The sequence below is a fragment of the Mustela nivalis genome (assembly GCF_964662115.1).
Source record: "Mustela nivalis genome assembly, chromosome: 4".
NCBI lineage: Eukaryota > Metazoa > Chordata > Mammalia > Carnivora > Mustelidae > Mustela > Mustela nivalis.
Window position 1 is genome coordinate 79,370,922 of NC_139023.1, and position 144,179 is coordinate 79,515,100.

Genomic DNA, 144,179 nt, shown 5'->3' on the forward strand with positions numbered 1-144,179 from the left:
TAGAGGGGATGTTGGAGATGATGAGGTCAGTGAACAGAGGTCAAAGTATTACATGGACCGAAACAATTGCATGGCTCATGATTCCCCTCAGCAAATGAGGAGACATAATACTGATAATCATAAAACACACTTGAAATGAGAAGACTGGTAGGCAAACAGCAGTGAAACTGTTTGTGGTGTATGTGCCTGTGCATATTTGTTGTTCATTAATACACTTGTTTATAAGGTAGAAGAGACTTGAGAATGGGTTTCAGAGTGAGAAAGGCATGAGAATCCCACTTTGAGACGGTGAAATGCATAGAATGTTAAAATAAATAAATAAATGAAATGTTAAAAAAAAAAAAAAAAAAAAAAAAGCAATTACTGCCTAAAAGGAGAATGGAGCTTTCTCTGTAACATTAAGAATGGGAGAAGGAAATAATCATTGAAGAAATTAAAGATTAATGCATTTTTGGTAAGGGAGCAGGACTTTCAGACAGCAACAAGAAAAATCATGAGGAGAGAACACAAAGGAATGGAAGGAGTCATTAGGGCAACTGATGTAGAGAATCTCAAGGGGACAAGTGTAGCATGAAAACAGGGAGCTGAAGCTTGGTTCTGTCTCTTGGAGGACATTGCCATGTTTCTCCTTCAAAGAACTTCAGAAACAGTGAAACTCACTGTGCTTACATTTTATCATTTGGCCAGTTTCCATAGTTCCTTAATACGGTTTTCTACTTACTTGCTTTTGGAGGCTACAAACAGAAATCTATTAATATTTAACCTTAAATGACACAATACTTAAGCCTTCTACTTCCAATGGACACCTGTTTTCCACTGAAAATAAGATTATTCCATACTGGCAAAATATCTTATTTTGGGGAATTCACAAACTAATATTCTATGAAGTACACATGGTCTATTAAGCTGCTTTTTAAAGCCTCACCCCAAGAATAACACAATTTAAATGCAGGATAAGCTCCCACATCTCTTCTGAAAAGTTACTAAATCCCCTCCACGGAGGAATCAATGAGCCCCACATATACTTTTGTAAAGTAAGAAAGCTATTGAGGTACTAAGGTAGTATGAGAAACAGATCAGTTTACTTTATACTTTTCATAAATTTGTTTTAGATTTTTCAACACTAATTGTAAGTTCTATTAAAAATATTTTCACCACTACTATGAAATTCTGAGGACCTTGGACACTTTACCTCCATTTGATTGTTTGCACTTTATTGATGCTATGTGTTTTCATTTCAGAAATGGTTTTAAACAAATAAGCACCATGACCACTGCTATCCTTTACCATGGTCTCTGAGACCTTGATCTGGACTTCTGCTAATTTTCCACTTTATTTCTCTCTCTTCTTCTATATTCTACTCCAGTCACTAAAGGACACTTACTTATTGGCCCATGAAAAGCATGCTTCTGTCTCAGGTCCTTTGCCTCGAGTCTTCTACTGAAGATTCTGTTCTGTTAGACACACATGTGTCTTATGCTATCATCTCTCTCAGGCCGTTACTCAAGTATCCCTTCAGAAGCAAGGCTTTTCCTGAAAACCCTCCATGTTACACCAGTCTTCCTGCACTTCACCCTAATCTCTATTCTCCACACCCAGTCTTATTTTTCTTAACAGCACATGTTGCCATCTGTCAATGGCAGATGATATATTTATGGGTTTACTTGTTTATTGTCCATCTTTCAGTTATAGATGCTAGGCACCAGGACGGCAGAGACATTGTTTCCCTTTCTTTTATACCACAGTGCCAAGAATGTGGAAATAATTAAATATTTCTTGAATGAATCCATTTGCTACCATTAAGATGATTATGGGTTTATCAAGGTTCTCTGTTAACCTGTAGAAGCAGAGAAGATTCTGTCGGCTGCAGCTAAGAACCTTGAAAGATAGAGAAGCATTCTTAACTCCTTTTCCTGTTACTGCACTTTCATGAGTGTGATTCTCAGTTTCTTAGATGTGGTTTACATTTGTACAGTTATGTAATATGACTGTTTTTCTGTTAGAATTATGGGAATCCTAATCATTATCTTTATTAATGAAAGCTACCACTCTTTCTTTTTTATTATTATTAGCATTTAATGTATTATTTATTTCAAGGGTACAGGTCTGTGAATCATCAATCTCACACATTTTATAGCACTCACCATAGCACATACCCTCCCCAGTGCCCATCACCCAGCCACCCTATCCACTTTCCCCCCCAAGAAGCCCTAAATTGTTTCCTGAGATTAAAAATCTCTTATGGTTCATTTCCCTTCTTGGTCCCATCTTGTTTCATTTTTCCCTCCCTTCCTGCAACAAACACCTGCCCTGCCTCTCAAATTCCTCACATGAGAGAGGTCATATGATAATTGTCTTTCTCTGATTGACTTATTTCACTTGCAAATGGCAAGATTTTGTGGTTCTGATGGCTGCATAGTATTCCATTGTGTGTGTGTGTGTGTGTGTGTGTGTGTGTGTGTGTGTGTATCACATCTTTTTTTAAAGGATTTTATTTATTTATTTGACAGGGAAATACACAGCGGGAGAGGGAATACAAGTAGGGGGAGTGGGAGAGGGGGAAGCAGGCTTTCTGCCAAGTGGGGAACCCGATGGGGGGCTAGATCCCAGGACCCTGAGATCATGACCTGAACCGAAGGCAGACACTTAATAACTGTGCCCCTATACACATCTTCTTTATCCATTCATCTGTTGATGGACATCTAGGTTCTTTCCATAGTTCAGCTATTGTGGACATTGCTGGTGTAAACATTCGGGTGCATGTGCCCCTTTGGATCACTACATTTGTATCTTTAGGGTAAATACCCAGTAGTGCACTTGCTGGGTCATAGGGTAGCTCTATTTTCAACTTTTTGAAGAACCTCCATACTGTTTTCCAGAGTGGCTGTACCAGCTTGCATTCCCACCAACAGTGTAAAAGCATTCCCCTTTTTTCACATCCTTGCCAATACCTGGCATTTCCTGATTTGTTAATTTTAGCCATTCTGACTAGTGTGAGGTGATATCTCATTGTGGTTTTGATTTGTATTTCTCTGATGCCGAGTGATACTGAACACTTTTTCATGTGTCTGTTGGCCATTTGGATGTCTTTGCAGAAATCTCTTTCTTTGCTAATTCTTAGCATCCATGGCATTTGGACCTGAGGATTTATGAGGATATATTTATGGAATCTTTAACATTTCAAATAATTACAGTTTAACCTTTCAAGGAATTTCCAATCTTCCATTCTCTGGAACTGCTTGCCTTTATTAACTTGAAACCCTTTTTCCCAACCTTAGATATCTGTAGATAAAAATTACCTTGCAATTGCTTTGCTTGTTGCCCAAGTTGTTTTCTTTCTGTCCACCTAATTTTTAAGGCGGTCCTGACATTTATATTTATTATAACTTTATTTATTATTTCCACAAATATATTTCTGAAATAATTATTTATATGGTACTGTGCATACTAAATAGCAGTCCTCTTTTAATTACATCTAGAGCTTCTTTTCCTTCAATCAGCTAAATATTTCAATATGACAACTTTTAATTCTACTTGAAAGGCCCCATTTCAAATTTAGCTTACAAGTTAAACTCTGTTTTTGACACAAATTGTCCTCTTCACTGTCTGTGTCCTTGATGCAAAGAACATAGTAAGAGCTCAAAAACATTTACCAAACTAATGAATTTTTCTTCTCTCACCTTAATTATTATTAATTTTAAAAAGAATGAATTCAGGGCACCTGGATGGCTTAATAAGTAAGCATCTGACTCTTGATTTCAGCTTGGGTTATGATCTCAGTGGGACCAAGCCCACCTTGGGCTCCTCACTCAGCGGGTGGTCTTCTGGGAAGTCTCTGCTCTCCTCCCATTGCCCCTGCCTGCCCCTTTTCCCCACCCAACTTATGCTTGCTCTCGATCTCAAATTAATAAATCTTTAAGAAAACCACATCAAATAATTACAAACTATGTGCAGGTATAACTATGAGCATTAAGCTTAAAATGATTAAGACTAGAAAGATATATTTCTATATTCATGGAACTCCATATAACTGTAAAACAAAACTTTTTAAAGTATTATATATAAAATAAGTGCTACAAAGCAGCAAACATCATGCTATATGAGACTATCATAGAGATATACAAATTAGTCTAAAAGTTCAGAGAAGGCTTTTCTGAGAAAATGAAGGGTAAGTAGGTTATCTAAATTAAGAAAGGGAATGGAAATATTTCAGGAAATCATTGTACAAAGTTCCAGTGGATGTTGGGGCCTATGGGATAGGAGGAATGAAATATCAGTAGAGCAGCAGTTTAGAACAAGGGAAAACAGTCAAAGAGGAGTCTAGATAGGTTAGCAAAATTCAGATCAAGCAAGGCTTTGTAGGCTATAGGAAAAAGTTTTGTTGTCATTTTAAGAACAAACAAGAGAAAGTTATTGAAGAAGTTTAAACAAGGGTGGGACATATTTAGAAATGTTTGAAAAGTAAAGTGGGAGTACCTGGGTGGCTCGGTGGTTTGGGTGTCTGCCTTCAGCTCAGGTAATGATCCCAGAGTACTGGGATCAAGCCCCTCATCAGGCTCCCTGCTTAGCAGGGAGCTTGCTTCTCCCTCTCTCTCTGCCTGCTACTCCCTCTGTTTGTGCACTTACTCTGTCAAATAAGTAAGTAAATAGAATTAAAAGAAAAGAAAAGGACACAGTAGTGGATACTGTGGAAAGCAGATTAAAAGGTTAAGAGTTAATACTTGGACAATGGGAAATATTTTCACTAGTACAAAATATAACTGAGTTTCTGAGATTAAATTTATGAAATCCTGATTCCCATGTTGTTGCCTCTAGACTAAGAACATTTTGGTTGAATTATAGAATTTATTTATGAAATAGTCCCATTACTTCCATTAGTTTTATTATAACCATATACAAATAGAAATCTCTGATTTAAGAATTAATCTCTGGGCGCCTGGGTGGCTCAGTGGGTTAAGCCGCTGCCTTCAGCTCAGGTTGTGATCTCAGGGTCCTGGGATCGAGTCCTGCATCGGGCTCTCTGCTCAGCAGGGAGCCTGCTTCCCTCTCTCTCTCTGCCTGCCTCTCCATCTACTTGTGATTCCTCTCTGTCAAATAAATAAATAAATAAATAAATAAATAAATAAATAAATAAAAAAGAATTAATCTCTATATTCCTTTGGAATAATTAATGAAGTGTTTATATTAACTTGGTATTTTGGGTACTTACCTTAGTACTCATATATCCTTGAGTTAATATGTCATTTTAACATCTGAAATAAATTTCAAAACTTTAACTATAATTTATGCAATTATATAGGTATAGTTTTCAAAGTTTCAAACATCATATAGATATGTTCCCATTAATAGTGTATGTAAAAAAGACAAATGAATAAAATGAGGAAGCTTAGAGGTGTAATTTTAAAAATATATTTTTATATTTTATTTTGTAGCTCTGAGTGAGGCTGGACTTGAAATATGTGTTAACATACTAATTTTACTGCTACTAGTGACTAGACACAAAAAGTCAGATTTCCTTCATTTATGCCAAGTGTATTTTGAATTTTGAAACCTAATTCTATATCCATGTGTTTTTATATAGGAGACTTCATGGGTCTTTGAATTCAGTATAAATTGTATTTAAGGATCATGCAAGGTAAAACTTTGAATCAGATTTTCAAGGACATAAATATCGTGGCTAAAAGAGAAAAAAAAAAAGAAAAAAGTGTCCTAGTTTCCTGACCCCAAGTCTACTTGAGAGTTTAATACCTTGAAGCTCTCCCTTTCTTTCTTCGAGCTCCCCAGTATTGTTACCGTCAGCCAGGCCAGCTTGCTTCTGTTTCTCACATCCTTAATAATGGACCAATGCCTTGCTTTCAATACTGGTACCAATAATCAGATCAGTTACCCTTCAGTTCCAGGCATCAGAGACTATGCTCTATTTATAAAATTGTTTTAGTTGGATATTACATAAATTATAGTCTCCAGGATGACAGCAAAACCTGGCCAAAAGAGCTAGAAAAGATTCCCAGCACACAATTGACCTATTCTGATTAAGACGCAAACTGCTATTGTACTCAGCCTTTGCTGTCCAACATTTTCCTCCTACTCCTGTCATACTGATGAGGAATTTATTTAAGTTACTTATTTTTTTAATTTCTGCTCTATAAAATAGTTTCTTTTCAGAAATAACTTGCTTTATTATGCTTCTTTAGCTGAGCATAATTCCAGACCTCAGATTTCTATATAAACTACTATTCAACTGTCTTACTAGTTCTAGTAGCTTTTGATGCCGTTTTTCTATGTCAATGAATATATTCTTTGCAAATGACATTTAAAGATTTAAATCTTTAAACTGTTAATCTTTAAACTCTGATCCCTTTCTTTCCTTCTCTTCTTCCTTCACTCTCTTTCCATCTCTCTCTCTGTCTTTCTCCCTCTCTCTCTCTCTCTTTCTTTTTAATATGTTCAGTTAGCCAGCATCTAGTACATCATTAGTTTTTGATGTAGTGTTCCATGATTCATTAATCTGTCTCTCTTCCTGCCACCCTCCCTTCCTTCCATTATTCTTACACTATAACTAGGACATTAAGTACTATGTTAAAGAGTGGCTGTGCTAATGAGAATCCCCATCTTCGTCTTGTTCTTAAATGTGTCTCTATAGGTATTTGGTACATAACTTTTGCCATTTTAGGAAAATTTCCTTCATATTGATTTTTTTTAAAGTGTTAATCTTTATCAAATGCTTTGCTAACATGTATGACATCTACTCCTTCTTTGGTCCATTAATATGAGTTATAAGGCTATTTTATGTTGAATCAGCAAAGACTTTGGGGGACAAATCTTATAGAATTATGATGCATTAATTTTAGTAAACTGTCAGATTCACTAACATTTTATCTAGGGCTTTTTCATCTATTTGTAAATGAAAGAGATCTATAATTTTCCTTTTTGTATTATTTTTATCTAATTTGAGATTTATACTAAGTTCATAAAATAAATGAGTACATTTAGCTATTTCTATTTTTTTTCAAAAATGCAAAAAATACTCACTTTGGACATTTATAGAATTTGGTTTTTGTCTTTAAGTAGCTTAAATTTCAATATAACATGTAGAAATAGATTCTCTTTAACTAGGGAGTTTGGCATCCTATAAATTATTTCACTATGAGATTTTAAACTTTGCAAGTTTTATGAGTTTACTATTTCATCAAACATTTGCTCTCACTTTGGTATTGTAGGTCTAAACACAGGTAATTCTACTTTTCTCCCTATTTAATATTTATTTCATCTTTCTCATTGATGATCTAGAAAATCACATTCAGAATTTTATCAGCATTTACTCATCTTTTAGCTATTTCTAACAAACATTTTATCTTATCCATTGTAAGTAAAATTTCTACTTTGTTATCTTTGGAGTTTTTTAATTGCTAATATTCTTCCATAATAAAGTTCCATAAAGTTCATCAGTTACTTTAAGTTCTTAATCATCTGTTTAAAAACTTAACATCATGTATTACATTTGTTATTTTTCTTTATAATAGGTTGACTTCTCAGGATAATTTTGTCTTGTGAGTTTATATACTTCCAGTGGTATCATCCACCCCTTTTGGTAAGTGAATCACAGGAGGCAGTCATAGTTGTGTCTTTTTTAGTAAACTAAGGGACATATAGGGATAAGCACCAGGCTCAAGAACTTCAGGAGCCTCCAACTTTTTAGTCAGTATCATCTCTTGCAATTCCACCTGACCACTCTTTCGGTTCTGGACTTCTCCTTATCCTGAATTACTTAGGGTCTAGGTTAAGTTTCTGCATCGGGGAGACCCAAAATTTTATATATATGTGTGTGTATATATATACACACATATATATATTAATATACATATATATATATATGAATTTTATTCTGGTCCAAAGGGGAGTTATCTAGAGCTAGAGAATATTTCTTCACCACCAAGTCATTGAAAAGACTAAGAATAAAAGGTAGTCCTGGGTCAAAGGTGTGTATTCTCCTTTCATGCCGGTAGGAAAGGGGGTCATTGAAAGGGGAGGAAATTTACCTTTCTAAAAAGATATAATCTAGAAGTTGTAAACACCATTTCCATAGAGTCCACTGACCAGCATTGTATTGTATGGCCACATGTGACAGTCAGATTTGGGGGAAATTTTAGCATTTCATATTGAAATTTTAAAGGCCTGAGAATAGGATTAAGTTCAGTATTGTATGATAGAATAACAGCAAGGCCAAAGGAAAGATTATACCTCAATGGATAACATAGCCATATTGTTAACAATATTATAATTTTTAGACTTCAATAATTATGTTCATTTTAAACAAGCACACTAAAAGACAATTGCTCTGCTTTACCTTTGATACAATATTTTTTTTCATCTCCATCTGCCTGATGGAGTTTGTACAAACTTCAAAGAACTATCTTTACTCAAGCTTATCATAGTTTTATCTTTTAAAACATTAAGTAATTCCCCATAATCCAGTCTCAGTTTGAAGTGTTAAGTCTCTCGTGACTGAGGGAAGCCTGTAGCTCTAGTCAGAAATGGAACTATGAAACCAGAAGTCATGAGCTTATTTTAGTGTGTATGTATGTGTGTGTTTAACTCATCCACTTCCAAGTTAAATAATTTAGTCTACTTTGAATATTTCCCCTGGTCTTCCTGAATAGTCAAATAATCAGAAAAAGTCAGATCAAGGTATTCTTACTCCATTGTGCATTTTACTTTTCTCTTGCCATATTTTTCCCTGTGGATCCTAGGTTGAATTGGTGCTGAAAATACATAGATTATAGATATAACTGCTCCATAAGGTTTAAATCATCACAGGTTCTTTGTCTCTGATTATTTTGGTTTTAGAGTCAGAAATACATAATTGCCTTCTAATATTTATCCCTCTCCTGTGTAATAACAGAACTGAGCATGGCTAGAGGCTGCAATTCCTAGCCCCTTATGCCCCATATTGTGAACATATGTATTTACTCACCAGTGGGATAACAGAAGTGATGTCCACTTTTAGGTCATGCATTCAGAGAAATGTATGTGTGCTTTCCCAATTTTTCTTCTATACCTAGTGACCTGGAAATGGTGCAAAAATAGCTGCCTAAGAAATAGATACCTTGAACAGAGAGATAGTTTCCCTACCAACTCTGGACCTACTATTTCTGTTCTTTTATATGAAAGATGAATACATTTCTGTATTGATTTTGCTACATTTGGGGTGACTTTGTTACAGTTACTTGTGTAAACACTAATAAAGTCTCAAAGTTAAGGCAGATATCCTTAATGTTGGAACTATGCTTATACTTGATATCACCCACTGGATTATTTTGCAGTTGTTTCTTTTTATCTCATCCTTGCCTTTTACTGCATTCCTTCAGAAAATAGATACTCAGGCATACAGAACAAGGCAGAAATTTTGTTGCTCTGATAACAGGTATCAAACAAGCTAAGTCTGAAAGAATAATTTTCATAATTCGGCATGTTATTGAAATTACAAAGAAACAATGGTCAGGAGATAAAAGAAACACAAGGCAAGAGAATAAGCAGTTCTCTTCAGCATTGTCTTGGGAAACAAACAATGTAATCATTATGGACAGGAACTCATCTTAAACTAGTTGTTTATTTCTTCACTCTTATTTTCATGACAATAATATAAATGGGCATGGAGGGAACAAGAAACATTTATAGACATGTACCATATCATAGTTAAAAAAATCATTACTTTGTGTTGATATACTAACTAAAATATGTCAAAAATTGGACAGAAATCAAATAATTATAGTCTTGTACTTATAATTTTAAAACTAATGTTTACATATTCAGAGACAAAAACTAACTTGAACATTTTCAGGTAAAGAAAAAGAACACCTATATCAGGGATTATAAAATCACTTATGGTTTTCAAGTTCTGTGGGGGTAGAGAGATAATTTTCTGAATGTTTGTAATAAATGAGAATATGTGTGTGGCTCAAAATGTGTCTAAACCACCACCTTACCCATGGGAAAGCTGGGAAAGTAATTGACTATATTAATACATTAAAAAAAAATCCTTTTGAAAAGGATATCAAATCTTCTTTTCAAGGGACTATAAAAAAGAAAGTGATTAAGACAGGTTTCCTGAGTAAGAAATTAGGAATTTAATTTAGCAAAAGCCTTTAGTAAACAAGTGTTATAAAGGGAGAATGAACGTGATACATAGATTCAAATATAATAAACTTGAAATTTATTTTAATTCAGAGATCAGAGAAAGATCCGGAGATAAGACGATTTTTGCTTTCAGTTTTAAAAGGAGGAGGCTCTGAACTTTGGAGAGTAGAAGAAAAGATAATTCCAGGTAAAAGGAATATAATAGAAGATAGTGTAAAAAAAAAATAATAATCAGGAGTGCCTGGGTGGTTCAGTGGGTTAAAGCCTCTGTCTTTGGCTCAGGTCATGATCCCAGGGTCCTGGGATCAAGCCCTGCATCGGGCTCTCTGCTCAGCGGGGAGCCGCTTCCTTTCCTCTCTTTCTGCCTGCCTCTCCACCTACTTGTGATCTCTCTCCGTCAAGCAAGTAAATAACATCTTAAAAAAAACAAATAAATAATTTTTTGAAATCAGACTTATGTAAGGAAAGACTAACTTCAAAAAAAAAAAAAAACAAAAAAACTATTGCAATAGGAAGAACCATAAGATCTGCAAGACCCTCTAAGTGTAGGAAGAAAGGGCTCTTAAATAAGGAGAAATAAAAAAAGAAGAACCGGGGTGGGAAATCAGATGAGCTGATACCATGATTGGGCAGTTGATCAGACAGAGAATGTTTCTTTTGCTATCCGTTGCTTTGTAGGGACCATTAATGATATGAGCAGTAGGGTTTTAGTTGTCTGATGATGAATCCAGGAAAGCAGGAGAAAACTTGGAAATTAGTTTGGAAAACTGTAGTCAGATATTAAAAGGATACAGGAAGAATTAGAAATTTAGTTAAGTGCTGCCAATTTGTGCAAGGTGATGGGACCCAATCCAAATTGCAGGTAGGTAATAGTTTGTTTTTTCAAGTGAAAGAAAAAGTCACTTGAATCTCTACCAGAAACGACAGAGTTTGCATCTCTATCAGTAACCTCCAGTTTAAAAGGAATAGCAAAAATAGCCCAAGACAATGAATAGGACCACAATAGGATAACACAGAAGGACATGCTAGGTTTTCTAATGAAACACAAAATTTCTCTCAAAGTCATCCTTCCTTTTCCTATATCAAAAATAATTAAGGGAATTTTATTCTTCATCACAAAAGAAGGGTCCGTCTCACCTAAATTTGCCCTGATTTTTTTTTAAGTGTAGACTTAGCAAGAATGATAATTTTCTATAAAAGCCTTTTAAAGTTTTCTTTTTTGGAGTTTTTCATCAGAAATATCACATTGAACTTTTAAAAGTCTTTTGCAGTGCACACTGGGTGCCTCAGTTGGTGGAACGTCTGCCTTCGGCTCAGGTTATGATCCCAGGGTCCTAGGATCAAGCCTTACATCAGGCTCCCTGCTCACCAAGGAGTCTGCTTCTCCCTCTCCTCTTAACCCTCCTGTTCATTCCCTCTCTGTCTCAAATAAATAAACAAAATCTTTAAAATAAAGTCTCATAAATTTTCAAGAATTTGCAATCAGATTTCATGCAGTACCTACCTATAATTTGGGGTGAATTCCTCCTTTCCTGAGGTCACTGAAATATCCGAAGATTCCTATGCTTTCCAGAAAGTGATCTTTCCTATTTCACCTGTAAGACTGGAACCCTGTAAGTCAGATATGAGGTCAGTTTTTCCAAGAGGCTTTGTAAGCACTGGCTTCATAAAAACAAAGACAAAAAGAAACAAACAAAAGACTTATTTTCTTAAAACTATCTGATGGTTTATAATTAAATAAGCATCATTCTCAAATGACATTCCATTCAGTCTTAGTTGTATAACCAATGTTTCCAATATTCTCCAATTAACAAACAAGAAGGATAGATTTTCATTTAACCTTTATAAATAGCTCTATTGGCATAAAATAAGGATACTCAATAAGTTTCTGAATTCTGGAGGACTAGCCTAGAATAAAAAGGGATTGACTAGAATAAAGGTTAACAATAGCATAGTGAACAATTGACACGAATATAAATAACTTGAGAAAAGAGAAAGGTGTTTCTTATATTCAGCAAGGAGAACATTAAAATATTACCAGTATTCTGAGCAAAACCTATGAACCTCTTTCACCAGTTAATATAGTCCTATGTAATTAAATTTTATTCTATTCAATACGGAATTAACAATCCCATGAATCTGCTTTTCATTACAGTTCAGGAAACCTAGACTCAGTCCAATGGTATGATCTTGAGGTAGAGCAAAGCCATCAGAACCTTGTACTCAAAAGTACCTAGAGTAGCCTTTCTCTTGGGTCTCTAAGACAAGTTATTCTATATTAAAGATGAAACATTCTGTCCCATATTTGATTTGTAGGCACTTTCAAGTAAACAGAATAAAACAAAAGTCTTCCTGTAGATGGCATAAATCTATGGCCATGGTTACCTTACTGGTAATTTTCAGAAGTGTTTTTTTTTTGGGGGGGGGGGGTGTTTGGCTTAATTTATTTATTTGAGACACAGAGAGAAATAGAGCAAGAGAGAGAGAGAACATGAACTGAGGGAAAGGCTGATGGAGAGGGAGAGGCAGACTCCCCACTGAGCAGGGAGCAATGCACAGCTTGATTTCAGGATCCTGGTACCATGACCTGAGCCCAAGGTAGATGCTTACCCTACTGAACCATCCAGGCACCCCAGAAATGATTCTGATAAGAGTTTATTACAAAAGTAATAATACAACTAACAAAGAGAGTTTTGGGGGATTCAAAACAAAATAAAGACAATCCCAAAAAGGTTTCTGACAAAATACTTATAAACATAATTAACCCTATTTTTCAGGAAAAATAGATCTATTTAATTTATAAAAGTGAAGGAATTTAATCCTTAAAAAGAAAAAGAAATCTTCAGATATAATATTGTTGAGGAAGAAATATTTTCCTGTACTCTACAAGCTCTTTGGCTAATATAAAAAATTAAATTGACATGACACAGATTAACAGGAGAAAATCAAATTTAATCATGTTCATATGGGGGCTCCATAAGATTATGAGGCCCATGAACATTCAGACAATTGAGGCTTAAATGGTCCTACATATCTGTAATTAATAAACCTCTGTACAAAGGTGATGTGAATCCCCATTTGACAACACTGGCCTAAAACATACTAGATTCAAATTAAAGGAGTAAATTTGAGACTAAATTAGTTTTTTTTTTTTTTTTTAAACATAACTAAAAGCATGACTTGTTGTCTTGGGCAAAGCAGCAGTGAAACTATGGTAGTAGAAACATAGCAAGACATTGATGATCTTTGCAGGGATCATATAATTTCTGAAATATTAACAGTTTATCCACACAACAAATTTCACTAGTGTTAGACATCTTTTCCAATTTGATACTTCCCACTCAACTCATACCAACTTAATTTTTTATACTGCCTCTCATTTCACAGAATGAAAGAGCAATTCTTTTATGATTCTCCAAGGACTTCTGGGAAATCTCAAAGACAGTTTATAGTGCAAAAGCTATCATTTAGGATTTGTTTGGGGAAGGCAAAATGTCAAAAGTTATGAAGAGATTTGAACATTTAATTAAAATAGGATCATAGATTAGTGAGAAAATACATGGCTACCTATTGATCAAAGGGCCCACAAAGTTTTCAAAAGTAAATATAGAGGGTAATATGACAAAGAACTTTATTACTTTCAAAGGTGAAAAGACTTGGCTCTCTTGGAATAATAAAAGACATGACAAAGTCAACATGAAGCACAAGATATTTTTCTGATAAGACACAAAAATCGCTGCCTTCTAGAGCAGATTTTTCAGACGGCAAATAAACTTTTAAAAACTCTTAAGAGTACACTGATAATCCAAGAAAGTCATTTTAACAGAGAAAACCAAATTCTAGTCTTGCATTGGTATAATAAATGTAAAGTTTTTTAAATTGATAAAATTTTAACCAGACACAATAAAATCCTTTTCTGCAAATGTACAACTTTCTATATGAATTGTGGAACAACCAGTCCTTCTACTTTAGGACAAAACTGTTCTTTTCCTTAGCAAAAAGACGTCCTCTATACCTTGCATGCTGAAGATGTTCCTTTTTGCCATTATTTCTCCTGGTGGATTCTCCTTTACAAATAATGGTTACAACTGAACTACAATAACTTCTGTTTCACAGAGAAAACTATCAGGTGGATAATTGTGAACTGTCTATTATACACAAATATTGAAGAAGCAGAGTTTATGAATTTACATCGCTCAACTTTATGGCCATGCACTTAATTCTCACTTGGGCAAAAATGAGCATGTGCATTAACAGATTATATAATCTTGCCTATATACTAGAAAAATAAGAGGCACAAAAAGTTAGTTTCTATGAAAATAAATTTTAGTCATGATTCAGGCATAAACAAAAAATATAAATCTCATATTACATAAAGGCTCTGGCTTCCCTCCTTGTCCCACCTACACATTTTTACCAAGATTGAGTTTTTAACAGATAGAACACTTTGAGGTTACCTAAGCAATATGAGCACTAAAGTGTCCTCAGCAATATCTGTGGATATCTTTAAGATTTTTCTTCCCTTGTTGTCTAAACTTATAAAGGCTGTGGGCTCAATTTTGGGAGAAGGACTGAGGAGAAAAAAAAAGCTACTAGCTATTTCCAAAGCCAATGTAATGAATGAACGACCCAAATATTTCTAATTGGCTTTTTAATCCTCAAGTGAGTACTCGTAGGGTACCTGAGCACCTTAATAGCTCCTGGCTGGAAGTAGGGACATAAAGCTTGAGTAACTATAAGGAGGTGATAAGTCTGGCAAGGTCCATAGAGGGGTAGACAAAGAGGTAAGGTGTTGAAGAAAATAGAAGAAGGATACAAAGAGGTAGAGAAGGTCAAAGTTGTAAAAAACAGAAAAGGGGAGTGGAGATGATGGTAAGGAAGAGGTCTTAGAGAAGATAGTTTGGAGAGATAACAAGTTTCCTAAGAGGTCATAGAACTCCTAAATGATCTTTAATAAAATGTTGACATTTTTAATGTAATCAACTGAATTAGTGCCGTAATAACAAAGCATGTAGTCCACAGGAGAAGGGGAGAGAGGATACCAATAGACTGAAAGTTACTGATAGGGTTAGATAATTGCCTCAGAAATAAATTGTAAAGGAGCTAGTAGAAAGTCCCATTCAAATACTCCCCAGGAGCCAAAGCAGCTCACCTCTCACCCCAGATGATGATCTTCAATCCAGGAGCTGAGGGAACATCCTCACTCAATCCTCTCTGAAGGACAAAGGAAAAGGAAAAACAGAAAAAGCCTCATGGGTTAAAAAATCTCCTTGCCTGCTATAAACATTGGGGTACAGATGGCCCTTCTTTTCACTACCTCTGTATCTTTGGGGTAACTACCCAGGAGTGCAATTGCAAGGTCATAGGGAAGTTCTATTTTAATTTCCTGAGGAATCTGCATACTGTTCTCCAAAGTGGCTGCACCAACTTGCATTCCCACCAACAGTGTAAGAGGGTTTCCCTTTCTCCACATCCCCTCCAATACATGTTGTTTCCTGTCTTGCTAATTTTGGCCATTCTAACTGGTATAAGGTGAAATCTCAATGTGGTTTTAATTTGAATCTCCCTGATGACTAGTGATGATGAACATTTTTTCATGTGTCTGATAGCCATTTCTATGTCTTCATTGGTGAAGTGTCTGTTCATATCCTCTGCCCATTTTTTGATATGATTGTCTGTTTATAGCAGCAATGGCCATGGTCGCCAAACTGTGGAAAGAAACAAGATGCCCTTCAATGGATGGATGGATAAGGAAGATGTGGTCTATATACACTATGGAGTATTATGCCTCTATCAGAAAGGACGAATGCCCAACTTTTGTAGCAACATGGACAGGACTGGAAGAGATTATGCTGAGTGAAATAAGTCAAGCAGAGAGAGTCAATTATCATATAGTTTCACTTATTTGTGGAGCATAACAAATAGCATGGAGGGCATGGGGAGATAGAGAGGAGAAGGGAGTTGGGGGAAATTGGAAGGGGAGGTGAACCATGAGATATGATGGACTCTGAAAAACAATCTGAGGGTTTTGAAGGGGTGGGGGGGTGGGAGGTCGGGGTACCAGGTGGTGGGTATTATAGAGGGCACAGATTGCATGGAGCACTGGATGTGGTGCAAAATTAATGAATACTGTTATGCTGAAATAAATAAAAAATAAATTAAAAAAAAAATCTCCTTGCCTGAAAGGATGTAATTTTGAGCTTCTGCAGATAAGAAATGTGGAGCACTGGATTAGAAAATGGGCTCACCACTGTGGATCCCAGTTTTCCCAATCAGGAAAGGAAACAAAGATCCAAAAAAGCTGACATAAACCTCTGTGATGAGATGACAGTGGAGTCCCAGAGGCAATGAGCACTTCCTCTAAGACTTAACATCAGAAAACTTCTTTTTCCCAAAGACTATGGTACTACTATGGTACTATGGTACTTCTTTTTCCCAAAGACTATGGTACTACTTCAATGTGCAAGAATCTCCACAATCAGAAAGAATGAGCTTTTCTTTTATTGAGAGGAGTAAATAAGCCTAGAAAGACCAGGTGGTGGGGAGTGGGATGAGCAGGTGGTGTGACTTTTGATCACAGAAGTTTTTCTCTACAATTAGTTGATTCTCAGGTGTGGCCACTATGGTGTTGTTCTTTTTCAATGCTTATTTAGTTCCAGAGGGAGGTTAAAGTTGAAGGGCCTGTAGGCAGGAGCAAAGTCTAACTAAATTTTGGATGTGTGGTGCATAAACAATGAATTTTGGAACACTGAAAAAAAATTAAATTTAATTTAAAAAGAAAAAGAAAAAAAAAAAGTTCAGTGAGAGGGCATTTTGTCCAGATTGATCAGGTGACACATTGTTAAGCTAAACACTTAGAAAACTAAGAATGGGAATTTGGAGGGTCTGTCCTTGACCTTATCCTATGTAAACAAGGATATCATCCACAAGTCTTATCTATTTCATCTGGGGAAGGGTGGCTCTTTGGAGTAAACCATTTTCTGAAACACCAAAAACGTAAGAGTCTCTAAATCACCTTAATTTTCAAGGAGCACAGGGCTTAGGTAAATTTCAACACTGTCAATAATATGAGGAATTATGAAAATGCACATAACATTCTATTACTACCATAACCATCCAGATTGTCTGTCTTTTTAATATGTCATTGAACATTTCAAAATCAATAAATTCTTATAAAACTGATTTAACTATTTCCATCTATAAAACTCAGGTTTAGAAAAATAACAGGGGAATTAAAGTGAATAACAATAATTTGTGACTTTGATAAGTATCCAAAGAATAAAAATAATCGTAGTCAAATGCAACCAAGTGAAGAAGTTAACATAAGATTTTAAATGCTGAAACAAACAAACAAACAAAAAAAGATTGAAATCACTGTTCCTATGGATCTACACATATTCAATAGAAAATTGGCTCAACTCTTTCATAAAATTCTCATGAAGTTGCAAAGATAATAAGATAGCCCTGGCTTCCAACCTTAAGATTACAGTTCCATTTTTAATCTTTCCATTCCAGTGGCTTTAAGCATAATGAAAATTTAACAATAATTAATGCATCTTTAAAATTGTTCTTCAATTGAAGGCATATGCTAATGACATTTCTGCCAGGGTAGAAGCAGGGGAAGAATGCAGAGAAAGATCCAGAAGAGCTCGACCATGATGTGAATATCTATGAATAGCTCTTTTGGTGACAGAGCACATAGTCTGTGAATGCTTGATGTTAATAGTGATTTGCTCATAAGAATGTTTGGTTTCAATTATGGACCTATGACTAAATTTTAAAGCATGTACTTCATAACTAAGAAGGCAATCATTCTGTCAGGCTCACTATTAGAAGACACTTGATTAGCAGTTTGAAGTTATTTTGGGGTTTTTTTTTGTTTGTTTAACTTTCTGAAGCTATTATTTAAATTACACTTTAAGGTTTTATTATCTTGAATCCTGACAATGCCAAATACATCTCCCATTTCAATTCTGTTTCCCTTTGTACCTTATCTTTCTCTGCTTTATTTCAAAGAGTAAGCTTATTAAATACGATACAGAGTCCACAAACTGCTAGTAGAAGTGACTGTTTATTGCTGTTAAAAATCAGTTGAAGGTTAGATATTTAAATCTAAATATTTGAACACATGATATGTTTTGGCTCCAAAATGATAATCCATATAATCCTTTCTACTAATTATAGAAATAAATACGTTAGAGAAAATGATGATAGTGGAACATTAAAATTATCAGCAGTAATCTTAAATGAAGCATACGCACTAATTTTTCAATATAATAATTTCTCGAAATTTTAAGTAAGAAAGCCCACATTTTAAATTTCAATCAAGTCAATAAGGCTTTATAGAAGAGTGAATGAAATGCTTTACTTGAGAATAAGAAGGTGCAATATTTCTGGATTTGTAATTTTATGATAAGTAACCTTAATCAGTTTTTTTAAATTTTTTTAAAAAATATATCATATGGTCAAATAATCTTCGACAAAACAGGAAAAAAACATACAGTGGAAAAAAGACTGTCTCTTCAATAAATGGTGCTGGGAAAACTGGGCAGCTATATGTAGAAGAATGAAACTCGACCATTCTCTTACACCATACACAAAGATAAACTCAAAATGGATAAGAGACCTCAATGTGAGGCAGGAATCCATCAGAATCCTAGAGGAGAACATAGGCAGTAATCTCTTCAATATCAGCCACAGCAACTTCTTTCAAGATATGTCTCCAAAGGCAAAGGAAACAAAAGCAAAGATGAACTTTTGGGACTTCATCAAAATCAAAAGCTTCTGCACAGCAAAGGAAACAGTCAAGAAAACAAAGAGGCAACCCACGGAATGGGAGAAGATATTTGCAAATGACAGTACAGACAAAAGGTTGATATCCAGGATCTATAATGAACTCCTCAAACTCAACACACACAAAACAGATAATCATATCAAAAAATGGGCAGAAGATATGGACAGACACTTCTCCAATAAAGACATACAAATGGCTACCAGAAACATGAAAAAATGTTCATCATCACTAGCCATTAGGGAGATTCAAATTAAAACCACAATGAGATATCACCTTACACCAGTTATAATGGTCAAAATTAGCAAGACAGGAAACAACATGTGTTGGAGAGGATGTGGAGAAAGGGGAACCCTCTTACATTGTTCGTGGGAATGCAAGTTGGTGCAGCCTCTTTGGAGAACAGTGTGGAGATTCCTCAAGAAATTAAAAATAGAACTTCCCTATGACCCTGCCATTGCACTCCTGGGTATTTACCCTAAAGATACAGATGTGGTGAAAAGAAGGGCCATCAGTACCCCAATGTTTATAGCAGCAATGGCTACTGTCGCCAAACTGTGGAAAGAACCAAGATGCCCTTCAATGGACGAATGGATAAGGAAGATGTGGTCCATATACACTATGGAATATTATGCCTCCATCAGAAAGGACAAATACCGAAATTTTGTAGCAACATGGATGGGACTAGAAGAGATTATGCTGAGTGAAATAAGTCAAGCAGAGGGAGTCAATTATCATATGACTTCACTTATTTGTGGAGCATAACAAAAAGCATGGAGGACATGGGGAGTTAGAGAGAAGGGGTTTGGGGTAAGTTGGAAGGGGAGGTGAATCATGAGAGACTATGGACTCTGAAAAACAATCTGAGGGGTTTGAAGGGGTGGGGGGGTGGGAGGTCGGGGTACCAGGTGGTGGGTATTATAGAGGGCACAGATTGCATGGAGCACTGGGTGTGGTGAAAAAATAATGATACTGTTATGCTGTAAATAAATAAATGAAAAAAATTTTCAAATGGGAATACAATCTGGTTGAGAACATTGCAAATACTAAATTAAATCATATCTCACAGAGTTATTGAAATAATTTGTGATATCAATAATATTAGTTTAAGTTGTTATACATATCCACAAAGTCCTAATTCATTTTTAATGAAAACAATGTACTTATCTATTTGACAAAAAATGGTTGCCTTATTAAATACAATATTTAAACTGGTCATTCCTAATTAGAATTCCAAAATGCTTTTGAGTACTGAGCAGATCTGAGCAGATTTCCCCTAATAATGCAGTTCTAGATGCAAAAACTAGTATACTTTTATATTATATCCAAATCATTTTAAATGCTCTTTTGCTATTATTTTTATAAATGCTACTAATCACAGTCCATTCATTCTTCACAACTGTTTAGTTGCAATATGATATTCTATCTTCCTCATGCAACTCCTTCCAAATTTTAAAGTCTCTGACATGTCCACCTGGCCAGTCTTCTGCTAAAATGACATCTGGGAATATTGTAGTCCCTAAACGATACTTGAAGTAGCAACCCTGGCAATGAAACACCATGATCCCAGATTGGAGTCTTCATAAACTCAGTGAAGACAACTTCCAGGCAGTGTGAACCTTCTATAATGCCCAATATTTAGCCCAAATATTGCCAGCCAGTAGCCTTCAGGGACTTTACTTTCCTGATACAGGACAGAAATTGTTTGAAATTTTAAAACCTTTAAAAACTTTTTAAAAACCTGGGTGGCTCAGTGGGTTAAGCCGCTGCCTTCGGCTCAGGTCATGATCTCAGGGTCCTGGGATCGAGGCCCGCATCGAGCTCTCTGCTCAGCAGGGAGCCTGCTTCCCTCTCTCTCTCTCTCTCTGCCTGCCTCTCCATCTACTTGTGATTTCTCTCTGTCAAATAAATAAATAAAATCTAAAAAAAAAAAATATTTGATTAAAAAAAAAAACTTTTTAAAAACCTATCTTATTTTCTCTAGGACATTATCATAGAGAATATGTTGGATCAGCTTTCTTGGGCTGCGCAATAACATTTGTATGCAGTGCTCAGTATTTGGTTCCAGAGTTTTTTATTTCCTTTACAAAATTTTTATGTATTTTCTATACATACAATAAGTATAGAACATTATGCTTTTATTGCCTTCGTCCAGTGCTACTCCTATTCAACCTTTATATTTTGGTTCAAATATCTTCTTATCTGGGAAATTTTACAGGATATCTCTAGACAGTTTCTATAGCATTTATCATTCTCTTAAAACATTATTGTACTCTACTATTTATGAAGGTGATGAGCCCCTGGATTCTTGTATCACTTTTGAATCTCTGTAACCTACCAGAGTACCTGGCATAGAGAAGATACCCAATCAATATTGACCAAATGCATGTGGATTTAGGAGGTGCTTATTTTGAATCTACCATGTGATAGATGCTGTTTTACGTACTATCAGCTGAGCCTTTAGCCAAGCATACGTTTGGTTACATGTGTGTTTGTTTGTTTTAACCTTCATGGAGTTCATAGTTGGCCTGTTCATACCTGGAATGTTGGTATTTCAGTTTTTTAAGGATTAGATGCTAATGATCCTTCTTTGTGTGAGCTCAGTTCTGATGAGCTCTGTAACTTTACAGGTTTGAATATGTGATAAACTCTGGTCTTTGGACTGTATAGTTCAGTAGGAAAATAAAACCTTTCTATTCTAAGGTACTCAAAAAGAACAGAAAAATGCACTCAGAGAGGAGATAAAAGCAAACATTGTGATGATCAGTCCAAAGACTCTGGTTGACTGCTGAGTATGCAAGGCAAAAAGCCTCTAACACAGAGCAGATTTGTTCTAGATTACACCAGTGAAACAAATGTTATAAATTATAAAATAACTCTCCTAACTTACTCAATATATAAAGTAAATAATATAAACATATATTTTTATCCCCAGGGGTACAGGTCTGTGAATCACCAGGTTTACACACTTCACAGCACTCACCAAAGCACATACCCTCCCCAATGTCCATAATCCCACCCTCTTCTCCCAAACCCCCTCCCCCCAGCAACCCTCAGTTTGTTTTGTGAGATTAAGAGTCACTTATGGTTTGCCTCCCTCCCAATCCCATCTTGTTTCTTTTATTCTTCTCCTACCCACTTAAGCCTCCATGTTGCATCACCACTTCCTCATATCAGGGAGATCATATGATAGTTGTCTTTCTCTGCTTGACTTAATTCGCTAAGCATGATTCGCTCTAGTTCCATCCATGTTGTCGCAAATGGCAAGATTTCATTTCTTTTGATGGCTGCATAGTATTCCATTGTGTATATATACCACATCTTCTTGATCCATTCATCTGTTGATGGACATCTAGGTTCTTTCCATAGTTTGGCTATTGTGGACATTGCTGCTATAAACATTCGGGTGCATGCGCCCCTTTGGATCACTACGTTTGTATCTTTAGGGTAAATACCCAATAGTGCAATTGCTGGGTCATAGGGCAGTTCTATTTTCAACATTCTGAGGAACCTCCATGCTGTTTTCCAGAGTGGCTGTACCAGCTTGCATTCCCACCAACAATGTAGGAGGGTTCCCCTTTCTCCACATCCTCGCCAGCATCTGTCATTTCCTGACTTGTTTATTTTAGCCATTCTGACAGGTGTGAGGTGATATCTCATTGTGGTTTTGATTTGTATTTCCCTGATGCCGAGTGATATGGAGCATTTTTCATGGGTCTGTTGGCCATCTGGATGTCTTCTTTGCAGAAATGTCTGTTCATGTCCTCTGCCCATTTCTTGATTGGATTATTTGTTCTTTGGGTGTTGAGTTTGCTAAGTTCTTTATAGATTCTGGACACTAGTCCTTTATCTGATATGTCGTTTGCAAATATCTTCTCCCATTCTGTCAGTTGTCTTTTGATTTTGTTAACTCTTTCCTTTGCTGTGCAAAAGCTTTTGATCTTGATGAAATCCCAATAGTTCATTTTTTCCCTTGCTTCCCTTGCCTTTTGCGTTGATCCTAGCAAGATGTTGCTGCGGCAGAGGTCGAAGAGGTTACTGCCTGTGTTCCCCCCCATGATTTTGATGGATTCCTTTCGCACATTGAGGTCCTTCATCCATTTTGAGTCTATTTTTGTGTGTGGTGTAAGGAAATGGTCTAATTTCATTTTTCTGCATGTGGCTGTCCAATTTTACCAGCACCATTTATTGAAGAGACTGTCTTTTTTCCATTGGACATTCTTTCCTGCTTTGTCGAAGATTAGTTGACCATAGATTTGAGGGTCAATTTCTGGGCTCTCTATTCTGTTCCATTGATCTATGTGTCTGTTTTTGTGCCAGTACCATGCTGTCTTGATGAAGACAGCTTTGTAATAGAGCTTGAAGTCCAGAATTGTGATGCCACCAACGTTGGCTTTCTTTTTCAATATCCCTTTGGCTATTCGAGGTCTTTTCTGGTTCCATATAAATTTTAGCATTATTTGTTCCATTTCTTTGAAAAAGATGGATGGTATTTTGATAGGAATTGCATTAAATGTGTAGATTGCTTTAGGTAGCATAGACATTTTCACAATATTTATTCCTCCAATCCAGGAGCATGGAACATTTTTCCATTTCTTTGTGTCTTCCTCAATTTCTTTCATGAGTACTTTATAGTTTTCTGAGTATAGATTCTGTGTCTCTTTGGTTTGGTTTATTCCTAGGTATCTTATGGTTTTGGATGCAATTGTAAATGGGATTGACTCCTTAATATCTCTTTCTTCTGTCTTGCTGTTGGTGTAGAGAAATGCAACTGATTTTTGTGCATTGATTTTATATCCTGACACTTTACTGAATTCCTGTATAAGTTCTAGCAGTTTTGGAGTGGAGTCTTTTGGAGTCTTATGTGCCCTCTATCCCTACACTTTGAAGAGTTTTGATCAGGAAGGGATGCTGTACTTTTGGGTTTTCCACATATAGTATCATATCATCTGTGAAGAGTGATAATTTGACTTCTTCTTTGCTGATTTGGATGCCTTTAATTTCCTTTTGTTGTCTGATTGCTGAGGCTAGGACCTCTAGTACTATGTTGAATAGCAGTGGTGATAATGGACATCCCTGCCGTGTTCCTGACCTTAGTGGAAAAGCTTTCAGTTTTTCTCCATTGAGAATGATATTTGCGGTGGGTTTTTCATAGATGGCTTTGATGATATTGAGGTATGTGCCCTCTATCCCTACACTTTGAAGAGTTTTGATCAGGAAGGGATGCTGTACTTTGTCAAATGCTTTTTCAGTATCTATTGAGAGTATCATATGGTTCTTGTTCTTTCTTTTATTGATGTGTTGTATCACATTGACTGATTTGCGGATGTTGAACCAACCTTGCAGCCCTGGTATAAATCCCACTTGGTCGTGGTGAATAATCTTTTTAATGTACTGTTGAATCCTATTGGCTAGTATTTTGTTGAGTATTTTCGCATCTGTGTTCATCAAGGATATCGGTCTATAGCTCTCTTTTTTGGTGGGATTCTTGTCTGGTTTTGGGATCAAGGTGATGCTGGCCTCATAAAATGAGTTTGGAAGTTTTCCTTCCATTTCTATTTTTTGGAACAGTTTCAGGAGAATAGGAATTAGTTCTTCTTTAAATGTTTGGTAGAATTCCCCCGGGAAGCCGTCTGGCTCTGGGCTTTTGTTTGTTTGGAGATTTTTAATGACTGTTTCAATCTCCTTACTGGTTATGGGTCTGTTCAGGCTTTCTATTTCTTCCTGGTTCAGTTGTGGTAGTTTATATGTTTCTAGGAATGCATCCATTTCTTCCAGATTGTCAAATTTATTGCCGTAGAGTTGCTCATAGTATGTTCTTATAATAGTTTGTATTTCTTTGGTGTTAGTTGTGATCTCTCCTCTTTCATTCATGATTTTATTTATTTGGGTCCTTTCTCTTTTCTTTTTGATAAGTCTGGCCAAGGGTTTATCAATTTTATTAATTCTTTCAAAGAACCATCTCCTAGTTTCGTTGATTTGTTCTATTGTTTTTTTGGTTTCTATTTCATTGATTTCTGCTCTGATCTTTATGATTTCTCTTCTCCTGCTGGGCTTAGGGTTTCTTTCTTGTTCTTTCTCCAGCTCCTTTAGGTGTAGGGTTAGGTTGTGTACCTGAGACCTTTCTTGTTTCTTGAGAAAGGCTTGTACCACTATATATTTTCCTCTCAGGACTGCCTTTGTTGTGTCCCAGAGATTTTGAACCGTTGTATTTTCATTATCATTTGTTTCCATGATTTTTTTCAATTCTTCTTTAATTTCCCGGTTGACCCATTCATTCTTTAGAAGGATATTGTTTAGTATCCATGTATTTGGGTTCTTTCCAAACTTCCTTTTCTGGTTGAGTTCTAGCTTTAGAGCATTGTGGTCTGAAAATATGCAGGGAATGATCCCAATCTTTTGATACTGGTTGAGTCCTGATTTAGGACCGAGGATGTGATCTATTCTGGAGAATGTTCCATGTGCACTAGAGAAGAATGTGTTTTCTGTTGCTTTGGGATGAAATGTTCTGAATATATCTGTGATGTCCATCTGGTCCAGTGTGTCGTTTAAGGCCTTTATTTCCTTGCTGATCTTTTGCTTGGATGACCTATCCATTTCAGTGAGGGGGGTGTTAAAGTCCCTTACTATTATTGTATTATTGTTGATGTGTTTCTTTGATTTTGTTATTAATTGGTTTATATAGTTGGCTGCTCCCACGTTGGGGGCATAGATATTTAAAATTGTTAAATCTTCTTGTTGGACAGACCCTTTGAGTATAATATAGTGTCCTTCCTCATCTCTTATTATAGTCTTTGGCTTAAAATCTAATTGATCTGATATAAGGATTGCTACTCCTGCTTTCTTCTGATGTCCATTAGCATGGTAAATTCTTTTCCACCCCCTCACTTTAAATCTGGAGGTGTTTTCGGGCTTAAAATGAGTTTCTTGGAGGCAACATATAGATGGGTTTTGTTTATTTATCCATTCTGATACCCTGTGTCTTTTGACAGGGGCATTTAGCCCATTAACATTCAGGGTAACTATTGAGAGATATGAATTTAGTGCCATTGTATTGCCTGTAAGGTGACTGTTACTGTATATGGTCTCTGTTCCTTTCTGATCTACCACTTGTAAGCTCTCTCTTTGCTTAGAGGACCCCTTTCAATATTTCCTGTAGAGCTGGTTTGGTATTTGCAAATTCTTTCAGTTGTTGTTTGTCCTGGAAGCTTTTAATCTCTCCTTCTATTTTCAATGATAGCCTAGCTGGATATAGTATTCTGGGCTGCATGTTTTTCTCGTTTAGTGCTCTAAAAATATCATGCCAGCTCTTTCTGGCCTGCCAGGTCTCTGTGGATAAGTCAGCTGCCAATCTAATATTTTTACCATTGTATGTTACAGACTTCTTTTCCCGGGCTGCTTTCAGGATTTTCTCTTTGTCACTGAGACTTGTAAATTTTACTATTAGATGACGGGGTGTGGGCCTATTCTTATTGATTTTGAGGGGCGTTCTCTGAACCTCCTGAATTTTGATGCTCGTTCCCTTTGCCATATTGGGGAAATTCTCCCCAATAATTCTCTCCAGTATACCTTCTGCTCCCCTCTCTCTTTCTTCTTCTTCTGGAATCCCAATTATTCTAATGTTGTTTCGTCTTATGGTGTCACTTATCTCTCGAATTCTCCCCTCGTGGTCCAGTAGCTGTTTGTCCCTCTTTTGCTCAGCTTCTTTATTCTCTGTCATTTGGTCTTCTATATCACTAATTCTTTCTTCTGCCTCATTTATCCTAGCAGTTAGAGCCTCCATTTTTGATTGCACCTCATTAATAGCTTTTTTTATTTCAACTTGGTTAGATTTTAGTTCTTTTATTTCTCCAGAAAGGGCTTTTATATCTCTCGAGAGGGTTTCTCTAATATCTTCCATGCCTTTTTCGAGCCCGGCTAGAACCTTGAGAATTGTCATTCTGAACTCTAGATCTGACATATTACCAATGTCTGTATTGATTAGGTCCCTAGCCTTCGGTACTGCCTCTTGTTCTTTTTTTTTGTGTTGAATTTTTACGTCTTGTCATTTTGGCCAGATAAGAGTAAATGAAGGGGCAAGTAAAATACTAAAAGGGTGGCAACAACCCCAGGAAAATATGCTTTAACCAAATTAGAAGAGATCCAAAATCGTAAGTGGGGAGAAAGGGTATAAAAAGAGGTTCAAAAAGGAAGAAAGGAAAAAAAAAAAATAAAGAAAAGAAAAAAAAAAAAGAAAGAAAAGAAAAAAATTTTTAAAAGAAAGAAAACACCTGAGAAAAATGTAAAAAAGAAAAAATATATATATTAGATAAACTAGTAAAAAATCGTTAAAAAAGAAAAAGGTAACAGTTAAAAAAAAAAAAAATTTTACCCGAAGGCGAGAAGAAAAAAAAACAAAAAAACAAAAAATGAAAATGAAAAAATTAAATTAACTGCAAGACTAAAAAAAATCACAGGAAAAAAGCCATGAGTTCCGTGCTTGGCTTTCTCCTCCTCTGGAATTCTGCTGCTCTCCTTGGTATTGAAACCGCACTCCTTGGTAGGTGAACTTGGTCTCAGCTGGATTTCTTGTTGATCTTCTGGGGGAGGGGTCTGTTGTAGTGATTCTTAAGTGTCTTTGCCCCAGGCGGAATTGCACCGCCCTTACCCGGGGCCGTGGTGAGTAATCCGCTCGGGTTTGCTTTCAGGAGCTTTTATTCCCTGAGCGCTTTCCATAGAGTTCCTGGAGGACGGGAATACAAATGGCGGCCTCCTGGTCTCCGGCCAGGAGGAGCTGAGAGCCCAGGGCCCTCTCCACAGTGCGCCCTCAGAGAACAGCGCCCAGTCACTCCCGTCTGCCTGACCTCCGGCCGCACTCCGAGCTCACCGAGCCTGCGACCGTTTTTAGGTAACACCGAGCTGCGAGCTTACTGTCGGCTCTGTCTCTGCAGCCGGCTTTCCCGTTCCAATACCCGCAAGCTCTGCGACACTCAGACACCCCCGATCCTTCTGTGACCCTGCGGGACCTGAGGCCACGCTGACCCCGCGTGGGCTTCGCCCCGGTTTAGCTTCTGGAGCGATGTCCCTCAGCAGAACAAACTTTTAAAAGTCCCGATTTTGTGCGCGGTTGCTCCGCTGCTTGCGGGGAGCCGGCCCCTCCCCCCGGGGTCTATCTTCCTGTCGCTTTGGATTCACTTCTCCGCCGGTCCTACCTTTCAGAAAGTGGTTGTTTTTCTGTTTCCAGAATTGCTGTTCTTTTTCTCTTCAATCTGCCGATGGATTTTCAGGTGTTTGCAATCTTTAGATAAGCTATCTAGCTGTTCTCCGGCTAGCTGAAGCAGTCTCAGCTTGCTACTTCTCCGCCATCTTGACTCCTCCCCTAAAGTAAATAATAGAGGTGTTAGTCTTCCCTTTCATATCCTGAAAGCCCACCATGATATCCTTGGGTTGGAGAATCACTATTGGAAAGTCATGATGTATGATTTGCATTTGTATATGAACATAAATAGAGTTGTTGTATGGATTTGGTTAAACTGTGAAGAGGACATTAGTTTTGAACATATTAAATTGCCTTGTTAGTGGAATATCCTTGTATAAACAAGGGAGATAACTTCATTTACATTTCTCAGCCTTTAAGAAAGGCTTTTCAATTCTGTCCCCACATATCTCTCAATATGTTTCCTACCATCTATCTTCACTTCTTTTCTTCTTTTTTCTTTTTCTTTCTTTTCTTTCTTTTTTTTTTTTTTTAAGTAGGCTCCACACTCAGTATGGAGCCCATTGGGGCTTGAACTCTCATCCATGAAACTGAGACCTGAGCTGAGATCAAGATTCAGATGCTTAACCAAATGAGCTATCCAGGCACCCTCCATCTGTTTTTACTTCTACAGAAAAAATTCAATACTGCCATTTCCCATCAGACTACTACAACAGCCTTCCAATAGAGTGCTCACCCTTGAACCAGTACAGGGTAAAGGGATAGAATCAATGTTTCTGCTTTAAAGAAATTCAAAATGACCCAAAGATTATGCAGTAACTCATGCTGTATTTCTCCTTAACATCGTTTAATTGCCTCTAATTTGTTACATGATAAAATGCAAGCATTTTTTCATGATCCATTAGTCAAAATAGGCTAAGTTGCTGTGTTTTATAAATTATCCCCAAATACCAGGGGATTTCCCAATAAAATATTCATTTTTCATTCACACAAATCTAACATGGGTAAGAAACTGCCTTCATCTACTCTACACTATGGATTTTTGGTGTCTTCTGAGGTAGCTAGAAGTGAAAGAAAGAGCATGAGAAAAGCACATTTGTCTTTAATTGCTTAGGCCCAGAAGTGATGTTGTAGATCAACTTTATGTAACATATATGACTTTTATATCATTTCTACATAAAATTATCTGGATTGAATCTAATTCCAGGTTTGTAGAAGGGGCTTGGAAATAGAGTCTTCTTAAGTATCTGCAAAGACTAAAATGAAATGAGAGTGTTAAATACATAACATTATATCTTTCATGTCTGCTACCCAAAACTTATCTTGATGTACCCTGTCTGTTTTTAAGCTTCATATTTACCTATTTTTAAACATTCTTTGAACACTTTAAAAAAGATATTATTTATTTATTTATTTATTTATTTATTTATTTGTCTATTTATTTATTCACAAGAGATGGAGAGAGAGGAAGAGGCAGAGGGAGAAGCCAGGACCTGGGATCATGACCTGAGCTGAAGGCAGACACTTAACTGACTGAGCCACCCAGGCACCCTCTTTGAACATTTTTTAAACATTTTCAAGCATTTTAAAATATTTTGTTGTTGTTCCAGCCATAACTGAGTACTCTGAAGTGCATCATGCTATATGATTTTATTATTTAGAAAATTCCTGAAATGTCATCTTAATTACTCTCTCTTGTCCTTCTGTTTTCTACAAAAATCTCACACATTTTTAATATTAAGTAATTGTCCATTCTTAAGCTTATAGCTACAGAATCTAAGAGCTGTTATCCAAAAGTTGATTTATGGTATGGTGTGCTGAAGACAAGAGCAATTAGTCAGTTGTAAAACATAATAGGAGGAACAAAAGAAGGAAGGGAAGAAGAAAAAGGACAAAAGCAAAAATATCAGATTTTCTGTCAGGCTGGATAGGGAAGAACAACATGTATAAGAATTAGGAATTGGAGTCAAAAATGTAAGGAAAATATGTAAAGAGTAATTTGGCAAAAATTATTTTAGTGTTCAACCAGAGAAAGTAAAACTAATAGGAGTTTAAATATATAAATACAGATATAGATATAGATATATATGGTTGTCATGAGAGAGAAATTTATTATAGAACATTAGTGTATACAATTGTAGTCGCCCGAAGAAGCCAGAAATTCATAGGTGGGCAGTCAGGAAGGAATGATTCAAGGAAACAGAGAACAACTGAGGTCTAGCTGCTGATTAATATAGCTAAATGAAGTACATCAGCAGATCTGTAACAATCAAGTTATTGTTGAGGTACCCAAATGTTGAAATATTTGACAATGTCCTTTTATTCTTTTTTTTTTTAAAAGATTTTATTTATTTATTTGACAGAGAGAGACCGCAAGTAGGCAGAGAGGCAGGCAGAGAGAGAGGAGGAAGCAGGCTCCCTGCAGAGCAGAGAGCCCGATGTGGGGCTCGATCCCAGGACCCTGAGTTCATGACCTGAGCCAAAGGCAGAGGCTTTAACCCACTGAGCCACCCAGGTGCCCCAATGCCCTTTTATTCTTAAGGATTCTAATCACCAATTCAATTTTTCCCCACACATCCAAACAATTCTCCCAAACCACCTGGATGCTCAGTTCTGGCATCATATACCTGAAGATAGCATCAGGTCCTACAGGTAAATCTCACTCCTACAGGACTGCACCTACCCCCTCAACTTCAGATGTCAATCAGAAGTCCAGATTATCATCTGTGTTTCTGCCCTACTGGCTATAGATTGGAGGTTCTAATGACCTCCTCCTTGGGTTCTATTTACTTGCTAGAACAGCTCACAAAACTCGGAGAAATGTTTTACTTACTAGATGATCAGTTTATTATAAGAGGATATAACTCAAGAACTGCCAGAAAAAAAGAGAGGCATGAGGCACCGTGTGGGGAAAGGGTACAGAGCTTCCATGCCTTTTCCAAGGATACCACTCCCCCTAAATCTCCATGTGTTCACCAACCTGGTTAATCTCTGAACCTCCTCCTTTCAGTTTATATGGAAACTTCATTACATAGGCACAGTTGATTAAATAATTGGCCCTTGGTGACTTAGTCAACCTCTAGCTCTTCTTTTCCTGGAGGTTAGAGATGTGAGACTAAGAGTCCCAATCTTCTAATCACATGGTTGGTTCTCCTGGCAACCAGCCCCAGTCCTCAGTGGGATCCAAAAGTTACCTCATTAATACAACAAATACACTTTTATTGTTCTCATCATAGGAAATTTCAAGGGTTTTAGTAGCTTGGTACCAAAAAAGGGGACAAAAGCAATATATATATATATATATATCACAATATCATACTTCTGTTGCATGGAGTCTTTGATTTAGTCTTTCTTTAAAGGGGTTTCCCCTAATTAGGCCAGTCTACCAAGGGTATTCTTCCTGGTGAATAACTATAATAAATGATTTGGGGTTTAATTACATCTGCAAAGTTCCTTCTCAGCAGCACCAAACTAATGTTTGATTGAATAACTAGGGAAAAGTATATATATATATATGCTACAAAATTGCTGCTGCCTTTTTAGCTATCAAACTCTTGGGAGAATCTCTCTGCTTTCCTATTCTTACCAGAAACATACTAAAAAGGGGAATTCTGTGGTTTGTAGTTCAGCCTAGACAGGTTGATATACCACAACATAGTAAAACTAAATGTATGAATGTTGGAGATACTGGAGGGAAACTTCTAAAAATCACCCTTGACACTGCTTTAGGCAGAATGCAAAACTCAGTTCTCAGCAAACTCATACTGGCTTATATATGCAGTTGATTTTTATTGCTCACATTAATTATGTTTAATAAAGCTGCAAATTAAATAAAGTTGAATACTGCACTATTGCCCCTAAGATAAGTTTAGGGTTAAGTTCCTATGAACCTCTGGTCTCACCATGTTTATCCACCAAAATGCCATCTACATTATATATGCTCATTTGCAGGTTGTTCTAAAACAAGCCAATCTCTTCAATGCTGAGAATCTCCTTTTTTAAATAACCCCCTTTCTGTATAACATTTAGCAGGTACTTTTAAAATACTGCAGCTTCTTGATCTTGTCAACCTAAAAGCAAGAAAACTATTCAAGAGACAAAACATTTATTTGGGATCAAAAATTCCAACTTGAAGTACACAGATTTGTGTAGAAATTCAAATAGGATCCTGATTATAGGAGATAGACTTATGGGTTTTATGGGGAAAAAAAGGGGGAAGATTAGGTAAGTTGTTTTAAAGATAAATTCATTAGTATTGACAAGGATGATAGATTTGTATTTAATTGCTTGATCTGTCAAAGTGGTTGCCAGGCAAAAGTTTATTTTTATCAGTCTTTTCAATCAGGATTTTCTCATTCTTGTTAACTTCTTGGAATCCTGGTGGTTTGGCCAAGTTCAAAGTTTTTAAAATAGATGGTGCAAGAAAGTTGCTCTAAAATAGTTGCTCTGGGCTGTATTTTAAAAATGGCTCTCCTTAGGACATTTTTCACAATATGTGGAACCTGTGTTGTCTACAAGTTCAACATTTTCCTCACTGTATTGTCTTTTTTGAAACATGAAAACCAGCCAGCACTACCCAAAAAGAATTTGAAATTTTCTTGATGCTGGGATCAAGATCTTGATCTTGATCCTTCTGCTAATTTCCTTGCCTTTTAATGTCACACAATGTTATTTACTATGCTATGTTTCTTCAATAACAAACCTCCAATTCACAAATTTAACCACTTTTCCATTTTTTCTATAGCTATGGCATGCACTGCACACTCTTTGTAACCATGGAAGTAAGCATTTCACATCACCTATGCTGAAGACCCATAGGGAGAGAGTGATATACAGTGGCCTGAGTGTGGTCTGTGGATAACTGCAAAACAATACCAGGAATAAGAATTTGTTAACCCCCCATGTAAGAGCTCTCATAATTTCTGCCTTCAAAGTGAGGGGCAATGCATATCCTCTGCATGGGCTTTAGATGGGACTGGAGAATGTTGAAATCTGCAAATATTTATATGAAGAGAAATAAGAGATAAAATTTTATATTCTAATACTAATTCACTGGGCACCTGGGTGGCTCAGTGGGTTAAAGCCTCTGCCTTCAGCTCAGATTATGATCCCAGGGTTCTGGGATCAAGCCCTGCATCGGGCTCTCTGCTGAGCGGGGAGCCTGCTTCCCCCACTCTCTCTCCCTGCCTCTCTGCCTACTTGTGATCTCTGTCAGTCAAATAAAAATAAATAAATAAATAATCTTAAAAAAAAGTTATAATAGTTATAATACTAATCCACAACTACAGAATGTTTATTAAATATGAGTCAACAACTTATTCTTGACCCAATGTGTGTGTGTGTGTTTTTTTTTAAAGATTTTCTTTATTTATTTGACAGACAGAGATCACAAGTAGGCAGAGAGAGAGGCAGTGAGAGAAGGAGAAGCAGGCTCCCTGCAGAACAGAGATTCAGATGCAGGGCTTGATCCCAGGATGCTGGGATCATAACCTGAGCTGAAGGCAGAAGCTTTAACCCACTGAGCCACGCAGGGACCCTGTCCCAATGTGTTTTTAAAATGGTAAGTTGTTGTCGCAAATGATACGCTCTAGTTCCATCCATGTTGTCGCCATTTGTGACAACATGGATGGAACTAGAGCATATCATGCTTAGCGAAATAAGTCAAGCAGAGAAAGACAACTATCATATGATCTCCCTGATATGAGGAAGTGGTGATGCAACATGGGGGCTTAAGTGGGTTAGAGAAGAATAAATGAAACAAGATGGGATTGGGAGGGAGACAAACTATAAGTGACTCTTAATCTCACAAAACAAACTAGGGTTGCTGGGGGGAGGGGGTTTGGGAGAAGGGGGTGGGATTATGGACATTGGGAAGGGTATGTGCTTTGGTGAGTGCTGTGAAGTGTGTAAACCTGGTGATTCACAGACCTGTACCCCTGGGGATAAAAACATATGTTTATAAAAAATAAAAAATTAAAAAAAAATGGTAAGTTGTTTAATGGTGAGCTGAGATAATCAGATCCAGCAATATTTATGTGCAATAAAACAAGAGTGTTGCAGAAATATATGGGAGTAACTCCCTGCCTTCCTCAACCTAAATGTAGGAGAAAGTGACAGAACTACTAAGAACAAAGGACCATTTTAAATACTCAGTTCACTCATTTCTGTTCACTGATGCCATTGTCTGTAGTCTCTGCTCTCTGTATACACACAAAATTACTTGCAGAAAAAACTACTGAAGCCAAAGAAAATTGTTTTCTTTCCCTTCTGGGCAAAAAGGGGAAAATGTGTAACTGATATTCTACACAGGCACAGGAAAATCAAGCATCATATTTTAAGCTATTATATAAAAATGTGGTCAAACTGAGGATTGCTGGGGGGAGGGGTGTATGAAGATGGCGGTTGGGTTATGGACATTGGGGAGGGTATGTGCTACGGTGAGTGCTGTGAAGTGTGTAAGCCTGACGATTCACAGACCTGTTCCCCTGGGGCAAATAATACATTACATGTTAATAAAGAAAAAGAAAAAAACGAAAAAAAAGTGGTTATATTTATACATGTAAGTACACATTTCTGAGTTTATATTTAGAGTGAATATAACACTTTGTAAATAGAGTTGATATTAATAAAAAGCATAAATATAATTTATGTTCCAGTAATTGCTTTTCCAACTTTTTTTCAGAATAGCATACATCTTTTTTAAGGAAGAGCAATTTAGACCTATTTAATTTTTTTTTTTTGATTATGAGAAACTTAGCCTGCACTTTGAAGGTATAGAGCAGGATTTACACTTGTAGAACAATTTAAAGTGACCAAAAAAGGTTTTAGGCAGCTGAAAAGAACCGCAATTAGTTGGCTAACCAAGGAAAGAAAAAGAAATATGTCTAGAGTGAGCACAATTTCAGAGATTCATTATGATCCAGCTGTCCCCCCACAAACCTGTCCACTAATATTTACCATACTATCCTGAATTTCATTTATTAAAATCATTATTTTTGGCTAAAACACAGTTTTCAGGAGGTCTTGGTTTAAAAACATATAGTTATAATAGTAGTAGTAGCAGTAGTAACTAGAACAGGAGTAGCAATAATAAAATGTTAATCTACCATATGTCATACATTCCTGGGAATGTTTTACAATGATTTTTCCTTCCAACCTCCTGCATGCCTTTCCTCATCTTCACTCTCAGTTAATGGCATTTCTTCCTATTTTAATGAGAAAACAGGAACAATTAAAAGAGAACATCCCCACACTTCAATCACTGTATTTATCTGCCTGGCTGTCCAACATGTTCTTCACCCCCTTTTAGGACAGCACACATGCCCCATTTCTCCATTCGCTCTCTGCCCGCCTTGCTGTCCTCTTTGCTGGTTCCTTTTAATGGAAAATATGGTAAACCATGTAAATGCCTCAGTACTGAGTCCTCGTCACTTAGGACTTTTCCCTCTTCTCTCTCTTTCGGTGATCTCATCCAGATATATTTCAAATATTATCTTTGAGATTTGTTTCTGACTCTTGTATTTTTATCTTTAATTTGTACTTCTTCTTGAACCCAAATGGTAAATCTAACAGCTTAGTTGACTCCATCTTCAGGGTATCTAAAAATTATATATCATCAGCTATCTAAACTTGAACTCTTGCTTTCCCTCAGTGCCAGACTTCTCCTTGCACAGTCTTGTACATCCTCAGTAGGTATCTTTCTTCCTTCCAGTTTCTTTCCCCAGTAGGGTATATGTTTCATTAGGGAAGTAGTTTGGTCTATTTCTGTTTATTGCCGTATCTGCAGAATACTGGATAGTATAAGGGCATTTTTGCCAGAACTTGATAAGTACTTTTGAATAAGGGGCACCTGGGTAGTTCAGTCAGTTAAGTGTCCAACTCTTGATTTTGGCTTAGGTCATGATCTCAGGGTCATGAGGTCGAGCCCCAAGTTGGGCTCCCTGGAGTATCCTTAGATATCTCTTCCTCTGACCCTACTATTCCTCTCACCTCCCTGCCCCCTGCTCATGCTCTCTCTGTCTCTGTCTCTCTAAAATAAATAAATAAATCTTCAAAAAAATACTTTTGAATAATAATAATAATATGAGTTACACCTGTATTCTCTGTATTGTTCTAGATTTCACAGGTTTATTCAGTTGTCTCCAAAAGTCTCAATGGTGGGTATTCTTATTCTTATTTACAGACAGCCTCAGAGAGCTTAAGTAACTTACCAAAGATAACAGCCAATAGACAAGGTGCCAACTTTTGTGAGTGTGTGTGTGTGTGTGTGTGTGCACAGAGTTGCTTTCACGTGTGTGTTTGCAGAGAGAGAGAGAGAGAGATTGGCTGCTTATCATCTAGATTACCTTCATTCTGAATTAGCAACTTTCTACAATGGCAGGCATGTTGGTTAAAGGCTTTTTGGATATAGAAATCACATTCTTAGTTCTAGTAGTTCTGCAGCAAATTTTCTTACAGTTCTTATTTATTCATTTTTTCTCTCATATTTACCTTTCCTTTACACAGAAACAGAAATTGGGATAAAGAACAAATGAAGTACATGGAAGTAGTAGAACTAGACCTAAGGTGGCATTCACAAGTATTATTGTTTACTTCTCTCTCGCTATCAGGAAACACGTTGATGTTGCATTGAATAAATAGGTAATAGTATTAATTCATCAATGCAATTTGAGATGTGCATGTATTTAGTATCAAAATAAAAAATTCTATGACCAATTTAGAGGTGTCCAAAATTACTTCCCAAAAAGGTAATTGTAATTAAATGATTTAGTTATACCCAATTATGTATAAGGATTAATACACTTTGTCAAGTAATGCTTTTACTACAGGTTTACTATTTTCATCTTATATTCCCTACTTCACCATGTATTTAAAAAAAACATGATTTAAGAAACTATTTTCATTTCTGTTTTCTCAGCAATATTTTAAATAATTTATTACTTTAGTTTTATTTGTTTTGAGAATGAAATCTACTGCTCAATATAGCCTTTATGTCATTCTTTGTTTTAACAGTTTATATCTTAATATCACATATAAACCCAAGTCTATGAAATTCCACAACGATTAGGCTAACTCAGCAATATTTTGTTGGCACTTATTTTTCTTTCATTTTATTTTCATGTGGGAACTTTGTAGTTTCTAAGATATAAAGAATAATTTGCATTCATTCTTAGGCTTCCAGGTCTATAGTGGAATGCACACCAACACTCAAATGCTGTCCTAAATTCCCACTGAGGTGTGTTACAGAGTGCAAGGGGAATGGAAGCACTAGAGTGAAGGAAATGTAACAGATGGCAGGGAAGTCACACTTCTGGACTTGGTGGCAACTGGGACTGAGAGGGGTGATGTGCCATGGAAGCAATGGAAGCAGTAGTGAGTACTCTTTGGTGAAGTCTTATGAGATGCCTAGTTTGACGTTTTAGGAGAGGTGAAGAATTAGATATGGAACTTAAAAAAAAAAAAAAGGATTAATTAAAGATTCCTCTACACAACAGCTGCTCCACAAATTATTTCATCTCACCCTCACACTAGGAATTCTGACATTTGGGGGAGAGGTGCAGGCTAACAGCCAGTTCCCTTCCTAAACACATCCAAATAAAACAGGTGGGCTGTTGCACCCTGGTTTTGTTTTCATGCAGTTTCCACCCATGGGGAAGAAGTTTGGGGAAAAACAGTTCTATGTGTACTGCAGCATAGAAAATTCCCTTTGACTGCATTATGAATTTCCAAACAGTCATTTATTCCTAAAACAGAATCAACAACCAGGATTGATCACACTGGTTGGGAGCACAAGCAACATAAAAGGCAAAGGCTGAGATATAGAAATTAACCCTAGTCTAAGCTGAGACAGCCAAGAAGTAGAAGAAAACTTAACAAAAAATCTATGAAATTTGAACCCTCTGAGTCATATTAAAAATATTGTATCCTTAAAAGCAGGAAGAAGGACAATTAGAGGACAATAAAGCACTCTTTATAAATCATATAGGTAGGAAAACCTAGGTGACCATGGGTTTGGTGAGGACTTCTCAGGCATAACACCAAAGCTGGATCCACAAACAAAAAATTGGTAATTGATAATCAGTCACCAATTAGGGGAGCTTAACAAAAGAGCATGGTAAGAATAAGAGCAATCAAAGACAACCCTACAGAAACCACTGTCATCCCAGTGTGACTGTCCATGTCCCAAGACTGTGCTCTCTGATTAACATCAGAGGCTTCACAGCATAGTGGAAATAGACTTCACTAAAATAATCCAGTCAATCACTAAACAAACAAGTGAAAAGTAGTAACGATCCTGGAAGGTCAGTGGCAACATCAGAGCTCTTAAAATATATTTTCTAAAATGTCTAATTTTAAATTAAAAAAGATAAAACATGCAAAGTATCAGGAAAAAGTGACCCACAGACTGGAAAATGCCTTTGGAAACAACTTGTTGGATTTAACAGACAAATCTTAAAAGTAGCCATTAAAAATATGTTAAAATAATTAAACCAAACCTTCTTTAAAAGTAAAGGAAACAATGGTTGATTTTATGTATCTACATGATGGATTGAGGGATGCCCAGATAGCTAGTAAAATATTTTTTCTGGGTGTGTCTGTGAGGGAGTTTGTAGAAGAGATTAGCATTTGAAGTGAACTGAGCAAAGTAGTTAAATAGCTATGGATTATTCTTTGGGGGTTACCATGCATTATCTCATGTAATCCTGACAACGATATATATATGTATATATATATATATATACACACACACACACAGAATATATATATATATATATATATATACACACATATATATGTGTATATATATATACATACACACACACACACATACACACACACACACACAGAATCCTCTCCAGTTCTGAAGTGCTCCTCATGCATGACTAAACTGGAGACCCCAGGAAGCCTACCCAATAATTGGCATCAGCCGGCGCTTTTCATTATGTGCACAGCTAGATTCCTTGTGGTTTTTTTCCCAGTGTGTGCTGGATCATGGCCCTGCCTGGGCTTTAAAATGCTTTGTACAACAAAATAGGATGCATTCGATGCCTGCTTACCCTTCATTCACATTTCCAAGTAACAGTGTTATTATAGTATCTCTAAACACCTCACAGATTTTGAAGCTATTAAACATATTATTTAAAAAAAAAAGATCTTATTCATTTATTATTGAGAGAGAGAGAACACATGCACATAAAAGTTGGAGGAGGGACAGAAGGGAAGGGAGAGGAAGACAGAGAATCTTAAACAGACTCCCAGCTGAGCACAAAGCTGGAGGCAGGGCTCCATCCCAGGACCCTGAGATCATGACCTGAACCAAAACCAAGAGTTGGATGCTCAATTGACTGAGCCACCTAAGCACCCATGGATTTAAACATTTTAAAAATTTACTTATTTTGAGAGAGAGAGGGAGAGAGAGAGAGAGAGAAAGAAAGCAGGGGGAGGGGCAGAGGAAGACAGAGAAAGAATCCTCTAGCAGAGTACAGAACCCCAGGTGAGGCTCAATCCCAGGACCCCAAGACAATGACCTGAGTCAAAATCAAGGTTCAAATGCTTAATCAACTGAGCTACCTGGTGCTTTATACATTTTAAATTAACTGTATAACTTTCTAAACTTCTAAAAATTGATATTAAATCAATATAAAAAAATCAAATGTAAAATTAAAATAGTTTATTTAGTAGTTTCTACTGCTACTTTTTATCACATAACATAGAAGTCAAAGTCAGAGGAGTCTAGTAATATTGACGGCTTTGCCATTAGACACAAATTATTTTAATGATAAAAATAAAATGAGATAAATATTTTTAGAAATTTTGGCTTAAGATACTCAAATTCTAGAATGTTTGTGTCCACTGATGATACAGAGAAATCAAAGTAATGTATCTAAGTTTCTTATTCAGGTCCTGTGCCTTTTTTAGTCTGACTTCCTTTTGTTGTCATTGAGTTGTATGAGTTCTTTATAGTGTTTGGATATTAACTCTTTATTTGATATATGGTTGGTAAGTATTTTTTCCAATTCTGTAGATTATCTTTTCATTTTATTAATGGTTTTGTTTGCTGTGCAGAACTTCTTAGTTTGATATATCACACTTGCTTGTTTTGCTTTTTTGGTCTTTGGTTTTGGCATAAAATCCAAAAAAGAAATATTGCCAAAATCAAGGTTTAGGGACCTGTATTTTTTTCCAGGATCCTTATGGTTTCAGGCCTTAAGTTTAAATCTTTGCTCAATCCTGGGTTTATTTTTATGTATGGTGTTAGAAACCAGCTTCTCTCGCTCTTTCTTTCTTTCTTCTCCTTCCTTCCTTCCCTCCCCCTCTCTCTCTTTCTTTCCTCTCTCTCTCTTTTTCTAATACCATTTACTGAAGAAACTATCCTCTGTCCAATGTATACCTTTGGCACCTTTGTTAAAATTAATTAAACATATATGATGCAGCTTTATTTCTGGGCTCTCTATTCTGTTCCATTCGTCTGTGTGCCTGGCTTTATGGCAGTAGCATACTGTTTGGGTTATGATCGCCTTGTAATATAATTTGAAACCAGAAAATATGATACATCCAGCTTTGTTCTTTTTGCTCAAAATTCCTCAACCTATTTGGGATCTTTCATGATTCCATACAAATTTTAGGATTGTTTTTCTATTTTTGTGAAAAATGTCACAGGGATTTTGATAGAGATAGCATTGACTCTGTAGATTTCATTGAGTACAAGGGACATTTAATGAGGCTAATTCTTCCAATCCATGTACAAAGGATATCTTTCCATTTATTTATATCTTTTTCAGAGTTGTTCTTTTTTGTTTGTTTGTTTGTTTGTTTTGTTTTTTGTTTTGTTTTGTTTTGTTTTTCGTGGTCAGTGATTTACAGGTTTCAGTGTACAGAGCCTTGACTTCGTTTGTTAAATTTATTCTTTAGTAATTTATTCTTTTGGATGCTATTGTAAATTGGATTGTTTTCTTTACTACTTTTTCATATACTCTGTTGTTAGGGTACAAAGTTTCCTCTCATTTTTAACTTTATTATTTTATTTGTAGTGTATCTTTTCCCTCCAGGCACTTTTAAGATTTTTTTTTATATATATTTCTTTTAAGCAGTCTGATTTTGATGTTCTTTGGTGTATTTTTTTTTCTTATTTCTTCTGAAAGTGGTTAATTAAGCTTCTTAGATCCATGGTTTAGATAATTTAATTTAGAATTTTTACACATTTTTTTCTACAGATATACTCTTATGATTCTCTTTCTTCTTCTTGGATTCCAATTATTTTATATTAGGCCACCTAAAGTCTTACAACTCCTTGGTGCTCTGATTATTTGTTTAGAGTCATGTTCCTCTTTTTGTTTCATTTTGGATACTTTCTATCGCTATGCCTCCGCATTCACAAATCTTTTTTCCTGTAGCATGTAAACTGATGTCAATTCTCCGTCCTGCATGCTTTCCAGTGAAAGCCATTAGTTTCATAGATCTTATCTAGATTTCTAGTTGTGTACAATGGAGGAGGTAGTACATTTAATCCCTCTTACTGCTTCATGCCTGAAGTTAATTTCTTAGTTGTTATTTTTCAAAAAATATAAATTAAATAATCTTTTAAAGATTTTTTTTAATTTGTTTTTTTAATAAACATGTATTTTTATCCCCAGGAAACAGGTCTGTGAATCGCCAGGTTTACACTCTTCACAGCACTCACCAAAGCACATACCCTCCCCAATGTCCATAAACCCACCCCCCCTTCACGCAAGCCCCCTCCCCCCAGCAACCCTCAGTTTGTTTTGTGAGATTAAGAGTCACTTATGGTTTGTCTCCCTCCCAATCCCATCTTGTTTCATTGATACTTCTCCTACCCAATTAAGCCCCCATGTTGCATCACCACTTCCTCATATCAGGGAGATCATATGATAGTTGTCTTTCTCTGCTTGACTTATTTTGCTAAGCATGATATGCTCTAGTTCCATCCATGTTGTCGCAAATGGCAAGATTTCATTTCTTTTGATGGCTGCATAGTATTCCATTGTGTATATAGACCACATCTTCTTGATCCATTCATCTGTTGATGGACATCTAGGTTCTTTCCATAGTTTAGCTATTGTGGACATTGCTGTTATAAACATTCGAGTGCACGTGCCCCTTTGGACCACTATGTTTGTATCTTTAGGGTAAATACCCAGTAGTGCAATTGCTGGGTCATAGGGCAGTTCTATTTTCAACATTCTGAGGAACCTCCATGCTGTTTTCCAGAGTGGCTGCACCAGCTTGCATTCCCACCAACAGTGTAGAAGGGTTCCCCTTTCTCCGCATCCTCGCCAGCATCTGTCATTTCCTGACTTGTTGATTTTAGCCATTCTAACTGGTGTGAGGTGATATCTCATTGTGGTTTTGATTTGTATTTCCCTGATGCCGAGTGATATGGAGCACTTTTTCATGTGTCTGTTGGCCATCTGGATGTCTTCTTTGCAGAAAAGTCTGTTCATGTCTTCTGCCCATTTCTTGATTGGATTATTTGTTGTTTGGGTGTTGAGTTTTCTAAGTTCTTTATAGATTTTGGACACTAGTCCTTTATCTGATATGTCGTTTGCAAATATCTTCTCCCATTCTGTCAGTTGTCTTTTGATTTTGTTAACTGTTTCCTTTGCTGTGCAAAAGATTTTGATCTTGAAAAAATCCCAATAGTTCATTTTTGCCCTTGCTTCCCTTGCCTTTGGCGATGTTCCTAGGAAGATGTTGCTGCGGCTGAGGTCGAAGAGGTTGCTGCCTGTGTTCTCCTCAAGGATTTTGATGGATTCCTTTCCCGCATTGAGGTCCTTCATCCATTTTGAGTCTATTTTCATGGGTGGTGTAAGGAAATGGTCCAATTTCATTTTTCTGCATGTGGCTGTCCAATTTTCCCAACACCATTTATTGAAGAGGCTGTCTTTTTTCCATTGGACATTCTTTCCTGCTTTGTCTAAGATTAGTTTACTGTAGAGTTGAGGGTCTATTTCTGGGCTCTCTATTCTGTTCCATTGATCTATGTGTCTGTTTTTGTGCCAGTACCATGATGTCTTGATGATGACAGCTTTGTAATAGAGCTTGAAGTCTGGAATGTGATGCCACCAACGTTGGCTTTCTTTTTAAATATCCCTTTGGCTATTCGAGGTCTTTTCTGGTTCCATATAAATTTTAGAATTATTTTTTCCATTTCTTTGAAAAATTGGATGGTACTTTGATAGGAATTGCATTAAATGTGTAGATTGCTTTAGGTAGCATAGACATTTTCACAATATTTATTCTTCCAATCCAGGAGCATGGAACATTTTTCCATTTCTTTGTGTCTTCCTCAATTTCTTTCATGAGTACTTTATAGTTTTCTGAGTATAGATTCTGTGCCTCTGTGGTTAGGTTTATTCATAGGTATCTTATGGTTTGGGGTGCAATTGTAAATGGGATGGACTCCTTAATTTCTCTTTCTTCTGTCTTGTTGTTGGTGTAGAGAAATGCAACTGATTTCTGTGCATTGATTTTATATCCTGACACTTTACTGAATTTCTGTATAAGTTCTAGCAGTTTTGGAGTGGAGTCTTTTGGGTTTTCCACATATAGTATCATATCATCTGCGAAGAGTGATAATTTGACTTCTTCTTTGCCAATTTGGATGCCTTTAATTTCCTTTTGTTGTCTGATTGCTGAGGCTAGGACCTCTAGTACTATGTTGAATAGCAGTGGTGATAATGGACATCCCTGCTGTGTTCCTGACCTTAGCGGAAAAGCTTTCAGTTTTTCTCCATTGAGAATGATATTTGCGGTGGGTTTTTCATAGATGGCTTTGATGATATTGAGGTATGTGCCCTCTATCCCTACACTTTGAAGAGTTTTGATCAGGAAGGGATGCTGTACTTTGTCAAATGCTTTTTCAGCATCTATTGAGAGTATCATATGGTTCTTGTTCTTTCTTTTATTGATGTGTTGTATCACATTGACTGATTTGCGGATGTTGAACCAACCTTGCAGCCCTGGAATAAATCCCACTTGGTCGTGGTGAATAATCTTTTTAATGTACTGTTGAATCCTATTGGCTAGTATTTTGTTGAGAATTTTTGCATCTGTGTTCATCAAGGATATTGGTCTATAGCACTCTTTTTTGATGAGATCCTTGTCTGGTTTTGGGATCAAGGTGATGCTGGCCTCATAAAATGAGTTTGGAAGTTTTCCTTCCATTTCTATTTTTTGGAACAGTTTCAGGAGAATAGGAATTAGTTCTTCTTTAAATGTTTAGTAGAATTCCCCCGGGAAGCCGTCTGGCCCTGGGCTTTTGTTTGTTTGGAGATTTTTATCGACTGTTTCAATCTCCTTACTGGTTATGGGTCTGTTCAGGCTTTCTAATTCTTCCTGGTTCAGTTGTGGTAATTTATATGTTTCTAGGAATTCATCCATTGCTTCCAGATTGTCAAATTTGTTGGTGTAGAGTTGCTCATAGTATGTTCTTATAATAGTTTGTATTTCTTTGGTGTTAGTTGTGATCTCTCCTCTTTCATTCATGATTTTATTTATTTGGGTCCTTTCTCTTTTCTTTTTGATAAGTCTGGCCAAGGGTTTATCAATTTTATTAATTCTTTCAAAGAACTAGCTTCTAGTTTTATTGATTTGCTCTATTGTCTTTTTGGTTTCTATTTCTTTGATTTCTGCTCTGATCTTTATGATTTCTCTTCTCCTGCTGGGCTTAGGGTTTCTTTCTTGTTCTTTCTCCAGCTCCTTTAGGTGTAGGGTTAGGTTGTGTACCTGAGACCTTTCTTGTTTCTTGAGAAAGGCTTGTACCGCTATATATTTTCCTCTCAGGACTGCCTTTGTTGTGTCCCACAGATTTTGAACTGTTGTATTTTCATTATCATTTGTTTCCATGATTTTTTTCAATTCTTCTTTAATTTCCTGGTTGACCCATTCATTCTTTAGAAGGATGCTGTTTAGTCTCCATGTATTTGGGTTCTTTCCAAACTTCCTCTTGTGGTTGAGTTCTAACTTCAGAGCATTGTGGTCTGAAAATATGCAGGGAATGATCCCAATCTTTTGATACCAGTTGAGTCCTGATTTAGGACCGAGGATGTGATCTATTCTGGAGAATGTTCCATGTGCACTAGAGAAGAATGTGTATTATTCTGCTTTGGGATGAAATGTTCTGAATATATCTGTGATGTCCATCTGGTCCAGTGTGTCATTTAAGGCCTTTATTTCCTTGCTGATCTTTTGCTTGGATGACATGTCCATTTCAGTGAGGGGAGTGTTAAAGTCCCCGACTATTATTGTATTATTGTTGATGTGTTTCTTTTATTTTGTTATTAATTGGTTTATATAGTTGGCTGCTCCCACGTTGGGGGCATAAATATTTAAAATTGTTAGATCTTCTTGTTGGACAGACCCTTTGAGTATGATATAGTGTTCTTCCTCATCTTTTATTATAGTCTTTGGCCTAAAATCTAATTGGTCTGATATAAGGATTGCCACTCCTGCTTTCTTCTGATGTCCATTAGCACGGTAAATTCTTTTCCACCCCCTCACTTTAAATCTGGAGGTGTCTTCGGGCTTAATATGAGTTTCTTAGAGGCAACATATAGATGGGTTTTGTTTATTTATCCATTCTGATACCCTGTGTCTTTTGACAGGGGCATTTAGCCCATTAACATTCAGGGTAACTATTGAGAGATATGAATTTAGTGCCATTGTATTGCCTGTAAGGTGACTGTTACTGTATATGGTCTCTGTTCCTTTCTGATCTACCACTTGTAAGCTCTCTCTTTGCTTAGAGGACCCCTTTCAATATTTCCTGTAGAGCTGGTTTGGTATTTGCAAATTCTTTCAGTTGTTGTTTGTCCTGGAAGCTTTTAATCTCTCCTTCTATTTTCAATGATAGCCTAGCTGGATATAGTATTCTTGGCTGCATGTTTTTCTCATTTAGTGCTTTGAAAATATCATGCCAGCTCTTTCTGGCCTGCCAGGTCTCTGTGGATAAGTCAGCTGCCAATCTAATATTTTTACCATTGTATGTTACAGACTTCTTTTCCCAGGCTGCTTTCAGGATTTTCTCTTTGTCACTGAGACTTGTAAATTTTACTATTAGGTGATGGGGTGTGGGCCTATTCTTATTGATTTTGAACCTCCTGAATTTTGATGCTCGTTCCCTTTGCCATATTGGGGATATTCTCCCCAATAATTCTCTCCAGTATACCTTCTGCTCCCCTCTCTCTTCTTCAACGGGAATCCCAATTATTCTAATGTTGTTTCGTCTTATGGTCGTCACTTATCTCTTGAATTCTCCCCTTGTGGTCCAGTAGCTGTTTGTCCCTCTTTTGCTCAGCTTCTTCATTCTCTGTCATTTGGTCTTCTATATCACTAATTCTTTCTTCTGCCTCATTTATCCTAGCAGTGAGAGACTCCATTTTTGATTGCACCTCATTAATAGCTTTTTTTATTTCAACTTGGTTAGATTTTAGTTCTTTTATTTCTCCAGAAAGGGCTTTTATATCTCTCGAGAGGGTTTCTCTAATATCATCCATGCCTTTTTCGAACCCGGCTAGAACATTGAGAATCGTCATTCTGAACTCTAGATCTGACATATTACCAATGTCTGTATTGATTAGGTCCCTAGTCTTCAGTACTGCCTCTTGTTCTTTTTTTTTTTGTGGTGAATTTTTCCGCCTTGTCATTTTGTCCAGATAAGAGTATATGAAAGAGCAAGTAAAATAGTAAAAGTGTGGTAACAACCCCAGGAAAATATGGTTTATCGAAATCAGAAGAGATCCCAAATCGTGATTGGGGAGAAAGGGGATCAAAAGAGGTTCAAAAAGAAAGAAAGAAAAAAAAAAGAAAAAAAAGAAAAGAATTTTAAAAAGGAAAACGAATAAAAAAAATATATAAAGGAAAAAATATATATTAGATAAACTATTTTAAAAATGTTAAAAAAGAAAAGGGTAAAAGTTAAAAAAATATTAGCAGAAGAATAGAAAAAAAATGAAAAAGAAAAAAATTAAATTAACTGCAAGACTGAAAAAATCACAGGGGAAAAAAAGAAAAAGAAAAAAAAATCACAAGGAGAAAGCCATGAGTTCCGTGCTTTGCTTTCTCCTCCTCTGGAATTCTGCTGCTCTCCTTGGTATTGAAACCACACTCCTTGGTAGGTGAACATGGTTCTGCCTGGATTTCTTGTTGATCTTCTGGGGGAGGGGCCTGGTGTAGTGATTCTCAAGTGTCTTTGCCCCAGGGGGAATTGCACCTCCCTTACCAGGGGCTGGGCTGAGTAATCCACTCAGCTTTGCTTTGCTTTCAGGAGCTTTTGTCCCTTAAGTGCTTTCCGTAGAGTTCTGGAGGTCGGGAATACAAATGGCGGCCTCCTGGTCTCCAGCCCAGAGGAGCCGAGAGCCCGGGGGTCCCACTCCTCAGTGCGCCCTCAGAGAACAGCACCCAGTTACTCCCGTCCGCCTGATCTCCGGCCGCGCTCCGATTCACGGAGCCTGCGACAGGTTCAAGGTAACCCTGAGCTGCGAGCTTACTGTCGGCTCTGTCTCTGCAGCTGGCTTTCCCATTCCAATATGGGCAAGCTCTGTGACACTCAGATACCCCCGATCCTTCTGTGACCCTGCTGGACCTGAGGCCCTGCTGACCCCGTGTGGGCTTCGCCCCAGTTTAGCCTCTGGAGCGATGTCCCTCAGCGGAACAGACTTTTAAAAGTCCTGATTTTGTGCTCTGTTGCTCCGCCGCTTGCCGGGAGCCAACCCCCCCCCCCCCCCCCCGGGGTCTATCTTCCCGTCGCTTTGGATTTACTTCTCCGCGGGTCCTACCTTTCAGAAAGTGGTTGTTTTTCTGTTTCCCGAATTACTGTTCTTCTTCTCTTCGATCTGCCGATGGATTTGCAGGTGTTTGCAATCTTTAGATAAGCTATCTAGCTGTTCTCTGGCTAGCTGAAGTAGTCTCAGCCTGCTACTTCTCCGCCATCTTGACTCTCTTTTAAAGTTTTGTGGTTTATCTGGACATCTAATTTTCCATATGGTTCTATAAATTTGGTAAGATTTCTTTCTGTCTCCTACTATGGACAAGAAATATTTTATAGTTCTTTTTATTTTCTTTCAGCTGATACTCATAATGTTAGTTAAACTTTTTTCCAGTGGATTATTCTATTATTTGTAAATATCCAGCATATAGTTTACTTTATAACTAGCTTTTGCCTTCTACCTACATTCTGACTGTCAGAGAATAAATCTGCAATGATGCCTGCCTTCAGCCATATCTGAAATGAATCTTTTTACCATCCATCTGTTCTAAGGCCAATAATCGTTCTCTTAAATTCTTCAAATCTTCCCAAGCTTCATTTCAAAATATTCAGTTTTCTATTGTTTCCTTTCATTTATTCGTCTGTATTCAATAGTTCCCTGTCTTTTTTGATTAATTCCTAGTAAGAAGACCATCCATCCACTAGTAGCCAAAAAGGAATATAGAAACAAATACACTTAGACTAGAAATCATTATCTGGGTTAGGCTGCATGATTAGCCACCAGTATTTTTCATAGTCACATATCTCAAACATAAACCAACTGACCTAACTGATAACCTTGAATATTCAGACATATATTTTAATTACATTACAAGGAGTTTTTTGGCATATATTTCTTTTGTTATTTGGCATTAAAATTACATTGTATAACAGATATTTAATTAAAATTTTGAAGAGAAGGGTACCTGGATGGCTCAGTAGGTTAAGCATCTGGTTCAGGTCATAATCCCAGGGTCCTTGGATTGAGCCCCATATTGGACTCCCTGCTTAGTGGGGAACCTGCTTCTCCCTCCGGCTCTGTCTTTCCCCCTGCTGTGTTCTCTATTTGACTCTTTCTATCAAATAAATAAATGAAATCTTTAAAGAAAATAAAAATTTTGAGGATAAGACAAAATATGCGATAATAAAGCTTTAATTAGCTTATCAATTTAGTCCTGTTTAATGTGAACTTATTTATTGTATTATACAACATACATGTGCATTTCAAAAACGTGTCATCAATGTTTGTTGATTATAAAAACAGATACTTGAAGCTACAAAGTTCCAAAAAAAGATGTAAGTTCTATTGAGCTGATTTTTAATAAGAAAATAGGAATCAGATGTCAGATTTCACAGTTTTTAGTATTGATACTAAAAAATAGGCATAGCTTCTAAGTAATGTATTTGTAGGATGTTTATGAGCTCTTCAATTTATTTGAAGCATAATACTTCTCACAGCAAATAACAGCCCTGTCTAGCTGCACAGTATGCACTCAGAAATCTCCAGGTTGTAATACCTTCTGTTAAATATATCTGTAGGTGTTGAGCCTTTTTACTTCCTTTTAGTATTATGTTCTCAGCTGTCAGCTAAGATGTCTTTTATGTTGCATTTGGTAATCTCTTTAAATCATTAGTCATTTTAATTGACAGATATTAAAAATCTTTTAATAACCTGATTAGAGTTATCTCCATTTCATAAAGATTTATCTTCAGTGTTCATTTTCAGGTCTAACATCTGCAAATAGAATCGAGCATAATGGCCTTCAGGATGTTTGCTTTGTGCTCGCAAATAGTTTTGCTGTTAATAAATATGTTGGGATTATTTTGCATAGAATTTACCATGGTTATTACTTTATCAGAATATAAAATTTGTTATGAATAATGAATTTAAGAATTGTATTAACTAATTATAAGAAATAGCAAATAACCTCTAGTTAATAAGACTGCCCTAACTATAAGTACTGGCTTGTTTCCGACCAATTTTTTTTTTTTTTTTTAGTTTCTTCTCCAGAATTTAAACTTAGTACAGTCTCCATAGCTAAATTCTAACTAAAGAATACTCTTTTCAAAATTATAAAATAATCTTTGTAATTAAGAAAGCTAATAGTTGCAAACAGTTCAAATAATATCATATTTTTCCTTTCCTATAAAAGGCTCTTACATACCTTTTATTGTGATGTCATTTGCAATGTTTCTCTATTTTGGTGAGGATAATTGTATATGCCTGCTCCATTGTTATTTGTTTTTGTTGTCAGATTTTACTCATTCTCATCTTATTTTTATGAAGTTCCAAAACTGATCTACCATTATATATCTGAACATTTAATGTCATACATTATTATTATTCATCAAAATATCTGGATTTATTCATTATTCAGAGACACAGAGTCTTATACCTTCTATCCTTTGAAGATAAGCATAACCAAGTAACTCCTTAACTTAAACATAACATTCAGAAATAGATACATAAGAACTGGAATTAAGTTATTTTTTGGGGGCTTTTTAAAATTTTTTTAATGATTTTATTTATTTATTCAACAGACAGAGATCACAAGTAGGCAGAGAGGCAGACAGAGAAGGAGAGAGGAGGAAGCAGGCTCCCTGCTGAGCAGAGAGCCTGATGCAGGACTTGATCCCAGGACCCTGAGATCATGACCTGAACCGAAGGCAGAGGCTTAACTCACTGAGCAACCCAGGCACCCCCCCCTTTTTTAAATTTATTTTTTTATTTTCAGCATAAAAGTATTCATTATTTTTGCACCACACCCAGTGATCCATGCAATCCGTGCCCTCTATAATACCCACTACCTGGGTAACCCGACCTTCCACCCCCTGTCCCTTCAAAATTAAGTTCTTCATGATCTTTTTCCTCAAAGTGGTAAATTATAATATTTGTTGATTTTGAGATCACTCAAGAATTAAACTAATTGCTGAGTCACTTCACATAGGACAGCTACATTGGAGAAACACTTGAACCTGAAATGGATTTTATTTAAGAAATAAGTTTTGTTTTGAAAAGCCATTAAGTAATCCTTATTCATAGTAAAAACTCTTAAGTAAACTAGAAATAGAGGTGACTTCCTCAGCTTAATGAAGAACAACTACAAAAAACCTACAGCTGATATCAGACTTAATGGTGAGAAACTCAATGCTTTGCTACTAATATCAGGTAGTAGGCAAGGATGTATCTCTCACCACTCCTTTTTACCATCATACTGGAAGTTCTAGCTAATTCAATAAGACGAGGAAAAGATTGAGATGCAAGAACTAATACTGGATGTAGGGAAGGAAGAATAGACAGAATGCAAAGTATTTTTAAGTATTTTCAAAGCATAGGAAATACTCTATTATCAGAATTATGGGTACATGCTAGTGTGCACTTGTCCAAACTCATAGAATGTACAACACCAACAGTGAGCTGTCATGTAAACAATGGACTTTGAGTGATAATAGTATGTCAATATGGGTTCATCACTTGTAACAAATACAACATGTTGGCAGAAGATACTGGTTATAGAGGAGGCTATGCATGTGTAGAGAAAGAGGGTATATAGTTAATCTCTGTATCTTTCCCACAATTATGCTATGTTCTAAGCTACTCTAAAAAAAAAAAAAGGAAATGGTCTAGTTTCATTCTTCTTCATGTGGCTGTCCAATTTTTCCAACACCATTTGTTGAAGAGACTGTGTTTTTTTCCTTTGGACATTCTTTCCTGATTTCTTGAAGATTAGTTGACCATAGAGTTGAGAGTCCATTTCTGGGCTCTCTGTTCTGTTCCATTGATCTATATGTCTGTTTTTATCCCAGTACCATACTGTCTTGATGATTACAGCTTTGTAATAGAGCTCAAAGTTTGGAATTGTGTTGTTGACAACTTTGGTTTTATTTCTCAACATTTCTCTGGCTTTTGGGGGTCTTTTCTTGCTCCACATAAATTTAGGATCACTTTTTCCACTTCTTTGAAAAAAGTTGATGGTATTTTGATAGGGATTGCATTAAATGTGTAGGTTGCTATAGGTAGCATAGACATTTTCACAGTATTTGTTCTTCCAATCTATAAGCATGGAATTTTTTTCCATTTCCTTGTGTCTTCCTCTATTTCTTTCATGAGTATTCTATAGTTTTCTGAGTACAGATTATTTGCCTCTTTGGTTAGATTTAATCCTAGGTATCTTATGTTTTGGGGTACAATTGTATATGAGATTGACTCCTTAATTTCTCTTTCTTCTGTCCTGCTGGTGTATAGAAATACAACTCGATTTCTGTGCATTGATTTTATATACTCACATTTTACTGAATTATTGTGTGAGTTCTAGCAGTTTTGGGGTGGAGTCTTTAGTGTTTCCCACATAAAATATCATATCATCTGCAAAGAGTGAAAGTTTGACTTCTTTGGTGATTCAGATGCTTTTATTTATTTTTGTTGTCTGATTGCTGAGGCTAGGACTTCTAGTACTATGTTGAATAACACTGATGATAGCAAACAGTCCTGCTGTGTTCCTGACCTTAGGGGGAAAGCTCTCAGATTTTCCCTATTGAGAATGATATTTGCTATGGGTTTTTCCTAGATGGCTTTGATGATATTAAGATATGTACCCTCTATCCCTACAATGTGAAGAGTTTTGATCAAGAAAGGATGTTGTATTTTGTCAAATGCTTTTTCAGCATCTATTGAGAGTATCATATTGTCCTTGTTCTTTTTTAAATTAATGTATTGTATCTCATTGATTGATTTGTAGATGTTGACCCAACCTTGCAGCTCAGGAATACATCCCACTTGGTCGTGGTGAATAATCCTTTTCATGTACTGTGGGATCCTACTGGTTAGTATTTTGGTGAGAATTTTTGTATCCATGTTCATCAGGGATATTGGTCTGTAATTATCCCTTTTCATGGGCATCAAGATAATGCTGGCCTCATAAAATGACTTTGGAAGTTTTCCTTCAATTTCTATTTTTTGGAAAAGTTACATTTCTATTTTTTGGCATAGTTTCAGGAGAATAGGAATTAATTCTTCATTAAATATTTGGTAGAATTCCCCTGGGAAGCTGTCTGGCCCTGGGCTCTTGTTGGAAATTTTTTGATTACTGCTTCAATTTTCTTACTGTTTATGGTCTGTTCAGATTTTCTGTTTCTTCCTGGTTTAGTATTAGTAGTTTAGACATTTCTAGGAATGCATCCATTTCTTCCAGATTGTCAAATTTGCTGGCATATAGTTTCTCATAATGTTTTATAATTGTTTGTATTTATTTGGTGTTGGTTGTGATCTCTCTTTCATTCATGATTTTATTAATTTGGGTCCTTTCTCTTTTCTTTTTGATAAGTCTGACTAGGGGTTTATCAATCTTATTAATTCTTTCAAAGAACCAGCTCCTAATTTCATTGATCAATTCTACTGTTCTTTTGGTTTCTGTTTCATTGATTTCTGCTCTGATTTTTGTTATTTCTCTTCTCCTTCTGGGTTTAGGTTTTACTTGGTGTTCTTTCTCCAGTTCCTTTAGGTGTAGGGTTAGGTTGTGTATTGAGACCTTTCTTGTTTCTTGAGAAAGATTTGCTTTGCTATATACTTTCCTCTCAGGACCACCTTTGTGCATCCCAAAGATTTCTGAACAGTTGTATTTTTTTTTAAGATTTTATTTACTTATTGGACAGAGAGAGAGATCACAAGCAGGCAAAGAGGCAGGCAGAGAGAGGGGGAATCAGGTTCCCCACTGATTAGAGAGCCTGACACAGGGCTTGATCCCAGGACCGTGAGACTATGACCTGAGCCAAAGGTAGAGGCTCAACCTACTGAGCCACCCATGCACCCCAATAGTTGTGTTTTCATTTTCATTTGTTTCCATAATTTTTTTTAATTATTTTAAAATTTCCTGGCTGATCTATTCATTCTTTAGTTAGCCTCAAGTGAATGAAAGACCTCAATGTGAGATAGGAATCTATCAAAATCCTTGAGGAGAACACAGGAAGCAATCTCCTTGTCCTCAGTTACAGCAACTTCTTCCTAGAAACATTGCCAAAGGCAAGAGAAGTAATGAACTTGATTGGGACATCATCAAAATAAAAAGCTTATGCACAGCAAAGGAAACAGTCATTAAAACCAAAAGACAATGAACAGAATGGGAGAACATATTTGCAAATGACATATCAGAAAAAGAGCTAGTACCCCAAATGTATAAAGAACTTATCAAATTCAATATCCAAAGAACAAATAATCCAGTGAAGAAATGGGCAGAAGATATGAATAGAATTTCTGCAAAGAAACATCCAAATGGCCAACAGACACATGAAAAAGTGCTCAGCATTACTTGGCATCAGGGAAATACAAATCAAAACCACAATGAGATACCACCTCACACCAGTCAGAATGGCTATAATTAACAAGTCAAAAAATGACAGGTGTTGGTGAGGATGCAGAGAAAGAGGAACCCTCCTACATTGTTGGGAATGCAAGTTGCTGTAGCTACTCTACAAAACAGTATGGAGGTTCCTCACGAAGTTGAAAATAGAGCTACCCTATGACCTAGCAATTGCACTACTAGTTATTTACCCTAAAGATAAAAATGTAGTGATCCAAAGGGCACATGCCCCTGAATATTTATTGCAGCAGCAATATCCACAATAACCAAAATATGGAAAGAGCCTAGATGTCCATCAACAGATGAAAGGAGTAAAGGAGTAAGGAAATATGGGGTGATATATATATATATATATATATATATATATACACACACACATATATACACAATGCAGCCATCAAAAAATGCATAGCCATATATATACTCTGCAGCCATCAAAAAATATGAAATCTTGCTAGTTGCAATGGTGTGGATAGAACTAGAGGATATTAGGCTGAGGGAGATATGTCAATCAAAGGCAACTTTTATATGATCTCATATAGGAGGACTTTTGAGAAACAAGAAAGCAGATCATAGGGGAAGGAAGGGAAAAATGAAACAAGATGAAACCAGAGAGGGAGACAAACCATAAGAGACTCAATCTCAGGAAACAAACTGAGGGTTTCTGGAAGGGAAGGATGTGGGACGGATGAGGGGACTGTGTGATGGACATAGGGGAAGGTATATGCTATGGTGAGTGCTGTGAATTGTGTAAGACTGATGAATCACAGACCCATACCCATGAAACAAATAATACATTATATGTTAATTTAAAAGAAGTCTTAATTTAAAAAAAAAAAGAATAAACAAACTAACAAAAGCCACTGGGCCACTTGATATCCTCAATGACACATTTTCATAATAAGAATGTCATTTTACTTAGGCCATTCTAACTCATGCCTTCCAGTCATATTTCTGGTGCTTATTGATAAATGTTCCTCAAGTAGTGTTTCATTTTTCAGCAGTATCAAAGTTACACCAAATTCATTTATACCAGTTCTGTCATCCTTTTCTTTGTAAAGATGTTCCCTATTATGCCAGAATTCATCTATCCTTTCTATCTATTCCTATTCCATCTATAACCCATGTCACTGGTTTCTAAAATGGCAACTATATGTTTCAGTGGTTTCAAAAGTAACTTATTAGAATACAGAAAGGAAATATTATGAGTTCAATTCATATGTGGTTTTTTATGAGAAAAGAGAAAATTAATTTTACACATTTTCTTGTGATTTCACAGATTCTCCATCCAGATGCTCAGTTGCTCTGCATCTCACACAGTAAAGGATGAAATTCTAAGAAACTAATGAGAGATCCTGTGTGTGGAGAATGTGTGATCTTTCAGCTCTTATTCTCTTCCAGTGCATGAAACATATATTGAGTTAAAATGTATTTTGAGTCCATCCTGTTGAAGATAATACTACTAAGAATTAAGAAACAGAAGACTTCTAGAGAAGATAAAAGAGTAAGAGGATCCTTAACTTACCTTGTTCCATGGATACAACTAGATAATACCCACATCAGTGTAAATAACCCAGAAAAAAAAAGCAACAAAACAAAACAAACAAAAACAAACAAAACCTACAAAGACTGTGTGGTGCCTGGGTGGCTCAGTGGGTTAAAACCTCTGCCTTTAGCTCAGGTCATGATCTCAGAGTCCTGGGATCGAGCCCCACATAGGACTCTCTGCTTAGCAGGGAGCCTGCTTCCCTTCCTCTCCCTCCACCTTTCCATAGCTAAACATAGAGACAGCATAAAAATGGATGGAAGAGACATGGTCTAGAACCAAGCTGACCCACAGCATTGTCTGGGAGAGGCTGGGCCACCTCAAGCACAGAGAAGGGTGAGAACCAGACTCTATACCAGGCATCCCAAGCACAGGACCTTCCTTAACTGGGAAGAGAAAGCTCAATAATATTTGGCTTTGAGAACCAAAGAGGCTTACCATCACAGGTTTTTATAACAAGTGAAGCTTAATGCCTGGAATTTTGAAAATCAGCAGCTCTGCTCTGGAAAACTATAGGACAAGATGAAACTGAGACCCTGCCCTTATAGCACAATAGCCACTCTAACATACAGCTAAGATACAAACAGCTGTTTGAAAAATGCCTGGCATATATGGGAAGGTGATTTGTTTACTCATTTCAAAGCATGTGCTGGAGGAGCACGGATCTTTGGGAGACTTCTTTAAGAACAGAAGTGCTGGTGGGTACCATTTTACTTTCTCTCCCCCAGCCTAGATACACTGACTCCTGTAGGAGCCAGCATCAGTGCCAACACTCTCCATGTAGCTTACAAACAGTGTGCTCCATTCCTGAAATCTCCTACAGACCCACCCCTCCAGTATGTCCTCAGCAGTTTTCCACATCAGCACCAGGTCTCCTCCCATGGCAGACCTGTGCAAGCCTGTGGGCTCAGCATCTCGAGTCCAGCCTCAGCAATTGTATATCCAAAGTGGATATACCACAATCATTGCAATGTTTAAGCAGCCCCAACAGGCATCAGCACCACTTCAGAATGACTCCTGTCTGGGGAAGAGGACAAAGTAGCCACACAAAACTGTTCCATTGCAGCCCCAGTATGGGCTTCAGACAGACATCTGGTCTGACTATGGTCCTGCCAACTAACGAAAGCCTCCCAGGGACAAAACAGGGAGAGTGTCCTACAGTTCAGGACCACCACAGCTCTGGCAAACGCCTAGCCTGATTCAACTCAAGATCAAGGTGGCTCCATACTGGCCCATTTACAACACAAGGACCAAACCCCACACATAACAGGCAAAGAAAGCCATAGCAAATGACTGGACTAGAGGCAAAAGGGGCTCAGTCACAATAGTAGGACACATACAACACACATAGGAGACACTTCTGAAGTGTCAGGTTCTTATGAACAGGGGTGTTCAGGTATTTTAGGGCACTACTGGAACTCTTCTTCATAAGGCCACTACTTGCAAAAGCAGGAAACATAACTGCCCTTCCTAACTCATAGAAACAGACACAGAGTTGGACAAAATGAGGAGAGAGAATAATATGCTTCAAATGAAATAACAGGATAAAATCACAACAAGATAGGTTAATGAAATGAAGATAAGTAATATTTCTGATAGAGAATTTAAAGTAATGGTCATAAAAGTACTCACTGGACTTGAAAAATGAATCTCAGTAAGACTCAGTAAGACTCTCAAAAAAGAGATAGAAAACATAAAGAAGAACCAATCAGAGATGAAGAACTCAGTAACTGAAATTAAAAATACAGTAGAGGGATTACTGTATAGTGGACTTGAAGAAGCAGAGCAGACCAGCAACCCAGAGAACAGAGTAATGGAAATCAATCAAGTTGGACAGTAGAAAGAAAAAAAAAGATTGATAAAAAAGATTGATAAAGAATGAGAATGGATTAAAGGCACCAATGATACAATCAAATGTAACAACATTTTGTAACAGCATTATAGGGATCCGAGCAGAAAAGAGAGAGAAGGGGGAAATTTTTATTTGAAGAAATAATAGCTGAAAACTTCCCTAATCTGGAAAAAACAGATCCAGATCCAGGAGACACAGAAAGCCCCCAAAAAAATCTGTTTAAGGAGGTCTGTACCAAAACACATGGCAATTAAAGTGACAAAAAGTAGTGATAAGGAGAGAATTTTAAAAGCATCAGAATAGTTACATAAAGCAAAAAACCCATAAAGCTACCAGCTGATATTATTTTATTTATATTTTATTTATTTGTCAGAAATAGACAGGGAAAGTGTAAGCAGGAAGAGCAGCAGGCAGAGGGAGAAGTGGGCTCCCTGCTGAGCAAGGAGCCTGATTGACGTACTTATTCCTATGACCCAGGATCATGACCTGAGCCAAAGGTAGACACCCAAATGACTGAGCCACTCAGGTGGCCCTGCTGCTGATTTTTCAGCAAACACTTTGCAGGCCAGAAAGGAGTGGCATTATATATTCAAAGTGCTGAAAGAAGAAAAAAAATCTGTATCCAAGAACACTCTATCCACCAAGGCTTCATAAATAATAGAAGGATATATAGTTTCCCAGACAAACAAAAGCTAAAGAGATTCATCACCACTAAACCAGCACTACAAAAAATGGTAAGGGGGACTATTAGTGAAAGGAAAGATCATAAGTAAGACTAAGAAAAATAGGAACCACAAAAGTGTTAAAAAGAACTATATCTATAAAAATCAGTCAAGAGACACACAAAATAAAAGGATGCAAAGTATGACACCATGTATCTGAAACATGGCAGGGAGAGCAATTAGAATGGGTTCAAACTTAAGTGATCATCAACTTAATATAGACTGCTCTATGCAGAAGATACTATATACAAACACAAAGATAACCACAAATAAAAAACTAGTAATAGATATACAAAACTAAAGACAAAGGAATCCAAATATATCTCTAAAGAAATACAACCAACTGTTTAAGAGAGGAGAGCAAAGGAAGAAAGAAACAGAGAAGAACTGCAAAAAAAAAAAAAACACATAAAACAAGAAACAAAATGGCAATATATATATAACTATCAATAATTACTGGGAATGTAAATGGACTAAACAGTCCAATTAAAACATTTAGGGTGATAGAATGGATTAAAAAAAAACTTATCCATATGCTTCCTACAAGAGACTCATTTCAGATACCTACAGATTGAACGTGAAAGGATAGAGAAGCATTTATCATGCAAATGGATATGAAAAGAAAGTCAAGGTAACAATACTTATATTGGACAAAATAGACTTTATTTATTTTTTTTTAAAGATTTTATTTATTTATTTGAGAGAGAGACAGTGAGAGAGAGCATGAGCGAGAAGAAGGTCAGAGGGAGAAGCAGACTCCCCATGGAGCTGGGAGCCTGATGTGGGACTCGATCCCGGGACTCCAGGATCATGACCTGAGCCGAAGGCAGTTGTCCAACCAACTGAGCCACCCAGGCACCCCAAAATAGACTTTAAGACAAAAACTTGTCTTAAAGTTTTTGTCTTAAAGACAAAAAGAAGGACATTATTATCTTAAAGGAGACAAACAAGAAGATAAAACAATTAAAAATATTTATGCACGCAACATGGAACACTCAGTCAATAACAAACATAAAGGAACTAAACAATAATAATACAATGATACTAGGAACTCTAATACCCCATTTATATCAAAGGACAGATCATCTAAACAGAAAATCAACAAAGAAGCAGTGGCTTTGAATCACACATTGGACTAGATGGATTTAACAGATATGTGCAGAAAATTCCATCCTAAAAGAACAGAATACCCGTTCTTTTCAAGTACACATGGAACATTCTCTAGAATAGGTCACATATTAGGCCATAAAACAAGTCTCAATAAATACAAAAAGATCAAAAACATATGCATCGTTTCTGACCACAATATTTTGAAACTAAAAAAGAAAAAAAAAATTCTGCAAAAAACACAAACACATGGAATTAAATAACATTCTACTGAGCAATGAATGGAACAACCAAGAAATCAAAGAGGAAACAAAAAATACATGGAGACAAATGAAAATGAAAATGCAATGGTCCAAAGTCTTTGGGATACACCAAAAGCTATTCTAAGGAGGAAGTTTATAGCAATATGGGCCTAACTCAAGAAGCAAGACAAATCTCAGATAAACAACCTAACCTTATACCTGAAGGAGCTAGAAAAATAACAGACAAAACCCAAAACTAGTAGAAGGAAAAAAAAATAATAAATATTAGGGGTGAAATAATGAAGTAGAAACTAAAAAAACAAACAAAACAATAGAAAAGTACAATAAAACCAGGAGCTGGTTTGAAAGATCAACAGGATTAGTAACCTTTTTTTCTCATTAATTATTTTGTTTTGTTCTCATTTTTTTAATTGATAAACTTCTAGCCAGTCTGATAAAAAGAGAAAAAGGGAATCAGAGAGAGGACTCAAACAAAATCAGAAATGAAAGAGGAGAAATAATGACCAACACCACAGAAATACAAAGGATGGTAAGAGAATATAATTAAAAATTATATGTCAATATATAGGACAACCCAGAAGAAATAGATAAATTCCTAGAAACATACAACTTCCCCAAAATGAATCAGGAAGAAATGGAAAATTTGAACATTGCTTTACCCAGTGAAATTGAATCAGTTAGCAGAAAACTCTCAACAAACAAAAATCCGGAAACAGATGGTTTCACAGATGAATTCTATCAAACAGTTAAAGAAGAATTAATACCCATTCTCAAACTATTCTAAAAAGTAGAAGAGGAAGAAAACTTCCAAATTCATTCTGAGGCCAGCATTATTCGGATACCAAAACAACTAAAGAAACTACAAGGAAAGAGAATTATAGGCTAATACCTCTGATGAATATAGATGCAGAAATTATCAACAAAACATTAGCAAATGAAATACAACAATACATTTAAAAAATCATTGACCACGATCAAGTGGAATTAATTCCCAGCATGCCAGGATGACTCATTATTTATAAATCAATCAATGTGATAAATTACACCAATAAGAGAAAGGGTTAAAACCACATGATCATTTCAATAGATACAGAAAAAGCCCTTGACAAAGTACAACAGCCATTCATGATAAAACCTTCAACAAATTAGATTTAGAGAAAACATATCTCAACACAATAATGGTCATACATAAAAAAACCACAGCAAATATACTCAAGGGAAATAAACTGAGAGTCTTTCCCCTAAGGTCAGGAACAAGACAAGGATGTCCATTCTCACCACTTTCATTCAATATGATACTGGAAGTCGTAGCCACAGTGATCAGATAAGAAAAAGGAATAATGGCATCCAATTGGTGAAGAAGAAGTACAATTTTCAATGTTTGTAAATAGCATGATACTTTATACAGAAAACCCTAAAGACTCTATCCCCAAAAAAACAAAACAAAACAAAACCTATTAAAACTGATAAATGAATTCAGTAAGGACACAAAATACAGAATAAAGAAGTAATACTACTAATACAGAATACAAACAAAATACAGAATAAAGAAGTAATACTACTAATAAAAAAGTAGCTGAAAGAGAAATCAAGAAAACAATCCCATTTATAATTGACCCCAAAATAATAAAATATCTAGGAATAAGCTCAACTAAGGAGTGAAAGACCTGTACTCTGAAAATAATAAAACACTGATGAATAAAATTGAAGACCACACAAACAAACAGAAAGATATTTCATGCTCATAGATTGGATGAAAAATATTGTTAAAATGCCCATACTATTCAAAGCAATCTATAGACTTAAAGCAATTCCTGTCAAAATACCAGAAGCATTTTCACAGAACTAGAACTATACTAAAATTTGTATGGAACCACAAAAGACCTCAAATAGCTAAAGCGATTTGAAAAAGAAGAATAAAACTGGAGATATTATAGTCCCAATTTTCAAGATACACAACAAAGCTGTAGTGACCAAAACAGTATGGTACTGGCACAAAAAATACCCCCCCCCCAAACAACAACAACAATAATAACAAAAGCCATTTAGGACAACAGAACAGAAAAGAGAGCCCAGAAATAAAACCACAATTATATGGGCAATTAATCTCAACATAGGGGGCAAGAATACCCAATGAGAAAAAGACTGTCTCTTCACCAAATGGTGAGGGGAAAGCTAGACAGCTACATGCAAAAGAAAGAGACTAGAATACTTTCTTATACCATACACAAAAGCGAACTCAAAATGGATTAAAGACCTACATACTAATCTGCAACCATGAAAATCTTAGAAGAGAGAATAGGCAGTTATTTATCTGACAGTCATAATAACACTTTTCTAGATATGTCTCCTTAGGCAAGAAAAATAAAAACAAAAACAAACTGTGGGGATTTCACTAAAAAAAAAAAAAAAAAAAAAAAAAGACTTCTGCACAACAAAGGGAGCTGTCATCAAAACTAGAAGGCAACCTACTGAGTGGGAGAAGATATTTGCAAATGACCTATGCAATAAAAGGTTAGAATCCAAAGTATATAAAAAACTTACATAACTTGGGCGCTAGGGTGGCTCAGTGGATTAAAGCCTCTGCCTTAGGCTCAGGTCATGATTGCAGGTTCCTGGGATCTAGCCTTGCATTGGTCTCTCTACTCAGCAGGGAGCCGGCTTCCCTCCCCCTCTCTGCCTGCCTCTCTGCCTACTTGCAATCTCTGTCAAATAAATAAATAAATAAATAAAAACCTTAAAAAAAAAAACTTATATAACTGAACTTCAAAGAAACAATTAATCCAATTAAAAATGGGCAGACATGAACAGACGTTTTTCCAAAGAAGAAATACAGATGGCCAACTGATACGTGAAAAGATGCTCAACATCCTTAATCATCAGGGAAATGAAAATCAAAATGTGATATCACCTCACACATGTCAGAGTGTTTAAAATCAAAAACACAAGAAAAAAGTGTTGCTGAAGTTGTGGAAAAAAAGTAACCTCTGTGCATGCACTTTTGGTGGGATCGCAAACTGATGCAGCCACTGTGGAAAACCGTATGCAGGCTCCTTAAAAAATTACAGATAGTATTACCGTATGATCCAGTAACTCCACTGCTGGGTAATCACCCAAAGACTACAAATACATTAATTTGAAAAGATATATGCACCCCCATATTTATTGCAAAATTTCTTACAATAGCCAAAATGTGGGAGCAACACAAGTGTCTCTCAATAGATGAATGGATAAAAATGTGGTATATATATATATTACATATTATTCAGCCATAAAAAAGAATGAAATCTTGTCATTTGCAACAACATGGATGGATTTAGACTGTACAATGCTAAATAAAATAAGTCAGTCAGAGAAAGAAAAATTCCATGACTTCATTCCCACGTGGATTTTAAGAAACAAAACAATAAAGGATAAAAAGACAAACAAAAGAACAGACTGAACTATAGAGAACAAAATGGTGGTTATCAGAGGGGAGATGGGTAGGGGATAAGTGAAATAAGTGAAGAGGATTAACAGTACATTTATTGGGATGAATACTGAATAATGTATAGAATTGCTAAATCAGGTATATTGCACATCTGAAACTAATACAACACTGTTCATTAATTATACTGGAATTTAAAAAACAAATAAATATATTTTAAATAAATAGCAATACAAACTAAAAAATGCAAAAAGCCACAAGAAGATATTTGATATAATTTTCTTTAATCATACTTAAAGGTTAAAATAGGAGATCTGTAAAGAAGACTGAAAAAAATATCAAGTCTATAAGGAATAGACCCCCAAGTTTGAAATAATCATTATATTATGCAATAAGGATCTACTTCAAGAAGTGCATAATAACTTAAATGTGTATATACATTTTTACAGTTTATTTATTGTATTTTTATAATTTCTTTTCAATGTCTAATTTGAATATCTTTTATGAAACTTAATAAAATTGTGTCTATATAGATCTTCTAAACAAATATGTAAATGTGCATGCTAAATATTTCTTTGATAGGGGTGCACAAAAAATTTTGAAACTGTTAAGTGCCAAAACAAACTATGTACTTTTTAAGTGCTTCTCCATTATTCTGATATCTGTTAGTATAATATATAAATATTTTATGTATCCTGAGGATAAAAGGAAAAAAAAAAGCTATCTTATTTTTCTTTTTATTCTCTACCAGATCTAGGACTAAGTTCTGTATAAATAGTCAAAATATATATGATATAGTCCTTTGGAGGAAAATGTGAACATGCGTCAGCAATAAATGACATTTAATAGATTACACTTCTGGGAACAGCACTGTCATACCACATCAACAATCACTTTTGGGTTCCTTAGCCAGGCAGAAAGATTAACAGAGAAGATATGTTTATGCACAATGAAGTTTGCATGTCTATTTAGAAGAATAAATAATCCACTCCATTGTTGGTGTTGATTCATATAGAATTCCTGGGGGTGCCTCGGTGGCTCAGTGGGTTAAAGCCTCTGCCTTCCGCTCAGGTCATGATCCCAGAGTCCTGGGATGGAGCCCCGCATTGAGCTCTCTGCCCAACAGGGAACCTGCTTCCTTTCCTCTCTGCCTGCCTCTCTGCCTACTTATGATCTCTGTCTAATAAATAAATTAAATCTTAAAAAAAATTGGAATTCCTGATCTATACCTCTTATGGATCAAAATTAAGAAAACATCAATCCAATCTATTTTTTTATTAATTTTTTATTTTTTATAAACATATATTTTTATCCCCAGGGGTACAGGTCTGTGAATCACCAGGTTTACACACTTTTTAAGATTTTTTCCATTATGAAATTTAATGAAATCCCCAAGAATCTAAAACTTAAAAATGCCTGTTTTATTTTACTGAGAATTGATTTGCTCTCTATTTCTGTAAGTGAAGTCAGAGCATCTAATATTATTATAACTGTAGCTCCAGAAAACCACTGGATTTTATGGTCTTGGGGATGAAGAGGATTTTATTTAATGCGCCCCCATTGGAATTTCCAGTTTCTGGCTTCTTCACCTTCAAGTCTGGGATATAAGATTTAATAAGAAAACTAAGATAACTTACACCATGCAGTTCCATGGATCTACATCCAAAGTCCTTGGCTATTTAGTCTTCTCTCCAACTTTCACATTGTTCTCATGTTTATTTTATATGTACTTTATAGGGTTTTTAGTTGTATGAGTGGGAGTGAAGGAGTAAAATATGCTTAATGAGAAGGCAAGCATAATAAATACTATTGTTAAAAGATGCATTTTGAACAATGGCTCCAGAAAAGTTAAAACAAATGTTGAGAAAAGGCACAATTTAAATATTAAAATTTTATTACCAGACCAGTATTTACTCAGGGGAAAAATATCATTCATAGGTATTTTTTATAATAATAAAGTATTCAATTCACAAAGACTATTTGTTTCATAAAGATTATAATGTCAGAAAATATATAACACATAATAGAGCCTCTACTCACAATGAAATTATATCCTCAGAAAACACAAGAGATTAGAAATATATCACTGGTAGGTAATTTAGCCCATGAAAGATCAGATAAATAAAGATGACTTCAGAAAACCTAAACAAGGAAATTAATTAAAAAACTATTTTACATATATAATATCTATTATCTTTCAATCACCTATTTATCTATCCATCTATCCTACATACATACATCTATCCATCCATCATCCATCTATCTAGAGAAAGATATCAGAGAATATAGTTATTTACTGGTATTCTTAAGAAATTTTCCAATAGAAAAGTCTATAGAGAAAACCTTAGGAAAATTTAGTTATCTGATGAAAAGCTCATAAAAAAAAATAAAAGGGAATGGGGAACAAGTGAGGGGAAAATGTCATTTATGAACTAAGTCACTTATATTTATTCACGGTGGTTCCTAGAAAATACTGTCATATGATAAATTAAGCAATAAAAATAAAAACAGAGCTGGTGCTCAGGAGACAAATATGGCATAACTTCAGGACTCGAGCCTTCATTCAGACAAGGAGGGATGTGCTTTCTCTGCACTAGTTTTTAAGAATATTAGATATCACCCCTGAGTATGAATGCATTGTTTAGAGTTACAAAGAACTCCCTAGAATAGCTAAATAGAAAGAAGGCCAGAAGTGATTATCTCTACAGAATATTATTTATAATTTTGCATACTTTACATTTGGTAGTTTTCCACAGTACTTCAATTTTTATAATCTTGTGGTCACATTGCTATAATAACTTTAAAAAAAGTCACTGCTGCAATAACTAAACTTGAGTCATCCTTCTCCCTTCTATACCTACCACACAACCTTCTTTATACTTTTCCTTAACATGTTTCTTCTTCCTATAATTGTTTATAATATCTGTTCCCTTCTCAAACTACGTTAGTCTCTTTAACATTTACTATTAACTACTTACACTTAATAGTATTTTTATTAAGTCTTATTAAAATACTAGCTCCCATAAATCTGCTTTTTCATAAACTCTAGAGAATTTTTATTTACTTTTGTAAATAATTGTGAACCTTATTAAATAAAATGCTATTTATATTTGAAACTGAAGTACTTGGATAGAAGATAATCTGGGTCTGGCTCTGGATCTTACCCATAAAGTCACCTAACTGGCATTTTAACTCTGTATCTTAGCTTCTTCTGTGTAGTAGTAGTAGTAATAATAATAATAATAATAATAATAATAATAGATAGTTACATCACATGTGATATATGGGTGACCATTATTCCATATGATGTATAAAATAAATTTATAAAATATATTTGTATTTTATTTATACAAATACTGGCATAACTTCAGGACTCGAGCCTTCATTCAGACAAGGAAGGATGTGCTTTCTCTGCACTAGTTAAGAATACTGGATATTTTTGTTCTTTGACATAGCTTGTAAAACAAAATATTGGGTGTCTCATGACAAGTTGCATATTATTTCCTTCGGACACACAGGTTAACATGATACAGCACATCTTTGGAGGAACATATCCACATACAAAATCAGACATTTTATAAAGAAAGCCCTTCTGTGCCTTGCATATACATTTTTTTACTTTGCCAGTTTTGCTGGTAGCCAATATATTTAATTTCAACTAGTTGTGCTCCTGACAGCAGTCACATCACATTACGGAATCTTCCAGACTTTTTTGGCACCTCCATCTCATTTTCTATGAAAAACATGCCTGTTTCCTTCATCATGAATCCATAATTATCTGAAAATCAGCAGCCTTCTGTTGATGCTAGCAAAGGAAATGAGGAAAGAATAATATTCTTTTCTTCACACATGCCTGGACATTCTTCAGAGACATCTGATATAATTGCCAATTAACAATCTTACACTGATGCACTTTTACACACCTATGGCTTAAACCTTTACATTTTTTAATCCTCCCTGAATCAGCTTATTCATGCATATATTAAAAATTGCATGGTCTTTTATTCTTTTCAGTAGAGATGATGTAAATCATTGGAAGATTTTTAGGCCAACTGTTTTTGGTGCGGTGAGATATTTCACTTTAAGTGGGCATATGTGTGTGTGTGTGTGTGTGTGTGTGTGTGTGTGTGTTTTGAAAATGGAATTGGGAATTTAGTAATTATGCATTCTTCTCAATATCAAAATAAATTTCTAGTCACTGAGCCTTACAAAATCATCACCTAGGAAATCATATCTGGGAAAACTGTTTTAGTAAAATAAAACTTAACTGGGTTGTACCAGTCAACCTAATCTTTAACTAATTTGGGGAAAAGCAATTTGCTTTTGTGAACCAAGAATCATAGAAATTCTACCCTCTTAGCAACTTTCAAACACAGAGAATCCTGTAATAAGTGTTTACTATGAGAAACTATTATATCATCCTTCCGTATTTAGAACATGCAGGTTTTACGTGGATCCTCCTATCTCTCTCACATAGAAATAGGAGATCCTCACTTTCACTTTCCACATCTTCTAGTAAATTCTAAAATGGCTTTAAATCTTTTACTTAACATTTTTACTGCAATTCTTTCATGTCATCATTACAGTTTTAACGCCATATTTCACATTAACACATTTAAATATTTGGAGTTTTGTATGTCTCAAAAAAAATTGTCCGTCGTATACTTGTGTATTCTCCATACAGCACAGAAAATATCTTCCTATTCATTGTGTTTTTAACAGATGATCTTATATCTTTTACTTCACACCCTCTGTAGTGTTTTGGGTTTTAAGAAAAATGGTAGCCAGAATTAATTATGTATTAAAATATGCAATATTGTATTTTCTCTATCATTAAAAAATATTTAAAATTTATACACAAAAGTTTCTGAAAGGACCAAAGCATGAAATTCATATATTGAATGCATAAAAGTTGAGCAAGATTCTTAAAATTCTGTCCCTCTAACATTTTTCACATATTGCTACTAGAACAAAGTGGTTTATTTGAGATACATCTCCTCAGACTATGAGAGAAGGAACTAGTGTTCCTATTAAGGCATATCCTACAGTAATAAGCCTCATGAATACATTGCATCAGCAGTAATAAGCCTCTACTAAGATGATGTCCATGACCTTTGACCAAACTATAGGTTAAGAGCACTGTACAAAGAGGCATCTAATATACTCAGTAAGTTTGTTTTTCTTTTTTTTTTTTCCTCGTGGGACAGTTTTTCTTTTAGACCCAGTGTTTTCTTGCAAAGTGACTCATACAAAAAATTATATAAAAGGAGATAACCAATTTTCACTTTTTGAATTCTTAAATATTAATAAAAGAAATGTTATTTTAAAATCTAAACTTTTGTAACTGCTATAAAGTTATTTCCTTTTAATCCTATATCCTGAGGATAAAAGTTTCACATAATTTTCTTTAAATAGTATGTAATAACATTTCTCTGATCTCTAAGTAACTGATGGGCATGGATGTTGATTCCATGTGAGTGATCATTTGGGTAAGTTATAGAAACATATTGTGTTCAGAGAAAAATCTGTTAGCAGGAAAGCCAGTACTAATGTATATATTTTTCTTGCTGGCAGAAAATTAGAAATTTTGCTAATTTATTCTTCCTATTGTGTTTCTTGTGATGTTTTACTAGTTTCATTTATTTAGTAACTCAAATTTGGATGTAATTTTTGCCGATGTTTAATTTTTCCTTCTTCATATGTAAAATAATTCACATTGGAACTAATATGCAATTGGCTATGGATTTTGGATTTGGGTTTAAAAATATACATCAAGATGATTCGTTTTAAAAAATCCTTAGAAGATTTTTAATTCCCAATGATCTGAACATATTAACATGACATCATAACATCTGCTTCCTCTTATTCACCTAGATTATCTTAATTATAGAAAGAGATATGAGAATCAGAGTTTCTGTGTACAAAAATGTGCCATAAATATGTATTAAATTATTTTCAGTCAGATCATTTTTTTTTATATTAATAGAGCCAGGGCCTTAAGGCCATTTTTATTTGTACTATATTTCACACAAAAGTCTAAGTAAGTATAATAATGAGGGAACACTTCATATGCCCTTTCAAGCTTTTGAAAAAACTTGTGTGTAGAGACACAAAGGAAATTTCTTATAGAAGGAAGTAAAGAATGATCTAATTCAAATCTCTTTATGAGCACTAATGCTTTGAATGTTTGAAAACCATTATTCCATATGATTACTAAAATAAAATAGCTATTTCATTATTAAACATTAAAGAAAACATGTGATGTATCTATTCTAGTGCAATCTTAAACATAATTGTTATAGTCTCCATGTCGTTTACTGTTTCATCGTATTAAAAAAAAAGTAAAATCCCTAAATCACCAAATCTCCCAGCAACACACATAAAAAACATATTTGTGCTGCAATTTAAATGGACTAGTAAAGAGAACATTCAACCATTTGGAACTGAAATATTCATGAGAGAACAATGAAACTAAATATCTTCAGATGTCCTAGAGGAACAAGAGTCAAAGAAACACAAGAATAAGCAGAGAGTATTCTATTTTAAACTTTCTTCTTTTTTCTTCCTTTTTCCCATTAGATGATAATATACAATTTAATCTTGTTACATTATGAGTAGGATGTGACATGCTCACTATTCTGTGCTAAAAATCATCTTAAAGCTTTTGACATAGTGAATTCCACACTTTTTGGGATATTGGGACTTAAGTTGGCTTTAAAGTATTTAATCAGGAAATTAGAATTATGAATAAAATTTTCTTTAACTAGGTAAACACTAAAGTATACTTCATGGCATATCTTTAGGTAAAGAAAAAAAATCAACATCTACTCTAAGTTCTGTAATGCAATAATAATAAGATAAAGACTCAGATTTTTGGAAATTTTAAGTCCCATAATCTCTATATTCTTCTGCAATTAAATAATTACTCTTTTTTTAAATACTTCATAATTAGTGATTTTATATATTTTATTTTATTTCTTTTCAGTGTTCCAAAATTCATTGTTTATTCACCACACCCCGTGCTCCATGCAATATGTGCCATCCATAGTACCCACCACGAGGCTCTTTATTCAAGGTATTAGTACATGGTTCCATTTTCCCATTTTTAATTTTAAATCAGCTACTTAACTTTAATGGGTACCTATTATACATAAAAGACATAAAAAAAGAAAGTAAAAAAATGATTATTTGGGAGTTTTAATCAGATTGTAATTCTCAAACAGGATGATTTTTTTTTTAATTTTTAATTTTACAAACATATATTTTTATCCCCAGGGGTACAGGTCTGTGAATCACCAGGTTTACACACTTCACAGCACTCACCAAAGCACATACCCTCCCCAATGTCCATAATCCCAAACCCCCTCCCCCCAGCAACCCTCAGTTTGTTTTGTGAGATTAAGAGTCACTTATGGTTTGTCTCCCTCCCAATCCCATCTTGTTTCATTTATTCTTCTCCTACCCACTTAAACCTCCATGTTGCATCACCACTTCCTCATATCAGGGAGATCATATGATAGTTGTCTTTCTCTGCTTGACTTATTTCGCTAAGCATGATTCGCTCTAGTTCCATCCATGTTGTCGCAAATGGCAAGATTTCATTTCTTTTGATGGATGCATAGTATTCCATTGTGTATATAGACCACATCTTCTTGATCCATTCATCTGTTGATGGACATCTAGGTTCTTTCCATAGTTTGGCTATTGTGGACATTGCTGCTATAAACATTCGGGTGCATGTGCCCCTTTGGATCACTACATTTGTATCTTTAGGGTAAATACCCAATAGTGCAATTGCTGGGTCATAGGGCAGTTCTATTTTCAACATTCTGAGGAACCTCCATGCTGTTTTCCAGAGTGGCTGCACCAGCTTGCATTCCCACCAACAATGTAGGAGGGTTCCCCTTTCTCCACATCCTCGCCAGCATCTGTCATTTCCTGACTTGTTGATTTTAGCCATTCTGACTGGTGTGAGGTGATATCTCATTGTGGTTTTGATTTGTATTTCCCTGATGCCAAGTGATATGGAGCACTTTTTCATGTGTCTGTTGGCCATCTGGATGTCTTCTTTGCAGAAATGTCTGTTCATGTCCTCTGCCCATTTCTTGATTGGATTATTTGTTCTTTGGGTGTTGAGTTTGCTAAGTTCTTTATAGATTCTGGACACTAGTCCTTTATCTGATATGTCGTTTGCAAATATCTTCTCCCATTCTGTCAGTTGTCTTTTGATTTTGTTAACTGTTTCCTTTGCTGTGCAAAAGCTTTTGATCTTGATGAAATCCCAATAGTTCATTTTTTCCCTTGCTTCCCTTGCCTTTTGCGTTGTTCCTAGGAAGATGTTGCTGCGGCAGAGGTCGAAGAGGTTGCTGCCTGTGTTCTCCTCAAGGATTTTGATGGATTCCTTTCGCACATTGAGGTCCTTCATCCATTTTGAGTCTATTTTTGTGTGTGGTGTAAGGAAATGGTCCAATTTCATTTTTCTACATGTGGCTGTCCAGTTTTCCCAGCACCATTTATTGAAGAGGCTGTCTTTTTTCCATTGGACATTCTTTCCTGCTTTGTCGAAGATGAGTTGACCATAGATTTGAGGGTCTATTTCTGGGCTCTCTATTCTGTTCCATTGATCTATGTGTATGTTTTTGTGCCAGTACCATGCTGTCTTGATGATGACAGCTTTGTAATAGAGCTTGAAGTCTGGAATTGTGATGTCACCAACGTTGGCTTTCTTTTTCAATATCCCTTTGGCTATTCGAGGTCTTTTCTGGTTCCATATAAATTTTAGCATTATTTGTTCCATTTCTTTGAAAAAGATGGATGGTACTTTGATAGGAATTGCATTAAATGTGTAGATGGCTTTAGGTAGCATAGACATTTTCACAATATTTATTCTTCCAATCCAGGAGCATGGAACATTTTTCCATTTCTTTGTGTCTTCCTCAATTTCTTTCATGAGTACTTTATAGTTTTCTGAGTATAGATTCTGTGTCTCTTTGGTTAGGTTTATTCCTAGGTATCTTATGGTTTTGGATGCAATTGTAAATGGGATTGACTCCTTAATATCTCTTTCTTCTGTCTTGCTGTTGGTGTAGAGAAATGCAACTGATATCTGTGCATTGATTTTATATCCTGACACTTTACTGAATTCCTGTATAAGTTCTAGCAGTTTTGGGGTGGAGTCTTTTGGGTTTTCCACATATAGTATCATATCATCTGCGAAGAGTGATAATTTGACTTCTTCTTTGCCGATTTGGATGCCTTTAATTTCCTTTTGTTGTCTGATTGCTGAGGCTAGGACCTCTAGTACTATGTTGAATAGCAGTGGTGATAATGGACATCCCTGCCGTGTTCCTGACCTTAGTGGAAAAGCTTTCAGTTTTTCTCCATTGAGAATGATATTTGCGGTGGGTTTTTCATAGATGGCTTTGATGATATTGAGGTATGTGCCCTCTATCCCTACACTTTGAAGAGTTTTGATCAGGAAGGGATGCTGTACTTTGTCAAATGCTTTTTCAGCATCTATTGAGAGTATCATATGGTTCTTGTTCTTTCTTTTATTGATGTGTTGTATCACATTGACTGATTTGCGGATGTTGAACCAACCTTGCAGCCCTGGAATAAATCCCACTTGGTTGTGGTGAATAATCTTTTTAATGTACTGTTGAATCCTATTGGCTAGTATTTTGTTGAGTATTTTCGCATCTGTGTTCATCAAGGATATCGGTCTATAGCTCTCTTTTTTGGTGGGATCCTTGTCTGGTTTTGGGATCAAGGTGATGCTGGCCTCATAAAATGAGTTTGGAAGTTTTCCTTCCATTTCTATTTTTTGGAACAGTTTCAGGAGAATAGGAATTAGTTCTTCTTTAAATGTTTGGTAGAATTCCCCCAGGAAGCCGTCTGGCCCTGGGCTTTTGTTTGTTTGGAGATTTTTAATGACTGTTTCAATCTCCTTACTGGTTATGGGTCTGTTCAGGCTTTCTATTTCTTCCTGGTTCAGTTGTGGTAGTTTATATGTTTCTAGGAATGCATCCATTTCTTCCAGATTGTCAAATTTATTGGCGTAGAGTTGCTCATAGTATGTTCTTATTATAGTTTGTATTTCTTTGGTGTTAGTTGTGACCTCTCCTCTTTCATTCATGATTTTATTTATTTGGGTCCTTTCTCTTTTGTTTTTGATAAGTCGGGCCAGGGGTTATCAATTTTATTAATTCTTTCAAAGAACCAGCTCCTAGTTTCATTGATTTGTTCTATTGTTTTTTTGTTTTCTATTTCATTGATTTCTGCTCTGATCTTTATGATTTCTCTTCTCCTGCTGGGCTTAGGGTTTCTTTCTTGTTCTTTCTCCAGCTCCTTTAGGTGTAGGGTTAGGTTGTGTACCTGAGACGTTTCTTGTTTCTTGAGAAAGGCTTGTACCGCTATATATTTTCCTATCAGGACTGCCTTTGTTGTGTCCCAGAGATTTTGAACTGTTGTATTTTCATTATCATTTGTTTCCATGATTTTTTTCAATTCTTCTTTAATTTCCCGGTTGACCCATTCATTCTTTAGAAGGATACTGTTTAGTCTCCATGTATTTGGGTTCTTTCCAAACTTCCTTTTGTGGTTGAGTTCTAGCTTTAGAGCATTGTGGTCTGAAAATATGCAGGGAATGATCCCAATCTTTTGATACCTGTTGAGTTCTGATTTAGGACCGAGGATGTGATCTATTCTGGAGAATGTTCCATGTGCACTGGAGAAGAATGTGTATTCTGTTGATTTGGGATGAAATATTCTGAATATATCTGTGATGTCCATCTGGTCCAGTGTGTCGTTTAAGGCCTTTATTTCCTTGCTGATCTTTTGCTTGGATGACCTGTCCATTTCAGTGAGGGGAGTGTTAAAGTCCCCTACTATTATTGTATTATTGTTGATGTGTTTCTTTGATTTTGTTATTAATTGGTTTATATAGTTGGCTGCTCCCACGTTGGGGGCATAGATATTTAAAATTGTTAAATCTTCTTGTTGGACAGACCCTTTGAGTATGATATAGTGTCCTTCCTCATCTCTTATTATAGTCTTTGGCTTAAAATCTAATTGATCTGATATAAGAATTGCCACTCCTGCTTTCTTCTGATGTCCATTAGCATGGTAAATTCTTTTCCACCCCCTCACTTTAAATCTGGAGGTGTCTTCGGGCTTAAAATGAGTTTCTTGGAGGCAACATATAGATGGGTTTTGTTTTTTTATCCATTCTGATACCCTGTGTCTTTTGACAGGGGCATTTAGCCCATTCACATTCAGGGTAACTATTGAGAGATATGAATTTAGGGCCATTGTATTGCCTGTAAAGGTGACTGTTACTGTATATGGTCTCTGTTCCTTTCTGATCTACCACTTGTAAGCTCTCTCTTTGCTTAGAGGACCCCTTTCAAGATTTCCTGTAGAGCTGGTTTGATATTTGCAAATTCTTTCAGTTGTTGTTTGTCCTGGAAGCTTTTAATCTCTCCTTCTATTTTCAATGATAGTCTAGCTGGATATAGTATTCTGGGCTGCATGTTTTTCTCGTTTAGTGCTCTAAAAATATCATGCCAGCTCTTTCTGGCCTGCCAGGTCTCTGTGGATAAGTCAGCTGCCAATCTAATATTTTTACCATTGTATGTTACAGACTTCTTTTCCCGGGCTGCTTTCAGGATTTTCTCTTTGTCACTGAGACTTGTAAATTTTACTATTAGGTGACGGGGTGTGGGCCTATTCTTATTGATTTGAGGGGCGTTCTCTGAACCTCCTGAAATTTGATGCTCATTCCCTTTGCCATATTGGGGAAATTCTCCCCAATAATTCTCTCCAGTATACCTTCTGCTCCCCTCTCTCTTTCTTCTTCTTCTGGAATCCCAATTATTCTAATGTTGTTTCGTCTTATGGTGTCACTTATCTCTCGAATTCTCCCCTCGTGGTCCAGTAGCTGTTTGTCCCTCTTTTGCTCAGCTTCTTTATTCTCTGTCATTTGGTCTTCTATATCACTAATTCTTTCTTCTGCCTCATTTATCCTAGCAGTTAGAGCCTCCATTTTTGATTGCACCTCATTAATAGCTTTTTTTATTTCAACTTGGTTAGATTTTAGTTCTTTTATTTCTCCAGAAAGGGCTTTTATATCTCTCGAGAGGGTTTCTCTAATATCTTCCATGCCTTTTTCGAGCCCGGCTAGAACCTTGAGAATTGTCATTCTGAACTCTAGATCTGACATATTACCGATGTCTGTATTGATTAGGTCCCTAGCCTTCAGTACTGCCTCTTGTTCTTTTTTTTGTGTTGAATTTTTACGTCTTGTCATTTTGGCCAGATAAGAGTAAATTAAGGGGCAAGTAAAATACTAAAAGGGTGGCAAGAACCCCAGGAAAATATGCTTTAACCAAATTAGAAGAGATCCAAAATCGTGAGTGGGGAGAAAGGGGATAAAAAAAGGTTCAAAAAGGAAGAAAGAAAAAAAAAGAACAAAGAAAAGAAAAAAAAAAAAAAAGAAAAGAAAAAATTTTTTTAAAAAAGAAAACACCTGAGAAAAATGTAAAAAAGAAAAAATATATATATTAGATAAACTAGTAAAAAATCGTTAAAAAAGAAAAAGGTAACAGTTAAAAAAAAAAAAATTTACCCGAAGGCGAGAAGAAAAAAAAAAAAATGAAAAAGAAAAAATTAAATTAACTGCAAGACTAAAAAAAATCACAGGAAAAAAGCCATGTGTTCTGTGCTTGGCTTTCTCCTCCTCTGGAATTCTGCTGCTCTCCTTGGTATTGAAACCGCACTCCTTGGTAGGTGAACTTGGTCTCGGCTGGATTTCTTGTTGATCTTCTGGGGGAGGGGCCTGTTGTAGTGATTCTCAAGTGTCTTTGCCCCAGGCGGAATTACACCGCCCTTACCCGGGGCCGGGGTGAGTAATCCGCTTGGGTTTGCTTTCAGGAGCTCTTGTTCCCTGAGCGCTTTCTGTAGAGTTCCGGAGGCCGGGGAATACAAATGGCGGCCTCCTGGTCTCCCTGGCCTGGAGGAGCCGAGAGCCCAGGGCCGCACTCCTCAGGGCGCCCTCAGAGAACAGCGCCCAGTCACTCCCGTCTGCCTGACCTCCGGCCGCGCTCCGAGCTCACCGAGCCTGCGACCGGTTCAAGGTCACCCCGAGCTGCGAGCTTACTGTCGGCTCTGTCTCTGCAGCCGGCTTTCCCGTTCCAATACCCGCAAGCTCTGCGACACTCAGACACCCCCGATCCTTCTGTGACCCTGCGGGACCTGAGGCCACGCTGACCCCGCGTGGGCTTTGCCCCGGTTTAGCCTCTGGAGCGATGTCCCCCGGGGTCTATCTTCCCGTCGCTTTGGATTCACTTCTCCGCCGGTCCTACCTTTCAGAAAGTGGTTGTTTTTCTGTTTCCAGAATTGCTGTTCTTCTTCTCTTCGATCTGCCGATGGATTTTCAGGTGTTTGCAATCTTTAGATAAGCTACCTAACTGATCTCCGGCTAGCTGAAGCAGTCTCAGCTTGCTACTTCTCCACCATCTTGACTCCTCCCCCCTGATTTTTTAAAATTATAATTGGTCCTTTTAGTAATAGGATGGCTTTATTTTGTCATATGCTCAGTGACATTTAGAAAAAGCATACCTGTGCAAAACTTTTATTTATTCATTTATTTTCCACATAACAGTATTCATTGTTTTTGCACCACACCCAGTGCTCCATGCAATCCGTGCCCTCTCTAATACCCACCATCTGGTTCTCCCAACCTCCTACCCCCCCCCCCCCGCCACTTCAACCCCTCAAATTGTTTTTGTGGTTTGAAGCAGGGAGGGATAGGAGGTTGGGAGAACCAGGTGGTAGGTATTAGTGAATACTAATAAGTGAAACCATATGATAATTGATTCTCTCTGCTTGACTTATTTCACTCAGCATAATCTCTTCCAGTCCCATCCATGTTGCTACTAAAGTTGGGTATTCATCCTTTCTGATGGAAGCATAATAATCCATAATGTATATGGACCACATCTTCCTTATCCATTCATCCGTTGAAGGGCATCTTGGTTCTTTCCACAGTTTGGCGACCGTGGCCATTGCTTCTATAAACATTGGGGTACAGATGGCCCTTCTTTTCACCACATCTGTTTCTTTGGGGTAAATACCCAGGAGTGCAATGGCAGGGTCATAAGGAAGTTCTAATTTTAATTTCTTGAGGAATCTCCACACTGTTCTCCAAAGAGGCTGCACCAACTTGCATTCCCACCAACAGTGTAAGAGGGTTCCCCTTTCTCCACATACCCTCCAACACCCGTTGTTTCCTGTCTTGCTAATTTTGGCCATTCTAACTGGTGTAAGGTGATATATCAATGTGGTTTTAATTTGAATCTCCCTGAGGGCCAGTGATGATGAACATTTTTTCATGTGTCTGATAGCCATTTGTATGTCTTCATTGGAGAATTGTCTGTCCATATCTTCTTCCCATTTTTTGATATGATTATCTGTTTCATGTGTGTTGAGTTTGAGGAGTTCTTTATAGATCCTGGATATCAACCTTTTGTCTGTACTGTCATTTGTAAATATCTTCTCCCATTCCATGGGTTGCCTCTTTGTTTTCTTGACTGTTTCCTTTGCTGTGCAGAAGCTTTTGATTTTGATGAAGTCCCAAAAGTTTATTTTAGCTTTTGTTTCCTTTGACTTTGGAGATATATCTTGAAAGAAGTTGCTGTGGCTGATATCGAAGAGATTAGTACCTATGTTCTCCTCTAGGATTCTGATGGATTCCTGTCTCACGTTGAGGTCTTTTATCCATTTTGAGTTTATCTTTGTGTATGGCGTAAGAAAACGGTCGAGTTTCATTCTTCTACATATAGCTGTCCAGTTTTCTGAGCACCATTTATTGAAGAGACTGTTTTTATTCCACTGTATATTTTTTCCTGTTTTGTCAAAGATTATTTGACCATAGAGTTGAGGGTCCATATCTGGGCTCTCTGCTCTGTTCCACTGGTCTATGTGTCTGTTTTTATGCCAGTATCATGCTGTCTTGGTGATCACAGCTTTGTAGTAAAGCTTGAAATCAGGTAATGTGATGCCCCCAGTTTTATTTTGTTTTTCAAAATTTCCTTAGCAATTCGGGATCTCTTCTGATTCCATACAAATTTTAGGATCATTTGCTCCAGCTCTTTGAAAAATACTGGTGGAATTTTGATCGGAATGACATTAAAAGTATAGAGTGCTCTAGGCAGTATAGACATTTTAACAATGTTTACTCTTCTGATCGAGGACCTGATGGATTCCCTGGGGAATTCTACCAAACTTTCAAAGAAGAAATAACACCTATTCTCCTGAAGCTGTTTCAATAAATTGAAGCAAAAGGAAAACTTCCATACTTTTTCTATGAAGCCAGCATTACCCTGATCCCCAAACCAGGCAAAGACCCTACCAAAAAGGAGAATTTCAGACCAATATCACTGATGAATATGGATGCTAAGATTCTCAACAAGATCCTAGCAAACAGAATCCAACAGCACATTATAAAGGTTATCCACCATGACCAGGTGGGATTCATCCCTGGGCTACAAGGATGGTTCAACATTCGCAAATCAATCAATGTGATAGAACAAATTAATATGAGAAGAGAGAAGAACCACATGGTCCTTTCAATTGATGCAGAAAAATCATTTGACAAAATCCAGCATCTGTTCCTGATTAAAATGCTTCAAAGTATAGGGATAGAGGGAACATTCCTGAACTTCATCAAATCTATCTATGAAAGACCCACAGCAAATACCATCCTCAATGGGAAAATGCTTGCAGCCTTCCCGTTGAAATCAGGAACACAATAAGGGTGCCCACTCTCACCACTCTTGTGCAAAAATTTCAAATTATATCATTACTAAAGCTAAATTCATGTCCTAATTCCTCACACCCACTACTTTCAAATCCACCTTTGTTCCTGTGACTTTTTTCTATTACCTTCAATTCTACTACCTTCTCCAAGTTCTGCAGTTAGAAATGTATGTGTGGTCTTAATAATGCAACATCCTCATTTGCTACTTACCTTGATAAACCACCATCTTCTCTGAAGGCTCCATGCAGCAATCACAACGACTATTCACAAGGAGCTCATTGGCCTCCAAACTGATCTCTTCAGTCCTCCAGCAGGCTAATTAATTCACCTAATTAGAATAGCTTGCAATGAATGCATCATGAACAGTCCTCAATATTTCTGCTGGTTTCCTACTAACTTTTGTACATAATGAACTTTTCAAGGATGTGTGTCTGTATAGTAAACAGCATTGGGTAATGGTGTGTCATCTTCTGGAAGAAGAGGAAAGGTTCATTTTCTGTCCTGTGACAAAGATGAGTCAGGTTTGTTGTATCCTCCTTTACAAAATTGGTGTCTCCTAAACTTGGGGATCCTTTGTGACACAAACCCACTTTATGGGCAGCATCCACCTGGCCTGTTTCTTCATTGCCCCTTTGGGACTTAAGAGGCAAGGGAGAAGGAAGTTATTGCTGCCTTCTGTGCTGCAAGTAAGTCTTTTGTCTCAGATCCAGGAGCTTCGTATCTTCTGCCACCATCCGTGGAACTGAAGCAGGCTCACTTGTTAATTCAAAAGAAGAATGTAATCTCAGACCCTTCACAATTTTGATCATGCCCTTAGAGTAAAATTTCAGTTCCTGATTTAACCCTTATTATTTTATAATTTTCATTTGTTTTTTCCTCTAATAGAGCCACACTAATCTTATTTCAGTTTTTTTTTGAAATTACTGTTTTCCAGTATCACTGAAATTATGTGTCTTCTATCTCAAAAATCTCTTCATTCTAAATTTCACCTGAATATCCTTGACTTGCCTATATATACGAATAACCTGCCTCCACCCAGATATTTCTTTCCAAGTATTTTATTCTTTTTCCCTTATAGTACTTTTTGTTTTTTTCCCCTGTATATTTAAGTAAAAGCAACAGAAGATATTCCAGGGTTCTGCTCATAGTAAAATCCCTTCCTGGTTCTTTCTTGGAACATCAGGGCCTGAGGATACTATTGTCAGCAATTACACACATAGTTTTTAAGTTGTGATTTTGTGTTTCACAGGAGCTTACAGGTTTTCAGTACCCTATGATAGTAGGTTGTTCACTCATGACAGGTTATGTGATAGATGAAGAGTTGGGGGAGGAATCAGAGACACTGGAATGTACTTTGTCCTTTGGTCTTCTCTACTCTGCTTCTGTTTTCTCTTTGAGAGACAGTTCTCAGCTTTATCATCTGCCTCCTCTCCCTTTACCCTTTTTTAAAATTTATCTTTCTTTTTCTTCTAAAACTTGATTTCTGTGCCCTTTTCCAAGGCAAAAACAATCAAACAAAAGCCAGTTTCTTGGTCTTAAACTTTGAAAGTTTTGACCTTGGTTAATGTAGACTGATGGAGGGAAAATATCATTGTGTTACAAGCGTAAGAATTGGGGGAAACATCTAGAGATAGTACTTGCTTACTGCTTAGTAATATAAGCCAACCATATATATTTGTATTTTCAGTTTTGCTTAATGTTTATTGCACTAATGTAGTGCAAGCTTTGAGGGAATGTACAGTTTTCAACTCTATGCTTAGTTCTAAGCACAATATCAAACACAAAGAATACCCATTATGTATATTTTGATTGAATTATTTCAGATTCTCCTAAATGGTTTCTCTGCCATAAGCCCTGTTTTGTCTTCAGCCCAGAGAGAACACTTCATACTCAATGTTCTTTCTGTATGAATATATATTATTAGGCATCTATTTCAAACATGTATAAGATTTCATATTGCTATAAAAGTTCCAGTGTATTTTCCATGATTTTAGAAATTATGTCTCAACTGCTTTCTCCATATATTAAACAGAATCTTCCTTCAATGCTAGTTGCCCCCTGTAGCACCATGAATGTATTTCATCATTGTATTTATTCAGCTGATTATAATTGCTTATTTAGTTTTTTATTTTTTCTATAAGAACGTGTTTGCATAAATTATATCCTCAGAACCTTCTTCAGTCTGAGGACTAAGAAGACAACAAATAAATATTTCTTAATTAAACTGATAAATCAATCCAGTTGTACTATTGCACTTTCACAAAACAATAGATTTTTCAATGGTAAAATTAATTTGTCTGCCCATTTGTTTATCATGTAGTGGTATATAACTTGGGTTTTATTTTCCAAGGATTGTGCTAGTGATAATTGTCATTTACTTACTGTTTTTATCTATACTCTTTTCCCTTATATATGAATAGCAGCCTCTACTAGTTGAAGAATGGCTGTTAAAAAATCTAAGATACTGTCAATTGTATTACAAATAAGAAAAAACACAATATATAGTACTAGCATACAGGCACAAATTAAGTTCAGAAATCAATATTTTATACCCCCATAGGTTTAGGGACATCAATAATTTTATTTTTAATGCATCATGAAAATGTGAGTTATTATAACTCAGTGATTAACAATACAACTAAATTGCATATATAAAATCCAGAATTTATTTCAAGTATCCTGAATTAATAAAAAAAAGAAGTAATCTTGTAATACATGCCATGAAAAATGCTGCAAATACTTTCCAATAATTGTGCATTATTTAAAAGAGTCCAGTGTTGTTTATTGCATATTTTACATTATTCTAATTGTTCAAATAATTCAAATAATAAACTATATTCTTCCTTTTCTACCTAATTGGAAGTTGTGAGCAGGCAGCATGTGCTATACAATATGGTCATTTTAAAATAATCAGGTTGTACAAAGAGGGTTAATCATTCATCATGCACTTATGATATCATAGGCTATCACAACAACGTATTTGATTTTATTGTCTAACTATTCAGAGAGTAAAGAAACAACAGTGTCTGTTATTATAACCTAGACTATAATACATGTTCAGTTACTCTGTTTTTTCTATTTTGTTGGAGCTTATGGTATGCCATTGGCTTATCTGGAAATATATTAGGAAAAATTTCAATTGAAATTGAATGTTTCGATGGGAAACTCCTGGAACCACTTTCATACTGAAATTGGGCAAACCGTTTGTTTGTTTGTTTGTTTGTTTGTTTCTAATAAAAAAAAACCTCTTTTCCACACACGATTCTTTATTCACCCAGGAGAATATCTATGGCATATAGATTGAAGTCTATAGAAATAAGTTCCTAAGAAACACCATTGCAATAAAATATACAAATATCTTTCGACTAATTAAAAGTTATTTGATTTTTTAAATCTCCATTTTAGTCAATCTTCTCATTATTATATTTTTACCATCACACTGAGGCTATAAAGAAAATAAAATAATCTGAGTCTTTTTAAAGATATTATGTCTTAATTTTGGAATGCACAAATCTAATTATGATCACCTTCCCTCAGTTATGATACATTAGACAAAATAACACAACCCAAAACCTGGCAAAATTAGTAGTTGGGGGGGGTGGTTACTGCAAGAGACCATATCTTGCTAGTATGGTCTAAACTATAGTTAGGGCTAGGTATAAGACTTGAGAATAGCTGATGTGTCCCTTAATTTTATAGTGTCAGTGGAAAGTAAGTAATGAGAGGTTTGCATGCATGTGGAAGATTCTCAGGTTGTAGAAGATAACACATTTTTCTCATCTGCTTTGTTTGCTCTAGTGTTTCCTTCTACTTGGTAATGGTGCCATTCAGGGCACATGTGGCAATGTTTACACACACACACACTGGTTTATGCAACCACACCAAATTTAGTAGCTCTGTGATAGTTTTACAGACCCTACAGAACTCTATATCATCCTGACTCAATGCATTCCCTTTGGGAACTGAACAATTTACTTTTCTTCTTTTATATAATTCATTTATTTAGAATTTAACACTTTCCTCTTATTTAATGTTTATTCTGCTATGTAAACAACTCCACATACTTCCCCAGTTCTTTTTCTCTAAGGTGGAATTAAATTATGTATTGTTCTATCCCAGCATGTTCTTTATTCATTGTCATATTTCTAATTTAACTATAATTTTATTAACATGAAGAGAGGGTCTCACTTCCATGGCAACCAGGAGAAGGGCCTGGACAGTATAATCTCATTTATATTACATAATCTATTTAGTCATACTTAAACTCTAAAACTGTGGCTCATCTTACTCTTGTAATGACAACAGTGCAGACACTCTGCAGTGAGCAATGTCCTTGCACTGGTTTTATCTGGTAAGGGTGAGAATAAAAGTGGGAATTAAGCAGAAAAATATTTATATATTTTTTTTAATTTATTTTTTATTTATTTTCAGCATAGCAGTATTCTTTATTTTTGCACCACATCCAGTGCTCCATGCAATCCGTACCCTCTATAATACCCACCACCTGGTACTCCAACCTCCCACCTCCCACCCCTTCAAAACCCTCAGATTGTTTTTCAGAGTCCATCATCTCTCATGGTTCACCTCCCCTTCCAATTTCCCCCAACTCCCTTCTCCTCTCTAACTCCCCATGTCCTCCATGCTATTTGTTATGCTCCACAAATAAGTGAAACCATATGATAATTGACTCTCTCTGCTTGACTGATTTCACTCAGCATAATCTCTTCCAGTACTGCCCATGTTGCTACAAAAGTTGGGTATTCATCCTTTCTGATGGAGGCATAATACTCCATAGTGTATATGGACCACTTCTTATTTATTCTTTCGTCCATTGAAGGGCATCTTCACAGTTTGGCAACCATGGCATCACTGCTATAAACATTGGGGTACAGATGGCCCTTCTTTTCACTACATCTGTATCTTTAGGGTAAATACCCAGTAGTGCAATTGCTGGCCCATAATGCAGTTCTATTTTTAACATTTTGAGGAACCTCCATGCTGTTTTCCAGAGTGGTTGCACCAGCTTGCATTCCCACCAACAGTGTAGGAGGGTTCCCCTTTCTCCACATCCTCGCCAGCATCTGTCATTTCCTGACTTGTTGGTTTTAGCCATTCTGACTGGTGTGAGGTGATATCTCATTGTGGTTTTGATCTGATGCTGAGTGATATGGAGCACTTTTTCATGTGTCTGTTGGCCATCTGGATGTCTTCTTTGCAGAAATGTCTGTTAATGTCCTCTGCCCATTTCTTGATTGGATTATTTGTTCTTTGGGTGTTGAGTTTGCTAAGTTCTTTATAGATTTTGGACACTAGTCCTTTATCTGCTCCCTGATATGAAGAAGTGGTGATGCAACATGGGGGCTTAAGTGGGTAGGAGAAAAATAAATGAAACAAGATGGGATTGGGAAAGAGACAAACCATAAGTGACTCTTAATCTCACAAAACAAACTGAGGGTTTCTGGGGGGAGGGGGGTTGGGAGAAGGGAGGTGGGGTTATGGACATTGGGGGGGGGGTGTGCTTTGGTGAGTGCTGTGGGGTGTGTGGACCTGGCGATTCATGGGCCTATACCCCTGGGGATAAAAATATATGTTTATAAAAAATAAAAAATTTTAAAATATTCCAATAAGTTACAATCTGAGGTGAGGACACTAAAGGATCTTAAAGCATGAATGTAGTGATTCTAGTCTTTTTGTTTCAAAATGTAGTGGTAATTGGGGTCCAATGATGATCACTTCAGAGACACAGTATCAGTAAACCTGAAAACTCTGGCTATGTCCCTTTCCACAGCATTTATTTAATATGATAATGAACTGGAAGTCCCTTTTGGAAAGAAGAGGAGAAAAACCTAAAGTATGTATTTCTTAGCTATGGTTAGAGCTCAAGGGGCTCTGAGTCTGTTAGCTGCTTATATCTGGAAAATCAGAGAAACTACTAACATTCTATTGTAGATAAAGTAGACAGGATGTACAACAGATCTAAACTGCCTTTCCTATTTTGTTTGTTCATTTTAAAGTCATTATAAAAATCTATCAAGATCTTAGTAGACCCAATTATAATTCAGTACTTGGGACATCATGATGATCCTTACCAGTTAAGTCATTATTTTTATCACTTAGTCTCTGTTGACCATTTGAGTATCATGCTCATCATGGCTCAGTATTTAAGAACAGACATTTAACCACTGCTTCTTCAGGATCTAATTCTTCTAAATATATAAAATTTATAAGGATGTACCTAAATAATTTTTTAATCAGGTGAACCATTGATTTTATATCCCCCATTTAAGGCAAATACTTCATGGTATTTATGTGAGATATAAAATGTACATAATGATATGATATAAAGTCATAGGCCCAACTCGCTTATTGCAGCCATTTAAAGAAAATGGAATGTATTTAAAATGAACCTTTTATTGGAGAAGGGACAAGATGGCAGAGAAGTAGGAAACCCTGTTTCAACCTGTCCCCTAAAGTGAGTTAATTATCTACTAGAACACTAGGAACACCCATGGAACCAGCCTGAGATGGACAATTTTATACACTTCTGGATCTCTATGGGAATAGAAGACACCAGTGGACAGGTAAAGAATACTGGGAATGATCAGACTGATATTGAAGGATAAACAGAAGGGGAAGGGAACCATGAGAAGCAAACCATTGGAAAGTAATATTCCAATATGAAAGTGTTCTGTGATAGGGGCCAACATTGACTTGGAGTCTAGTTTAAAGCACTCAAAAAGAGCAAAATATCTTAAAGGGCAACTGGTGGAATCAGGTGGTTATGGCCAGAGGCTTAAGCACATGGACCCAGGATGGCCACCTCCAGAGACCACCCCAGCCAGAGAGAGTGTGGCGGCAGAGACTCCAGTTCCTGGCCCCAGAGTTGTGAGGCTTAAGGGCCTCTGGTGGGCACTCTCTAGAACCACAGCGTTTTGCACTCTGCAATCACTACTATGTGACCAAGGTCTGAACCGCGCTCCCCACTGATGACTGACAGTCATTCGTGCAAGTGCTAGCTGGTGGTCTCTAGGACCAACTGAGAGTCTGAAGACTCCCAGCCTGGACTTGAAAGAATTACCCCAGACAGCAGTACCCGCCAAGGCAGCCACTGGAAGAGGGCTCCTTGGACCATTACCGCTTGTGGTTTTGGCTTGGGGGAGCAGGGACAGGCTGGCGCTTCAGGCAACCCCAGAGATGGTGGCTGGGGATGTGCACTGCCTGTCAGAGGTTGCATGGCTCAGAAAGGTTTGCAGAGGCAGAGTCTGTGTGTTCTGGACCACCCAGAGAGGAGCAGGCTGAGGCTTCTCTCTGAGACTGGAGGTCTGGGTGCAGTTTGCTTTCCACTTAACTCTCAAAAAGCCACTAAAAGCTGTCAAAGAACAAAAACCTCAGAGAACCCATTTCCACAGAGCCCAGCCCTTGATAGGGAGCAGGAGGACTCAACCCAAGAAAGACTGGCTGAAAAACAACTTGGCAGACCCCCTCCCCCAGAGAGCCAGCCAAACAAACGAGAAGAAAACCAACACAGAGTCCCCATAAAACTGTAAAACCCAAGTACAAGGGGAAAACAATGTATTAAGCTCTTGGTATTGCCCTAAAACCTGTATATTTCATAGATACAACTTTTATTTTTAATTCTTTTTCATTATTCTTACTCTGTTTATTTTTTTAACCTACTTATCATTACAACTAGAAGTTTAATACAACATATTCCATAATAACCTTTTAATATGAACTTTTTTCATACATATACGTATATTTTTCTTTTTTCTTTTCTAATTCATTTTTTAAGTACACATATAGATATAAGCTTCAAGGTAATCTTCTTTCCCTAATCAATACTATCCCTAAATATAAACCAGTTTTAATCTCCCTTTATCTCTGGAAAGTTGAGTCCTTTAACAAAGATATCAAGATACACCCAGGAAGAATCAAAATAACCTTCCTTGCCCACACTGAGGATTTATAACAGCCTCCTAGCTTTTTCTTCCGTGTTTCTATGTATTTGTTTTTGTTCTGGTATTATATAAATCTCACCCTTGGCGTTCATTTTGGCTGATTTTTTTTTCTTGTCATTTTTTTTTCAAGATTTTATTTATTTATTTGACAGAGAGAGATCATAAGTAGGCAGAGAGGCAGGCAGAGAGAGAGAGAGAGGAGGAAGCAGGCTCCTTGCTGAGCAGAGAGCCCGATGTGGGACTCGATCCCAGGACCCTGAGATCATGACCTGAGCCGATGGCAGTGGCTTAACCCACTGAGCCACCCAGGCGCCCCTTTTCTTGTTATTTAATTTTGTTGTTCTTTTTGTTTGTCCATTTTTATTTGTATATCTTATAAATTTTACCTTTGAGGCCCATTTTAGCTGGATCTTCTGTTTTGTTTTGTTTTTCTTTCCTTTTTTCTTTTCTGTTTCTCTCTTTCTCTCTCTCATTTTTCCATTTTTCTTTCTTTTTGGTGGTGACTTCCAAATGTTCAGAGGCGTTCCAGGGTGTGCCTTGCCTGGATCACAGTTGACATATTCAGCAATATATCCTCTCAACCACCCCCCACCAAAATGACCAAGAAGAGAAAAAACAACAGAGGCAAAATGTACAGACTGTGTCCTCTCCATCAGAGCTATTGGATATGGACATAAACAGTCTGTTGGAAAGGGAATTCAGTGTAACAGTTATCCAGGCAATGGCTAGATTGGAGAAAGCCATTAGTGACAACATGGAATTGAAGTGGGCAGAAATAAAAGCTTCCCAGGAAGAAGTTAAAAATGCTGTCAGTGAGATCCAATCTAATCTAAATATTCTAACATCTAGGGTAACTGAGGCAGAAGGTAGAATTAGTGACATAGAGGGCAAACTGATAAAGAATAAGGATCAGGAGGAGGCCTGGAACAAAGAGCACAGAAGCCATGAAATCAGAATTAGGGAAATAAATGACACCGTGAAATGTTCCAATGTCAGAGTTACTGGGATCCCTGAGGGGGAAGAGAAAGAAAGACTAGAAGATATAGTTGAACAAAATCTCCATGAAAATTTTTGCAATCTGGGAAATGGAACCAGCGTTCACATCCTAAAGGCAGAAAGATCACCCCCCAAGATCAATGAATTTAGAAAGACCTTGAGACACTTGATTGTTAAACTGATGAATTATAATATTAGACGAGAGCTTTTGAGAGGGGCTAGGGGGAAGATTAGGTACAGAGGAAGGTCCATCAGAATAATGTCAGACCTGTCCACAGAAACCTGGCACACTAAATGAGAGAACATGCAGCCAAGAATACTTTACCCAGCAAGGTTTACATTCAAAATAGATGGAGAAATAAAGAGCTTCCAGGACTGGCAGGGTTTAAAAGAGTATATGACCACCAAGCCGGCACTACAAGAAATATTAAGAAAGGTTCTATAAAAGAAGAAAGAACCCAAAAGTGTCATAGAACAGAAATTTACAGAGACAACTTATAGAAACAAGGAATTCACAGGCGATAGATGGCAATAAAAACATCTTTCAATAATCACTCTTGACATGAACCACCTAAACACTCCCATAAAACAGCACAGAGTTGCAGATTGTATAAAACAATAGGACCCATCCATATGTTGTCTACAAGAGACCCATTTGGAACCTAAGGATACATCCAGACTATAAGTGAAAGGATGAAGAAGCTTGTCATATCAGATAAATTAGATTTTAAACTAAAGACTGTAGTCAGAGACAAAGAAGGACACTGCATAATTCTTAAAAGATCTATCCACCAAAAAGATCTAACAACTGTAAATATTTATGCCCCCAATATGGGAGCAGCCAACTACATAAGAAATCTGTTAATCAAGATAAGGAATCATAATGATATGAATACAATAATAGTAGGGGATCTTAACATGCCTTTCTCAGTAATAGACAGATTATCCAAACAGAAAATCAATAAAGAAATAAAGAAACAAGAGCATTGAATGACACATTGTACCAGATGGACCTCATAGATATATACATAACATTCCACCCTAAAACAAAGAACATTCATTCTTCTTGAGTGCACATGGAGCTTTCTCAGGAATAGACCATATATTGGGTAATAAATCAGGGCTCAATCAATACCAAAAGATTGAGATTATTCCTGCATATTCTCAGGCCACAGTGCTTTGAAACTGGAACTTAATCATAAGAAAAAGTTTGGAAGGAATTTAAACACTTAGAAGCTGAAGACCACCCTGCTTATGAATGTTTGGATCAACAAGGAAATCAAAGAAGAACTTAAAACAATTCATGGAAAACAGTGAGAAAGAAGACACTTTGGTCCAAAACCTATGGGATACAGCGAAGGCAGTTCTAAGGGGAAAATATATAGCCATCCAAGCCTCCCCCCAAAATACTGAAAAATCCAGAATACACCAGCTCTCTTTACACCTTACAGAAATGGAGAATCAACAACAAATTAAGCCAACACCACACACAAGAAAAGAAATAATCATGATTAGAGCAGACATCAATGAGATAGAAACTAGGGATACAGTAGAACACATCAATAAAACTAGAGGATGATTTTTTGAAAGAATCAATAAGGTTGATAAACCATTAGCCAAATTAACTCAAAAGAAAAGAGAGAGGACCCAAATTAATAAAATTATGAATGAAAATGAAGAGATCACAACTAACACCAAGGAAATAGAAACAATCACCAGAAATTATTACCAACAGTTATATGACCATAATTAAGCAACCTAGACAAAATGGATGCATTCCTGGAAACCTATAAACTTCCAAAACTGAATCAGGAAGAAACTAACAACTTGAATAGACCAATATCTAGTAACGAGATTGAAGCAGTGATCAAAAAACCTCCCTAATAAACAAGATCCAGGAACTGATGAAGTACATGGAGAATTCTACCAAAAATTCAAAGCTGAAATAATACCTAATCTCCTGATGCTGTTCTACAAGATAGAAACAGAAGGAAAACACCCAGGCTCTTTTTATGAAGCCTGCATTACCCTGATCCCCAAACTAGGCAAAGACCCCGCCAAAAAGGAGAATTCCAGACCAATATCCCTGATGAATATGGATGCCAAGATTCTCAACAAGATCCTAGCTAATGGGATTCAACATTACATTAAAAAGATTATCTTAATCTCACAAAACAAACTGAGGGTTGCTGGGGGGAGGGTGTTTGGGAGAAGGGGGTGGGATTATGGACATTGGGGAGGGTATGTGCTTGGGTGAGTGCTGTGAAGTGTGTAAACCTGGTGATTCACAGACCTGTACCCCTGGGGATAAAAATATATGTTTATAAAAAATAAAAATTAATTAAAAAAAATTTGTATGGAACCAGAAGAGACCCTAAATTTCTAAGGAAATGTTGAAAAAGAAAAAGAAAACTGGGGGCATTTTGTTGTGTGATTTCAAGCTTTATGACAAAGCTGTGATCACCAAGGCAGCATGGTACTGGCACAAAAACAGACACATAGTCCAGTAGAACAGAGTAGAGAGCCCAGATATGGACCTGCAACTCTTTGGTCAAATAATCTTTGACAAAGCAGGACAAAATATATAGTGGAAAAAAGTCTCTTCAATAAACGGTGCTGGGAAAATTGGTCAGCTATGTGTAGAAGAATGAAACTGACCATTCTCTTACACCATACACAAAGATAAATTCAAAATGGATAAAGACCTCAATGTGAGTCAGGAATCTATCAAAATCCTAGGGAAGAGCATAAGTAGTAACCTCTTTGACAGCAGACACAGCAGCTTCTTTCAAGATATGTCTCCAAAGGCAAAGGAAACAAAAGCAAAAATGAACTTTTGGGACTTCATCAAGATTAAAAGGTTCTGCACAGCAAAAACAACAGTTAACAAAAAAAGAGGCAACTCACAGGATGAGAGAAGATATTTGCAATGACACTACAGACAAAGGGCTGATATCCAAGATCTATAAAGAACTACCCAAACTCAGCACACACAAAACAGATAATCACATTAAAAAATGGACTGAAGACATGAACACACACTTCTCCAAAGAAGACATACAAATGGCTAACAGACACATGAAAATATTTTCATCATCATTAGCCATCAGGGAGATTCAAGTCAAAACCACATTGAGATACCACCTTACACAATTTAGAATGGCCAAAATCAGCAAGACAGTAAACAACGTGTGTTGGAGAGGATGTGGAGAAAGGGGAACCCTGTTACACTGTTGGTGGGAATGCCAGTTGGTGCAGCCACTTTGGAAAACAGTGCAGAGATTCCTTAAGAAATTAAAAATAGAGCTACCCTATCATCCTGCAATTCCACTACTGGGTATTTACTGTAAAGATACAGATGTAGTGAAAAGAAGGCCCATCTGTACCCCAGCGTTCATAGCAACAATGGCCAAAGTCACCACACTGTGGAAAGAACCAAGGTGCCCTTCAACAGACTAATGGGTAAAGAAGATACAGTCCATATATACAATGTAGTATTATGTATTATTATTATCAGTATTTGGTAGTATCATCATCAGAAAGGATGAATACCCAACTTTTGTATCAGCATGGACGGGACTAGAAGAGATTATGCTGAGTGAAATAAGTCAAGCAGAGAGAGTCAATTATCATATGGTTTCACTTACTTGTGGAGCATAAGGAATAACAGAGAGGACATTGGGAGATGGAGAGAAGTGATTTGGGGGAAATGGGAGGGGAGACAAACCATGAGTGACTGTGTGTTTGGAGCACTGGGTGTGGTGCATAAACAATGAATTTCAGAACACTGAAAATAAAATAAAATTTGAAAAAATATATAAAATGCATCATTTACTAACGAACCACAGAATATTGGTTATTTTGTCATTATAAATAAGATAGTGCTTCCTTAAGAAATTTATATCATCAACAAACTAAATCTTAAATACACTTATTAATGTACAGTTGTGTAAGATGTCAGATATCATTGGTTCAAATAATCCCTCTGGAGCTGAGGAGTTAAGATGGCTGAATGGTAGGAAGACCTTATATTTGCCTCATGTCTAGAACACAGCTAGGTAAATATCAAATCATTCTGAATACCCAGGAAATTGATCTGAGCACTAAGAGAACAAGCTGTATAACTAGAGGGAGAAAAGAGGCCACATTGTGGAAGGAAGATACAAAGACTTGATTTGAAGAAAAGGATCACTGATGCCTTGGAGGAGATGGAACTCTGATCAGGAAGAGAGGAGAGAAAAAGAGAGAGAGTGAACCAAGTATAGGGCATTGCACAAGAAAAACACTTCACCAAAACCATGAACGGGGGAGAAGAGAGAGGCTGATTATTACTAGTATTCACAAGCAGTGGAACTCAAAGTCTAAAATTTTAGAAGTCTGTGCCATCAAGAGGTATGTCCTAGCAAGTGTAGAGGTGCTTCTCTGGAGGACAGTGTGGTATGAGGATCCCCTCAGTCATACTGGGAGAGACAATTCCCCTTCTTGGAGTGCATGTGGTACAGGTGGCCCTACCTCCCCAGGGACAAAAGAGTATGCATGCACCGTTGAACTGTTATATTTAACACATAAGCAGAGATGCCTGCTGAGGGAAGCTGACCTGGACACTGACTTCTTGCTGTGTATTATCATAAACTCCAAGACCCTGTGCATTCCTACAACTGGCTTTCTGTGATAAACCAGAACTAGCCACAAAGACACTCCCGTAGAAGGTCTCAGTCCCTGCAGTGTCCCTAAAATTTAGAGTTTTGAAATCCAGCCCACATGCCTGAGATAAAACACTAGAGTACTAAGCCAGCAAGCAGGCAGGCAAACAGCACAGAAACAGGGTGAAACCAGGGATCTGAGGGATGTCTGGGACTAATGAGGGTAAATTGTTCCCTCTTCTGTGAAGGCTTCCTGAAGAGGGAAAGTTGTGAACTTCCCTTGCCAGGGAGAGAGCCATCTGTAGGGATCGGCCTCATGGAGCATCACAATATCCCACAGTGGAAGTTTGAGCCTCTTACACCAAGCCCTCCCCACCCTGCACTCTGCAGGTTCTTCTGAGCTAGGGCAAGTATGCCTGAAGGTCAGAGCAGCAGCAGACCCTTCCACAAGAAGACCAGCACAAACCTTCCTCATTTACCAGGTCTAGTGACCATAGAATGCACAACACTTAAGCTTTAAGGGAAATAGGATCTAGTCTCTTTTAACAAGCAGACCAAAACCCACCTAATTAAAACTCGCCACACACTGGGCATGTTCTAAATGCTCCCCACTGCAAGCAAGAGGAAATCTGTACAAGACTTACCCAGGGGAAAGAGCAGCCAAAATACAATAGCAGAGTGCACACAGCATACATTAGCAACATTTTCTGAAGTACCAGTCCCTGGACAGTATACTATGTCTTCTTAATAAAGCCATTACTCTCAGGAGCAGGAAACATAACAGGCCTTACTAACACACAGAGAGCTAGACCAAATGCCAAGATGAAGGAATTCCCCCCAAAAGAAAGAACAACAAGTCATGGCCAGGGATATAATCAAAACAGATATGAGCAAGAAGCCCTAAACCAGATTTTAAAATAACATTCATAAATTTACTAGCTGGACTTGAGAAAGCATAGACGACACCAGGGAGTCCCTTACCACAGAGATAGAAGACCTAAAAAGTAGTGAAGCTGAAATAAAAAATGCTATAATCAAGATGAAAAACTAACTGGATATATTGACCACAAGTAATACAATGGCACAAAATTCATAACTGTCAATAACCACTCTGAATGTAAATGGACTAAATGCTCCAATCAAAAAACATAAGGTATCAGAATGAATAATAATAATAAAAAAAGACCCATCTATATGCTACCTATAAGAGGCTCATTTTAGACCCAAAGACACCTGCATATTGAGAGTGAAGGGATGGAAAAGCATTTATCATGCTAATGGACACCAAAAGAAAGCCAGAGTAGTCATGTTTATATCTGACAAACTAGATTTTAAACAAAAGACTGTAACAAGAGATGAAGAAGGGCACTATATAATAATAAAGAGATCTATCTAACAAGAATATCTAACAATGTAAATATGTATGACCCCAAATTGGAAGCACCCAAATATATAAATCAGTTAATATCAAACATAGAGACTCATTAATAACAATATAATAATAATAAGGGACTTTAACATCCTATTCGCAGCAATGGACAGATCCTCTAAGCAGAAATTCAACAAGGAAACTAGGGCTTTGAATGACATACTGGACTAGATGTACTTAACAGATATATTCAGAGGATTTCATCCTAAAGCAGCAGAATACACTTTCTTTTCAATTGCACATTGAACATTTTCCAGAATATATCACAAACTGGGTCACAAATCAGGCCTCAACAAGTACAAAAGAACTGACATCATACTATGTTTATTTTCAGACTAATAAGACTATGAAACTTGAAGTTAGTCACAAGAAAAACTTTGGAGAGACCACAAATACATGGAGATTAAAGAATATCCAACTAAAGAATGAATGGATTAACCAGGAAATTAAAGACAAAATGAAAAAAAAAAAATGCATGGAAGCCAATGAGAATGAAAACAGGATAGTCCAAAACATTTGGTATGCAGCAAAAGTGGTCATAAGAGGGAAGTATATTGAAATGTAGGCCTACTTCAAGAAGCAAGAAAAGTGTCAAATATACAAACTAATCTTATACCTAAAGGAGCTAGAAAAGGAAGAACAAATAGAGCCTAAATCCAGCAGAAGAAGGGAAATAATAAAGACTAGAGCAGAAACAAATGCTATGCAAAGAAGAAACAAAAAACAGTAGAACAGATCAATAAAACTAAGAGCTAGTTCTTTGAAAGAATTAATAAAATTGATATGCCCTAGCCAGATTTATCAAAAATAAAAGAGAAAGGACCCACATTAAAAAATATATATATATATCATGGGTACCTGGGTGGCTCAGAGGGTTAAAGCCTCTGCCTTCAGTTCAGGTCATGATCCTGGGGTCCTGGGATCGAGCCCTGCATCAGGCTCTCTGCTCAGTGGGGAGCCTGCTTCCCTCTCTCTTTCTCTGCCTACTTGTGATCTCTGTCTGTCAAATAAATAAATGAAATCTTTTTAAAAAATCACAAAGAAGAGTGATCACAACCAACACCACAGAAATACAAGCAATTATAAGATAATATTACTATGCCAAAAAATTGGGCAATCTTGAAGAAATGGATAACTTCCTAGAAACACACAAACTACCAAAACTGAAACAGGAAGATATAGAAAGTTTGATCAGAACCATAACCAGCAAAGAAAATTAATCACTAATAAAAAAATCTCCCAATAAATGGAAGTCCAGGGCCGGATGGGTCCCAAGGGCATTTCTACCAAATATTTAAAGTAGAGTTAATATCTATTCTCAAATTGTTCCAGTAAGTAGAAATGGAAGGAAAACTTCTAAACTCATTCTACAAAGCCAGCATTACCTGGATTCCAAAACCAGAAAAAGATGCGACTAAAAAGGGCAATTATAGGTCAATATCCCTGAGGATCATGGATGCAAAAATCCTCAACAAGTTACCAGCAAATAAAATTCAAACTACTTTAGAAGAATCATTCACCATGTCAAATAGGATTTATTCCTAGGCTACAAGGGTGGTTTAATATGCACAAACCAATTGTGATACATGAAGTTAATAAAAGAAAGGATATGATCCTTTCAATAGATGCAGAAAAAGCATTTGACAAATACAGCATTTATTGTTGATGAAAACAATAACAACGAGCAGATGAAGGGAACATACGTCGCATCATAAAGGCAATATATGAAAGACCTACAGCTAATATACCCTCAATAGGGGAAAAACTGAGAGCCTTTCCTCTAAAAAGTCAGGAACAAGACAGGGATGTCTACTTTCACAATTATTATTCAACATAGTACTGGAAGTCCTAGTCTCAGCAATAAGACAACAAAAGAAATAAAAAGCATCCAAATCAGCAAAAAAGAAGTCAAACTTTCTTGATATGCTGATGACATGATACTCTATGTAGAAAACACAGACTTTAAAAAATTGCTAGAATTTATACATGAATTCAGCAAAGTTGCAAGTTACAAAATCAACGTAGAGAAATTCCTATACACCAATAATGAAGCAGCAGAAAGCTAAACCAAGGAATCAATCCCATTAACAATTACACCCCAAACCATAAGATAGCTAGGACCAAAAAGGTAAAAGATTTGTACTCTGAAAACTAAAGAAAATTTGTGAAAGAAATCAAAGATGACACAAACATGTCATGCTCATGAATTGGAAAAACAAATATTGTTAAAATGCCCATACTAACAAAAGCAGTCTACACATTTAAAGCAATCCCTATCAAAATACCACAGCATTTTTTACAGAGCTAGAACAAACAATCCTAAAATTTGTATGTAGCCACAAAAGACCCCAAATAGACAAAGTAATCTTGAAAAAAAACAAGCCTGGAGGCATCACAATTCCTGGTTTCAAGCTATATTACAAAGCTGTAGTCATTGAGACAGTATGCTACTGGCACAAAAACAAACAAACAAAAACAAACAAACAAACAAACAAACAAAACAAAACAAAACAGACATAGGGATGAATGGAACAGAACAAAAAACCCAGAAGTGCACCCGCAATTACATAGTCAACTAATCTTCCACAAAGCAGGAAAGAATATCCAGAGAAAAAAAGACAATCTATTCAACAAACGGTGTTAGGAAAGGTAGACAGCTACATGCAAAAGAATGAAACTGGACCACTTTCTTACACTGTACACAAAAATAAATTAAAAATGGATCAAAGACCTAAATGTAAGATAAGAAACTTTCAAAATCATAGAGGAGAACATAGGCAGTAACCTCTTTGACATCAGCTATAGCAACTTCTTACCAGACATGCTGCTGGAGGCAAGAGAAACAAAAGCAAAATGAGCTATTGGGACATCATCAAGATAGAAAGCTTCTGGTGCACCTGGGTGGCTCAGTTGGTTAAGCATCTGTGATTCAGCTCAGGTCATGATTCTAGGGTCCTGGGATTGAGCACCCTGCTCAGCGGGGAGTCTGCTTCTCCCTTTCCTTCTGCCCCTCCCCTCCTTGTGCTCGCTCTGTCTCTCTCTCTCTCTCCTCCTCCCTCCCTCTCAAATAAATAAATAAATAAATAAAATATTTTTAAAAAGATAGAAAGCTTCTGTGCAGTGAAGGAAAAAATGAACAAAACTAAAAGGAAACCTTCAGAATGGGAGAAGATATTTGCAAATGACATATCTGATAAAGAGTTAGTATCCAAAATCTATAAAGAACCTATCAAAATCAAAACCCCAAAAACAACCCAATTAGGAAAGGGACAGAAGACATTATTAGACAGCTTACAGACACATGAAAAGATGCTAATATTATTCATAAATCAGGGAAATACAAATCTAAACCACAGTGAGATACCTCGAATCTGTCAGAATGGCTAAAATTAACAACACAGGAAACAACAGGTGTTGGTGAGGATGTGGAAAGGAGAACCCTCTTATACTGTTGGTAGGAATGCAAACTGGTACAGCCACTCTGAAAAAAAAAGTACTGAGGTTCCTCAAAAAGTTAACAATAGAACTACCCTATAATTCAGCCATTACACTACTAGGTATTTACCCAACAGTTACAAAAATATGGATTTGAAGGGATACATACACCCTGATGTTTATAGCAGCATTATCAACAATAGACAAATTGTGGAAAGATTCTGAACATCCATCAACTGATGAATGGATAAAGATGAGGTGGCAGACACAGACACACAGACACACACACACACACACACACACACACACACACACACAGGAATATTACTCAGCCATCAAAAAGAATGAAATCTTGCCATTTTCAACAACATGAATGGAGCTAGAGAGTCTTATGCTAAGTGAAATAAGTCAGTCACAGAAAGACTAATGCCATATGATTTCACTCATATGTGGAATGTAAGAAACAAATAAGATCAACATAAGGGAATTGGAGAAAAAAAGAAGACAGGTAGGCAAACCATAAGTGACTCTTAACTCTAGAGAAAAAACTGAGGGTTCTGGAAGGGATGTGGTTGGAAGATGGGCTAATTGGGTGATGGGTTTCAGGAGGGCATTTGTTGTGATGAGCTCCGTGTGTTATATGTTAGTGATGAATCATTAAATTCTATTCCTGAAACCAATATTACACTATATGTTAACTAAATAGAATTTAAATAAAAACTTCAAAAAATTCACATAAAGCATAATGTTGCACTTCATTTAGATCAATAATCAGAAATATGGACTGAAATTTTTGAGTACTATCACTGATACCAATTAGTATTTCTACTGAAAATTCCCTAAAATTTATACATGTTGCAAAGCAGTAACCTAAAAGAGCAAAGGTTACCCACAGAAATACAGCCACAATTAATTCAGGCATCCACTAAAGCTTTCATAGTGGCACATATTCAGCAAGGATAAAACTAACCATAATGTTTTTTACCAAATAAATTTTAGAACACAGAAGTCTGGGTTGAAACCTGAATACAGTTACTTACTGTGAAACTGGACAAGTTGCCTACACCTCAGGCACTTCACTTTTTTCATGTATAAAATAGATATGTGTATGCTATTTACTTCCTATTGCTTATGTGAGAATTAAATGAGTTAACGCATAAAAATGGTTACAATATTGCTTAGTGTGTAATAAGCTCTCAATACATGTTACTTATCTTATCAGTTGGAAGAGTAGTATGTTGTGCCTTTTGTTTTCATAAATTAAAATTTCTTTATGAACAATAATATCTATGATACCTGCACTGAGAAAAAACCCACTAACAAATGGATGGATGCCCTGAAGCTGAGTTTCTGCTAAACAGGTAGGCTAGTCCCATCAATCTAAGGAACTTATGAATCATTTCTTCTAAATTTGAAATATAATAGACCTGTCAGACTGGACTGAAAAAGTTTACATTTCCTTTTCAAAATCTTAGCTTTTCTCCAAGCAATAAACTCACTGAAAGCAAACAAATTCTTCACAAATCTATTCAACCTAAAAAGTGTGCTTGAGTGTATATATGGGAAACAGAAAAAGGAGGAGATAGAGTATAAAGTTAATATAGAATGAAACCAACAAAAAGAGACAAGGAGAAAAATATTTCCAAAATTAAGTTCTTGGAAGATTTTAGCATGAGGTTTATAATGTATTTATTTTCTTTAGGTTAGAATTAGTTCTTCTTCACTGCGTTTACATAGTAGAAAATATTTGATATTTCCATAAAGCAGATCTTAATGATTTTATATCCTAATATCATATGCTCAAAATATTATTTATTCTTAGGTATTTTCATGTAATTATAAACATGACACTCAAGCTGATTTATAGCAAATATTGAGAAATTAATGTGAGTTAACTAGTCCAGAAATAAAGGGAAAATTATGATTAAAGTTCATCAACCAGCCCAACACACAGCAGTTTAACAATCCTTTGTTGATCCACTTCATCATCATCTTTAAACACTTTTTAAGTTTGAGCATGTATACTACACTTTCTGGGAAATTCACTAAGAAAATATAAAAAAGATAAAATTCACTGTTTTTCTCTAAAAATAATAGCACACAGTAACACCAAATGTAGAAGTAAAAAATCTTTCATTGTCATTATGTTTGCTTTCTAACTTAATTCTCATTGACCGTAACTCTCTACATGCACAGAAATCCCCTTAGGTCAGAGACTATTCGTTGACCCCAAATTACTCTAACAGCAAAATGACTCATTCCTCTCTCAGTTATAAGTGTCAGAGAACTAGGAGTTTTTCCTCTGAATACCTCCTTCTCGCCCAACTTCTAAACATTAAGTCTTCTATCAAGTCCCAGAAAAGGGAGAAGCATAAAATATTTGAATCAATAATGGATAAAGTCTTATCAAATCTGATAAGATTTGACCTCCCAGAAAGGATGATACAAAGATCAAGAGTTATAGAAAATGAAATAGGAAACAAATTAACAATGGAGAAAATCAATGGCATCAAATTTTAGAAAGATCTAAAATTGCTAAACAAACTCATAAAGATAAAAGAGAACAAAATTATCAAAATTAGAAATGAAAGAAGGGGCATAACTGCTGATTCTGTGTATGTTATGAAATCAGTATGGGAATATGTGGTATTACTGGTCACAGGGATTTTGTTCCAGATGAACCAAAGATTTGGAAGCCTGAGGTGAGAAAGGGGAGACATAGTTTATTGAATAGCTCTAGACTGCTTTGTGCATATGTAAATTTGGCTTTGATTGACATTTTTTATTGACAGCTGGTGGTTGTATTACATTTTGGCTTCTGCACATGTGACTCTCCACGATGCATTTTCTTATAATTACATTTATTTACGTATTATACATTTATGAGTGCCTAATGAGCTTTTGTTGTGACCTTTAAAGCTGTACCCTTTGTGATCAGCTCACTTCTACAAGTCATGTTGGGGCTTTTGAAACAGCCCTGTGGCTAGGGCTTTCCCCTTGTGTTAGCCCTTAGAGGTGGCTCTGAAGGTGTGAAGATGTGGCTCTTAACTCTCGGGGTTGGCACTGAGGATGTGGCCAGCATCTGCTTTATCTCTCCTTGCTCATGCCTAACTAACTGCCTAACAGCAGACCAGCACTATGCCAATAAAGATTACAACCTTGATGACAAATTTAAATTGCTTAGTAGATGCAAATTACAAGAGTTGATAAAAAAGAATATATATCTGAATTGCTTTTTTTATTAGAAAAATGATACTTAAAATTAGAGTTTTTTTCTCAAAAAGAAAATTCCAGTCCCACATGTGTTCACTCCATCAAATATTTAAGGAAAAAAATTGTATCAATCCCATGAAACTCTTTCAGAATTCAGAATGGAAACAAATGCTTGTCAATTTATTCTGTGAAACCAGTATTACTTTGATTTTCAAACTAGATAAGGACATCACAGAACAACAACAACAACAAAATATATATATATATATACACACACACATACACACACACACCCCAATATACTTCTTGAACACAGACACAAATACACAAATGAGGATAAAATTTTTATCTGGCTATCTCTCCATTCCCTGTTAAAAATCATGAAATTTAAATTTGTAATGAACATTTGCCTTTATACCAAATGCCTTCTTATTGGCACCAGAGACTGGGGGAGTTTTCGGCCCTGAGACTACAACCAAGAGCAGGTGCCAGGTTTTTGACTGCACCACAAGAAACAATTCAAGGCCAAGTCGGAGTGAAACATAGCTGAAGTTTTATTGAAAAGCAAAAGTGTACAGTGTGCCTGAGTGGCTCAGTCTGTTAAGCCTCTGCCTTGGGCTCCGGTCATCTGGGATCGAGCCCCACATGGGGCTCCCTGCTCAGTGAGAAGCCTGCATCTCCCTCTCCCTCTGCTCCTCTCCCTGCTTGTGCTCTCTCTCTCCCTGTCAAATAAATAAAATCTTAAAAAAAAAAAATGCAGAAGTACACACTCCAGGTTAGGGACTGGGGTGCCGACACACTCAACAATTGACCTGAGTTGCCTGGGATGAACGTTGGATTCTGAATATTACAGGCAGTTATAATGAAGGGGTGGAATATTTATGTAGGGTTTGGGGAACTGGCAGGGACTTCCAAGAACTTTGTATATCATTAGGCCTGCTCAATGGTAGTCACTAGGCACAGGCAGTCTGATTTTATCTACTAGAAGTCCTGTAGCGGCCCCCAGTGGAGGGATGATGACGTGCACCTCACGCAACATATGTAGCTTCTCCTAGCAACAAGTATCCTGTTACTCAACAGGTGTTATGTCAGTTCCCTGTTCCTTGTCCTTCCTTCTGCAGTTGCCCAACATTTCTCTATTCTACCAGCCTCATTCTGAAGTTTTATATGTATATTACTTTTTAAATTTTTAAATTACTTTTTAAAAGATTTTATTTGAGAGAGAGTGTGAGCTGAAGGAGAGAGAGAAAGAATCTGAAGCAGACTCTGCATTGAACACAGAACCGTGGGTCTTGATCCCAGAACAGGGAGATCAGGACCCCAGCCAAAAACAAGAATCAATCACTTAATGCACTGAGCCACCTGTATATTCCTTTTTAAGAGACTCTATTTTATATATTCATTTGCCTCACAATTATTTATTTAGAAATTATCTCTAAATTGTAGTGACTTTATTTATCATGAATTGAACAACGTCTTTTATGTTGTCAACTATGTATCACTTAATACAGGCTCTCATTTGTAAATATGAATTATTAATTGCTGATGTTTAGTTGTCAATTGCTTTTTGAGCCTAGTGTAACTGAAACTGAATAGTGGTATTAAACTATATTCTGAGAAAAGAATTCCTAATATTATTTTGGAAATAAAATGAAAATATTTCAATGATTAAATGAATAGTAAAACATTTAAAAACCAATTTATCGATAAAAATCACTTGATATTAGTAAAAATAATATCAAGTTATCTAATTACAACTAATTCCATAGATGTCAGATTTTCCCAGAAGGAAAAAAACCTAATACTGATATCATGTATGTGATATATTTATTCCCTCTGAGAACTAGGAAAAAAAAAATCCCCCCCAAATCGTTCTTTGCTATACCTGTGCTGATAAACCATATGTAAGAAAGAAGCTATAATGATAATATATCAATGTTATTTTCATTTTCCAAACTTTGAACGTTTGGACTGTCCTATTAAGGACTTAGAGGAAGTTTTCTACAGTAATAAATATAAACATAATGAGCAAAACTTTCTACCTTGAACAAGTCTTAACAACACCTTGGCAAGATTGTAAACTTCTAACATATGGTTCATTTACATGAAGAGCATCTTGGCAGAAAGTTTTTAAATATCTAAGCCTCAAAGATGAGAAGACAAACATCCTGGCCCACGAGGTGATTAATACCATTGTAGACAACCATGATTGATTGCCCAGAACACGTTCTTCTGTCAAATTTCTCCTGGTAAAAACTCAGTGCAAATAAAACTTTTTTTTTTTTAAGTCATTTTGAATATTTTAACAGCTTCATTTCCTTGGGTAAAATGATTAGTGCATTATAATTAGCATATATCCTTGGGTTGACTATCATGAAAATAAAGTTAGTGTACACTTGCAGAATATAAACTACTATAATTTAATTCTATTTTGTTTCTTTTATTTAGTACTTTACAGAGATGTATTCTTATGTCAAAATGTAAAAGACAATGTAAATGCTAGCAAATACACAGATTCACCCATAAAAATCTTGAAAAATGTATATGTTCTAATTAAGAAATTTATTGAATCATGGCTAGAAATTACTAATTGTCATTGACAAATAAATCCCTGATTTCTATATGATACAGTATCTTAACTTTCACTATACTTTAAACTTTTGAACGTTAATTATATATTTGCCTATGACATTGAATATATCAGATCTTTCCATTATATCTGCAGAAGTGCATTTGTTTCAATTTATAATGCTAAAATCACAGGGGCACCTGGGTGGCTCAGTTGATTAAGTATCAGTCTTCAGCTCAGGTCATGATCCCACAGTCCTATGATAGAGCCCTGCATGGGGGGGGGGGTCCCTGCTCAGCAGGGAGTCTGCTTCTCTCTCTCTCTGCCCCTCCTTACTCCCACTTGGGTTATCTCTCTCTCACTCTCTCTTGAATAAAAAAAAAATCTTGGGGTGCCTGGATGGCTCAGTGGGTTAAAGCCTCTGCCTTCAGCTCAGGTCCTGATCCCAGGGTCCTGGGATCGAACCCCACATTGGGCTCTCTGCTCAGCAGGGAGCCTGCTTCTTCCTCTCTCTCTGTGCCTGCCTCTCTGCCTACTTGTGATCTCTGTTTGTCCAAAAAAAATAATAAACAAATAAATCTTAAAAAAAACTTTAAAAATATAATCTTAAAATCACAGAAATAATTGTTTCTCAATATTTGCTCATAAATTTTGGGTTTTTTTTTTTTCAAAATTATATCAACCAGCTCTCAAATTATCTACCTTGTTCTTTATATCAATCTATGTCTGTATCTGTATCTATCTCAAATACATAAAGACTAACATCAAACATCTAAGAATGAACTTATTTAATCTTTACAAAGTAATATGAATATATATATACATAATCTGCCAGTGTAAATCACCCCATAATATAATTTCTCCATGTAAGATGTTATGATAAGAGATGAAGAGAGCATTCATATAAAATCAGTTTTGAATCCTTGATTCTCTAATATACTGTTGGAAGAAGTAGTCATATAAACAGATAAAATAATAGAGTGTGACTTGCATGGTTTTGGGTAAAGGATAAGCTGCTGCAACAAGAATGAAAAAAAACCAAATACACAAGCTTAAACCAGATTCATCTATTTTCTCTCTCCTGTAACACTTCAGAGACAAGCAATCAAAGAAGACAGAAAAGTTGTGTTTTCCTCAGTATATGGCTTTCATCTCTGACTCCCAGGTCATTCCAGTTGCCACTATCTCTAATTTCAGAGGTCGTAGAGAATGACAAATATGCAGAAGAAGAATAATATGTAAATATCTACTTGTGGCTGTAATTCACAGAGAAGGCCAAAATCCATTTAAAGTTTCTTTTTGAAGTTTATATCAAGTGAAAGCTGTTCATTTGTAGGATGGAACTTCAAGAAACTCAGGCAAAGGTGAACTTTTGGAGACTTAAGACTAGAGTAGATATTTTTGTTGCTAAACAATACAGGTGAGGTAGTGGATGGATATCAAGGTCTTCCAAAATAGAATGACTTTTATGAACAGACCAGGTTTTCCTCTGAAATTCCAGAAGCTTCATATTGTGTGTAGAAGAACCATAGCACTAAACTAAGGACAAAAATGACTAGCCCTAAGCAAGTCTAAAGCAAAACTAGATAGTGTCAAACCGATCCACCTAGAAACTCTGCCTGCCAGAAAAAAAGAAACAAATAAACTTGTCTGTGAAGATGATAATGTTATCCAGACTCAACATAAATTTCATTTATGCAGATTCCTCAAACATACAATTCTTATTAAAATACATGACCAAATAATCAAAAATAGAAATTAAACAGAAAATAAAAACATAACTAAAGGTGGATCAGATATTTGTGTAATTAAACATATACCTTCAAATAACTAACAATATGATCAAAAAAGGAGAAAATGATAACGTTTATTTCTGTAGATCAGTTATCACATTTATATTTATTGTTACATCAGACCTTTTTAGTGTTAATTTTGTAATTATGTTTACTTAATTTTATAATATTACACATGAAATTTTGATATTTAATAACCATGCTACTTTATTTTTCATCTTTTACAATATTCTCCATGAGTGCTTTTATAATTTTGATTATTTTGTTCCTTCTGATATATAGGTATTCTGATACTTTTCTTGGTAATGTATATATTCCTTTTAATCTCTATTTCTTTGTTTTTCAGTTTAATTTTTTTAAAAGATTTTATTTATTTATTTGACAGACAGAGATCACAAGCAGGTAGAGAGGCAGGCAGAGAGAGAGAGAGGAGGAAGCAGGCTCCCCGCTGAGCAGAGAGCCCGATGTGGGACTCGATCCCAGGACCCTGAGATCATGACCTGAGCCAAAGGCAGAGGCTTAACCCTCTGAGCTACCCAGGCACCCTTTCAGTTTAATTTTATTTATGGCTCCATGCTGGAAATTTTTAGAGATGCTAGTGCTGACATTCCCATTTATCTTCTCACTAAGTACTCAACTGGTGTTAATATAATCATGACTTTAATTTCTTTATATTTAGTATGCTTATTCTGTTTATTTCCATATAAGAATAGATTCAGTGCCCATCCAAAGAGCTTTCCATACTCAGTTACACAGCTCCCAAATTATTTATTTTTATTCATTATGTATTTGGTTGTATTTAGAAAGTTTCATGTTTGTTAAATCCCCCGAATCATTTTAAGATTAGATAATTTTATACTTCCTTAACATGAGAAAAATTTCATCGAACTCATCTCACAGCTAGAGCAAAACTTGGGTGCTAGGAAACGGTCAAAATCTTGTATAAAGAATGGCTTGAAACAAATGTGTTTGAACAGAGTTTGTGAACATTTAGTGAATTCTATAAGTCTATTTCATGTATTGCAATCCAGCTGGTCATGGAGATGGATTAAAAGAGCTGTGTATACATGTCTATAATAATTCTGCATTTGCTAGCTCTATATGGGATCTTGATCATGTCAGTCAGTAAGGAAATGCTTCCACACTGTGTTGTATAAAACTCTAAGGCCATATTTTTGTTCATATTGCTTGGTTTAAAGTTTCAATAACTTTTATTTTCAACACTGTCAATAAATTTCACATTGTAAGTAACATTTATTAAAATCAATTTAGAATAAAAAAAGACCTGTATATAACCAGGCATACGGTGTCCTTATCCTTCCCACTGAATTTGAATTAAATAGAAAAACAAAATCTTCTACTTCAACAAAATTACTAAGAAGATTTAAGTCAGAGACGTCTGGATGGCTCAGTTAGTTAAATGTCTGCCTTCAGCTCAGGTCATGATCTTAGAGTCCTGGGATTGAGCCCCACACTGGACTCCTTGCTCAGCAAGAAGCCTGCTTCTCCCTCTGCCTGCCATTTTCCATGCTTGTGCTTTCTTTCTGACAAGTAAACTTAAAAAAAAAAAAAAAGGTAAAAAAAAAAAATTAAGTCAGTTGTTAAAGATATAGAAAGGCCAGAATCTCTGTTTGTCTTTGTCACTGCACTTGCAAGATATGATGGGGTAAAAGAAATAATTTAGAAAAATGACAGAGCATGTAGTCTTAACTTACAATACAAAATAAGGTTCCATGAAATAGCTTGCATTTAAAAAGAATATTTGGATACTAATAGTTTTATGGGACTAGCGCCCATTATTTCATCAGATTCAGAAATAGTTATAACCCTCAAATGTTTTTTAAAAAATCTCTCTTTAGGATTCCATTTGTGTAATATGAGTGCATACTAACTTCTGCTGCTTCTGAAACAAAGCTTATACAATCCATTTGTATTAGAAATACAATTGGACCAGAGGTGGAAACACAGAAGTGTGATTTTGAAGTGTTGTGCTAAACATTCTACAAACTCAGCTATGTAATTATGAGCAGTTAGACCCTCTAGCAAGAAGGCACCATAACCATGTTGTGCTTTTCTAGTTTTCACTTAATGAATTACTGAATGTGATAACAGGGTGCCCAGTGCAGTGCTAATTGGATGCAATGTTTTCAGTGGTGCATTGACATTTTTGGGAAAATGTGTGTAATAAAGGTATCTGCCTTAGACTTGAGACTTTCTGCTTCGGAAGACACATGATTTTGGAGCCCTTTCTTTTCTAATATAATACATGTTCAATTTTTATCTTACGTGTGTGTGTTTAGTACCCAGGATTATTTGATAAACTTTTTCCTTCTACTTTTCTATTTTTTTCCCTTAATTTATTTTAAGCTTTTATTAAAACCAAAACAGAAATCAGGACAAGGACATCTCCTCTGCCAATTCCTTTTGGAAAAAAATTATTATACTTTAAATTACATCTAGAAGGCCTCACTGAACAGGGAGGTAAGTTCATGAATGACTGATTAATGTGGAAGCTGGTACTCTGGAGAACATATTGTAATACCAAGCAGATTGGAAAATGTGTGCTGAATTATTGTTATGGTAATTATTCTCCACTGAATTTATCTTAGTGTTAAAAAGTAATAATAAAAATCTTGAATAGGTAGAATAATTACACTTAACTGCTGTAATTAATAAATTAATTTTAGAAAATGATTCATATCAAGAATGACTGAAATTTAAAAACCCTCTGTGCTCACACTTTATACAAAGTTTTATCAAATTGTGCTTAAATTATTATTAAAGAGAATATTTTTCTGACAAGTTTTTTTGTATCTTAGTTTTGATTTTCTAACTACCTGATTTTAATATCTAATCAATATGTTCATATTATAAGGATGTGCAAAACAAATACATTTTTAGGAACAGTTACCCTCATTCACAGGGACAGTCATGATTTACTGTGTGTCCTCAGACACACACACACATACACATCAATGAAAACACATGCACAAGCTACTTGATATATGCCACATAAAACCACTTCCATAGATGGATTTGATTACTTATCACCAAAGCTCATAAAAACTTCATGAAGACTGCTCTAACTAGAACTTAATACTAATCTTTATGCTTATTATCCAAAATTCCATGGTAATTTTGGATAGAATTCATAAAATATTTAAGAAGACATTATAGTCAATTTCTTTTGATTCAAAAATTTATTTAAGAATATTTTTAAGAACTTCCATGTAACTTACTTTAAACATTAATTTGTACATATTTCTTAAAATTTCCCCAAGTGCTGTAGGAATTTGAGCCGGACAACTGCTAAGAAGGCTATGAGGTATAATAGGTGCTGCACTGGTGAGGAATGAGAAGGTTCTGTTCTGCATCTATCATTAGATTTCTCAGAATCATCATTTTGTTTCTATAAAATCTATCAAACTGCATACTGCATAAATATTTTATTATGTTATAGTAAACACATATAATAATTTGTGAACAGATATTTTGAAAATATTAAATTATATTAAAAATTTAAGAAACATTATCATATTATTATAGTCACACATTTCTAAATTTAACATGTGAAACAGGTACAATCTCAGGAACAATGGAAAAGAGCATTTATTGACTAAAGTCCAAGTACTGCTTCAGTATAATTTTTTAATCCAGTAAATAATGATGCCATTATTTATGTCCAGGGCCAAACGGAGTGTCTGGATTATTAACACAGCTTTACTCCCTTCTTCCCTTTCTCCTTCCCTCTCTATCTTGTTATATTCTTCTTTACTTTTCTTCCTTTCTTTCTTTCTCTCTTTCTTTCTTTTTTCTTTTTCTTTCTTCTTTTTCTTCTTTCTTTCTCTCATCTTTTTTTTTTTATTTTTAAGATTTTATTTATTTGTCAAAGAGAGAGAGGGAGAGAGAGCACAAGCAGGGAAGCAGCAGGCAGAGGGAGCAGCAGGCTCCCTGCTGAGAAAGGAGCTGATTGTGGGGCTCTATCCCAGAAACCTGGGATCATGACCTGAGCCAAAGGCAGACACTTAACTGACTGAGCCACCCAGGTATCCCTGTATTTGGGACTTTTTTTCATTCACTTTTTTCCCTGCCAATTAAAATTCCAACACTACGCTGTGTTCTATCATTCACTGTTAAGATCTGACAAGTTTATGTATCTGAGAATAATGATTGCTGAACTGAAAGTGAAAATATGCTAAATACCAGTTTAATTTCCATTGAAAATAATGCTTCCCTTGCCTTTAAAAGAGAAATGTTTCTTTATTTTCTTGAAGCTATATATTTTCAATTAGACTTGAAAATGAATGTAAAATAGGAAAAAAAGTTTACAGTGAAGGGTATCCAATAGAAAACTAGCAACTACATAATTAGTGAATCCTCATTCAACACAGTTTCATGTATTTTATTTACTTACATCCATTCCTAACATGGATAGGCACTAAATACCCAGAGTGTTAAGGAAAGAAATTAGTCCTATTGGAGAAGATCCCATTGAATGTTAATATAATTGCTTATTTCATAACAGGCATAAATTAAAGTAACCTTATTCCTGGTCTTCCCTCTCTAATGTGGATAGCATCTAGTGGCAATGCATGCCAAGTACAGACAGACTTAGGCACTGCATCTGTGATATAGGCAGAGACCAACTATTTTCATGGTTAATTCTTTAACAAATACATTTGGCATGGCTAAATTCAACAACATGCACTATCTCCTCTTTGTTTTATTAAAAATATTGTGGGACAGATAGCCAAACTTTCTGGCTTTTGCTTATATTGAGTAAATTACTAAGATTCCAGATTCACACTAAAGCAAAAGCTGATGACCATAAGTCAACTTCACATCCTATTTCTCCAGGGCTAATTTTACTGTTTGCACTTTTCCATTCTGAACATAAAAGTTTTTCATCATCAAAACATAGTTTTCTAATTCATCTAAAACTTCTCAATTGTTACCTTCCTGAATTTATAATAGCTATTTTAACCAAAGATAATTGGCAAATTATTTCCTGTATTTCTTATTTCCTGTCTACTTTTAACTGATATTTTTGCCCCAAATTTCAAACAAGGCACAATGTATTCCATTTTGGAACCCCAAAAATTAAGCATCATATATATATATATTTTTAAAGATTTTATTTATTTATTCGACAGAGAGAGATCACAAGTAGGCAGAGAGGAAGGCAGAGAGAGAGGAGGAAGCAGGCTCCCCGCTGAGCAGAGAGCCCGATGCGGGACTCCATCCCAGGACCCTGAGATCATGACCTGAGCCGAAGGCAGCGGCTTAACCCACTGAGCCACCCAGGTGCCCAAGCATGATATATTTAAAGATAACTTTATATAGGTAAATTTTGCCAAATAACATTAAAATAAAATAGTGATCTTAATTTTTGACAATTGACAAGAAAGGAAGTTGAAAGTTGCCTGATTTGTCTAGTGGCTTCATTATTTTTCTTTTTTCATTTTTTAATTTAATTTAATTTTCTTCAGTGTTCCAAAATTCATTGTTTATACACCACACCCAGTGCTCCATGCAATACATGCCCTTCTTAATATCCACCACCAGGCTCATCCAAGACCCCACTCCCACCCCTCCAAAACCCTCAGTTTGTTTATCAGAGTCCATAGTATCTCATGGTTTGTCTCCCCCTCCAATTTCCCTTATCTCACCTCTCCTTTCCATCCCCCAATGTCCTCCGTGTTATTCCTTATGCTCCACAAGTAAGTGAAACCATATGATAATTGACTCTCTCTGCTTGACTTATTTCACTCAGTATAGTCTTTTCCAGTACTATTCATGTTGATATAAAAGTTGGGTATTCATCCTTTCTGTTAGAGGCATTATAACCCATTGTATATATGAACCACATTTTCTTTATCCATTCATCTGTTGAAGGCCACCTTGGTTCTTTCCAGTTTGGTGACTATGGCCATTGCTGCTATGAACCTTGGGGTACAGATGGGTCTTCTTTTCACTATATCTATATCTTTGGGATAAATACCCAGTAGTGGAATTGCAGGATGATAGGGTAGCTCTATTTTTAATTTCTTAAGGAATCTCGACACTGTTTTCCAAAGTGGCTGCACCAACTGGCATTCCTACCAACAGTGTAACAGGGTTCCCCTCTCTCCACATCCTTTCAAACACTTGTTGTTTACTGTCTTGTTAATTTTGGACATTCTAACTGGTGTAAGGTGGTATTTCAATGTGTTTTTTATTTGAATCTCCCTGATGGCTAATGATGATGAACATGTTTTCACGTGTCTGTTAGCCATTTGTATGTCTGTCTTCTTTGGAGAAGTGTATGTTCATGTCTTCAGCCCATTTTTTGAGGTGATTATCTGTTTTTTGTGTGCTGATTCTGAGAAGTTCTTTATAGATCTTGGATAGCCCTTTGTCTGTAGTGTCATTTATGAATATCTTTTCCCATTCTGTGGATTTAAATAGAAGATGCTCCCCTCCTGAATGCATACACACCCAAACAAATGAAGGCACCTGGGAAGGCAGAATAGTAGTTATAATTGTAAACAACCTAGAAAATTACCAGTCTGACATTTCTTCTCACTCCATTCTAGAATGTACCATAATTGAAAGTAGAATCCTGAGACATCTTTTGACTGTTTGAAAATGAAAGATTTATGCAATCCAATCATTCCAACTTAGTCCTAGTAATAGGGGTGGAAGAGGGGATAATACTTTCAGCCTTTATTTATTTTGTCATAACAGCATTTTATCTTATCCTCCTACTTGGAATCTTAGCTCCTGCTTCAAAGAAAATTGGGATTTACAATATGAGAGTTTAAATTCAGAGAAATGACTTGGGACATGTTCACTCCAATGAGGCACTATGTATTCAAATATACAATGTGCCAGTCCTTTGTTTGATCTTCTACTTTTTAAAAATATTTTATTTATTCTTTTGACGGAGAAAGAGAGAGAGAGAGACCACAAGTAGGCAGAGCAGCAGGCAGAGAGAGAGGAAAGGAAGCAGGCTCCCTGCTGAACAAGGAGTCTGATGCAGGGCTCAGTCCCAGGACCCTGGGACCATGGGACCATGACCTGAGCTGAAGGCAGAGGCTTAACCCACTGAGCCACCTAGGCGCCCCAATATTCTACTTTCTCTTACCTACTGTTGAGGGACTGGCTGACCACAGTAGCTCTCTGGCAGTCTCTGAAAGTTCTTTTTCCTATATGACTAGCTGGATGGTGATAAAATCCTTGGAAATTATTTATCATAATGGAAATCCAAACAGTACTTGCTTCAGTTAAAAAAAAAATTAACAAAAGAATTTATTGGTTTATGTAGCAAAAAGTAGTGCTTTAGATACAGTAAGTCCAAAGTCCCAATAATGTTCTAAGAGTTCTGTCATGGATACATTATCTCCTTGTTTCCTAGATGGCACTCAGTTTGGTTAATGAGCCCATCAAAAAGAGAAAGGCTTTTTTAAAAACTGTGGTGAAAAGTCTCTGGTAAAATGCTGGCCCAGCTTTGGTCCATTTCTAAAGCACTTACACTGGGTGTTAGGCTACTATGGTTGACCATGCCTAGATGTGATGTTCACCATTTCACTAAATGTCATATAGCACAGCCTCAGCCATATCTTGTGTGATAAGTAGGACAAATGAACGAGGAATTAAGCATCCAATTGTATCATTTAATTATTTCTGTTTAATAAAGCACTTGAATACCTAGCATCATAAAAATATTATATATTATTTCTTACAAGGGTATGGATATTTAGGTGATTCTACTAGTCTTGGCTCCATTCAGCTGTTTTTTTTTTTTTTTTTTAAGATTTAATTTATTTATTTGACAGAGAGAGACAACACAAGTAGGCAGAGTGCAAGAGGTAGAATCAGGCTTCCTCCCAAGCAGTAGCCCGATGTGGGGATTGATCCCAATGACCTTAGCTGAAAGCAGGTGCTTAACCAACTGAGCCACCGAGGTGCCCCTGGATTCAGCCATCTTATCTAAGTGTGTTCTTATGTCTGCACTTACTGGTTAAATTGAGTGGAGCTGGGTCATGTAAGATGGCCTTAGGTGTCAGGACTTGGTTCTGCTTCATGTTGTATCTTGTCTTCCAATAGTCTGAGTTTGTTCTCATGACAGAGGCAGGAGTTTAAAAGTTTGAGAGTGGGAAGCACATAAGACTCTTGAGATATAGGTTCAGAATTGACTTGTCAGATATATTGCATTCTATTGGCGAGGCCTTCATTCAAGATTGGAGAATTTTTGTCTTTTGATTGAAGGAGCTTCAAAGTCACAGTGCGAAAGTCATAGATGGAGGAGTTGCTGGAAAAATGGGAATATTAATGCAATTAATCTTAAATATCAAGAAAGGGAGAAAAAGTAATGCTGGGCAGGCAATTTAATAAAGTTTGAAAGTGTCTTTATTTTGTCTTCATTTTTGGACTGTAGCTTTAGCGTCAAAGATCATGCCTGAGCCTTTGGTCTCAGGCTCATGGCTAACTCAACTTTAAGAAGCTTCACACTGAATTCTTCCTAAAAAAATAATGACACCTCAAAGATTATAAAACAGCATCTCATTTCTCATTTGTTTTCTTTTTCTTGCCTATTATCTCCCTGAAGAACCATACTAGGAGTATATATTTTTCAGAGAAGATGTGGACATTCCTTTGTTAGAGGCCATTAATAATCAAAACCCAAGTCTAATTTCTAACAGTGGTTGAAATATGAATCCCTGACACTGTTGAGACTCTACAATTTATCCGAGACTTTTTAGAAAAGTGGCTCTTTTAATCCTCAAACTCAGTAAACTGTAATTTATTTTTGATAGTCCCATTTTTCAAGTAAGAAGATGAATCTTCCCAATTAATCTAAGTGAATTGTGGAATACTTTGAGGAGGATCAGCTTACCAACACTTCTTTGTGAAACAGAGTGAGTGACTACTAACATATAGAAGAATAACAATGTTATTGGGGTGAAAATTTAAACAAGTTTTTCTCTCCATGACTTAAAATAGAGTTAGTGTTAGTAGAATCTCAGTGCCTCAGGAAGAGTGAGGTCCAAAGGGCACGTGTTTTAAATTTAAGAAATTCCCTTCCAACATTGTTCTTCTTCTTCTTTTTTTTTTTTTAAATCTATTTATATATTTGACAGAGAGAGAGAGAGAGAGAGAGATCACAAGTAGGCAGAGAGGCAGGCGGAGAGAGAGGAGAAACCAGACTCCCCGCCGAGCAGAGCCCGATACAGGGCTTGATCCCAGGACCCTGAGACCATGACCTGAGCCAAAGGCAGAGGCTTTAACCCATTGAGCCACCCAGGTGCCCCTCCAACATTGTTCTTAACATGACTGTTAGGGCATTGATATTTACCAGTAAGTTCATCTGTTCATATTTTCTTATGTTCACATGTTCATATATGTTCATATATCTTCTTTTTAGAGAGAGGAGGGGGGTCAGAGGGAGAGAGACTATCAAGCAGGCTATATGCCCAGCACGTGTGGGAGATCATGACCTGAGCTGAAACTCAGAGTCTAATGCTTAACTGACTGAACCGCCCAGGTGCCCCTGCAAGTTCATAGATTTTCTTTTTTTATTATTATTATGTTCAGTTAGCCACTGTATATTACATCATTAGATGTAGTGTTCAGTGATTCATTAGTTGCATAAAACACCCAGTGCTCCTCTCAACACTCCTCTCAACTCCCTTCAACCCTTCTTAAGGGTAAAGGGCCACCCTGCCCTAGACAGGTGGGGTGGGTCTTGTGGGGTGGGTGTCATTAAAATAACCACCTGTGGCCAACAAAGACTAACCAGCCCCTAAAAAGGAAGTAAGCCTCTGAAGATGTAAACAATAGAGATGTTAAAAGGATTCACATTCCCGCTGTTAGCTATCTTTTTAATTTTTTCTTTTTTATTTGACAGAGAGGGATCACAAGTAGGCAGAGGGGCAGACAGAGAGGGAGAGGGGAAAGCAGGCTTCCCGCCGAGTAGAGAGCCTGATGTGGGGCTTGATCCCAGCACCCTGAGATCTTGACCTAAGCCAAAGGCAGAGGCTTAACCCACTGAGCTACCCAGGTGCCCCCCTCCACGTTAGCTATCTATAAAAGACCAACACTAAAGGCCCTCATTGGCAACCCTGTCGAGATCCCTCTCACTCTTGAGAGCTTTTTCTGCATCTTCACTTAATAAATTTCTATTGCTTCGCTCATCAAAAAAAAAATATATATATATAGATAGATAGATAGATAGATATAGATATCTATATCTATATATATCTATAGATATAGATATGGTCTGGAAATGTGATACAATTAAGATTCTTATTAATTTAGAAAATAATTATTAAATAATATTAATTTAGAAAATAGAATTTGTTTCAATATATCATTGTATTATTTCTTTGAACAAAGTAAACAGCATCATATTTAATTATATAAGAATAGAGGAAGCGTGAATATCAGTGTAGGGACAACTGGTGTTATGCATTTTCTTACTACTTTAAAAGGATATTAAGAAAATTTATTAATGAGTTCATAAGAAAAAAGGGATACCTTAAAGGCCATGATGTTGGTAACTCCAGCTCCTACTTCAACACTTTCTGTGTAGTAACAGATTTGATTTATGCCGATATCCAAAGTACAAAAGAAAATTCTTAATAACTTTAATTCTTAAAGGCTTTACTTTGTATGTTTAATCCAACATATAAATTATTATTTGTAATAACTTTATTTAGCTTAACATCTCAACTGAATGTGTTAATGACATTTTTCATGTGTTAACATTTTTCAATGTTAATGACATTTTTCCCACTAAAGAAGATAATAATTGGTAAAATTTGGGAAATACATGCCATTGGAGGAAACCTTGTGTTTATTCTTACTCAATATTATAGCATAATCCAAACAGACCACCATTTTATTTACAGAGCACTAACAAGTAAAAATTGACTTCTTGGATGATTGTTCATTATTAACATGCTAGCTGGTGTGCAAAAAAGATGGCCTAAATGTCTCATTGCAAGTGTGTTTTTGTTTTTGTTCTTTTTAAGATTTTATTTATTTATTTGACAGACAGAGATCACAAGTAGACAGAGAGGCAGGCAGAGAGAGAAAGGGGGAAGCAGGCTCCCCGCTGAGCAGAGAGCCCCATGTGGGGCTCAATCCCAGGACCCTGAGGTCATGACCTGAGCTGAAGGCAGAGGCTTAAACCACTGAGCCACCCAGGCACCCCCCTAAATGTCTCCTTGGAGAGAAGAGGAGGTCTTATCCTAGCAACAAAGAGTACCAAAGTAAGCCATTTTATAGTGGCTTTAATTCACTCTCTAGCCATATAATTCTATAAATCAGAGGGTTAATTTACTGTGTGCAATAAATTTGCTCACCCAAAGATTCAGGTCCATAAATTTATTAAATTATATTTACATATTTCCATTGAGGTGTAAATTGTGTATTACAGAAGAAGCTGAGACAACTCATACTTCTGCCTTCCATGAAACCCAAAATGCAATGCAGAGTAATTAAAATTAAAAAACACAAGAATAACAGATTGAAAGATTTAAATAATGATGGGATTAAAAAGTTACTAATTACCTCTTATGTAATTTATTTCTTGTCTCTACGTACATATTTTATTTCATATTCTAAGTAATTTGGCATCCTGAAAACATTTTTTAATTTTTTTTTAAAGATACCTGGTAATTCAGACATCACTGCAATTTGGTTTCTGAACACTTTCTGATAAGTAAAAGAAATGTAACATTCTACAGAAAAGAGCAAAATGTTTTGCATCCACTTTTCTGGATAGTTCAGGTAAACAGATTTAATTTTATTTTTGATGGGGAAATTTTTGTTAATTGCATAGACTTCAATTCTACCTTTGACATACCATATATAGATGGAACCTAAAGACGCATTTCATGTAAGGCTGAAATTACTATTGTATGACCAAACAAACAAACAAACAAACAAAATACTTACAGAAATAGATTCACTCTTTGCAGCTACTAAATTATACTGACTGTATTTGATAAGAAGTATACAAAGCTCCCTCAGTTTTCTGAACTTCTGTTCCTGTTTTAACAAGTCTGCATCAGCTCAAACCTCTGCCAACACATTATGATATAATGCTTCATACAGTAATACTTTTAGGAGTATAGAGACTTTCATGTTTTAGTTTTGATTAAAATCTGAAAATGTATCATGCAATATTGTTATATGGTAATGGGAAAAAGTTTGATTTATTTCTGGCCAGGAAAAATATATGTTAATTGCTTCTAAAGGCATCTTTTGAATGTTTATTGGCTAGTTTATTCAAAACCATTTATTACAAGAAACCATCAGGATAAGCATGCTTTATTTGAAGTTAAGTTAAAGTTAATTTTGTTTTAAAACTGGCTCAGTGCCCCTAACTATTGATATATTCAGTGTTGATATAATAAAATGAAATGTGTTTATCATTTCTCAGGCAAGTTTAAACAAAATGGAACATTTTAACTGTACTTGATTTTATCATTGTTAAGCTGATCAACCTTTCTTATCATACATAGACATAATGTTACATTCACTTTTTGAATAATGAGAAGAAAAAGATCACAAAGGAGGAGGAAGATGAAGGGGAGGAGGATGAGGCTAAAGAGGATAGTGGGAAGTAGGAGGAGAAAGAAAGAACAGCTATAAGAGATGAAGATAATTTAAAAGACATCACTTAGCTCTCAGTGCATTGAACACTAAATTTATACAACATACATTAAGTTAACACTGAGAATTAGAGAATTTTTTTTTAGTATAGAAGATTATTCAAGATTCACATCTCAATGAACTGTTTTGATATATGAGATTTTCCAGTTTGTGTTTTCTTTTTAAACCAATGAATATTTACTTCACCTTGCATACACAGATTCTGCCTTAGTGGTTCACAGTTTATAAATGTGTATGCAAAGGAAATGGAAAAGCTAGTCTATTATTAAGCTAACTTATTTCCAGCACTATGTCCCACACCTCAATTTTACTGTATTATTTTTAAATGAGTTTCATAGTTTTTTCCTTCACTTGTCATAAGTGAAATATGAAGTTATGCTATATGTCACTGGAGAGATAACATGATATCAATTTTTGTAACACCTGTATAAAATATTACATTTATATATAGTAAGAAGTGGGAAGATAATACATATTTATGTTCAATTATATTGATATCTCGATGTTTTTATTTCTTATGTGAAAGTCAGATCATTCTGACATTTATGATAAGGGTCAAAAAAATTGAAATGCCAATTCACTGAGATTATTTCACATATACAAATATAGTTTCAGTCCTATGCAGCTTTTCATTTTACAAAGAAATAAAGAGACTACCTGTTGGCAGACTTAATCTGGAATTAAGACTGATTAGTTTGCAAACTAAGAAAGATAATTTTTGTCCTTAAAAAATAATCATTATTTATTTTTCTCCCCACTATCACAATATTGTGACATCTCATGTGCTTGAGATTTTCTGGAGAAAGCTTCTACCCAAGTATATTTTAATCAGATATAAAGTTTTTATTTATTTTTATTTTGCACCCTCAAAGTACTATATCTGAGCTCTCTTTGTGCCAAGTGTAGCAAAACATGCAGCTCATAAGGTTATCCAGACCAAAGCAAAGCTGCAAATGCAACATACTGAAAAGAAGATATTAATTATCTACAGAAATTTCAAGTTTCTATTAGTTCTTTCCATCAAAATTCTGGTTTGTGAATTACCAAACCCTGACTTTTATCAAAAGCAATTATGAGCATCCATTCCACCATGACACTACAGAACCTAGGGAATAGGATCAAGCTTTTCAACTCATTCATGCAGTGCAGTAATTCACTCTTTATATTATAATTGCATAGGGATTGGAAAATGTGTGGCTAAATCTAACCTGACTCAAAAGAAGACCATAAAGTTGACTTTTAAGTATAAATTTAGACTCCCATACATAGATTTTTAAGGATGGTTTAACTGACATTTCTGAAAATCTAAAATTATTCCTTGTAAATTTAAAATATTTCACAAATACTTGAAAAGTTTTATCAAAATTTATGAAATTTGAATTGTTAGTATACATCTGGGGCATACAATGTTAAACTTTATATATAGGTCCTGATAAAGTAAGGCTTGTTATGATCTGAGAGTTGGATTCTCCTACCATATTATGAATAACTTATTAAATCTGCACAACTAAAAAGTGTATGTGGTAGTTTACTATTATCAGGCTTTGACAGATGATTTCTGTTATGATGTGGATTGTACCTATCTCAAAGACAAGTAGGGTCTCTGTATACTGACTCCTGCTCATAGTTTTCCACCTGCTTTCCCCAAATCAGTTGTTAATACATACTTATGTCTGGATACATATATCCACATTATTTCTGCAAAAGAAATAAGCTCACCACCTTGATCACCAAGAAAGGCCTTAAAGTTCACTGCAGTTTGACTAAGCTTAAGCCAAACTTATTTCTAACTAGAAGCCCCAGACTTCCCTTTGTTTCAAGCATTTACTTTAGAAAACTTGCAATTATAGATTCCTTTCTTGCATCAACTGCAATTACCAAACACATATGGCTTAATCACATTGATCACCCTTCCTCCAATGTCCTCCAGTACTCTTCACAGCATTTGAAAATCCCCTGCCTTTTGTTTCAGTGGAGTTGTGTTTAATATCTCTCCCCTATTGCAAGACAATTGCAATAGTCTTGACTCCCATTGTAATAGTCTCAAATGAAATATTTGTTGCCATTTTTAACAAGTGTTGAGTGCAGTTTTTTTTTTCTTTTATAGTCCCCTGGTTAAATTATTAACCTACATAATTCATGTATTATAAAAGAGTTATTTTATGCCATTAAGTTGTAGGGGCATTTTATTAAACAGCAATAGTAGTTAGAAAAATTCTTCTGCAAAAAGTACTAATGTAACATTTAGTTGAAAAAGAATAGAAATCCAAAACATGGGAAATAATACTGTTTCAATGAAAGTATTAGAAAAAGAAAAACTAAGATTGAAAAATTTAAATTGACCCTATTTACATTATACCATCATTGTTTTCCCCATTAAGCTTTAACTACATGAACCTGGCATCATTAATATCTGAATGAAGGAAACTTTACCTTCACTTGGTCAGCCACTGGACTGATGGTTACTGATAGAGAACATTCCTACCAGAGAAGATCAGAACTAATCAGATCCTCTGTCACAACTATTAATGGGAGCTGATCCTTAGTTGCTACCTAGCACCCCCACTCCACACCTCAGTCATAATCTCACTTAGTGAGAATTTCAAAATCCTCCAGTATCTCCAAGTTTTCCCTTTTCAATTTTCTCATATGTTACTTCCTTCTTTAATTCTTTCTTTACTTCTCAGAGTAAGTAAAAGCCATACAACCACCATAGTGTGTGATCATTTGTTATTTCATTTCTCTAGTTGCAATGAAAGAGATCAGATCATGACCTAAACTGAAATCAAGAGATGGATGCTTAACCTATTGAGCCACCAAGCACCCCAGTCCTCATCTTACAGTAAAGTATTGGTGAAGAGGTACTATATGGTGTCCACATTTATGAAAGAGTAAAAACTAAGGCTTTAACTAAGTAATAAAGCTAAGTAAGAAAAACTAATTTAAACCCAGATATTCTGACTCTGGGTTCCATGCTCCATTATATATTTAAAACTTTATATTTAAAGTTAAAACTGTATATTTAAAACAGTTGTAGAACCTCGGGTATATTCCATGTGCATATCACTAAACTTCAGTACAAAGAAATAAGGGAGTTTGAGATCAAATAAAAAGTCAAAGCAAGGTAAAAAGATAGGAAAGCCATGAGAGACTATGGACTCTTAAAAACAATCTGAGGGTTTTGAAGGTGTGGGGGGTGGGAGGTCGGGGTACCAGGTGGTGGGTATTATAGAGGGCACTGATTGCATGGAGCACTGGGTGTGGTGCAAAAATAATGAATACTGTTATGCTGAAAATAAATAAAAAATAGATTAAAAAAAAGATAGGAGAATAGAGGGAAAAAAGGGAGGAAAGAGGAAAGAAAGGGAAGTAAACAATCCAACCTTTTATCTGGGAGATCACATAAAATAAATGCAACTTCATATTAGTTTTCTCTGAGGCAATTTCCACCTTCTCCAGAAACAATATGTTATTGTACAAGAAAAAGCTTGAGTTTAGGCTTCAGGCCACTTTTTGTTCTGACTACCTTGTGTGAATACTGCCTTTGAAGCTGAACCAAGCCATGTTCCTTAGACTTCAGTGATATTCAGGATGAAGATGGAGTAATCCAGAATATAGTCTGACAATAGGAATTCAGGAAGAGTTTGTTTTATTATCTACCCTGAAAACCATTCTCTACCCAAATTCATTTATTCCTGAACCTTCCTTCAGTGTCCCTCACTGACTCAGGCTGCACCACTGAAATGTTCCTCTTGCCTCCACGGTAGCTCTTCCTGTGTTGGAATGCAGGATCCAGTAAGGAGCAAAGAAATCTTAGAAAATATTTTGGTTCATTTCAAATATGTGTGCAGCCCAAAAAATACAAATGTATTGGGTATGAAATACTGCTGAAAGTGAATATTATTTTGTAGTGCTTCTGTTTCACATGATGGCAAAAAGAAAGGCTATTAACTCTCTCAGGCCAAAAGCATACTACTCAATAAATCATTCCATAATTGTGTTAAGTTGTATTTAAGATTGTTATCCATCAAAGTACAGGTAAACTTCCTTTTTTTTTTTTTTTTTTTAAAGTCTGGGACGCTTAGCCAACTCCAGAGACTGATTCATTTAAATTTGATTGAACCGAAGGCTGAGATTTCCTTACCATACTATTCTGTATCAAATTCTGTCTTCTTTTAAAAAAAATAATAATTATAAAGTCAAAGAACACCAAAGCTAAATAGATTGGGAGACAGAATAAAACAACTGTTCTATGAAAAATGAAATAGGTTATTACTAATATGATAAAAGTTAAAAAAAATCTTAAAGAGTTCTCTACAGGTGCTAATTTTACTACTTGAGTGAAATTAATAAGACTCTCTATAAAACAGCAGGAGATCCTTAGATTACACGAGTAATCAGCAAGAAAATTTATTGTGGTTTCATGAAGCATAAAATGTTTGTGTAATATATGCAAAAGTGGCACTTTATTCTCTGCAGTGAACAATTCTCTGTCCTTATAATAGAAAAATATTTAATAGTTTGACACCTCTTGAGCCATAGTTTTTAAAAGTTGTTCAAGTGTGATTAATTTGACTCAATACAAAATAACAGTACAGCAATGCTGAATCATGTAAAACTATGGAAGAATCTTATACACTAATATAATTACATATAAAAGGGAAAATGTAAAAGGACATCTGGACTTTCTCTTTGAGATACAGGCCAAAGTCTAGAAGAATCCAGAGTACACATTTCTGTTTCAGAAAACATATGCATAATAAGTAATGAGGGAAGAATAAATAATCAGAAACTAACTAGAAAATAATTGATCTTAGACCTGGGAAGGAAGTGATACCTAGAATATCATATTTTCAGAGAGTATTAAAGCAGATAATAACTGACTTTAGACAATAAACTTCAGATTATGTATTTTACACTTAACTGAATTTAATCAAGTGCTATATTGTACTTTGTTCCATATTGCTGGAAAAAATAATATATATTTTTAATTAGGGTCTTTCCCCCCATATTTTCCTTGATTCAATGCATTAGTATACATAAATGTTCTTTGGATTGCATATGTTTAGGCATAGGGTATGGCTGCCTTTGGAGAGGACCCTAACCAGGTCAGGCATAGTCACATATTCAGTTCAATGCAGAGTAAATACTGCATGGTGAGTTTTGTTATTAGGTCCTTTCCTTATGAAAACAACCAAGATCCATCAAGAAAGATTTCAGTGTAAATGGTATACAAGGGAGTACCAGCATTGAGAATCCATCTGGGACTCCTCTTGCAGCTATAGTTTCAGAATAATTCTTAGGAATATAAAAATAGAGAATAGAGATGAACAAGAAAAAATAAGGGTCACAGCAAAATTTATAAACATTTTTAAAATTAAAGTACTCTATACATGCTGGAAGGAATACATACTGTTTGCAGATAACTGCTAAGAACATATTACATGCCAAACAATTTTCTAAGATGTTTTCATACTAACTTACATAATTAAAATACTAATAACTGCATGAAGTAGTTATGGTTATAGCCCCATTTTACAGATAAGGAAACTGAAGCACAAAAATCAATTGCCCAACATTTTATTTGGCATAGTCAGGATTTCAAGGAGTGTAATGGTTTTAAACCCTGGTCTCTTAACTAATAAAATATATTGCCTTTTATACAGTTCAGTAAAAGATATAGTGCTGGCTTCATTTAAAATATGTCTTATGAACAAATTATGTTCCTAGATCTATGTGTGACTTATTTTGAAACTTCTCAGATTCCTTTTCCCCTCCTTACTGCAAAATATTTTGTTTTGTCTCTTCATATTTTTCCAAGTGCCCCACTCTGATGCCCAACAAAGTGCATCATGTTACAGGGAGGATTTGATTATCTAAATTGCTAAATGATGGTAAAACTGGATACTTTTAAGTAAACCAGGAAGAGAATGTACCTGAGTGAGAGAACAAAGGTTCAAGTCATATAAGAACAAGTCATGACAATCAAATGGATATTTATTCTGGACTGAACTTCAAAATGCTTCTGATGAAGAAGGATGAAATAAAGTGAAAAATTGCCCTAATAACCTATCAATCATTTATGATAATACATGCTTCTCTGAGTTAAACTTCTATCTTTTTAATATGCATAATAGTATAGCTAACTAATAAATAATAGTTTGCCATTCATAACATAGATATGCTAAGTCTGTTTTCAATTATGATGAAAATTTTAATGTCCAACTTCTTTGTATAAAGTTCATTTGTTATTATTCATAAATATGTTTTGAATTTATGAATATTTGCCCATTGGAAGCATTCATTGACTTGTGACATTAAGTGGAATATTTTACATTTTTTTAACCAAGTGACTAAAAGCATCAATATAAAATAGTTAAGAATTTGAAGTTGAATTGAACTAGAGCTAAGCAAAAAAGGATTGAAAACAATGCAAACTCTAATATAATCTTCTAATCCAACTGCTTTCTCTAAAGTCATTTTTCGTTTCTATGTTAGAAACATAGCTAACCAGATCTTTTTGTATTGATGAATAACAGTGGATATATACTTTTAAGATCAATCAATTTATTTATTTATTTATTTGACAGAGAGTGAGAGTACAAGCATCGAGAGGGGGAGAGGGAGAAGCAGACTCCCTGGAGAGCAGGGAGCCTGGATACTGGGCTTGATCCCAGGACTCTGGGATGATGCAGCAGGCTCTTAACCAACTGAGCCACCCAGGTGTCCCCAGTGGATATTTTTCTATGTTCAGATCTACTATGTTATTGTGACTAAACTCAATCAAAGATAGTCATAAGCTTATGATAGCATACATATACCAATTCTGAAATATATAACATCTATCCTTTGTTTAGCCATACTGTAAAAACTATCTTCATCTATTTTCTTTCAGTTCAGTTGAAGTGTATTTTATTTGAGAAATAGTTTGCTACTCAGACTGGACCCTTAATTGTGAATTATGTCTACTCCTCAACTTTGAAGTTCTAGACCCATAATTTTATCACTCCATCTACGAATGATCATACTCTCAAGATACTAATTCTTATATCAATGCATTGATTCAAAATGGGATATAATTCCTGCATGATAAATGAATATTTTTGTTCATAGCCCTCCCTTCTATTGATAAACTTTACTCAAAGGACATATTTCTGAGTCAGAAAGAAACCTAGAATAAAAAATAGACAAGATGGGGCGCCTGGGTGTCTCAGTGGGTTAAAGCCTCTGCCTTCGGCTCAGGTCTTGATCCCGGGGTCCTGGGATCGAGCCCCACGTTGGGCTCTCTGCTCAGTGGGGGCCCTGCTTCCTCCTCTCTTTCTGCCTGCTTCCCTGCCTACTTGTGTTCCTTGTCTATCAAATAAATAAATAAAATCTTTCTTTTTTTTTTTTTTTAAAGACTTTATTTATTTATTTGACAGAGAGAGATCACAAGTAGGCAGAGAGGCAGGCAGAGAGAGAGGAGGAAGCAGACTCCCTGCTGAGCAGAGAGCCTGATGCGGGACTCGATCCCAGCACCCTGAGATCATGACCTGAGCCGAAGGCAGCGGCTTAACCCACTGAGCCACCCAGGCGCCCCAAAATAAATAAAATCTTTAAGAAAAAATAGACAAGATAAAAAATAGACAATATTTAAATATTATTAGAAGTACACCTAAAGGAGCTGGAAAAAGAACAAGAAAGAAACCCTAAGCCCAGCAGGAGAAGAGAAATCATAAAGATGAGAGCAGAAATCAATGAAATAAAAGCCAAAAAAACAATAGAACAAATCAATGAAACTAGGAGCTGGTTCTTTGAAAGAATTAATAAAATTGATAAACCCCTGGCCCGACTTATCAAAAAGAAAAGAGAAAGGACCCAAATAAATAAAATCATGAATGAAAGAGGAGAGATCACAACTAACACCAAAGAAATACAAACTATTATAAGAACATACTATGAGCAACTCTACGCCAATAAATTTGACAATCTGGAAGAAATAGATGCATTCCTAGAAACATATAAACTACCACAACTGAACCAGGAAGAAATAGAAAGCCTGAACAGACCCATAACCAGTAAGGAGATTGAAACAGTCATTAAAAATCTCCAAACAAACAAGAGCCCAGGGCCAGACGGCTTCCCGGGGGAATTCTACCAAACATTTAAAGAAGAACTAATTCCTATTCTCCTGAAACTGCTCCAAAAAATAAAAATGGAAGGAAAACTTCCAAACTCATTTTATGAGGCCAGCATCATCTTGATCCCAAAACCAGACAAGGATCCCACCAAAAAAGAGAGCTATAGACCAATATCCTTGATGAACAGAGAGGCAAAAATACTCAACAAAATACTAGCCACTAGGATTCAACAGTACATGAAAAAGATTATTCACCACAACCAAGTGGGATTTATTCCCAGGCTGCAAGGTTGGTTCAACATCCGCAAATCAGTCAATGTGATACAACACATCAATAAAAGAAAGAACAAGAACCATATGATACTCTCAATAGATGCTGAAAAAGCATTGACAAAGTACAGCATCCCTTCCTGATCAAAACTCTTCAAAGTGTAGGGTTAGAGGGCACATACCTCAATATCATCAAAGCCATCTATGAAAAACCCACCGCAAATATCATTCTCAATGGAGAAAAACTGAAAGCTTTTCCGCTAAGGTCAGGAACATGGCAGGGATGTCCATTATCACCACTGCTATTCAACATAGTACTAGAGGTCCTAGCCTCAGCAATCAGACAACAAAAGGAAATTAAAAGCATCCAAATTGGCAAAGAAGAAGTCAAATTATCACTCTTCGCAGATGATATGATACTATATGTGGAAAACCCAAAAGACTCCACTCCAAAACTGCTAGAACTTATACAGGAATTCAGTAAAGTGTCAGGATATCAAATCAATGCACAGAAATCAGTTGCATTTCTCTACACCAACAGCAAGACAGAAGAAAGAGAAATTAAGGAGTCAATCCCATTTACAATTGCACCCCAAACCATAAGATACCTAGGAATAAACCTAACCAAAGAGACACAGAATCTATACTCAGAAAACTATAAAGTACTCATGAAAGAAATTGAGGAAGACACAAAGAAATGGAAAAATGTTCCATGCTCCTGGATTGGAAGAATAAATATTGTGAAAATGTCTATGCTACCTAAAGCAATCTACACATTTAATGCAATTCCTATCAAAGTACCATCCATCTTTTTCAAAGAAATGGAACAAATAATGCTAAAATTTATATGGAACCAGAAAAGACCTCGAATAGCCAAAGGGATATTGAAAAAGAAAGCCAACGTTGGTGGCATCACAATTCCGGACTTCAAGCTCTATTACAAAGCTGTCATCATCAAGACAGCATGGTACTGGCACAAAAACAGACACATAGATCAATGGAACAGAATAGAGAGTCCAGAAATAGACCCTCAACTCTATGGTCAACTAATCTTCGACAAAGCAGGAAAGAATGTCCAATGGAAAAAAGAAAGCCTCTTCAATAAATGGTGCTGGGAAAATTGGACAGCCACATGCAGAAAAATGAAATTGGACCATTTCCTTACACCACACACAAAAATAGACTCAAAATGGATGAAGGACCTCAATGTGCGAAAGGAATCCATCAAAATCCTTGAGGAGAACACAGGCAGTAACCTCTTCGACCTCAGCCGCAGCAACATCTTCCTAGGAACAACGCCAAAGGCAAGGGAAGCAAGGGCAAAAATGAACTATTGAGATTTCATCAAGATCAAAAGCTTTTGCACAGAAAAGGAAACAGTTAACAAAATCAAAAGACAACTGACAGAATGGGAGAAGATATTTGCAAATGACATATCAGATAAAGGACTAGTGTCCAGAATCTATAAAGAACTTAGCAAACTCAACACCCAAAGAACAAATAATCCAATCAAGAAATGGGCAGAGGACATGAACAGACATTTCTGCAAAGAAGACATCCAGATGGCCAACAGACATATGAAAAAGCGCTCCATATCACTTGGCATCAGGGAAATACAAATCAAAACCACAATGCAATATCACCTCACACCAGTCAGAATGGCTAAAATCAACATGTCAGGAAATGACAGATGCTGGCGAGGATGCGGAGAAAGGGGAACCCTCCTACACTGTTGGTGGGAATGCAAGCTGGTGCAGCCACTCTGGAAAACAGCATGGAGTTTCCTCAAAATGTTGAAAATAGAACTGCCCTATGACCCAGCAATTGCACTATTGGGTATTTACCCTAAAGATAAAAATGTAGTGATCCAAAGGGACACGTGCACCCGAATGTTTATAGCAGCAATGTCCACAATAGCCATAATATGGAAAGAACCTAGATGTCCATCAACAGATGAATGGATCAAGAAGATGTGGTATATATACACAATGGAGTACTATGCAGCCATCAAAAGAAATGAAATCTTGCCATTTGTGACGACATGGATGGAACTAGAGTGTATCATGCTTAGCGAAATAAGTCAAGCAGAGAAAGACAACTATCATATGATCTCCCTGATATGAGGAAGTGGTGATGCAACATGGGGGCTTAAGTGGGTACGAGAAGAATAAATGAAACAAGATGCGATTGGGAGGGAGACAAACCATAAGTGACTCTTAATCTCACAAAACAAACTGAGGGTTGCTGGGGGGAGGGGGTTTGGGAGAAGGGGGTGGGATTATGGACATTGTGGAGGGTATGTGCTTTGGTGAGTGCTGTGAAGTGTGTAAACCTGGTGATTCACAGACCTGTAAATATATGTTTATAAAAAAAAATAAAAAAATTAAAAATTAAAAATTAAAAAAATATTATTAGAAGTAACACACAAATTTTCCAGTTACTTAGTTAATTCAACATAAATTTTCCTAATCTTGTGCAAAATAATTAACTGTGTGTCTTTCAGTTTCCAGACATTGCTCCTGGTGCTGAAATGCAGAGGTGAAATATGTAAAATCCTTGATCTTACAGTGTTTACGTTCTTGCAGGGAAGCTGGATTATATATGAATGCATCCTAAGTGATGAAAAGATGCAGTAGATATTTTAGGTTGAATGGTAAAGGAAGGTTTCTCTGAGGAGCTGTCCATTAATCAAAGAACAAAATGGGGGAGTGGGAAATGTCAGGTATGTATCAGCAGGAAGAGAGCTCCTAGCAGGAGAATCAGCAACAGCAAATGCCTTGAAGTGGAAATGAGTACTAGAGTGAGGGAGAGTAGAGCTAAATGAAAGAGAGTGAGGGTGGAAATGTTTGAGAAATACATGGGAGCCAGATCACATAAGCCCATTAGCCATGTTAGGCATTTTAATTTGATTTTGAGTGATCAGAATTCATTTAAGAGTTGTAAGCAGGAGTATGATATGATTTGATTTAAATAGATAAAAAATGCTGACTGCTATGTGGACAGTGTATGAAAGCAGTGTAGAGGAAGGAGCACCAGAGGGGAGGTTATTACTGAAGTCTAGGTGAAAGACTACAGTGGCTTGAACCAGAGGAACAGTGAGGAAGTGATGAGAAGCAATAAGGCTATTGGGTTAACCCAAGAAGATGTGCTGGTATAAAGGATGTAGAGTATGATTAAAAGGATGGATCAATAATAAATCTTAGGATTTGGGCCTGAGCAATCAGGTGAACAGTGATGACATTTAGTGAGGTGGTAAACAGGGACAGAAGCAGGTTTGAAAGGAAAACCAAATATTCTGTTTTTTCTCATTAACTTTGATATATTTATTAAAAAATGAAATGGAATTGGCAAGTAGGAAGTTGGATGCATGACTTCATTGATACATTAGGGTCTTAAGATAAAATGTGGGTGTCATCAGCATAGAGAACTTATCTGAAGATATGAGACTTGATAAAATTATTGAGGGCACAAATAAAATGAGAAGGAAGATATTAGGAGTATTTTGCTAAAGGCAGAAAAATACTGAATGTTGCACATCCAGAGAACAGATAGATTTAAGTGGACAGTGAGGATAAATGTGAAAATATAAGATGCTATTAACAAAACTAGGGAATGCGAGAGCACTAAAATGTTTGGAGGACAAAGGTAGAATTTGGGAATGAACTGATGATTGTGGGTGCATTTACTAATTGTTTATTTCTATAAACAAGAAAACATGGTATTATCCCAAAGGAAATCCCAATAGGACATCTGGGGAGCATCTGCCAATTTAGAATTCATCTTCATGCACAGGTAAATTCCAGAGCATGAATACACCACGTAGAGATAAAAGTAGAATTTTTTTTTTTTATTTGTACATTTTAGATTTTTGTTGCTTTTGTTGTTATGGGAGTTGAGAGACAATCTCACAGAGATAGTAGAACCTTTTGGGTGAATTGCTAAATAACCAAGGCTATAGTCCCCATAATGTTGTTTAGCATTTATAACTACAAAAGTTCACACTAGGAATAGCCAACAGGACAAGAAGAAGTAATATTCAAGCTTGTTTAATCTTACATGTAATCTTCTTACATCATTTATATGTCTATATTATAAGTAGTAAAATAGGAGAATAAAACAAAAATCTGAACAAGACAAAAAAATCATGCAACCAGAGAACTTTGAGGAATCCTCTTGGAAATTACAGTATTTTATAAATATTTTACCTTAAAGATTATTTCCTTCATCTCACTACTAATAGATACACTTTCATATCTTTCGGTTATCAAATGTTTTGCTGAGTTTAATTGGATGATTATCTCTACTATAATCTCTAAGTTACTTTGGTGGATTTGTCTTTGTCTTTGTAAAAGGAGCAGTCCCAAACCTCTGAAGTCATGGTGGGGGAAGGAAGGAAACTTCCAACTGAAGGGAAAATTTTGTAAATAATGAATTGATTTTCTACAATGCTCAAAGTTGAGGAGCATGACATGGACATGGTTAATGGTTGAATTTGTATGTTTTATGGTTCCTTTTAGAGAGTGAGTTAAGATAAGAGTATCAGATGAGATATGCATGCACCCATTATCTTTTGGAAGGCTTAATATACTTCCACATATTAAAAACAGATTTCACTTGGTGTGAGGAGAGCTGGTTGTTATGTATAAGTGATGAATCACTAAATTCTACTCCTGAAACCAATATTACACTATATGTTAACCAACTAGAATTTAAACAAAAACTTAAACACATAGAAACAAATTTAACTATATCCGTTCCTCTGTTAACATGCAATATCTTTAAACTGTCATGAACAACTGAGAGAATTTTATCTGTAAATGTAATGGGTAAAATCACAGTATCTTCACATAATTATTAGTGACTCATGATACTTTGTCTGTCACTTTGTTACTGACGGACAAGGAGTATGCTAGGATAGTTCCATGTCTAAGACTGTCAGCTACAGCAACCACAGAATAATTTATTATCCGACTTTAGTATCAGAATTAAATATTTACAAGATTAGAAAAGAAGGGGTGATATATGGCTACATTTCATTCACAAAATTGAATTTGAAGGTAACTGTATTAGTTTCATATTGTTGCTGTAACAAATTACCACAAATATAGTGGATTAAAAGAACACAAAATTATTATATTAAAGTTCTAGATATCTGTAGTTGATAATGATACTCAGCATGCTGAAATCAAGTACCAGAAGGGGTGCGTATCTTCTAGAGGCTCTAGGGGAGAATTTATTTCTTATTTTTTCAACTTCTAGAGGTCACCTGCATTCTTTGGGTCCTAGCAGCTTCACTCTAAAATTTTGCTTCCCTCATTATATCTCCTTCTCTAACTATAACATTTCTGCTCTCCTCTTGTAATGACACTTGCGATTATACAGGACCTGCCCAAATAATCCAACTTAATCTCCCCAGCTCAGGTCTTTAACTGAATTACATCTTCAGAGTCCTTTTTGCTATGTTCTGTGACATATTCACAGATTCTGGAGATTAGGACATGGACATCTTCAACATTATTCAGCTACTCTAGTGGTCATTAAGCCTTAGTTTGAAACTTATGACTCTTCTTGAGATGAGAGTCATTCCACTACTCTTGATATGGTATGACTGAAATTTTATACAAATACAAGTGAAACCAAAATCATTCCATATTTTTTAAACTGGATTAAAATATCCTGTGATTATAAATTTATCTAGGTAATAATGTCATCAAAGATACCATTCAGGAATTCTCAGGTAATTTAAATGTATTTCAAAATAGTGTAAAAATATTTCACAATAGCAAATAAATATTGAAAGGTCATTAGAGTTAAAAGTATTTTCACAAATGTTGTCATATAGCCAAAGGATTCCCTTTTTTTTTCTTTTAAGATTTTATTTATTTTTTTGACAGAGAGAGACACAGTAAGAGAAGGAACACAAGCAGGGAAAGTGGGAGAGGGAGAAGCAGGCTGCTGGCTGAGCAGGGAGCCCGATGTGGGGCTCAGTCCCAGGACACTTGGATCATGACCTAAACAGAAGGCAGAGGTTTAATGACTAAGACACCCTGGTGCCCCTCCAAAGGATTTTCAAAGGAGATGTAGATCTTAGTTTCTTTTATTCTCTTAGAAGCCAGAATCTAAAATCTGTGTAATCGTGGGGGGGGGGGGGGGTTCTAGTACTTGAGATAAAAAAAAAAAAAAAGCTTGTGTGAATTCATAATTCAAGTTTACTTAATAAAATTTGAATTTTAGTTTGAGATGTCTATGAAATAAGTGACAAGAAAGGATGCACTTCTTTTTTTAAAGAGAAGTTATATAAAACAGCCATTAATACATGCAATCTCTTTTTAAGCAGAGATCATTCCAATAAGCCTTTTACACAAGTCATCCTAATAATGCAATTGGTGAAGAACATCATTATCTGGCTGTTATAAACCAGACCCCACCTCCAAAATGAAAATGGAGCAATGTTTCTAAAAAATTCACTATAGCCTAATTCTGTACTTACTAGGGGAATGGTAGATTCTTCATTCAAAATCATCTGAAGAAAAGAAAGTGAAGAAAAGCCACATTTTCAATGAGCCACATTTCAATACAAATATGTTGTAAAATTACTAAAAAGGTTTCTATGACTTCTCAGCATTATATCTATACATAATATTGGAGCAAAACCTCAAAATGGGTGAGGAAACTTTATTATCAAGATGAGACTTAATAAACAGCAATACTCTGAATTTTGAGCATAAGTAATATTGACCTGAACTGAATGAATTTATGCTTCTCAGTGCTGTGCAGCAATGCTGTCATATGGGTGGGTCTGAGTCTGAGTTTCTTGGAACATGCAACTGTAGCAGTTGACAAAATCTAGCCCTTAGGGACATTTTACAAATCTGTAATCACCTCTGGAGAACTGCGAGTCTATAAGTCCATGAACAGATAGGCATGAATATAAAGCATGAATATAATATTCTCATCACCAAGGGATGAAATCTTTCTCTGGAATTGCTTATATTTGCTAAAAGAATATTTCCTCTATTTTCTTTAGACCAATATTCCAAAACATTAAGGAAAAGAGCAAATTATACCCCACTATTTAAATTGAGTATTGTATATGCCTTTAAACTGTCCATTGTTCTGTAATGTAGATACATGTACTTCTGGAAAATGGTCTTACAAATCAATATGAGTGAAAAAAATAGTTTATGAGATTCTTTTTTTTTTTTTTAAAGATTTTACTTATTTATTTGACAGACAGAGATCACAAGTAGACAGAGATACAGGCAGAGAGAGAGGAGAAAGCAGGCTCCCCGCTGAACAGAGAGCTCGATATGGGGTTTGATACGGGGCTCAATACGGGGCTCGATCCCAGGACCCTGAGATCATGACTGGAGTCGAAGGCGGAGGCTCAACCCACTGAGCCACCCAGGCACCCCAATTTATGAGATTCTTGAATGATTCCTAGCAGGTAGCAGGTGGAGTTTAAAACAGAAGTTAGAAGATTTTGCATGCTTTTCTGTTTACAGTAGAGAAAGCTGTATCCTGGGTCAATTTAGAGAACTTTTTGGAAGACAAACTTTGCTGTCTTGTTTGTCATGTATCACTAGGTGCCAGGCTACACCTTGCATATCGATGTCACCATGGTTGATGCGGCATGTCCTGCTATGTTAGAAAAAATAAAGAGCTCAACATCAGACAAGAGACCTTCGCAGAGCAGACATGAAGGCAGAGGTTCTGGTTGTTTCTAGTTCAAATGATATTATATTTGGGAATAAATATTGTGATTTTTGGTCTCTGGCCCTCGGGGTAATAATTATAAGCTATAAACATTTTGTAATATTTTGCATTGAAAAGAGATGACTTTACCAATGTTGAAATTGAAGTTCCATAATTCATATATATGTCTCTCTTGACTCATTTTTTATTGTTCCTGTATTTCCCATAGATCATGTAGGTAGCACCAAGACTAGTTCATAATTACCTGTTTTGTTCTGTTTGCTAATCATTTCATAAACATTACTCTTAGAGGGCATGGATTTGATGTTATCCTTGATCACATGCTTATGTTATCACCTTCATAAAAATGGCCTATTAATAGAACTATAATATGAAATAAAGTAGTAGAAGTAGTAACCTTCCATTTTCATCTAATATACAGGAGCATGTAAAATTTGACCAGTATGAATATTTTGTAAGTCCAAGTTTTTTGGTGTATACAATTTGCATTTTTAAAAAAATGTTAATGACTTACATTAAGAACAATTTAAGTGAAAATCTCCTATGACTGCAACTTTAACACAAGTATGAGTGTGATTAAACTGCTCTTTTATGAAATGCATATTCTTAATGTCAACAAAATCATACTTATATAATTATAAAATACACATCCTTTTAAGGTGGCTAAAATCATACTTATACAATTATAAAATATACATTCTTTAAGACGGCTAATGTCATCTTAAAACAAAACTGCTTTTACAGTTTTAAAGATTAGTGTGCTCATTGGTTGAAGAGGGATCAGTTTTTCAAATGTGTGTACACAATAATTAAATACATTAAAATGATGACTTAACAAAAAATTTAAAAATCATAATTCCTAGTCATTTCTCTATGCCCTCATACATTATCAACAAAGAGACTATTCATTTTAATAAATATTATGGCATGATATTACTCCATTTTAAAGTCTTACTTTTTACTGATAGTTTTCTATTAATGTGCAATGCTAAGTCCTGTATAAAAGCTTAAGTTATTTTTCCTTCTGATAAATGTTACCACCAGATAGGTCGCATTCCTTTCCTTCTAGTGGGCCAGATTTTACTTCACATTCTCTTCCATATAGGTTTATTTTCCATAATCAATTATACTTTAATATTGGCCAAAACTGTTACTTCAAAACAAATGACCAAGGATATAGATTTTTATACTAACGCAATGCATTAAATGATTACAAAGAAACTTGAACAGCATTTTAATATATAGGTCTCCTTTGCTTTTTAAAAGCCCGTGCAAAGTCATTTTACTTTTATGAAAGACCCACAGTAGCATCTGTTTTCGCTAACTGAAAGAAATTCAAAGAGAGTTTTTGCTTTTAAGGGGTTGGGGAAATACAGCCGTGGTTGATTTACAGTGAGCAGAGAGGGAAGAGTGGCGCCTCCATGCTCTTTCCCTGGGAACTACACTCATCATCTCACATCAAGTGGCCATAGCTTCGAAGTATGTCTGTGCTTTATCTCGATTTATTTTGGGCCTCCGTTAGCAAGATAGTCCTAAGGTACCAGAAAAGCCTAAGAGAGGTGACTCGTTGCATCTGGAAGTGCTCAAAAATTTTTCCATATAAATTAATTGTAATTGGTTTTTCACTTTACCGCATTTTGGCTAAACAGCGTTTGTTGTTGTTGTTGTTGTTTTTAATTTATTTATTTGACAGACGGAGATCACAAGCAGGCAGAGAGACAGAGAGAGAGGAGGAAGCAGGCTCCCCGCTGAGCAGAGAGCCTGATGCGGGGCTCGATCCCAGGACTCTGAGATCACCACCGGAGCCGAAGGCAGTGGCCTAACCCACTGAGCCACCCAGGCGCCCCTAAACAGCGTTTTAATAAGAAAGCTCTACTTTTGGATAGCAAAGGAAACTTGCATATCTAAAATATTAAAGTGCTTTATTATCCCACACACAATTTATTTTCTACAGATATAATAGCATGCAACATTTGGAAATGCCAAGCATAGAAAGGAAACAAATCCTAGATAAAACTATTTAAGATTAATTTAACATGCATAGGATTTCCCAATTAGAACTTTCACATTAGCATTCCATTTTAAACAGTTGATCTCCTAATGAGACAACCCCAGCAATGTGATGTAAGTTGCAGGACTGAACATAGCTGTAAGGCCTGCATCTGGAAAGGACTACCTTTGGTATTTTAAAAACTATTTCTTTTGGAAAAGAAAGTGCTACACTGCCACCTTCTGACAATGACTTTCTCCCGGATCAGAAAAATTTCTGGTCTAAATGGGGTATACATTGCTGATATGTTTTTGGTATCATTAATCCTTTTAAAGCATAGAAGATTAGAATATCTTACAGTGTCTTTAAATAATTATCTGTACTGTTACACACAAATAATTTAAGTTGCACATATGTATATTACGCAAAATCATAGTAACCAAATACTCACCATCCAAATGAAGAATTAAACATTATCAACAACCTTGAAGCTCCCTGTACACATCTCTCCTATGCTAAATTTAAAATTTAACTTTGAAAAAAAATTTCACTCTGAAAATATATTATTTTTTTAGCAGTTGCCATTAGAGTGACCTTCATGCAGGTAATATTTTTGTAACTTGTTTACTTAGCATTTCTGTGGTTTTCTGTTACTCCTAGCCTATCTGCATGCATGTGGTTGAAAGTGCTTGTTTTAATAGATAGGAAACCCTTCTTTTTTTATCTTTTGCTATGTTGGGGAAAATACTTTGTTTACTTAACAAAGACTTATTGAACACCTGCTATGTGTCAGTTTCAATAGCGAGTAGAATAGATCGAATGGACAACCAGATGAAATAATTGGTTACCCACTGGACAAGTTTTATAAGGAACTCTGGGAAACTACCAAACAATTAAAATCCAGATAGATAAGTGCCATAGTTAAACTAATACAAAGTTCTTTTTTCTCAATCTGGCTGATTTTCAAGAACCTGAGGGTAGTGCAGACACTGACAGAAGACCTGGGCAGCATAGAAGCTTAATTAAATAATGGATTGGTTCAGGGCACTGTCATCTGGTCAGTAATGTGATTGAACCCAGGATTTTAAATCAAATGTCCTGTGAGGAATTCTTTTTTGTCACAGTTCACTTAGTAAAGCAATAGATGTCTTGTAATACACAATACTGTTCCTTTAGTAAAACTGGCAAATACTGTTGACTATAAGATTCATAAAGAAATACTTGAAAGAGATATATAGCTGACACTTGAACAACACAGGTTTGAACTCTGTGGGTCTACTCATGCGTGGATTTAAAAAAAATAAATACAAGACGTATTTTCCCTTTTTTATGAATTTCGTAATGACAATTTCTTTTCTCTAGCTTAACTTATTTGTAAGAATATAGTGTATAATACATACAACATAAAAAACACGAGTTAATTGTTTATGTTACCAGTAAGGCTAATGGTCAACAGTAGGGTATTAAAAGTCATTCTGGGGTTCAGAGTTGTACGTGGATTTTCAACTGCATGAGAGGTCAGTGCCCCCAAACTCCTGCATTATTCAAGGGCCAACTGTAGATGAAAATAGTATTAGCTCTCTTTCATAAGGAAATAATTCTAAAGGTTGAGATGATAAAGTTTGCTTATAAATGTCCAGGCAAAAATGGTAGTCACTATTGTTCATTGTCGTTTTCCTTAGAATTTTAAAATAAAATGAAATTGTAGTCTCATTTACATAAACAAAAATATTTTCAAAAGTAAAAAGCTTTTCAGATGAACATTAATTGAAATAACTTATCTTCACCATTTGGAATTTCTTATTAATAATAACCTATATTTAAAAACATCTGATTTTACTGGTAACCACAAATCATACAATATGCTAAGAAAAGTTAAGTTCCTGTACTTTCAGTAGGTAAGCATATAAAATGGATTAAGTTTGGAAATGGCTAAAAATCTCTCTTTTAGTTTTGTGCTTTTAGCTCTACATCAGTTTTAAAACTTATATACAGATGTTGTCTGATGTCATATTGCCTTAGGTAGAAATATGAAAAGTCATTCAACAATTATTTTTACGGTTTTCCATGAAAAGAATCTCATCCTAATTCACTGGAAGGGCACTGAATAAATCTCATAGTTTTCTGAAGTCATCTTGTACCTTGTGGCTTGCATAAAGCCAATCCTACCAAAGCTGCTCTTCTATGATTTCCTGGTGGGTCCTGGTTTGTTTCTAAGGAAAATTTCAACTTTTTTTCATCTAAATGATTTTTTTTTAATTTAAGCATTTCCAAATGATGTAATTCTTAACATTCATAATCTTTAGCAAGGCTGGATTTAGAGCATATAAATATCAATTGATTTTTTTTTCCCCAAGGAGATTGGTATCACATCTGGATCTTATATGATATTATTTTTATGAAATCCATTGTCTAAACAATAATTGGATCACCTTCATTAATGCACATTAAACATCTTGTTTAATTGTTTAAGCAATGAAATTAAATTATATGTTACACAAATACGATTGTTCTATGCTTCAATAGTTTTCTCATCCTTTTATATGCGGTCTTTACAAAACATTGTAGAATTTGCCTTTTCTACTTATGTCCCTTTTTTATTATTGCTATTCATCTTCATTTCTTTTAAAAGTACTGTCCTTTAATTTACAATATACTTACTTAGAATTCTGTTTCTTCTTCTATGTTTTCTCCTTCTATGTTGAGCTTAATAAAGTTCCTCTTTATTACTTGTTATCTGTTTCATCTCCCTAAACTTTAGTGGAACTTATAAAAGCATGTCATTTTTAAAGCCTAGAGCAAGCATAAGGAAGGCATTTATATTTGAATTATTTAGTGCTTGAAATATTTTTCAGGGAAGATAATGGCAGGTATTGCTCCTTCCAGACAATTAGTAATCTCTATTTGAAAGACAAGTCTGCACCAAGGTGCATATTGCCAGTTTACATATTGTGGTATTTGGACAGATTCCTGACAGGGCACCAAACAGTCTATGCACTCAGACATCAGAGAGAAAATAAGAGCATGATTTACTCCATGTGGGTACATGATTGTTGGTTCCTGTGTTTACAAGTATATAATTTAAGATGGAAAACTGGGCTGGAGTAAAATTTTAATAAAATGGCTTGGGAAAGAAAATTTTCCCAATACTTGATCTAAGCCATTTATAGAGACTGAAATAAAAGCAACTTTGAAATATTATCAAGTCTTTCATTTGCCTTTTACTCAAACAGGATTGGCATTGCACAAGGTTAAATTATGCACCTAACCACATTGAGAATTTTGTTTTACTGTGAATTAAATTGCAAGTGCCTCACCTTGCAATATTAGAATTGTTTTCCTTTAAGTCCTAAAGGTTTTTCAATCTTCAGTAGTTCCTTATTAAAATGCAAATACTTTAGGATTGGAAAGCCCTTAACTCAAAAGTATTTAACACCTTAGGAAGCAGAAGGGCGTGATGACCTCTGAGAGTAAAGTCACTGATGTCAGGATTGAAAAAGAGGATTGTGTGCTGGGGAAGACCAGAGCACCCACTTGGAATTGTCAATATTGCCTCTCTACAGCTTAAATATGTTACATTTTTGATGTATTTAATCATTTCTGTTTAATCTATCTTTTCTTTAATACATGGAGGTGGAGTTTTTCCTCTCATTTTCCAAAGGGTCCAGCAAGCAGCAAAATCATACCAATCAAAATATATATATATATTTTTTTAGATTTTATTTATTTACTTGAGAGAGAGAGAGAGACAGTGAAAAGGGAGAGAGAGAGAGCACAAGCAGAAGGAGAGGCAGACAGAGGGAGAGGAAGAGAGAGAAGCCGGCTTCCCACTGAGCAGAGAGCCCAGTTCGGGGCTGATCCCAGGATTCTGGGATCATGACCTGAGCTGAAGGCAGCCACTTAACTGACTGATCCACCCAGGCACCCCCAGACCAATCAAATTAAGCCCTTGCCAGTCAAGCTAGAAGTGATATGCTTCCTCCTCAAACAGCCTATAGAACAATTGTTTGATCACGGCCCATAGATGAATAGAATATTATTTACTTTCCATAGGATTTCCTTCAGTGACACAATGATTTGTTAAAAGAATATGATTAAGAAATATTAAATGCTTCTTTAAGCATATGTACATCTATAGTTTCTACTTCAAAGAATTACATTTTGGCCAATGTACCTGTAGAAAACTAAATTTATTTTAAGTTTATTACCAAAGATTGGAATAATAACATGTTTGTTTAAGTATTCCCATTCATCGTCATATGACAGCATGGGGCCCCATATAGGTACTTTATTATTAAATGTAAAACAAGAATCATGAAAATCATATTTAAGTAGTTTGTGAAGTTCTTTTTAAATAAATGAATGAATTAGTTGATGAATCCTGAATTATGCTGGAGAATTGAAATATATCTGTATCTGCTAAGAGTCTTTGGTAACAAAAGTCACAACAAAAATCACACTCTAAAACATAAATGTATATTTGCTAGCTCCTTTAACTTCAAGATGAAGAGACAAGGAATTTTTCCTTTAATGAAGGGATCTACTTATTTTTAATGAAGTAGGAATCTTCTCATGTTAGCGAGTACAATCTATTTATTTTAGAAAGAACTCAATTTTACCTCTCTCTACATCTCATACTCTCAGCTTCCTAGTAATCCTAAATATTGCCCTGAGTACAGTGGTTCCCAGCTTCCCATCTGTATATCACAGAGGAAAATGTTAGCTTCTTATAGCCATTTCAGGAAAGAGAAGAAATTTTATAACCATTATTTTTCCAGAAAACTGCCTCGCATATCTATTGATCCAAATGAACTCAAATGCCCATTGTTAAACATATAATTTTATCCAGGAAAATGCTTTGTACTGGTTAGTTTGGCATGGGTATCTGAGCTGATGACTGCAGCAAGAAGGAGTGTGTGAAAATGAATTTGTATTTGAGTGTGCGAAAATGAAATTATACTTGAGTCATAGAAATAGCATGGTTGCTGAACATGGTGAAAGGGATGCTGGGAAATCAACCACATTATCACATACAGCCTATCCCAAATATGACTTAAGGCTCCTCATTGTTTTTTGTTAAAATTCTATTACATCACTTAAAAATATGAATAAGAATTCATAAGGAGATTATAGTCATAGATATCTGATTCATATTAACATAATGGTACATAGGGACAGAATGAGTACTTTTCACACACATGTGGACATAACCCTGCAATACCACACACATTCATATAGAAAAACACAAAAGCAATATGAAGGCCAGAATGTGTATCTATGTGTGCTTCAAATTTATATGCATAGATGCATATCTGAAGCCTTGGAGTTTAGATGAGAAGTCTCACACTGATATTAAATAAAATGACCCCCCAACTCTATTTTAGCTTTGAAATATATGTTTTGTACAATGTTTATAGCATGTTATATGCTTATACAAAGTAAAATTCTCAGTCAGTGTCTCTTTTGAAATAACTACAATTCTTTCTCTTTTTTTTTTTTTTTTGCAGTAATTCCCATTCTTGAAATATTACAAAAGCAATACATTTTTAACCATAAAAACAAATTATGTTTTTAAATAGCATTTTAAAGAGGCACCTGGGTGGCTCAGTGGGTTAAGTATCAGACTCTTGATTTCAGATGTGGTCATTATCTCAGGGTCCTGGGAGGGAGCCCTGCATCAAGCTCCGTACTCAGTGGGGAGTCTGCTTGAAACTTTCTCTACTTCTCCTTCTGCCCCTCCCCCTGCCCATTTTCTCTTTCTCATTTTCCTTCTCTTTCTCTCTAAGATGAATAAATAATTTAAAAAAATTAATAAAATAAAATAGCATTTTAAGCATTTGAAAATGTGTCAAAGATAATTCCTAAATCTATCCTGTAAAATGAATATGCTATTCTAAAATCTGGTTTAGCAAATTTTTTTAGCAAAAGGACAGATAACAAATATTTTCCACTGGGCATGCCATATGGTCACTATTGATGTTATAGTACAAAACCAGCAATAGCCAATATGCAAATGAATGAACTTGTCTATGTTTTAATAGAACTTTATTTCAAAAACAGGCAGCAGACCAGATTTGGTCTGGAGGTGGAAGTTTGCCTATCTCTATTATATGAAATCATTAATTTATCCAAACAAATAAATTTAGATGTATTGCTCATTCATTTTTAAGTAATATATATTTTTGAGGTGGTTGTCTCATAAGAATAAGCTTATTGCATCTAATAGTGGTGAAAAATATAATTTACAGATGTCGATCCAAGAGATTGCATAGATTAATTCATGTAAATATGACTAATCTTGTCTAATTCTGTTATGATACTTTTCATATTACCTTGTGATCACAAAGACACATTTCTCATAAACTACACAGTTATTGTTACCTAATAACAATTGTATGTATTTCTGGTTCATAAGGAATTTCACTCATTTCTGAATAATTAAATATATAGCAAAACATAACTAATTTATGAGAATTTGGAGATTTTGAATAAAAATTATATTTAGATATGTGTTCACATGGAAATAAAATGGTCTAAGCAAGCAAACTGAATAGAGACAGTGGAAGCATCCATAGAATTCCTTTAATACAAATAATGAGGAACTTTTTTTTTTCTTACCTCCTTTAGTGAATATGTTATGTGCCAAGTGGCCACCACAGGGATAAGCAAACACGTGACCATGACCACAATTTCAGGAAGAATATCCAAACATATACAGTAAAGTTACCTAGCTAGATTTTTTTTAGTCACTAAGAATTTAGAACTATTAATCAGAGTTTAAATTATAGCATCTTAAAATCAAAGGAACATGGTAGATATTGATTAGATAAAAATTGCAATAGGTGAAGGAAAGTATTGTGTAGTTATAGATGAATCAAACAGAAACTTAAGCTTTACATTATGTGACTTCATTAAATTAAAGAACTCTCCAAAAACCGTTTCAAGAAATTGTATTCTGGAAATGAATTTTTCTGGAACTATCTGTGGGCCTTCATTGTGATTAATCGTCTTAATAGAATTGAGAGAAATTTGGTCATTTGTATTGAAATTTGGAGATGTTGCCTTGTTCTAAATACTCAAACTTCTTCAAGACACTTGATTGCTATTGTGAAATGTAGGACAAAGATTTGACACTACGAGATAAACAAGAGAAGACCACAGAAAAACTTAGCCATAGAAATATTATAAAGTTAGAAGTCCCCAAAGTCTGAGAATTTCACTGCTTGTAAGAGAGTCTATAGAGTCTAGTGTTGGGAATTGTCAAGTGATCCTAATTTATAGAAATGTTATTTTCTGTTGTTGTCATAGACAAGGTTGAAATATTGAAAAAAAAATACATGTGGCAGGGTGAATAGTCAATGGATTTGTGGCAAAAATACTTAATGATCAGCAAATTTGCTATGATAGACCTTATTCTTCCAGTCTTCCTTGCAGTTAGATAGGTGTCCTGTGACTGTTTCTGGTGACTAAGAGACTAATTAAATACATTATTTCTGGGCAAAAGAAGTGAAATTTGATAGGCAATCTCCATCTGGTTCTTACAGTTCCAGGGAAAATTTAAAAGCCAGATATTCCAGTTGTTGCACTTTTTTAAAAATTTTTTATTTTTTATAATCCTATAATATATTTTTATCCCCCAGGGTACAGGTCTGTGAATCGCCAGGTTTACACACTTCACAGCACTCACCATAGCACATACCCTCCCCAGTGTCCATGACCCCACCCCCTTCTCCCAACCCCCCCTGCCCCCAGCAACCCTCAGTTTGTTTTGTGAGATTAAGAGTCACTTATGCTTTGTCTCTCTCCCAATCCCATCTTGTTTCAATTATTCTTCTCCTACCCCCTAAACCCCCTATGTTGCATCACTACTTCCTCATATCAGGGAGATCATATGATAGTTGTCTTTCTCTGCTTGACTTATTTCGCTAAGCATGATACGCTCTAGTTCCATCCATGTTGTCGCAAATGGCAAGATTTCATTTCTTTTGATGGCTGCATAGTATTCCATTGTGTATATATACCACATCTTCTTGATCCATTCATCTGTTGATGGACATCTAGGTTCTTTCCATATTATGGCTATTGTGGACATTGCTGCTATAAACATTCGGGTGTACGTGCCCCTTTGGATGACTACGTTTGTATCTTTAGGGTAAATACCCAGTAGTGCAATTGCTGGGTCATTGGGCAGTTCTATTTTCAACATGCTGTTTTCCAGAGTGGTTTCACCAGCTTGCATTCCCACCAACAGTGTAGGAGTGTTCTCCTTTCTCCACATCCTCGCCAGCATCTGTCATTTCCTGACTTGTTAATTTTAGCCATTCTGACTGGTGTGAGGTGATATCTCATTGTGGTTTTGATTTGTATTTCCCTGATGCTGAGTGATATGGAGCACTTTTTCATGAG